We start from the raw sequence: 130,872 nt of genomic DNA on the forward strand, positions 1-130,872 counted from the left end.
CTCTGAAAAATGTGCAGTTCTAATCTTTTCCACTTCAGTGACATTCAGCGCCTCCGGGGGAGTCAAATAGAGTAACGCTGGTCAGAAAGAGTGTGGGGGTGGGGGTGCGTGTTGGGTTACAGGTGTGAGGTGAACGTGAAACCCCTCGCACACATAGCAGAGCCCTGGCCCCCGCCTGCCTGCTGCACCCCAGAAGCGCGGCCCCGGTGCTTTGAGGTCACATAAAGATCTGTTTTCTTTTAATTGATGTATCTGATTAATAAAACATTGAATGTCATCTTAAAGGTGCCATAGAATGAAAATCTTGGCGTAGCTAAGGAAGGAGAGATCGGTACGTGAAAGTGACATACTGTCAATCTCAAGCACTGTTGTTCCCTCTTTCACACATAAATCCCGCATAGGTGGCAAAATTGGCTGATTCAAAAACCCTGCACTGTTACGTAACGGTATTAACCAAACGCAACATGCACCAGGCCACTTTCACGCCCAATGGACCTGCACAACCTCCAGCATGTGTTTATTCTCTTGAGGGGCATGCGTGCAGTTTCCACAAGGGCACCTGACAAGGGGGAAAAAAATACATATTGACAGCAATTGATGTAAGTCTATTTATTACTAGCAAGCTAAGAAGGTAACTGCTATTCAGGGGTCCCAAAAGCTCCCAGCAGCAGCTTACATGGCTGGAACTGTTCAGTTGCCTGGTTCCAGCCATGTTTTGGGAAACATACCTCAGGTTAGCAGGGAAGCAGCCAACAACAGTACAGAGTCTGTGATACAGCCATTGATAAGAGGCTTCTGTGCTGCCTGTAGCCTACTTTGGGTTAGCAGCGTTAGCTAAACAAATACCTAATCAATACCACAGTTAAAAAAGCGGAACTCCAAGTTTAGTAGAAACAGCACTATTACAAGCTACTCAGCTTGCCAGCTGGGATTCTTGATAAAACTTGCATGATGCAGCCAGTCACATAAAAGTAATGCACATACAGTTATCTACAGTTCACAGTTGCATCAAAAAATCATTTGTTGATTGAGATGAAAAATCATTACAATATTCTTGTTACAATGAGGGGCAGTGCACTGACTAGCACTGTCGCCTCACACCTCGGTGTGTGTGGAGTTTGCATGTTCTCTTCATGTCGTCATTGGTTACCCCTACAGTCCAGAAACATGCTGAGGCTAATTGGGGATGCCGAATGTGCCTGTGTGAGTGACTGGCGTGTGAGTGTGCCCTGCAATGGGTTGGCGCCCCATCCTGGGTTGTTCCCTGCCTTGCACCCCTGGCCTCTGGACCCCCCACGACCCTGAACAGGAAAAGCAGTTTCAGAAAATGGATGGATGGATGTTACAATGATCAAAACAAAGTTATATCTAAGTTAACGTTGTGCTTAAGCTGATGTGGGAGTAGCTGTGATGATGACCGTTCCCAGACCGAAAGCACACGCGGAAAGTGTAAAGTATAAGCTAGATATTACAGTTACTGTGGTGAAGTAGAAGTACACTTTAAAATAACAATAAAAAGTTTACTATAGTAAATACATAAACCACCAACATAGTTATCATCACTGTCAAGTATCACGTACTGTACAGACCTATATGTGCTATACTTGTATACGACTGGCAGCCCAGTAGGTTTGTTTACACCAGCATCTCCATAAACACATGAGTAATACTTTGCATTTTGATGTCGTTAGGCCACAGGAATGTTGGTCTCTCTCAGCCATTGCAGCACCTCACTGTAAACCAGCCAATCAGGGTAGAGTTCATCAACATATTAATGAACCCACCAAATAAGGGAAAACTGCCTGCTTCATTCTAGTGCCAAATAATTGGGGTGTAAATGGGCCTGTAAAACTGCTTCTAGGCATTTTAGACCAAACCAAGTTCACATAAATTCTACAGCCCTGGAAAAAATTGAGACCACTATATATTTTCAAACAAATCTGCATTTTTAAATCCTGATTTAACTGTGGTTCTGCTGGCAGATGGTTATACTGAGGAACAGGATGCTTCCAGGTTCAAAATTTCTAAGGCATGTTTTGTTTGTTTTTGACTATTGTATTTTACGGTTAATTGACTAAAAGACATTAAAATATAGTAAGTCATGGATTTGACAGCCATTTTGTTGTCCAAGCCTGGAAACTAGATCTGAGAGGTGATACAAGATCTACCTTCTAGACCTCTAACAATCCACCATGTCTTAACAGTGAAGACTGTAATCAATTAATGTTTATATAGCTCCTTTCATAAGTCAGACTGTGTTGATTCTTCTTAGTGAAAGTACACTGATACATAATTTCTACATTATATAGGCTGTGCCTTTATCATATTATTACTGCTTTTACTTTGTTAGTGTTATTTTAGGTTTTATATGTCATTTGGTATGATTTGTTAGGTTATTTTTTGAGGTACGGAGATGCTCAAAAATTTTCCCACATAAAGGTAATTGCTTCTTTGTTTTAAGGCATTTCAGCTTATGAAAGGTTTTATAGGAACACTCTACTTTTAGCAATAGCAGGGAAATCCTTATTTACCTCTGATTTTACTTTAAACTTAAGTAAATGAGCCTAATACTCATTAGGTCATACTGGGGAGCCCACTATACCCTTTGTGGTCCGCTTTAATCCACGCTTTTGTTTTTAGATTTGACATCAGGCATGTGGTTGATCATTCACATATATTCCGGTTCCTCTTACAGAACTTTCAAAATAGTGTATAATTGAAATTTCAACATTACATAAGACCTGCAAACACCGTGACTTTCTGAGAACCTTGGGTGAGCAAATCCCAGAGTGGGGGGAGGGGGGGGGTGATTTCAGTGTGGTAACTGAGTGTACCGTGTCTGGTGTCTCAGAGCAGATAATCTTAGGACAATGTCCTTTGTTCCTGCCCCTGCCCCCCTACTCATAGGGGGTATCTGACAGCAGGACAGTGTAGCATTTGTTCAAACCACATTAAAGGTCTTCTGCAGTTGGAGGTCCTGAACAAAAAGCATCTCCTTAAAGGCAACACGGGGAGCAGCTCAGGCCCCTAGTGCATGCTGTACCTCAGGCCTGCCTAACTCTGCTTCTGCAGACCTACCTCCCTGCAGAGCCTAGGTACTGATACACAATATCAGGCCCCCAGTGTATGCTGCACCTCAGGCCTGCCTAACCCTGCTTCTGCAGACCTACCTCCCTGCAGAGCCTAGGTACTGATACACATAATCAGGCCCCCAGTGCATGTTGCACCTCAGGCCTGCCTAACCCTGCTCCTGCAGACCTATCTCCCCGCAGAAGCTAGGTGCTGATACACATAATCAGGCCCCCAGTGCATACTGCACCTCAGGCCTGCCTAACCCTGCTCCTGCAGACCTATCTCCCCGCAGAAGCTAGGTGCTGATACACATAATCAGGCCCCCAGTGCATGCTGCATCTCAGGCCTGCCTAACCCTGCTCCTGCAGACCTATCTCCCCGCAGAAGCTAGGTGCTGATACACATAATCAGGCCCCCAGTGTATGCTGCACCTCAGGCCTGCCTAACCCTGCTCCTGGAGACCTACCTCCCCGCAGAGCCTCAGGCACTGTAGTGTCTCAGCATTACAGCAGCTGTGTTGAAGCTAAGCTGGCTCTAACAGGGCTGGGCATCGCTGTTCTCCCTCCACGTTAGCGCTGAGCTGGCAGACCTGCTCACTGGGATATTTCCCCTTGATCTTTAATGTTCTACTCGCTTGGTGCAGCTGACCTCTGTGTAGCTGTGTTTCTGCCAGAGGGCTCTAACGGTGTCTCACTCGCAGGTCTCGAGTCCGCCTTGTCTTTTACACGGCTCTTTGACACAGCTCTAGCTCTTTAGATCTCCTGGCACTGCGGACTTTTAATTACAAAGAAAAGGGTTGAATTATGGTCCTGGTTAATGCTATCTCAACAGAGTAACCATATCCATATGTCAGGCACATGTAACATGCTATATTGCTTCTATTTAAAACTGTTTTCTTTCATACTTGTGGGGGAGTTGGGGTGGGAGAGGGGTATAGCTTCAAAGCTGTACAGAATCTAGGCTTGAGAAAGAAACTGGGCACTCTAGGCTGGGGAAGATATATGGTCCAGCTCAATAGCCATTTAGGTACATTACAAAAGCAAAATGCTAATTCCACCCTCAGGTGGTCCATCATTGCTGCATCCCAAGCATTCCAAAGATCTTAACTGGATGGATCTGTCCAGTCCCCTTCCAGATTCTGGGATCTCTGAGAACGCCATCATGAGATGCATTCTGTAAACACTGTGAAATGCCATCATGTAGTCACCTGGGGAACCTCACGCCATGAACACATAGTAAATGCTGAGTATATGGTGAATAAATGGCAAGTAAACACCATGTAAACATTCACACCAGGCTGGCTGAAGGACGTCGGGATGTCAGAAGTTCATTGATTTTACTTAAGTCTTCACATTTCCTGGAATACATGGCCAAGGTTCCTCTCGAGTTCCTCTGTTACGCTCACTGGTTATGTTTCAGAACCTTTACCTGAAGCGCACATGCTTTTAGGGTAGCAGTCTGGACAGCGAGTGGGATAATCTGCAAGATGGAGCGACACGGCTGTAAAAAGCTTTTATGCTCCTGCCTTCTTCTCCACTGGAGCTGCCACAAAACCGCTTCTCTCGTCACCTGCTTCCGGAAACAAGCGCCACGATGTGTTCGCTGTTGCGACACAGTCTAGTCTGTAGGGGAGGAATGTATTGCTCTCGTTCACATGGTCCAAGACAAACAGCCGCGGAGGACTGTAGTGTCTCCAGTTGCCTGAAGAACGGGTCGCCTCTTGCTCTGCATTTCGTGGGATCCGACGGGGAGTCTGTGGAGGCCAAGAGCATGGCGTGCGGTAGAACACGGGGGTAGTTTGTGTTTCGTTAAAGTGATGGCGACTCAGACAGGCTACTTGTGAGCGGGAAGTGACCCGCCAGCGGTCATTTCCGTTTGCATGCAGTCCCCCCCCCCCCCCCCCGCCACTCATGTTTTCTGCCTCACTGAGCCCAGCTGTGGCTTCCCCACAGCAGGCTCTAATAAATTCACCGAGCGGCGGAAGAATGCGGCACCGGGTTCCACTTAGCTTGTTTGCACAGCTGCTGAGAATGACATCACCACGTGCCCTCTGGAAGCAGGCGGGCCACAGCCCTCGCTTCACTGGCTTCCTCTGGGGGGAGCTGGCCGTAGAGACTGTGCTACTCCTCTCTGGAGGTGGGGCTCCCACCTCCATGCTTGATGGTACTTGATCCCACAGAAAACACTCACTTCTTTCTCAAATGGAGACGGTGCATGTACTAATCATTGCAGCGGACTCAAGGAATCCACTCCGTGGTTCTGGGCATGGTGCTCCCCAACCCTGCGCCTGTGCCTGGCTAGAAGGGGGCACCACCACTGATTGAGGCTAGTGGTTGCTTGCTCGCATGTTTTCCTCCACTAACGAGCTTCAAATGCGGAAGCTGACAGCCGGCTGTTACTCTGCCATGCTGCCCTCTGGCTCCCATTTTGGAGTCGTGTATTTAGGTACCAGGCTGTTCTTGGGTCTCCTCCTTTAATGAGCAGTGGGTCTAAAGATCGACTCCCTGCAGCAGGTTATTAATATTTGACACGTTCACAGTGGAGGGGCAGCCGCCAGAGCTGCACTGGCTGTTTTATAAGGACAATGGAGACACAGTAACCGGCCATATTCTGCAGAGCGCCACCCTGTGCTTGGTACTAGCCAAGATAACTTAACTTTAACTTAACTTAACTTAACTCACAAATGATTTGGCTTAATTCCAGGTTCTACCTGTTCACTGGCCTTTGGGTTGACTTATTGACTCAGTGCTTTGCGTTCTACTAACTGTTATAAGGGCCGAATGGCCTCCTCTTGTTTGTAAATTTCTTGTCTTCTTATATAAGGAGACTTGGGACAGACTCCAGGTCCCCCCCACCCGTGACCCTGGTAAGCGGTTAGACGGATGGATGGTATTAAGCTTGGATTTCTCTTTCAGTGACAGATTAAATGTGATGCTGCTTCTAGTCAGTTTGTCTTAGTGGATTTAGCTCAGTGATGCCATGAGTAAAAAAAACATGTTCTTACATGCCACACTGTTTGAGCAGACACCAATCGAGGAATAGTGCCCCCTATTGGGCTGGGAGATGGGGGAGCGAGGTTTGCAGCTGGGAGTCCTGCCAGCATCAGTCTCTTTATGGCGTCTTTCCTGTGTGGCTCCTCTTTTTCCCTCTCCTCAGTGCTGGTTCCCTTTCGGTCTCAGCTCGAAAGGTGACGTCGCTTTTGCCCATTTGCAGGGGGATTATGTTTCGAGTGCAATTCCGAACAGTCCCAACGTAACTTAAAATCCACAATGAGAAAATTACTTTTTTTTTTCTGTCTGCCGCTCCTCCTCCCCCATCCGCTGTCTCATCCCCGCCTCGAACAATGGGGCCCACCGGTGAAAGGTCTGTGTCCTTCTTTGCTTCTTTTCAGGCAGCTCTTTTGAGGCCTGTGGAAAAAAAAGCAGAGGCTGTGATGGAAGCCCCCCCCCCCTCTCCGCCCCCGCCCCTTTATTGGGTCCTCAGGCACTGGGGGCTGTTTAATCAGAGACAGAAACCAACCAGCCTTGACGTCGCATTCCTTAAAGGCTGCTGGACGAAAGCAAGGTCAGACTCTCCATTTAGAACACGGACACTCTGACAAGGGGGCGGGCCTTCATGAATATTTGATGGGATGTGCTGCTGCGTCCAGGAGAGCAGTGTGTGTGTGTGTGTGTGTGTGTGTGTGTGTGTGTGTGTGTGTGTGTGTGCGCATGCTCCTGCAGCAAGTCGCATGTGTGTGCGTGTGTGTGTGTGTGTGTGTGTGCTCCTGCAGCGAGTCGTGTGTGTGTGTGTGTGCTCCTGCAGCGAGTCGTGTGTGTGTGTATGTGTGTGTGTGTGTGTGCTCCTGCAGCATGTCTCTGTTTGAGGAGAGAATTGGGGACAGACAGCAGAGTGTCTGTTTAATGCATGAAAACATGAGCCCCCAGCAGCAAGGCACTTGAAGCCCCACCCCCTCCTGGGCCTAAGAGCCCCGCCCCCACCTTGACCCTCAAAGTCCCACCTCCACACCCTGACCCTTGAGGCCCTACCCCCCACTCCAGCCCCTGAATCTCTCCCCCTCAAACCAGTCCTTGCAGACAGAGGTTATCTGAATGCTGGCAACCTGTTTTTTTTAGCTGAGAAGAACAGCTTGCTGATGTGATGGTGAGCATTAGCACCCCCTGTGGTCACGGTCCACCTCTCACTTCGTTTGGAGCAGGGCAGGGTGGGCACAGTTGTGCTTGGGCGTCCAGCACAAGGACAGGGTGCCAAAGCACCAAAACTTCCCATCACTTTCTCTGCAGTACATCCACATTTCTCAGTGTCCGTTGTGCTCTGTAATTGAAATATCAGACCAGCAGAGATACTTCTGCCATCGTCTGCATTACGGTTTGGCTGGGGGGCCTGGCCCCACCTCCTGACAGGTGCCTCGCTCACCTCACCATTTTACCTTCCACGTATCCAGCTGTCCAGCTGTGTGTGTGCATGCCAGGGGCAGGGGTGTCCCCTCGGTGGCCCACCCCATGGTCCTCACCTAAGTGCCCACCTGCATCACATTAGCATTAGTGTAATGAGCCTCCACAGTGCTGGTCATTTCCGGCCGCCGTGGCTTGAGATTTAAGTGTGGGACCGGAGTCACTGCCTGCACAGCCCCCCCCCCCAGACGAGGCCTAGCTGGCCGGCAGTGTGGCTGTGCACTCATAAAGCTCACCTCGCTGTAGGACTCTCTCTCCCTCTCTCTCTCTCCCTCTCTCTCTGTTTCAGCTAATGTTTGACCTTGTTCCTGTTTTTCCTTTTACCTCAGGGACACTTTCCTGTCCCTTTTTTATTTCGTAGCAATGGACACCCCCCCCCCCCAGTAAAGTCTTAGTCTTGCCTCAGTATTTTTTCCTCCAAACCCCATTAATCCTGCCATTTTGCCCTTTCCCTGCCCCTCCCCCCAGCCTGCATTAGTTTTTGCTCCTCATCACTGAAAAGAGATTGATGGGTGGCAGTCCCTGGGGAGTCATGCAGATATACATCCCCTGGAATGAGGCCCCCCCAGCTTTCCAGGGATCAGGAGTCCAGGAGCCCAGGTCCAAATTTGAGGAAAAGAAAAAGAAAAAAATGTTATCTGCCTGGGAGAAGGCGACGCATCAACTAAGTGCTGATATTTTTGCTGACGAGGTCCATGAGTCGGGGGGGGGGGGGGCATTCTGACACAGAGACAGAGCTGAGTGCAGTGTGGCTGTGCATGATGCTGGGCTGGGGGGGTGGGAGGGGAGGCCGGTCTGACACAGAGGCAGAGCTGAGTGCAGTGTAGCTGTGCATGATGCTGGGCTGGGGGGGTGGGAGGGGAGGCCGGTCTGACACAGAGGCAGAGCTGAGTGCAGTGTGGCTGTGCATGATGCTGGGCTGGGGGGGTGGGAGGGGAGGCCGGTCTGACACAGAGGCAGAGCTGAGTGCAGTGTGGCTGTGCATGATGCTGGGCTGGGGGGGTGGGAGGGGAGGCCGATCTGACACAGAGGCAGAGCTGATTGCAGTGTAGCTGTGCATGATGCTGGGCTGGGGGGGTGGGAGGGGAGGCCGGTCTGACACAGAGGCAGAGCTGAGTGCAGTGTGGCTGTGCATGATGCTGGGCTGGGGGGGTGGGTGTTTGATGTCATTATTTCAGCAGTTTACAAAGCTGACTTACTGATTTTATTTGTTTCTGCATTGGACACACGCAGCTGACATTGTTTTTCTGCTGTATGTCCTTTGTGCTTGTGAGGCTTGCTGAAGCTGCAAGGACATTAGCTCAAATAGCAGAAAACTGATTTATTTGCCTGAATCTTCAGATGAGCCTAAACAAATCCCGCAGTGGTTGCACGCTGTGTGCGGATGCTTTTCTGTGTGTGTTTGTCTGCGTGTGTGTGTGTTTGTCTGCGCGTGTGTGTGTGTTTCCTCTGCTGCAGTCAAGGTTTGTCAAGTGAAAGTAACAGAGTGGTCTCCAGAGAGGTAGAGGAAGAGTAAAAGAGAGAGAGAGAGGGAGAGAGGAAGAATGAAAGAGAATGGGAAAGACAGAGAGAGAGCAGGTGATAGAGAATAAGAGAGTGGGAGGGAGAGGACAGAGAACAAAGACCCTAATCAGTGCATCCTGCATAGGAGAGTGTGTCTGTGTTACACTGTGTGCCACACTCTTCTTGGCTCAGAGATGAGGCCCGTATTCCTGCCCGTGTCCAGGCAGCGTACCTATGGTAAGGAGGTCCATGGACCTGGGCAGCTTCTGGGTGGCCATACATATGATAAGCAGGCCCCGGACCCAGGCAGCTTCCAGGGGCCGTACCTATGGTAAGGAGGTCCATGGACCTGGGCAGCTTCTGGCCAGTTGTATCTGTGGTAAGGAGGTCCGTGGACCTGGGCAGCTTCTGACCAGTCGTGTCTGTGGTAAGGAGGTCCGTGGACTCAGGCAGTGTCTGGGCGGCCGTAACTATGGTAAGGAGGTCTATGGACCTGGACAATGGCCAGGCAGGCATACCTATGGGAAGGAGGTCTACGGACCAAGGTAGCTTCTGGGGGCCGTACCTATGGTAAGGAGGTCCAAAGACTTGGGCAGATTCTGGGCAGTCATATCTGTGGTAAGGAGGTCCGTGGACCTGGGCAGCTTCTGACCAGTCGTATCTGTGGTAAGGAGGTCCGTGGACCCAGGCAGTGTCTGGGCGGCCGTAACTATGATAAGGAGGTCTATGGACCTGGACAATGGCCAGGCAGGCATACCTATGGGAAGGAGGTCTACGGACCCAGGTAGCTTCTGGGGGCCGTACCTATGGTAAGGAGGTCCAAAGACTTGGGCAGATTCTGGGCAGTCGTATCTGTGGTAAGGAGGTCCGTGGACCCAGGCAGTGTCTGGGCCGCCGTAACTATGGTAAGGAGGTCTATCTACCTGGACAATGGCCAGGCAGGCATACCTATGGGAAGGAAGTCTATGGACACGGGCAGCGTCTGGGTGGCCGTACCTATGGTAAGGAGGTTTATGGACCCGGAGCTCTGATGCAGATGGGGCGAAGCCGGGATGGGGGTGCCTGATTTCTACTCTACTGGTATTTCTACTCCGCGGTTTTACTGTTCCCCTCCTTTCTATCCTCATTTTCCTGCCCCATCTTCCCCCTCCCTGGCAATGCTCTGTTATCTGTTGTACTGCATGATGGGTGGAGTGGGAGGATCCATGGTCCTCAGTGGGAGTCACACAGTGACATGGACAGCAGGGCTGCCAGCCTGGTTATAGCTGAGCAGGGGCAGGCTATAATGACCTGGCCCACATAGGTAGGGTGACATGTGAAGTCACCTGTCCAGTGGGTTAGAAGGAGTTTGCTGGGGTGATGTTGTGGGTTCTTTGGGATTTGGGCTCTTTCCTGTGGAGTTAAGCCAGCTGTGGGGTCTTCAGTTAAGAAGTTAGAGGTGGTGCAGAATGACTCGCTGCCCCTGCTGATTCGGGGACACAGATCAACTCTGTCAGCGGCACAGCGCTGGGCTGGAGAGAGCAGGGACCCGTTAATGACAGGCTGTTTCTGTCACCTGTCCCAGTTCTGCTCTCGAAGGGGAACAGTCGGGCACTTGCGGCCCGGAGAGGTGAGAGGAGGTCTGGCTCCGCCCATTTGGCAGATGGTGGAATCGCACGCCCCTTGGCGTGTCCTTGCCAAAAGACGTCGCCTCGCTTGCATTCGATAGAGGCCTGTTTAAAAATAGGCTTCTGATTACACGCAGTCGGTTTGCTGTCAATTTGAAAAAATAAATAGTGTAAACAAATCTGATGCAGAGGTATAATTAGTGTCTGCACAGACATGTGCTGCCGGGCTGTTTGTTTGCTTTGTCTGCATGCAGAGCGGCCCGATCCGGACCGTGATTCCAGCACAGCACTGCCGCTTCCCAGTGCCTGGTCATTAGAGATAATTGCGGGGATTGCGAGGCTCATAAAGGACGGTTATAGTCGCCAGTCCTGTCCACCCGCCGCTCCCTGCTCTGCAAGATCACTGTTGGTGAAAGATTCTGTCTGTGTAAATAAAACAACGAAACTCCATGGATCGGGTCCATAGGCCAGGGTATGGGATATGAGAGGCTCACTCTGGCTATCACAGGCAAGCGTCCCTGAGGAAGCTTGTGTGATTTATAAGACGTTACCCTTGTGTCTTAGCCGGTGAGAACATTGCGCCCAGGGGCAGCACAGAGAGAAAGAAGAGAGAAGAATAGCTGCAACAGCTGCAGGCAGATTGCTGCGGCCTGCGAGCTGCAGGTGGGAGATGGGGGGCTGGGAGGGGGGTATGCAGACAAAAGGCGCTCAGTTCAGTCATCTTCTTCCTCCTCCCCTTTTTTAGGTGGCACAAAAAACCCTTTATGATTTATCTGGTACGCTGCAAATTAATGTGTGTTTGATCCTAGCAGGTTCTGGCAGAGATCATTTTACTGCGGGGGAGGAACTGGGAAACTGAGCAGCGAGCATGCATGTGTGTGTGTGTGTGTGTGTGTGTGTAAATATGCACATTTGTAATGCATAATGTCCAGCTGAGTCAGCATTTGGGTGTAGGTGTGAGATGTGAGTGTGTCGGTAGGTAGACGCTCTCCTCGGGGTCCTATAGGTGTGAGCTGTGAGTGTGTCGGTAGGTAGACGCTCTCCTCGGGGTCCTATAGGTGTGAGCTGTGAGTGTGTCGGTAGGTAGACGCTCTCCTCGGGGTCCTATAGGTGTGAGCTGTGAGTGTGTCGGTAGGTAGACGCTCTCCTCGGGGTCCTATAGGTGTGAGCTGTGAGTGTGTCGGTAGGTAGACGCTCTCCTCGGGGTCCTATAGGTGTGAGCTGTGAGTGTGTCGGTAGGTAGACGCTCTCCTCGGGCTCCTATAGGTGTGAGCTGTGAGTGTGTCGGTAGGTAGACGCTCTCCTCTGGCTCCTATAGGTGTGAGCTGTGAGTGTGTCGGTAGGTAGACGCTCTCCTCGGGCTCCTATAGGTGTGAGCTGTGAGTGTGTCGGTAGGTAGACGCTCTCCTCGGGGTCCTATAGGTGTGAGCTGTGAGTGTGTCGGTAGGTAGACGCTCTCCTCGGGGTCCTATAGGTGTGAGCTGTGAGTGTGTCGGTAGGTAGATGCTCTCCTCGGGCTCCTATAGGTGTGAGCTGTGAGTGTGTCGGTAGGTAGGTGCGCTCCTCAGGCTCCTGAGCAGCATTTGAAAGTGTGTTGTGTCGGGGGGGTTGGACATATCCTTTCTTCCTGTAAACCTGGGATGTCACCGTGTGCAAAAATCTGGGCCATCCACAGAGCCATATTCTTCAGACCCCATCCAAAAACTTGTGTAAGAAAACACCCCCCCTCCAAGAACCAGAAGCAGATTGATAGGGGGGTCTGTGTCTTAATTTATTAAGACAGTTATACAGGTGGGACTGCTCTTTGGGCCTGAGCACATCCTGACCAGAGCCGTTATTAGCACGCTGGAACATTCTCGCCCTCATGTTTCTGAGCCCCTCTTCTGTTTCGGGTGGAGGAGAGCTCCCCAGACTTCCACATTCTTCCCTCCGCGGTTCGGCATTTCCAAAGCTCCGTCTTGTCACGTCCTTGCCACGTTGTTTGTTCCGTTAATCATAGCAGTCCATTATTCCTGACAGACGGCTGTTTGCTTTGCAGCTGACCTTTCTACATGCCACTGCAGTCAAGAGACAAACTTGCGAGTTGAGAAAGTTTCTCAGATCAGAGCCATTTGGCCAGTTTCGTTGGTGAATGACTCTACGACTCTTTCCCTGGCATCCTCGCGTTGTCCCTGACTCACTCTGAATCCTGTCTGAAAAGAGACATTTGTAAAATGAGGCCCTGGCCTGTGATTCTTTTATTTATTTTTAATGTATCTCTTTTTTCTGTTCTGTTAAAATGTAGCTGCACATCCAAATAGAAGACAACAGAAAGAAAAATGAGCAGGTGACCATTAGCTGGAGTAAAAGATGAATGAGCCACACATGTCACGCAGCAGCATGTGTTCCTGTCCCTCAGTGTGACTCACCCACTGACAGCTTCCTGCCTGTCTGTCTCTGTTCAGTCTCCTCCCAGCTCTTCCATTTCTGTTTTTGTCTGTTTATGTGTCTGTATCTGTGCGTGAAAGTGTGTGTGTGTGTGTGTGTGTGTGTGTGTCTGCATTTGAATGTGTGTTTGAGTGTGTGTCTGTGTGTTCGTGTGTGTGTGTGTGTGTCTATCTGGGCTATTTGTATCTCAACGTTTTCAGCACAACATCCCACCTCAATGTCCCCCCCCCTCCTCCCCGTCTCTGCTTGCTGATTGGCAGCTGCCTGGTGCCCCCTGATCATGCCCTTTGGTGTTACGGCCAGTCCTGTGAGGCGTGTAAAGGTTGTGCTGAAGAGATTGGAGTGAAAACTGCCAGCCAGGACGCCCGTTGTACAGACAGGACTGCCTCCACGTTCCGGGCCCCTCCGGGCTCCCTGCACCTCATGGTCCCCACACCTCCCTCCCTCTCCCACCCTCCCTCTCTCCATTCCTCCCTTCCTTCCTTACTCTTTCTCTCTTCTTCTCCCTCCCTTCCTTCCTCCTTCCCTCCCTTCCTCCCTCCCTCTCTCTCTCCCTCCCTCTTCTCCGCCCTCCCTTCCTTCCTCCCTCCCTCCCTTCCTCCACTTTTTGAGCCTTATTTTATTCGGGAAAGACGTGCACAGGCCCAAGTGTCCCTTACAGCTAACGGATAGGGGGCCCTTCGACCATCACTGTCACCTGATGAGAAGTCGGATGCGGCATAAGATGCTGCCAGGACCCACCATCTCTGGAGGAAGTGAACACCTGGCTCCCAGCTGTGAGCTGGAATTTCCCCCAATGTCCTCCTCCTACTTTCTCACGTGCTACTCCCTGTCCGTGATTGTCACGGTGCCCAGGTCCCCATCTGCCCTGGGGAGTAGTTAGTCCGTCTTGCTGCTGGTTGATGCTGTGCTGCCACACCAATAATAATAATAATAATAATAATAATAATAATAATAATATAATTATTATTGTTATTGTTATTATTGTTATTATTATTATTATTATTATTATTATTAGACACTTTATTAATCCGTGGGGAAATTGTCTTTATGCCTCCCTCAACTTGCTCTTTGGCTGCGAAGGGCAGCCAACCGTAGCAGTGCCCAGGGAGCTGGCGGTTAAGGGCCTTGCTGAAGGACCCGCAGACGTGCACACCGTAGTGCAATACTGTGCTCCCTCAGTGTGCACTACACACCGCAGTGCGATACTGTACACCCTCAGTGAGCTCTACACACCGCAGTGCGATACTGTACTCCCTCAGTGTGCACTACACACCGCAGTGCGATACTGTACTCCCTCAGTGTGCACTACACACCGCAGTGCAATACTGTACACCCTCAGTGAGCTCTACACACCGCAGTGCGATACTGTACACCCTCAGGGTGCACTATACACCGCAGTGCGATACTGTACACCCTCAGTGAGCTCTACACACCGCAGTGCGATACTACACACCCTCAGGGTGCTGTACACACCGCAGTGCGATACTGTACTCCCTCAGTGTGCACTATACACCGCAGTGCGATACTGTGCACCCTCAGTGAGCTCTACACACCGCAGTGCGATACTGTACACCCTCAGGGTGCTGTACACACCGCAGTACGATACTGTACACCCTCAGTGTGCTATAAATTAACAACATTAATATAATAATAATTCACACATGTCCCTAGGCTGCACAGTACTGGGGATTTGGTGGAAGAGCCAGGTAGTTCAAATCAAATGAACTCTATATTTACAAGTCACACTTTTTTACAACGCCTGTTGTTTGATCTATCGTCACTCCTTGGGGCTTGAAAACTTTTAGCTCCTGCACCCCCCAGCACCCCAGTCGACCCACTGCCATCGGACAGCTGGGAAGGCCTACATTAGACGGCGTGGGAACTTCTCACTGGCAGTACATGACTCTTCATGAGCAGGTACTTTATGTGTCTCAGGTGGTTTCCCACAGAAAGCTTGAAAAACTGCTCCTAAGTTTCGAGCACATTTCCCCCCTGAATCATCCAGCCCCATGGATGTAAGGGGCTTTCAAACAGCCACGGAGCTGCCGCTGGTTCTTTTTCCACCACGTGCTAAGGTCTCTGTCACTTCCTCTCTGGGAGCCAGGAGGCGGAGCGGGTGGCGCGGCGCCTCTGTCAGATTGTCCAGGAAGCGCAGGCCTCTCCACAATCGCCTCATTCACTGGGCCGACAAAGAGCGCAGTGACAGGGGAGCATAATAGACAGCAGCATCATGGTCTGCAGCTTCATTCACTCCCTGGCTGCACTTTGAGCTCCTGTTCTACGGTATCTGTACTGTTATTATCTGGACCGGTGCTATTTATTTATGTACTATAATACTGTGTAGCATCACCAGATTATGCATTTACATGTGTACACTGTATGCACCACCCACATCTATTTATACTCTGTACTCGTGTAGCTGCTGCTCCTTGTCACAAATGCACAGTTCGTCTTGTAAATGCACCATTAGATATTTGATGTTGCAGATGTGGCTGATGGGGTGGTACTCTACCCGAAGGGTGTGTCCCACTTGTTATAGACGTCTGGCTGAGGAGAGAATGCGCCCCCTGTTTTCTTTTGAGAGTGTATGCTTTTCTCCTCTGGTTTCCAGGGCAGATTCTATAGCTCTGGTCCGGGAGGGGGCAGCGGGCAGACTGATTGGGTCTTTGCATTTCTCGTTTTCTGAATTGATGTCTTCCCAGTCTGAGTGATACTCTCATCCCTGCTCCTTGGCCCCGGAGCCCTTGAGCTCGGGGAATGACCCATCAGGGAGTCCCTGAGGGCCGTTGTCAGGTGCTCAGGAGTCCCTGCTGTATTTTCTGGCTCCTCCCGTGTCAGGATCTGTGGCCCCAGGCTGTTGACTGAATAGCTGCAGGGTGCTTCCGCCTTCCTGATGAAATGTCCCTTATGATTGGATGTCACCGCCATGCCTCTTGTCGGGCTGCAGATAATTATCGTGATGCTTCACTCATCTGCAGATTCCTAAAAACAGCTCATTTTCACATGGTAGCCTGGAAAGCCCAATAATCATCCTCGAATCAAGGTGGGGGGGGCAGGCTGCACTATGCAAACAGGGAGACATGAGTAGCAAAGGAATCCCGCAGCCATCCCAGTGGCATGTTGGCTCTTGACTCAAACACAGGTGGTTGAAATAATGTCAGTGCTCATGTAGGACCTTTGGGGTTCCTGATAGCCTGGCCCCTCATCTCATCTGATGCACAAGCAGTGATGCTTGGCCGTACACACTGTCTCAGAGCATCGACCACCTAATCGTGGCCAAGTCGGCTTCCATCGGAGCACGGAATTGTTCACACGCTGGCGGGGGGGGACACGAAAGACACATGGAAGGGGGCCTCCACATATGCACCTCCCCATGCTTAGTCAAAGCCAAGGCCACCACTGGAGGTACAGAAACTGACAGCCTAGTGGGTGTGTGCCCTCTTCACTGCCCCCCCCCCCTCCATAATGGCTGCTGTATCCGTGTCTGCCCCGGACCTTCCTTAGAGCTCACCACACCTTCCACACATAATGGTGCTGGCATATGTCGACAGGTTTATGGGGGGTGGGGGGGATGGTGAGATACAGCTTTTGGGGCTCTAAGTGCTGGACATTAACCTTTCCGCCACTTAGCTCCATGATTTACAGCCCAGGCGCTTATCAGAGACGCCCGATGCAATCCGCGGGCATGGCGGCTGTCAGGAAGAATGAGGCGAGCACGGGAAATATGGCAAGATGCTGCTTCACACAGCTGGAATGCGACTCTGATTCACGCCGAGGCTGAGGAAACTGCCGGGAATGTGGCATGTTTTCAGTAGCTTTGGGAATGTTGAGAGTTGTAGGCGGCCAGACTGTGTGTGTGTGTGTGTGTGTGTGTGTGCCTGTATGTGTGTCTGTGTGTGGATAGAAAGATATTGATTTATTGATTGATTGATTAGATAGATATGTACTTTATTGATCCCGAAATGTATGACGTCCTGCTGAACAAGACCACAGAATGATCCGGAAACTCCCCAGACAAAAGCATATTTTATATATACTTGCCTCGTCCCCTGTCCCTGCTGTCCTGTGCCTTGGCCCTGAGCTGTGGTGTCCTCAGTACTCTACACTTCCTGCACATCGCTCTGTACTTCCTGTTCAGTCTTCGCCTGTGGTTGTCCACATGCAGACAGGTTGTTATGACCTTCACCGTTGGCTTAGCCAGCTGAGTTGAATGCTCAATGCAGCCTTCATAGGCCTGCACACACTACTCTGTAAATCCATTATAATGTTTCAAGTTTGTCTGTAGACTCATAGATGGTATTTTCTGTAGTCTCATTCGGCTGTTCCTTAGCAGAGGTGAGGAATTTGTTCTGTTTGCCTTCATGCTGGCAGGTGTGTTTCATTCCCCAGCAGCTCCTGTTTTGCCTGCTTGTCGGTCATTAAAGGCATTGGATCTCTCTGTCTGCATCCTGCTCTTTGGATCACAAGCCTGAGCTGTTTGTCTTCCTCTCTCTACAGTTGCCTGGATCGACGAAGAGGAAGTTGGCCGTGGATGAGGGGCCGAGGCTGCCAAATGGGGTCTCTGGTGGCCCCATGACCCAGGGGAGCAGCAAGCGCCCGTGCCTGGACGATGTCACACTGGCCATGGGCCCTGGCCTCCAGCACTCACCCTTCTCCTCGGGAGCTGGGACAGGACCCCATGGCCCTCTGCTAGAGGGCAATGGGTTAAATCACAACGGCCTGGGCTCTCCATACTCCGTACCACCAAAAGCCAGCCCTGACTCGATGGTGGGGGGGACCATGCAGAGTTCATTTAACCCTGGTGGGGCCAGTGCCGCCCCCACAGTGGAACAAGAGCTCCAGGACCTTCTGGATGAACTTACTAAGAACCCGGATCCATCCCTCACAGAATTGGACATTGAGAAGATCCTGGGGAACAAGGGGGATGAACAAGTGGGTGGATCGGGTGGCTTCATACACCCTGAAGGGGCGGGGACTCCCAAACGCTCCCCTCAGGGACCCTCCCATCTGGAGAACCACCTGACCCGCTCTCCAGGCTTTTCCCCGGTGCCTCCAGTAGGATCCTCCCAGGTCGGTCCCCATCCCACGGGGAGTGCCTACTCCCTCTCCCACACGGTAAAGGTGGTCCCTTCTCCTCTCTCTGCCTCCCCGCTCTCTGCTTCATCCTCTCAGAGCCACACCCAGGGTCAGGCCCGCTCACCCATGTTGTCTGCAGCACTGTCCAGTCGCCCTGGTTCCACCTGGCATGAGGTGTCCAGAGCCCAGCAACTGCAGCAAATGGCATCCAACAGCAAGCTCCTGTCCTCCAGCGCCGGTCCCTCCTCCAGCCAGCCGGCCCCTCCCCTTCCAGTTCCCCAGGCTGCCCCTTGGGCTGGACCCTCACCACCTTACCGGCCTGGTGAGAAGCTGGCCAGTTCCTCCCCCCACCAGCCACCTTTCAGTCCAGCAGGAAGTACCCAGAGCCCCCAGGGCTCGCTCATGTCTGGCCTGGGTCCCACACCTCCCAAAGGTCCCTCCCCCCCCTACCGGCCTGAGAAGCTGAGCAGCCCTGTCCTGGCCCAGCCCCCCTTCAGTCCACAGAGCATCCAGAACTCCTCAGCTCCGGTTCTGCCAGGGGTCCCAGCCTCTTCCGGAAATTCCCGGCCCTCCCCACCCTACCGACCAGATAAGCGGCCAAGCCCCGTCCTCCAGCACCAGGGCCCGCCCTCGGCTCCACCCACTCACTTTAGCTCTCAGGGTGAGTCGGCCAGTGCTTCCAGCCAGCTCTTCAAGGCCATGACCCAGAACCAAAGCAGCAGTCTGAAGCTCCTGATGCAGCAGCAACAGCAGCCAGTGCAGTCACCTATGCAATCACAGACACAGCCTTCCCCAGCTGCGCAGCAGGTCCTGGGCAAAGTGGGCATGGCACAGGACCCATACTCCTTCACCAACACCAAGCCGCTCCGACATTTCGACCCCATCCTGCCTGCCCAAAATCTCAGCCCCCTGACACCAGGCCAGGCATCCCTGAGCCACTACTCTTCCTCGAGTGTGCAGCCGGCGGTGCCGGCAATGGCCTCTGGGCAAGCACAGATGCTGCAGCAGCAGGAGATGCAGCAATGCATGCCACGGGGCATGCAGGCTGGCGGGATGATGCCAGGCAGCAGAGCGGTGAGTAGCATGGCTGTTGTAATTGTTCCCTTCATGTGCTACCACAGTAAATAAGTGGTTGGTGGTTGCTGATCTAGTAGGAGTATGAGCCTGTGGGTGTCACACCTGAGGCTCTGATTGGCCAGAAGTAAAGAATTTTGTAATTTTACATGAGGAAGATGGCCATCTCTCATTTGTGGCCCAGAGGCCTTTTAGGATCACAGAGGGTTATCCTTTTGTGTGTCAATGTTGGAGGAGGCATTAAGGGTTTGGGCCCAAGTGGCTGTGTGGAGATTTTGTGGTTGTGGAAAATTAAGCTTCAAGCCTTTACATTTCTCACAGAAGATGAGATATTAGTTCAGTCAGCTCCCTGACATAGGTCGGGAAGCTTCTGGAAAATCTTTTTGACCTAATGTGAAGAGGAAGCACAAAAACTGTGTATGTTCCCTCAGCAGGGTCTCCAACCTGGCACTATACAGACCTACCTGGCATGGCATATCATTCCTGAAGGAGTTTTATAGACCTAGCTGGCGGGGTGTACCACTCCTGTGAGAGCTTTACAGACCGCCCTGGTTGGGTGTACCACTCCTGTGGGAGCTTTACAGACCCGCCTGGTGGGGTGTACCACTCCTGTGGGAGCTTTACAGACTCACCTGGTGGGGCGTACCACTCCTGGGGGAAACCACAGACACTCCCTCAGCAGGGTCTCCAACATGGTGCTTTACATACCTGCTTGGTGGGGTGTACCACTCAAGAGGGAGCTTTTCAGACCTGCCTGGCGGGGTGTACCCCTCCTGTGGGAGCTTTACAGACCCACCTGGTGGGGTGTACCACTCCTGTGGGAGCTTTACAGACCCACCTGGTGGGGCGTACCACTCCTGGGGGAAACCACGGACACTCCCTCAGCAGGATCTCCAACATGGTGCTTTACATACCTGCTTGGTGGGGTGTACCACTCAAGAGGGAGCTTTACAGACTCACCTGGCGGGGTGTACCACTCAAGAGGGAGCTTTACAGACCTGCCTGGTGGGGTGTACCACTCAAGAGGGAGCTTTACAGACTCGCCTGGCGGGGTGTACCACTCCTGAGGGAGCTTTACAGACCTGCCTGGTGGGGTGTACCACTCCAACATGGTGCTTTACAGACCCACCTGGTGGGGTGTACCACTCCTGAGGGAGCTTTACAGACCTGCCTGGTGGGGTGTACCACTCCTGAGGGAGCTTTACAGACCTGCCTGGTGGGGTGTACCACTCCAACATGGTGCTTTACAGACCCACCTGGTGGGGCATACCATTCCTGAGGGAGCTTTACAGACCCATCTTGCGGGGTGAACAATTCCTGAGGGAGCTTTACAGACCCGTCTTGCGGGGTGAACCATTCCTGAGGGAGCTTTACAGACCCGTCTCGTGCGGTGGGGTGTGCCACTCCTGAGGGAAACTGCGGACACCCCCTCAGCACGGTCTCCAGCATGGTGCTTTACAGACCCACCTGGTGGGTGTACCATTCGTGATGAGCTCCTCACAAGTCCACTTTTTTTGAGGGGAGGGGTAGCTAGCACAATTTTTCTAACATTCCAATTAGTGAGAGAGCCCCCCTGCAACTTAACATCCACCCCCATATGTCTTTCCTTTTCTGGCCCTACTATCCCCTCAGTTTTTCGCAATGGAAAAAGTAAACATTGTTTTTGGCGTCTCATGAGCAGTTCCTATTTTGATATCCCGGGGTGTTGAAAGTGAGCGATGTGTTAACCTATTGGAGAGGCCAGGGCTGGGGCACCTAAGCTGATGCATGAGTGGGCGTCATGTGATTTGGAGGAGCGTGAACTTCCCCCCACATGTTCCCGGAGGGACAGGGGTGGGGGCATGGAGGGGGCGGGGCCCGACTGTGCCGCAAGCGGATTGGGTTTCAAAGTGGTGGCAGCTCACTCCCGAGCGCTATGGTCCCTCTTTGAGAGGAGCGGCACCGTTTGAAGGCAGGGGGGTTGGGGGGGGGACCTCTCTCTTTCAGCCCAGCTGCAGTCTTTCAACAGACTAATAAAGGGATAATGAATTTGGTGGTGGGTCAGGTTTGGCTTCTTGGCCGTTGTGACTGTAGGCAAAAGGGGGCCTTGGTTTAGCACTTCCCCCCACGAAAAAAGACATCTCCTCCCTCTCGGGGCTGCTGCTCCCTCCACCCCCCTGTCATTCCCCTCCTTTGATGTCTGCTAAGCCCCGCTCTGTAAGTGGGCTCCATGGGGTTTCTGTGATTCACTGCAGAGTTGTGATGAGGTACAAAGGATTTGCTGCTTTTCTGTCTATTCATGTGATACCAAACATAAAATTACCATAAAAAGCAATCACCTGAATAAGAAGCCACAAAAGAACCACACATGTATCCTGGGATGGGTGAACCTTCATTTTTTATCATGAACTAACACTACTGGTTTTACCAGAGAGCCTGATCGGTGGTCTTTCTAAACAACCAACCTGTTGGAGTTATGCAGTCTGTCTGTTGGTATTAGGTAGTATATCTGTTAGAGTTTGTTTTGTCTGCTGAGATAAATTAGTCTGTTGAGATTTTGTCATATAAATGATGCTTCTAGGTAGTCTACCTGACAGAATTTGTAGTCCATCTGTGGTCCATTGTTTTGTAATATGTGGGCTGTCTGTTAGGATTAGGTGTTCTCTCTGTTAAGGCTAAGTGGTTTATCTATAATAAGTGGGCTATCTATTACAATTAGGTGGTCAACCTGTTTGTAATATCCTTCTGGCTGCCAGTATCAGACGGTCTGCCTGTCGGGATTATCCTTCTGGCTGCCAGTATCAGACGGTCTGCCTGTCGGGATTATCCTTCTGGCTGCGCCGTCAGACGGTCTGCCTGTCGGGATTATCCTTCTGGCTGTCGCCGTCAGACGGTCTGCCTGTCGGGATTATCCTTCTGGCTGTCGCCGTCAGACGGTCTGCCTGTCGGGATTATCCTTCTGGCTGTCCCCGTCAGACGGTCTGCCTGTCGGGATTATCCTTCTGGCTGCCGCCGTCAGACGGTCTGCCTGTCGGGATTATCCTTCTGGCTGCCGCCGTCAGACGGTCTGCCTGTCGGGATTATCCTTCTGGCTGCCGCCGTCAGACGGTCTGCCTGTCGGGATTATCCTTCTGGCTGTCGCCGTCAGACCGTCTGCCTGTCGGGATTATCCTTCTGGCTGCCGCCGTCAGACGGTCTGCCTGTCGGGATTATCCTTCTGGCTGTCGCCGTCAGACGGTCTGCCTGTCGGGATTATCCTTCTGGCTGTCGCCGTCAGACGGTCTGCCTGTCGGGATTATCCTTCTGGCTGCCGCTATCAGACGGTCTGCCTGTCGGGATTATCCTTCTGGCTGTCGCCGTCAGACGGTCTGCCTGTCGGGATTATCCTTCTGGCTGCCGCTATCAGACGGTCTGCCTGTCGGGATTATCCTTCTGGCTGCGCCGTCAGATGGTCTGCCTGTCGGGATTATCCTTCTGGCTGTCGCCGTCAGACGGTCTGCCTGTCGGGATTATCCTTCTGGCTGCCGCCGTCAGACGGTCTGCCTGTCGGGATTATCCTTCTGGCTGCCGCCGTCAGACGGTCTGCCTGTCGGGATTATCCTTCTGGCTGTCGCCGTCAGACGGTCTGCCTGTCGGGATTATCCTTCTGGCTGTCGCCGTCAGACGGTCTGCCTGTCGGGATTATCCTTCTGGCTGCCGCCGTCAGACGGTCTGCCTGTCGGGATTATCCTTCTGGCTGCCGCCGTCAGACGGTCTGCCTGTCGGGATTATCCTTCTGGCTGCCGCCGTCAGACGGTCTTGCCTGTCGGGATTATCCTTCTGGCTGTCGCCGTCAGATGGGCTGCCTGTCGGGATAATCCTTCTTTTTTGAGATTCCCTGGCCGGCTGGCTGGCTGCTGTTGGTGGCTGAGCTCCTGCTTTAGTCTAATCAGGAATACGCTTCTTGTTTTCCTCTCTGCAGCCCCAGCAGAAGTGCTGTCCTGAATGCGTCGTGTTTGCAAGTGCCTTCGCCCTGCGACAGGCTAATTGTCCTCAATAGCAACTGCAGTAGTTTTCCACCAGTCCCAAACCCTGTAACCTAGGCTGCCCCCGCCATGTCTAGACAAAGCAGTGGAGGGCAGCAAGTCGCTCATTGCTCTAGACCAGCATCCATCACTCCCTGTTACCCACAAGCCCCTACTTCGTCATACAGCAAGCCGTATGTCTCTGAAGGGGCCCATAAAGCCAAAATGGAGAGTGAATATTACCCCCCCATCCCTGCGTCTCCCCTCCCCTGTTGTCTCTTCAGATTTCTTTCTCTGCTCCGTTGACTCTTCATCATGGAAATATCCGTAATTCCCACTTGTGTCAGATTTCATTCATAGAGAGCAGTCCTCTCTAAACACTGGCTCCTCTCCTGTTTCCGGCAGGGCCATGCTGACCACAGCACTTAATCCCTAAACAATCGATAACCAAAATAATACAATGCGTGCAAAAGTGCATAAACGCCTCATTTTGGCCTGCCATGTCTGCAGGGGTGTTTAGATTATCTCAGTGAGCATGTGACTCTCTCTTCAGTTCTTTTCTCTTGTACTTTCTCCCCCCCCACCCCTTCTCGCTCTGATGGATGTGTGTTTCCCCTGAGGCATCGGGGGGGGGGGGGGTGTCAGCGATGAATCGGACGCTGAGGCAGCTGGGAGAGTTAGCACACAGTGCTGTACACAAAGGGCTCTGTGTTTACGGTGCATTGGCGTACCCAGAGTGCGGGCTACGTGCCGGGCCTGATGAACGCTGTTGCGGTTCCTGCAAATGTACTCCCTTGGCTAGTAAAAGTAAGGGCCTAAGATGGGGGGGCTGTTTTATCTATACTTCTCTCACACAGCAGGTGGCATGACAGTTACACCCTGTAACCTGAACACTCAAGTTCTAAGAAGTGAAACTCTGAAACCTAATTTGATCTTTTAAATTCTCCAGTAAAAGTGTGTTGGTTTGACTGAACAGGAAGGGAATTTATTTTAAAACATGATAATAGTGAGCAGTGAGTATGACCCATGCAGCGCTCGGCTCCGCGTGTGCTAAGGCTGAAAGGTTAGTCTCTTCTCCTGCGGCAGGGGAGGGGCACACAGGAGCTGGGAATGCACTGTATGTTCAGCCATAGGATGGTTAGTGGCACGACACATGATGCTGGCCTGCAACCTGGTGGACTCTGAGCCCATGGCTGGAGAAGCAGGGCGTGGGGACAGCGTGCGCACCTGCACGCAGGGGGGAGTTGTTGTGGCGACGGCCGTGTGTTTTCCTGTGCAAACAGTACACGTAAGTAAGTAGGTCTGTGACGGAGTTCACCTTGTTCCAGCTTGACAGCGAAAGGGGAGTGCAATGAATCTTAGACATACTCAGATACACATAGATACACAAAGACACACTTAGATATGCACACATGCACACACATATACTCAAACCTACACACACTCAGACATACTCAGACACACATACAAATACTGTATATACCCACATATTGAGATATACTCACACACACATATATCCATATACTCAGATAAACTCACACATAAATACAGATATATACCCACGTACTCAGAAATACTCACACACACATACAGATATATACCCTCATACTCCGATATACTCACACACACATACAGATATATACCCTCATACTCCGATATATTCACACACACATACAGATATATATCCTCATACTCCGATATATTCACACACACACATGCAGATATATACTCACATACTCAGATATACAGTAAATTGTACAGGCAAGTGGAGCAGATGTAAAAATCCCAATCTGCTGGATCCTGCCCCACCCTGGCCCACTCCCAAGATCTAATTTACAGTCAGATCCACAGCAGGAAGTAAAAAGCTCACCCATGTTTCCAATGTGTCCTCAGCTGAGCCTCCCCCCAATTTCAGATCTGCCTTTAAGTGGGTCAGGAGCTCACGTTAGTGTTTGTGTGTGTGTGCATGCATGCATGCCTGATTGCGTGTGTGTGTGTGCATGCATGCCTGATTGCGTGTGTGTGTGTGTGTGTGTGTGTGTGTCTGCCTGTCTGTCTGTCTGGGTTTGTATTTACCACAATCTGGGGAGCAAATTTCCCCACAAAGTGGCAAACCTCCTGCTTTTTAGGTTGTGGGGACATTTTTCAGGTCCCCATAATATAAACCTCAATTTTATAAAAAATCTGTGACTGCAATCAGAAAACTAAAATATGGTTAAGGTTAGGGCTGGGTAGGGCTTACGGTCGTCATAGTTGGGATTAGGGTTATGCCCATAGAAATTAATGGAGAGTCCTCACAACATCAGGAATACACAAAGTGTATGTGTTTGGATACCACCTCCTGAATAGCTCTGAAGAAGGAGTGAGTCTTGTGGAGTGTGGGAGGAGCAGGGGGGTTTGGAGAGGTGGGGGGGTGGCGGCGATGTTCACCCACCTGGCTTGTGCCACTGTATGGGGCTCTCTGTTAGGTGCTGTGAAGAACTTATAATAATTATTATGATTATAATTATAATTATGATTACATTCAGCAATTCAAAGGCCAGTTTGAAAAGAATAACAAAAACATCAAATTGAAACCTTTTATGTTATTAAAAACAAATGTAAAAGGAAACTGAGCAGAATGTAAGTCAAAGCACAGAGCTGAGCAGCATGGATCATTATGGGGTGCGAGGGGGTGCAAGGGTGGGGGTGGGGGGGAGCCTACGGATTACCAAAGTGGTGGTTCCAGTTTTAGTGTCTCCATGGAGGGAAGTTACCTCTGTGACACTCAGAGTCCTGGGCTGGATTGTTTGTGTGAGAGAGATGCAGTGTTGAGTCATGTTAGTGTATCATGGTACAGAGCTGTGTGGATGCAGGTATGGGGCAGTGTAGAGTTCTGTTAGTCTATCAGAATATGAGGTAGTGTTGAGTAGTGTTAGTGTATCAGGGCACAGGGCAGTGTTGAGTAGTGCTAGTATATTAGGTTACAGGGCAGTGTTCAGTAGTGTTAGTATATAAGTGCACAGGCCAATGTTGAATTGGGTTAGTGTATCTGGGCACAAGGCAGTGTTGAGTAGCGTTAGTGTATCAGGGCACAAGGTCACTGTGCTCACGCTCTGTGTTCAGGTCGCCCCTGTGGGAAGTGTGTATGTACGAAAGTTTGAGCTCTTGTGTGCTTCCCGCTGGAGAGAGTCTGTCTCAGCTCCATTCTTTAGCTTGCTGGGCTTTTATTTGCACAGGAAGAGAGGAGGGTGTGTGGGGGGAAGGGGGGGAGTCAGGCTGTTAACACAAAACTCTACCAGTGTTTTCCTGAAAAGAATGAAGTTGCCACTGTGAGCTTCCTCTGTGAGCTGTAGCTCTGTGGACAAGCCCCGCCCTCCACTCTTTCATATTTGTCACTCAATGCCTCCCTCTTTCCTACTTTCTGCAACCCACCTTTCTCTTTCCCATCATTTTTCTGTCCTTCTCCCCCATCTCCCTTGGTCTTTCTCTCATTTTCCTTCTATTTCTCTACCTCTCTCACTCCCCCTCTCATCTATCTCTCTCAAACTCTCCCTCTTGTCCTACTCTCACATTCTCCCTTTTTCTCTCTCCCTCTTCCTCCCTCCCTCTTTCCTCCCTCTTCCTATCTCTCACGTTCCCTCTCCCCTTCTCTCTCCCCCTTTCCCTCCCTCTCTATTCATCCCTCCCCCTCTCTCTCCCTGTTTCCCCCTCTCTCCCTCCATCTCTCTCACCCTTCCTCTCTCCACTTCCCCCTCTCCCACCCTCCCTTTCTTTCCCTCTTCCTCTCTCTATCCCCCCCTCTCTCCCTCCCTCTTTCCCTCTCTGTGCATCTCTCCCTCCCTCTCACCCTCTCTCTCCCCTTCTCTCTCTTCCTCTCCCTTCCTCCCTCTCTCTCCCCCTCTCTCCATGCACCCGCATTTCCTCTGGCCAAGCAGATTCAGTTGAGCCGCAGTAAAATGCGTTATTTACCTGCCATGCCCTGAAGACGCACTTCATTTTCCCGTTTGCCTCCCCACCCCACCCCCCTTGTAATTTCTTTCTCTCATTATCTCCAGGCTCCCTGATCACTGAAAGCAGCTCATATTTAATTCTCTCACTTTGTTTTGTTGAAGAGAGATATCAAGGCAGAGAGAGAGCAAATAGCGAGGATAATGGCGGAGCTGGGGGTAGACAGAGGGCAGGCAGGCAGACGGCTGTGGGGACTGGAAGCAGCTCGCAGACTGGTGCTGGGTTACTGGGAGGGACATAGCTCAGCCACACACACACCCAGCACGCACACGTCACACACAGATGCAGGACTGATCTGTGGACAGGCAGGGTATGAGGGGGCGGGGGAGGCGAATCTGCACTCAGCATCACCAGAGGTCACATAGCGAACATAGCTTGGGCTTCCTGTGGTCGATGGCGTCTCCTCAAGCTAGAGGAAAACAAGAAGGAAAAAAAAACAGAAAACCAAACAGGATCCCTGCTCCCTCTCTCTCTCTCTCTCTCTCTCTCTCTCTCTCCCCCCTTCCCTCCTCTCTTTTGCTTTCCCTCCTCTCTCGCTTTCCCTCCTTGCTCTCTCTCCCTCTTCGCTCTCTCTCCCCTTCCCTCCTCACTCTCTCTCTCCCTCTCCCCTTCCCTCCTCGCTCTCTCTCCCTCTCTCTCTCCCTTTCCCTCCTCGCTCTCTCTCCCTCTCTCTCTGCCCTTCCCTCCTCACTTTCTCTCCCTCTTCGCTCTCTCTCTCCCCTTCCCTCCTCACTCTCTCTCTCCCTCTCCCTCTCCCCTTCCCTCCTCGCTCTCTCTCCCTCTCCCTCTCCCCTTCCCTCCTCGCTCTCTCTCCCTCTCTCTCTCCCCTTCCCTCCTCGCTCTCTTTCCCTCTTCGCTCTCCCTCTCCCCTTCCCTCCTCACTCTCTCTCTCCCTCTCCCCTTCCCTCCTTGCTCTCTCTCCCTCTCTCTCTCCCCTTCCCTCCTCGCTCTCTCTCCCTCCCCCCCCCCCCTCTCTCTGGTAAATCCCTTATTGACCCCTGCTTATGTAACCTGAAAACGGGAAGAACAGCACGCTGTGTGAGTCAGGAAACAAAAGAGAAAGCTGGGCTAAATAACAGTTCTGCTGTAGGCACAGACATACACACCTGCACCTGCACATGTTTACACTTACACACATACGCATGCACTCCCATAGGGAAACATCAGCAGGATCAGCAGGCCATACCTGACCATCTCTGACCGTAACTGAGCATATAGCCGTCTTTGACCGTAACTGAGCATATAGCCGTCTCTGGCTGTAACTGACCGAGCAGCCGTCTCTGGTCATATCTGACTGCATAGCCGTCTCTTGTTGATGACTTCACTCCGGACTTTGGGATCTCCTCCTATCAGTGAGTGTATCTCCTTCTCTTTGTGTCTCTGCAGCCCTTCCACTGGTCTGTGCTGGCATGGGCCCCCTCTTTCACTGGCCTCATTTGTTTGTCACTGAAGCGCTTCCGTGCCAGTGGCCGGTACCATCCCCTGGCAGATGTGGGGGAGGACAGGATCCAGTCTTTCTCAGGCAAAATGAAATGCTTTATAGCAGCTCTGCTGATTTGTTCCGCTGTTCTCTCTAAACCCCGCCCCCCTCCATTGTACCCCCAGACACACACTACTTTGTTGTCCCTCCCCCCCTCCCAGAGTCTGTTTAGTGGCACCCAGCGGACATATATATTAGCAGGGCAACTTTCCTAATTTGCGGGGGGGGTAGGGGTGGTTTGGTTTGATCCATTGATGCTCTCTCGACTATGGGGAGGACATCCACTTACCAGCTCGCCTCACTCCCGGGTGCAGCGGTGGAGATGGGATGGGAATCAGGCGCGGGACTTTGGCACCGAGCCGCCGTTCAGGGCAGTGTGTCCCTCAGGACCGTCCACAGAGCTGATGCTGCTTTATTTATAGCCTCTGCAGGCCACCCCGATAGTTCAGCCGCATGGCAAACGCAAGAGCTTCTAAATGCTAGTTACGCTGCTCCCATTGTTGGCCACTTTAAAATGCACCCCTGCCCAATTGGCTGATTTTATGATGCGTTGCTCCTTTTCCCGCCGCGTGATCACACCATCTGAGGGTGGTGTGGGGCGGACAGACATCTGGGCAAAGCAGAGCAAACTGGAGGGGTGTGTGCTGGCAGACTCAGCTACAGTCAGCATATGTGTGCTGTGAGAAGCCCAGTACCGCTCTTCCACTCCCTGGGCCAAGCTCTCTGTAACAGCCGACAGCAGCACAGAGACACCGGAGGACACACACGCAGAGCCAAGAGGCCCGAAGCTGGCAGGCCAACGCGGCAGACTGACAGAAAAGCCTCCGCAAGTGGCGCAAGACTCACACCAAGGTTCGAGAAAATGACCCAGACGCAGGCTTGCAAAATGACACAATTACAAAACTGATGCAATAGTTCAGGCAGTGAAGCGGCGTAACCCAGACATGTTGAGATGGAGTTTGAGTCTCGCTGGGGGGTATAGGGGGGTTAATTGTTCCCCGGTGGACTAGCAGAGGGTGAAACGAATGTAGAATAAACTAGGTCGAAAGCTGTGGAAGACTCGTCATGAGAGTGTGGGTTGGTGGAGCCGTCTGTTTGGACGGGCGTGTGGGCCGGTGGGGGGGGGGGAAGCGGTGACACGGCATTGTCTGGTCAGCTGGTCCACAGTGCGTCCGCCCACATGCCCCACTTAAAAATAAACGTGGCCAAGACGGGTGGCGGCAGCAGTCACTGCGAGGGCTCCATTGCTCTGAGTGTCCAGCTGGGGGGGCCAGTGAGGGGGTACAGTCAGACTCCCTTAATATGCCCAAAATAATTAGCTGTTTGTAACACCATAACCAGCCAGTGTCAGATAATCTATATTATAAATAATTAATGTGCAATTCCAATATAAATTATTAACAATAACATTTACCCTCACATCCATTATCTCTGGATGTAATTCAGGCTTTCCGTAAACCGTAAATGGTTCTGGTCTGGTTCTGTGAGTAACAGTGGGCTCTCATGTGATCAGTATCATTACTGCCATTTATTTACGAATGTTTGAAGACAAAGTTTAAAAATACAGTAAAATCCCGTTACAGTGGACTGGCTTATAACGGAATATTGTTTATAACAGACAAGGTCTGCTGGTCCCAGCCGTGCGCTTTTAAGAACATGCAGAAAAAGCATTTGATATAGCAGACTCGCATATAACAGAATTTCGCTTATAACTGACAAACAATTTGGTCCCCAGGGCCGCTCTTAGCTGTGGTTTTGTTCGGCTATAAGGGACATGCAGCTCCGCCTACAAGGCGCGTGGCGTGCCGGTGATATCCAGAGCAGATACGTACGTAGTCGGGATTATTAATAGTCACTCATCTGGTCAGGTAAAGTTGGATTACTACATGTACAATATAATAATCTATACCACAAGTGTGTCTGCTGGGGTGTGGCATGAGTAAATGGTGTCCTGTAGTTGTGTTCTGGGCATACAGCAACTCTGGATATAACGGACTTTGGATATAACGGACTGTTTTGCCAGGTCCCATAAAGGCACAGGATTTTACTGTAATCGCAAATGGATGAGTCTGGGTCACCATCTAGTTCAACAGACTGCAGCAGACCATGCAGCATCTGGCTGTGAACGGCACCCAGCCTGTTGGATGAGCTCAGGCACATCAGCCTGTGCTGTAGAGACAATGCAGTGAGCCTCATTCTGTGTTGATGACCAGGTGACCCGAGGGCTCGTGGGTAACAAGGGGGGTGGGAGGTACAATCCGGTGCTTCCAGAGGCATGTCGTGACCTTTACAGCGAAGCGATGTCTGTCGTTATCTGCCATGACACATAACCGGAAATTCTGACCATCGTGTGGAAGGCGGCCCGCTCCTCCCGCCAGCAAGCAAAAATGGTATGAGCAGCATGTACCTGTGGCTCTTCAGTAGGTTGGGCAGACCACCATTGCGATTGAACCTCTGCTTGCCAGTTAGGCCCTTTTCTAGAAGCTTCTCTATCAGCTTCTGTTGTGGTCCAGGCATGAGGCAAGGCAAGTTGACACAGCCTGACCAGCCAAACTCCTGAAGCAGTGAAAGCTTCTAAGCGACTCTGAGCATCCTCTGCCCTGGATGGGGGGCGGGGTCTCGTGGTGAATCTCTGGGGCTCATTGTGAGGTGGGGGCCTGGAGCAACAGCATGAGGAGCTTGTGGAGCCCAGCACGTGGCATGAGCCTCTCCGGACCCCGTGAAGGAGGTGCTGTGGGCTCTTGTGGAGCTCAGTTAATGCACTAATGGGCTTCATCCTCAGCTCGGCTCCCGCCTCTCACTTTCGGCTCCCCCTCCTTTGCTGTGTGCCTTAATGACCCCCCCCTAAATTGGAGATGAATAATTAACGACGCCCAGCTCTTCTCGAGGGTTTCACACTGTGCTCTCGCCTCTCCCAGGCTGGGAATTATGTATTTGTTATATTAAATAGGCACAATAGCAAATGTAACATTTCTAGGGTGTTTTTCAGGGGATCATTAGCTGTAAACTCCGCCTCTATCTATGTTGGAGAACATGTACGTGTGGGCAAATCATATTGACACGTTACTTATTTTTGTTTTGATGTCACTTCTGTAACATAACTGAGAAATGGCGTCATGACATACAGCCTTCAGCATTCAGAATAACTTCTTTGTTGCAGTAAAAGTGAAGTCAGAAGCTGCTCTGCGATGGTAATCTGTGCCTGGCTTTAAATGGCTGATAGCATCTACGCTGACAACACTGCTGCTGCTGAAAGGATGAATGGCTGAGATTTAAGCAACCTACTAGATAAACTACCGAGCAGCCAAGTTCAACAGGCAGCACTTTGTGTGAAAAACCCCAGTTATTTCCAGCAGGGTCACCTCCATCCCACAAAGCCAGTTCATCTTCTGCCTTGGGTTGGCTGTCCTTGCAGCCCCATTCACCACTTGAGCCATCAGTTAGCCGTCAGTATGAATCCTGTCTGCTTTTTTCACTCGTGGGATGGACCGGAGGCTGCATAACTTGGGAAGGTACAAGGTTGGGGGTGTTTAAGGTTAAAGTTAAAACATAGAGGACAGGTAGACTAGAAAGTGACCATGTGAAAAGGTCTCCATCCAACCTCCTCCCCTTTATAACAGAGGAGCTCCCTGTCTCCATCCAGCCTCCTCTCCTTTATAACAGAGGAGCTCCCTGTCTCCATCCAACCTCCTCCCCTTTATAACAGAGGAGCTCCCTGTCTCCATCCAGCCTCCTCCCCTTTATAACAGAGGAGCTCCCTGTCTCCATCCAGCCTCCTCCCCTTTATAACAGAGGAGCTCCCTGTCTCCATCCAGCCTCCTCCCCTTTATAACAGAGAAGCTCCCTGTCTCCATCCAACCTCCTCCCCTTTATAACAGAGGAGCTCCCTGTCTCCATCCAGCCTCCTCTCCTTTATAACAGAGGAGCTCCCTGTCTCCATCCAGCCTCCTCCCCTTTATAACAGAGGAGCTCCCTGTCTCCATCCAGCCTCCTCCCCTTTATAACAGAGGAGCTCCCTGTCTCCATCCAGCCTCCTCCCCTTTATAACAGAGGAGCTCCCTGTCTCCATCCAGCCTCCTCTCCTTTATAACAGAGGAGCTCCCTGTCTCCATCCAGCCTCCTCCCCTTTATAACAGAGGAGCTCCCTGTCTCCATCCAACCTCCTCCCCTTTATAACAGAGGAGCTCCCTGTCTCCATCCTGCCTCCTCTCCTTTATAACAGAGGAGCTCCCTGTCTCCATCCAACCTCCTCCCCTTTATAACAGAGGAGCTCCCTGTCTCCATCCAGCCTCCTCCCCTTTATAACAGAGGAGCTCCCTGTCTCCATCCAGCCTCCTCTCCTTTATAACAGAGGAGCTCCCTGTCTCCATCCAGCCTCCTCCCCTTTATAACAGAGGAGCTCCCGTGTCTCTGTCAGGCTGCATCTCCAGGCTGGTTCCCCTGACAATGAGAGAATGTGAGCATCCTTTGTGTTTATGAATATGAGTGAAGATAGCAGGGCGGGCTGCTGTGGGGGGTAAATGTCCCCCTTTTGCTATTTTCTGGATTGTATAATCGGATCAGTTCTAACATATAATTCTTTTCCCTCTCCTTGAATCTTGCTTTCAGTTCTTCATTCCCCCCCTGAAGAGCTTGCAGAACAACAAAGAAAGAGGCTCTTTCTCCTCCATGGAACAACAGCTATTGACAAAAGGAGTGAGGCAGGGAAAGTGAGAGAGGCAGGGAGAGATGGAAGGATGGGGCAGCAAGTGAATGGGAGCAAGGAGAGGAAGAGAAAGGGAGAGGGGGAGACAGAGGGAGAGAAAAATACAAGGAAGAGGAGAGAAGTACTAGCAGCATCCTTTCATTTCCTCTGTTCTTATCTCTTTCCAACCTCCATGTTTCTCTGTTTTTTAATCCCCACTGACTGTTAAGGAGATCAAAACATATTTTTTTACCCTGCTGAGAAACCCGAAATTCGATCTCAGGAGGGCTGATGGAAGTCTGGCATGTGACCCTCAGCATTAGATAAAGCGCGACAGAGTGGTGCCCCCCACCCTCACTGTTAAAGGAACCATTCAGCACCCCCAGAGCTAGCTCGCTCCTACCGCCTGTCTGCTCAGTGGAGGCAGAGGGAGGAGGAAAAGCGAGGCACCTCTGTATCCCACTGTGGAGGTGCTAGGACTCAGGCCGACACCATGGGGGAACCGGGGGGATTCTGGAAGCAGAGATTCAGATCCGCTGCCAGGGAAAAACAGATACAGTGACAGGCCACATTTCCCCATGAAATTGGCCTGAAATCTGACCAGGTGATCTTTCTGGACGGCTGAGGTGGAGCTACTGTTCCTGATGAGCAGGCAAGCCTTTCAGCACCATACTGGACAGCTCTGCAGACGTGGGGGGGGTGGGCTTTTATTTGCGCACGGGTGGCTATGGAAGGTGTCCTGAGCTTATTCAAGCAACCTTGCCCCAAGGAGGACTAGCAGGGGGGGCAGGGGGGGTGGGGCTCGCAGATGGGGAAGGGAACGCCGATGTGGGGCGATGCAGGCAGAATGCGGATGCATTAACCTCTGCCCCTGTGGGAGAGCGAGGACGGGCTGTCACAAACCAGCCGTCAAAATGACCGTGCAGACACGCCAGCGGGCTGCTCGCATTCACAAAGAGTAGCTTTTGATCATCTCTTTGCACTGTGATCGATTCAAGTTCACCGCAGTATTAATAACTTACGAAAGAAATTACATATATTGGTTAGAGAGGACAGAGCTTGTGACACAGAGAAGGCCATTATCACCTGAAAAGGTAAAGTGCATATGACTGGGCAGATGTGGAGAGCACACAGGTTCGGTACAGAGGTCTTCACCGTGGGGGTAGTGTTTGTACACACCGCTAATGCTAACGGTATGACAGGGCAGATGTGGAGAGCACACAGGTTCGGTACAGAGGTCTTCACCGTGGGGGTAGTGTTTGTACACACCGCTAATGCTAACGGTATGACAGGGCAGATGTGGAGAGCACACAGGTTCGGTACAGAGGTCTTCACCGTGGGGGTAGTGTTTGTACACACCGCTAATGCTAATGGTATGACAGGGCAGATGTGGAGAGCACACAGGTTCGGTACAGAGGTCTTCACCGTGGGGGTAGTGTTTGTACACACCGCTAATGCTAACGGTATGACAGGGCAGATGTGGAGAGCACACAGGTTCGGTACGGAGGTCTTCACCGTGGGGGTAGTGTTTGTACACACCGCTAATGCTAACGGTATGACAGGGCAGATGTGGAGAGCACACAGGTTCGGTACAGAGGTCTTCACCGTGGGGGTAGTGTTTGTACACACCGCTAATGCTAATGGTATGACTGGGCAGATGTGGAGAGCACACAGGTTCGGTTCAGAGGTCTTCACCGTGGGGGTAGTGTTTGTACACACCGCTAATGCTAATGGTATGACAGGGCAGATGTGGAGAGCACACAGGTTCGGTACAGAGGTCTTCACCGTGGGGGTAGTGTTTGTACACACCGCTAATGCTAATGGTATGACAGGGCAGATGTGGAGAGCACACAGGTTCGGTACGGAGGTCTTCACCGTGGGGGTAGTGTTTGTACCCACTGCGAATGCTAACGGTATGACTGGGCAGATGTGGAGAGCACACAGGTTCGGTACAGAGGTCTTCACCGTGGGGGTAGTGTTTGTACACACCGCTAATGCTAACGGTATGACAGGGCAGATGTGGAGAGCACACAGGTTCGGTACGGAGGTCTTCACCGTGGGGGTAGTGTTTGTACCCACTGCGAATGCTAACGGTATGACTGGGCAGATGTGGAGAGCACACAGGTTCGGTACGGAGGTCTTCACCGTGGGGGTAGTGTTTGTACACACCGCTAATGCTAATGGTATGACTGGGCAGATGTGGAGAGCACACTGGTTCGGTACGGAGGTCTTCACCGTGGGGGTAGTGTTTGTACACACCGCTAATGCTAACGGTATGACAGGGCAGATGTGGAGAGCACACAGGTTCGGTACGGAGGTCTTCACCGTGGGGGTAGTGTTTGTACACACCGCTAATGCTAATGGTATTCGTTTGCGTTTCCCCACAGCAGTGGTGTGGCCCCTAAAGGGCCCAAGGAAGAAGCCCGGGAAAGGGGCCCACAGGAGCCATGGGCATCCTTGCTTCCTGTTTGCCCTCCTGCTTTCAGGATGCTCTATTCCTATCATGTGGGGTCTTTCTGCTGCCATGGCGTTCTGCACCCTGCATTCCTTTCCACTGTCCACGGCTTTCTGTGTTTCTGCTTGGCCCTGCCATCCTAAAGGGAGGTGCCACAATCCCCCCAGCACTGTGTGCACTAAGAGGGGGGGGGGTGTGCGTGTGTCAGGGAGGCTGTCTGTCTGATGCATCGCACAGCCCTGAACATGCCTACGGCTCCACAAGTAGGTCAAGCGTCACATTCATCACCTGCCCAGCCCAGACCCCCCCCCCCCCACTCCATGTCCACCGCTTGGCTGCTGATGAGCAAGCCGCCCCTGGTGCACACGGCTGTCATGTCAGATGCCCGGGCATGGCTTCCAGCAGACGGCCTGATGGATCCATCAATATCACATCCCAGGCTGGTTTATCGATCCCCTGCTTGGCTGGCTCTGCTTCTTCACCAAGCCCATGTGACTCTGGCTGACCAGGTGTGAAGTGGGACAAGGGTGCCAATTGAGTGCTGGTGGTTCTGATCCTGTTCTGCTGAGGCCTGTAGTCTAGCCCAGTTTTCATGCTGCTTCTGAACGATGAACAGAACAAGAGACCCACAGACTGTATCAGACTGTGAAATCATCCTCTGTGCCTCCCCTGCCTCTGTCTGCCTCTGTCTCCTGTTTCTGACTATGTTTGTGACTCTATGTCTGCCTCTGCCTCCTCTGCCTCTGCATCCTCTGACTAAATCTCTTTGTCTGCCTTTAGCTCCTCTCTGTCTGCTTCTGTCCTCATTGCCTCCTCTGTCTTTGCCAGTGTTGCTATTCCATCAAAGGCATCAAAACAACAGTTGGGACCTTCCGAAGTAACCAGATGTAACCATAGCCGGCTGTTAGGACCATGGCTACTCATCTTCAGTTCCGTTGTTTACTGAACATTTACTGTGGTCAATTCTAGCCCTTGGACACAGTTATGCAGTATACAGTCCAGCTGAGATTTACTTAGCTGCAGTTCTTATTTAGACAGGACATCACATTCCATGGTGTTGTATATTTCCACTTATAGGCAACCTGAAAGCATCTGGTCCTTCTGGCAAAAAGCATGTTTGATTATCCTGTGAAATCAGATGTAGGACGCCACTTCTCACATGATGCACTCATCTTACCTCCCCCTGCATGGGAGTTTACCCCCCCGTGCCACCCGTCTGATACAGCAAGACCCCAGCAACAGGGGCAAACCGCCGTCAAAAGGCACAAGAACAATGAAGCTGATTTGATTGCATTATAGTATATATGGGGGAAAGGCCCATGTTGTTTTCAGGGGAAGTCTTTATAGGCTCCAAACCTACAAGGACAGAATTTAAGCTGAATTGGTTGGTTCTGATGCAGAGATTGGTGCAGAGGCAACCCTGATGGCTCTCTTTACTTCTGCTGTGATGCTGAGTCAGCCATCAGTCCTCAGTGTCAGGGCCACACGGACTGACCGTCCTCTCAGCCTCGGCTGTGGTTTGGGGCCGAGCTTACGGTGCCCATATGTTGGACTCGAGCTTGGAGAGAATGAGCCACCAGCAGCCTGGAGGTGAAGGAAGGCAAGCGGCTCACTCTGGAAAGTGGCAGAGGGTGGCCATTGGATCCCATTCTCGAGGGCCACAGAAAGAAAATAAGGAGTGAAGATGACTGCTAAGCTCTATCCTTCACCCCAAGCTCAGACATGGAAAGTGCAAGCTAAGGGCATTCTCTCCCTGGCAAAGTGCCTAGTCAGCAGTGAGAGATTCTGGGGGGAGTTGTGACCCCACTCACTGCTGCTGAATCTGTATTCTGAAGGTGAGCTGCATTTTGAGGATGAGGGGGTGCTCACCATGTTGTTGTGTGATGTCACTGCTGCATTCCGTGGTGCAAGAGACAGGTGCCTCAGTGGTTTGTGCTTGCCAAGGTGGGGGGTGGGGTGCTGTGGTGATATAGCGCCCCCTGGAATCCTCAGGCGCTGCCATAGCCAGAGCCGCTCTAAGCCGGCGCCGGGTGGATGTGTAAACAGTGAACACATCCTCCTGGTGTTGGTCTCCAGTGGGTTATGGAAAGGCGATGTAAATAAGGGCATTTTCCAGCACCTCCAACTAGCTTACAGCTCAGAGAAGGACTGATTATTGCCTGGGCGAGGTGACTCATTATGTGAATAAACACACGATAAAGGCCACGGAGTGTTAGCACAGCGAGCGCGTCTTTAGTCCCGCTGGCCTGGTGTTTTTGTTGAGAGTTTCTGCAGCAGTCTTGCAGACTGATACACGCCGAAATCTGGGACAGAGCTGAACAGGAAGCTTGGCAGAGCAGTACCATGTTTGCTTTGGACTTGAGTCTGCAGGAAGGCGGGGTGACAGGCTGACCTGAGATAAGAACCAATACAGTTAAAGCGATAGAGCCCCAGAACGGGAATCATGGTTATGTATAATTATTTTTATATGTAAGTAGCTGCACAAGTGAGGAAATTTCCACGGTGATTGTTGTTTTAGTGAATTAATCAATATTTGTTTAAACATTTTCTCAAAAGAAGTGGCACGCTGACATTTACATTGACCCACTTTGCTTCATTTCCTCCTATCAGTCGCACTACTTTGCTTATCGCTCCACTTAATGACAATGTTTTGAATCTGCTGCTAGATAATAAACCTGCTCCAATCTGAAAGTTCCACGTGTGAATTTGGAGGAACGCACAAGTCATTTAATGAGCTACATTTAAAAATAGTTTTGGAAGCTATGACACAATGCGAATTATATATACCACACATGACATGTTAGCGGAAAACAGAAAGCAACGATGATCGAAATAGAAAAGATTAATTTTGCGCCATCTACTGTTCGTTACAGGAAATTACATTTGAAGGTGATTATATGGGTACATATCTATTGCGAGCTGTCTCACCACTTTTCACTGTGATTTATTCAGACAGTTTGAGTGCTTCCAGTCATAGTAAAATGTTTCTGGAAAGTGTTACCTGGCGATTGTTCAGTAAACTGTCCAAAGAGACAAAAATCAGTTTTTAATGCTAATAGGTCAGAGTGAGACTTTGCCAAAGGAAACAGTAGCAGAGCCTCATGGAAACAGCAAATTGATTTTAGTATGTCAGAACCTTCCCAAATTTCCTGTTTGTTACTTTCACTGCCGTCACTGGGTTCCTGAGAATAAACATGTAGCCATTATTTTGATCAAATAGTCACTGGTTGAAGCCAGTGTCCCTGATGGCTATGGCAGATGACATTAAGCATTTTTCACTGGACAGAAAGTTTAAGTGACAGAGGGATAGGTGGCACTAAGATGGAGTTCATATGCTATCTTTACCCGGGATGGTTTTCCTGCCTGACACGTTATCAGGTGTGGATGACAGCTGTGTCATTTCTCCTGCCATTGGCTTTGGTCGTTGTCTGGTGTAGGGTTTGGGAGTCAGGCTTGTATTTACTGCTGCCACTGCTCACATTGTCAGTGTGCCAGATCTAAGGAGTGTGGTGGCGGATCTGCTGGCCGTGAGGGACAGAGAGGCCTGGGTAGTACAGAGTTATAATGTAAATGATATTCTGCCTACTGTCTGAACACGCAGGATGAGAGACAGAGAGCTTTGTTGTCGGTCTTCGCGAGAAACACCACCAAACCGCTCCCGTGATCAGTCATCGGCTAACAGCGGGTGTGTGTGCACATGTGCAGCACGTGCAAACACACACATACACACACACGCACACACAGTCACACACATACACATACATACACACACACATACACATACATGCATACACGTACGCGAATACATAACCCTAAACCAAAAAAATTAAATGTCCCCACACACACATACATGCGCACACACACACACACACACATACATGCGCACAGACACACACATACACTCACCTAAAGGATTATTAGGAACACCTATTCAATTTCTCATTAATGCAATTATCTAATCAACCAATCAAATTTAGGGGTGTGGTCCTGGTCAAGACAATCTCCTGAACTCCAAACTGAATGTCAGAATGGGAAAGAAAGGTGATTTAAGCAATTTTGAGCGTGGCATGGTTGTTGGTGCCAGACGGACCGGTCTGAGTATTTCACAATCTGCTCAGTTACTGGGATTTTCACGCACAACCATTTCTAGGGTTTACAAAGAATGGTGTGCAAAGGGAAAAACATCCAGTATGCGGCAGTCCTGTGGGCGAAAATGCCTTGTTGATGCTAGAGGTCAGAGGAGAATGGGCCGACTGATTCAAGCTGATAGAAGAGCAACTTTGACTGAAATAACCACTCGTTACATGCAGCAAAGCATTTGTGAAGCCACAACACGCACAACCTTGAGGCGGATGGGCTACAACAGCAGAAGACCCCACCGGGTACCACTCATCTCCACTACAAATAGGAAAAAGAGGCTACAATTTGCACGAGCTCACCAAAATTAGACACTTGAAGACTGGAAAAATGTTGCCTGGTCTGATGAGTCTCGATTTCTGTTGAGACATTTAAATGGTAGAGTCAGAATTTGGCGTAAACAGAATGAGAACATGGATCCATCATGCCTTGTTACCACTGTGCAGGCTGGTGGTGGTGGTGTAATGGTGTGGGGGATGTATTCTTGGCACACTTTAGGCCCCTTAGTGCCAATTGGGCATCGTTTAAATGCCACGGCCTACCTGAGCATTGTTTCTGACCATGTCCATCCCATTATGACCACCATGTACCCATCCTCTGATGGCTACTTCCAGCAGGATAATGCACCATGTCACAAAGCTCGAATCATTTCAAATTGGTTTCTTGAGCATGACAATGAGTTCACTGTACTAAAATGGCCCCCACAGTCACCAGATCTCAACCCAATAGAGCATCTTTGGGATGTGGTGGAACGGGAGCTTCGTGCCCTGGATGTGCATCCCACAAATCTCCATCAACTGCAAGATGCTATCCTATCAATATGGGCCAACATTTCTAAAGAATGCTTTCAGCACCTTGTTGAATCAATGCCACGTAGAATGAAGGCAGTTCTGAAGGCGAAAGGGGGTCAAACACCGTATTAGTATGGTGTTCCTAATAATCCTTTAGGTGAGTGTACATGCACATAGACAAACACACACAGACACTTCTATCATCACTCCTTCCTTGTAGTGTTTTAAATATCCTATCAGATGAAATCAAGATCAGTTACTATAACCAGCACTAGCACTGCTGAGCCTGTCGCTCACATGTGAACACTGGGCAGACAGCTGGACGTCTGAACCTCTCTCAGTGCGCGTTCACTGCTCTCTTTGATTGTTTCAAAAACTGTTTTCACCGCAAACAGTGTCCGTCCTTTGAAAATGTCAGAAATCTGTGCGTTACTGGGCTCCTTCACCATGATACCATCAATCGGACAGAGCAGTTAGAACTCTGGGGGAGTGAGGAATTCCTGGCTGTGTGGGACTGCCTGCCCCTCCCCCCACATCTCCCTCACCGAGTTATTTCCAGCCAGGGATGGAAACTCTGCATTTTTCTCACAATAGAGACGAGCAATTTCCCACCTTCTGCTCTGGAATTACGCTGACAGGCAGGAATGTGTTCTGTACTGCACGTCACCCACTAATATCACCTAATGTTTACCGACTACAGCTGCTGCAAAGCTTTGCTAGATTCTTATGATGCCTAATCCTCACTGGTTGGAATATTTTAGATGTTTTTGATGCTGTCATGTCTTGGGAAATAATTACACAACCTCTGGCTAAGCACATATGTCTAAACAGACCATTCTCTCTTTTCCTCTGTAAGGATCCGAGCTCAGCCATGGTGTCCCGGCCTCAGGATGCTGTGTCAGTGTCCCGCTCTGCCCCAGGAAGTTTTAACCCCATGCTGAAGAACCAGATCATTCGGAAGCACCTCCTACAAGTGGGTTCTCGGCAGTGACCAGTAATAACTAGTGGGGTTTTTTGAGTGGTTGACCTAGTGAGCAAGTCCGGCTGGGGTGACACGGAAATGATTGTCTTGCAGGAGAAGCAAAGGCACATGGAGCAGATGAATGGAAACCAGGTGCCAGAATGCCACCAGGTGGTGCCGTTTCAAGGTAAGAGTGCCACAGCTCTGCTCAATACTGGAGGACAAATACATGTTAACTCATAGAAATAAGTGATAGAACTGTGGATAATAGATGGACATACATGACAGAACGGTGTCCCCTCATGTCTCCTTGGCTGTACTGCAGGGGGTTACCCGGACGGGTCATTGTCCTGCTCACACTGTCCTCGTCCTTCTCCCTCCATCAGGTGCAGGCAGGCTGCTGCCCCCTGAGTGCAACTACCCTGTGGGGACGCCCTCTGCTGACCCACCCATGATGCCTCATGGACCTGTGGTGCCCGGCAGGCTAGGCATTCCCCAAGGGTCACATGGGCATGTAGGTCGCCCTGGAGGGCCCTTCATGGGCAACTCAGGCCCCAAACAACCTCTGTGCCACCCTGCGCAGGTCTCTGAGTTCGGCGTTCTGCTGCGGCCTGGGCAGGGCTTCACGGGCGCTGGCCTGCAGGCACGGCCGCCAGTCCATCAGGCAGCAGCCAGGGCTGGGTTGCCGGTCCCAGGCTTTCCCAGTGCATCTCTGCAGCCACCACAGCCCCAGCACCTCCGGCACGCTCTCCAGCAGGGCGGCGCTACACCACGCATGGTCTTCAGCCCTCAACAACCGCCCCCGCCTCAGATGCCAGTGTGGCAGCAGCAGGGGCCTCCGCGGCTCACGTGTGACACCCACATGGACCCGGGACTCCAGCAGCAGGCGTTCACAGGCGGGGGGGGGCGCCTCGCCCAGTTTGCCCAGTCGCCTGTGCGTACAGGGATGCCGGGAAACTTTGCCCCCCCGCAGACAGGCCCACCTCCCAACCAGGTTGCTCCTGGCTTTCCCAGCAGACAGATGCAGAAGATACAAACAGGACATCCCATCTCCTCAGTGGGTCCCCCAGGACTACGGCCCCGAGGCCCCCTGTTGGCTACGGCTGGGATGACACCAGTGACACCTGGCATGGTGCACGCAGCCCAGAGTATAGCCCCCAGCTACCCCTCCCCCTCTAGCAAACATACCCCGGAGGCAGCCTACAGTGGCGGGAACCCCGAACACAAACTGACACCCTATGAATACAGCCATCAGCAGAACAATGGACTTATCCCTGAGGCACCAGCAGGTGGCGGTGCAGAGGTGGACTTCATAGATACTTTGGTGGGTTCCAATGAGGACTGGTTGAACAGTCTAACCATGATTGATGAGTACCTGGAACAGAACTCATGAATGGCCCTCGGTGGAAAAGGGTCTGAACGGCCTCTTCATCCCAGCCTGGAACTGGATGTCTGCATACTAAGATCTGTGGGTGCAGGTACAGGGACATCTGACTCAGATTTATGAACTGCAGCAGGAATGCACGATGATTCCCTTCTCAAAGTTTAAAGTTTAAAATCCAAAAAAAACACTGGACTGTTTTGTTTATATATAAATGTGGAAGTCTGCCTGAATAATCCTTAGCTGTCTACATAGATTACCGTTCAGACAGAAGGGTCGTACCCAGCATTTGGGTACAATTCCATGACAAAACTCACCCTGACATGGCTACTCAAGGCTAACTTACGCTCTGCAACTGAAATTACATCAAATTAGAAATTCATATTAGAAAGTCCTGTTTAAATATTCAAGCTTCGACTGATTCTCATTTCGGTTACTCGTACACATTTGCATAATAGACAGCTGATGCAGTGATGCTTTTTGACAATTCATGCACCGTTTTAATTCCTGGACTGCTTGGTGCTGGTGACAGATGAGAAAGACGGACAAAGTAAAACCATGAAGGTTTGACATCCAAGGATCTTCAACAGGGCTATTCAACTCAGGCCCTTGATTCCAAATCCAGGCCGTGTTTTCAGTTCTCCCAGGTAGCTAGTTTAATAATTGCTGATTCTGATTGGTCAGAGGCTTCACACCTGGCTCACAGGTGAAGGAAGGCTGGAAAATCAGCAGTGCTCGGCCCTTGAGGACCGTGAGTTGAATAGCCCTGATCTACAATATCCATTCAGTGGGATGGATACGAAGACGTTACCAGCAATAACATCACAGCACCTTCATTATTCCCTCTACTGAGGTCAGATTCCCGATGTTGCCGTCACTAAATCCCTAGCGACGTTGCAAGGTTTGTGGCATCACAGTGACATTAATGTGGCACTATGTTTGTGACATCACAGTGACATTAATGTGGCACTTTGGACAGTTGGGTTCTTTTAGGAGGGGCATGTAAATAAGTATTTTGTAAAGTGGGTTTTCTTAAGGTATATCATCTTAGAAAAGAGAAGTAAGCATATTTATCCTTCTTTTTTGGAACAAATGATCATTTGTAAATAAAAACAAAAATAATGTTCAACTGAAAATGGAATTATAGGTCAGAATGTTTTTTTATTAGGTAATTTCTTCGTTGCATTTGTTTTGAATCTGCAGACTGTACTACGGCCTTCTTGGTAATACCGTGTATTACAGTGTTGAGCTTCCTGTTATGTTTTTGACATAACGTATCTGGCTTTCTGGTCTTGGCAGAGCTATGGAGTATAGCAGAAGAACCCTAATATCCCTTCGTCCCTGTGTCGCACCTCCTGGTCAAAGTGCCTTTACGTAACCCCCCCCCCACACACACACACACAGGAAAAACAGCGCTTTTACGTATCTGGAGCCCGCAAGCGTGCTGATCCAAGCCGAGCGACCGTAAAGTAATCCGGCCCTCATGGGCTGCAGACTCTGGAGGGCCGGCCTGCTCCTGGGGGTCTGCTCTTCCTTTTAAATGTTAATTTCACAAAAGACAGAGAGTCCTATTTGCTGTGCTTCTCTGAGGTATTTTCTGATGAAAGAGCTCGGGGGGGCAGAGGCGGCTCAGGACCTGGGTGTGACACTGGGCTGTGGGGTTTTCAGTTTCAGGAAGTGGCCTGAGATTGCACTGCTATACCCACTGCCATGTGCTTGGCGTCCCTTTATGAAAATCACCCAGCGTCTGAGGGGATTTTACGATAAGCCATTACTGTCTGCACATATTGCTGATTTCTTTTATTTTGTCTTGGTATTTGTTAGGTAAAAAAAAATTAATAAAACTGTATCCATGGTCCAGATTGTGTTTGTACAATTTTGCATTGATTATCTGCTACCTCCATGCCCTTTCTCCCCCCATGAAACACTGCCTGCTGAGATCCATATTTTGAAGTTCAGTGGTCATGCTGGGAACAACAGTATTGACATCTAATAATGAAATTTTAGACCTAGAGTGGCACAGTAACTCTGCAGGTCACGCTGCTGACTCACATCTCCAATCTCCAGGACCGACTGTCTGTCTGTCTGTCTGTCTGTCTGTCTGTCTCTGTCGGTCGGTCTATATATTACATTGTGGGAACCCAACTATTTTGACCTTGTGGGCTCCCCACAACAGGAAACTCAATTTTAAAAGAAACTGTGACTGCAATTAAAAAAACTAAGAATGTCTTTTATTTCTTTGATTACTTAGAGTTAAGGTTAGGGCTGGGTAGACGTTAAGGTCGTCATGTTGGGGTTCGAGTTTTCCCCCTTGAAATGAATGTACAAAGGTATAATTACAAACCTCTGTGTGTGTGTGTGTGTGTGTGTGTGTGTGTGTGTGTGTGTGTGTGTGCGCCATTCTGTCAGAGTGTAACCATGTCTGGTGCCCTGTCATTTCAGGGATAGGCTCCAGGCCCCCTCATGACCTCATCCAGGATGACTGGTTGGAAGATGGATGGATTTTAGGCCTAACTTTCTTTACAGCACTCTTGTGTGATTAAGTTCGTTATTAAATTATACTGGACATCAGGCCTAATTCGGCTAAACAGAGACATTTATAATCTACTTAGCAGTAGCTGTTTGCTTGTCCTCTGACAGTAAGTCCGATTATTATACACAACAGAATGAATGCACCACTATTTTAGCCGAGAGCCTGAAATGTTTCGCTGATTCTGAACGTTGCTTTTAACCGTTTGTTTGTTCATTATGTGGTGACAGTGCCAGGGTTAGGGTTAGGTTAGGGTTAGTGTCCTCTGTCCAGACAGTCAGACGTCCCCAAGCCACCTGCATTGTCATCGCTCCGTCCAGGTTTTGCTGCCTGTCATTTTCTTTCTCTTCTCCCTTCATTTCCACGTACTGACAGCTTCATTTTTGTCTTTTGTGCCTGAAGTGAAAGTTCAGGCTTGATTTGATTCTGTTTCCGTTCAAAAGTTCTTCCTATCTCCCTTCTTGTCCAGCTTTCCCGTCCATACAGAGTCACAGAAGACACTGTATTCTGAACAGTCCGGATCTTCATGCTAGGTGAAACTGTACTTTTGAAGGCTTTTTTAGGTCCTCCGTCACAGACCTGCTAACTGCCTGCCAACACATCTGACCACTAAGTCCTCTGTTGCTGATGAATATTCTAAGGAGCCAAACCGCAAACTTCCATTCAATTCAATTTTAAGTTAATTTTATTTGTATAGCTCATTTTCACATTATATTGTCTCAAATCACTTTACATTATCCTCCCCAAAGCCCCCAGTGAGCAAGCCAGAGGTAACAGTGGCAAGGAAAAACTCCCTAGAAGGAAGAAACCTTGGGAGGAACCAGACCCAAAGGGGGAGCCCAACCTCCAGGGGGCAGCAGAGGAAGCCCTAACCCTAACCAGACCCAAAGGGGGAGCCCAACCTCCAGGGGGCAGCAGAGGAAGCCCTAACCCTAACCAGACCCAAAGGGGGAGCCCAACCTCCAGGGGGCAGCAGAGGAAGCCCTAACCCTAACCAGACCCAAAGGGGGAGCCCAACCTCCAGGGGGCAGCAGAGGAAGCCCTAACCCTAACCAGACCCAAAGGGGGAGCCCGTCCTCCAGGGGGCAGCAGAGGAAGCCCAAACCCTAACCAGGCCCAAAGGGGGAGCCTGTCCTCCAGGGGGCAGCAGAGGAAGCCCTAACCCTAACCAGACCCAAAGGGGGAGCCCGTCCTCCAGGGGGCAGCAGAGGAAGCCCAAACCCTAACCAGACCCAAAGGAGGAGCCCGTCCTCCAGGGGGCAGTAGAGGAAGCCCAAACCCTAACCAGACCCAAAGGAGGAGCCCGTCCTCTAGGGGGCAGCAGAGGAAGCCCTAACCCTAACCAGACCCAAAGGGGGAGCCCGTCCTCCAGGGGGCAGCAGAGGAAGCCCAAACCCTAACCAGGCCCAAAGGGGGAGCCCGTCCTCCAGGGGGCAGCAGAGGAAGCCCTAACCCTAACCAGACCCAAAGGGGGAGCCCGTCCTCCAGGGGGCAGCAGAGGAAGCCCTAACCCTAACCAGACCCAAAGGGGGAGCCCGTCCTCCAGGGGGCAGCAGAGGAAGCCCAAACCCTAACCAGACCCAAAGGAGGAGCCCATCCTCCAGGGGGCAGTAGAGGAAGCCCAAACCCTAACCAGACCCAAAGGGGGAGCCCATCCTCTAGGGGGCAGCAGAGGAAGCCCTAACCCTAACCAGACCCAAAGGGGGAGCCCGTCCTCCAGGGGGCAACAGAGGAAACCCTAACCAGACCCAAAGGGGGAGCCCGTCCTCCAGGGGGCAACAGAGGGAGCCCAAACCCTTACCAGACCCAAAGGGGGAGCCCATCCTCCAGGGGGCAGTAGAGGAAGCCCAAACCCTAACCAGGCCCAAAGGGGGAGCCCAACCTCCAGGGGGCAGCAGAGGAAGCCCTAACCCTAACCAGACCCAAAGGGGGAGCCCATCCTCCAGGGGCCGGCAGAGGAAGCCCAAACCCTTACCAGACCCAAAGGGGGAGCCCATCCTCCAGGGGGCAGTAGAGGAAGCCCAAACCCTAACCAGGCCCAAAGGGGGAGCCCATCCTCCAGGGGGCAGCAGAGGAGGTCCTAACCCTAACCAGACCCAAAGGGGGAGCCCATCCTCCAGGGACCGGCAGAGGAAGCCCAAACCCTTACCAGACCCAAAGGAGGAGCCCATCCTCCAGGGGGCAGTAGAGGAAGCCCAAACCCTAACCAGACCCAAAGGGGGAGCCCGTCCTCCAGGGGGCAGCAGAGGAAGTCCAAGTCTTCACCACCTAAACTACAGTCAGTTGACGATCCGGTGGTTATAACCTTTGTTTTCCTTACATTCAGTAACAGTCATGTTTTTGCAGTCTGTTCATTAACTTTCCTTGTGAAAATCTGCAGATCTTCTTCACCCTCTCCAGTAAGCGTGGTCATCAGTGTACTGAAGGCTGTTGTGTCATCCTCCAACCCAGAGCTGTCTTCTACTAGTCAAACCTTTCTTGTTATGTGTGTACAAGACTAATTGTTTTGGCGATAGTCTGCATCCCTGTCTAACTCCTGGATCCTTCCTGACAGTGTAGAAATTCCTGAGAACATTCCATGTTATGACCAAGTCAACAGAATTGCAGATTTTTTTTATAATGATTAAAGAAAATGTTCCCCTCTTTCAGGCATTCTTTGATTTTTCGATTATCCATCATACCTGAAGAACAATGTCATGAAGAACTTTCCTTCGCTTTCTCTGAATACAGCCTGTACTGTACATCTGATAATTCTTTTTCTTTGTAGGGGTCTAAACTACATTAATTTTTTTTTGATTTAGGAAATTGCACATGGTCTTCATCCTCTGCAGGTCTCAGTGTTGGAATACAAACATCTAGTCGAGCAGGTCAAGCATCTTAAATCACTCTTGTGTTTTCTCTGTAGCCAATAGCCATCCTCCAGGTAATTTCTTGGAAGTCTGATGGCCTGGTTGTTCCCTTTCAGCATCACTTGGAGCTTCCACATAAGTAGTTCATGATCTGTTCCACAATCTGTTCCAGGCCATGTCTCTGCTATTTGAAGTGAATCTCATTTGGCACAGAAAATGTAGTCTATTTTGCTTCCATGACCTCCATCTGGTGATGTCCAGGTGTATAGATGCTTGAAGAGTATGTTGGCAACCAAGAGGCTGTTCTTCTCTGCTTTTGCCTGGTCCGTCTGCTAGGACCCGTGTACCAGGTGACCATGACAGAAAATTCCAGGTAACATAACTATAAGCATCATAAGCTCATGTGAGGGAGTCTCCTCACCTTCACAGCAAGGCTTGGCATCATGAGGGGATTTTCATTTGCTGATTTTTTATATATATTTACTCATATTGGCGTCAATGCTCATGAGGAAGTTTTGTATGTTGATTGGGAAAAGGTGAGCAAAGCATTCAAGCTGCGTTTCTCATTATAAAGGTGAGTCTTAGCACTTCTAAAAGTGTGATGTGGTCGTCCAGCAGGACACCGGTATACAGATGGCAGCTCAGGTCCCTTTGTGTCACCTAAGGAGCTTCAGAAATGCCAGGCAGCTCTAGGTCTGCGCCCAGTCTTCTGTCCTGTTGTTGGGCGTCTCCTTCTGTCACCACAAACTGAATTCATGCTGGATGCAGGATGCTGCCAGTGTTACTGCTCAGGCTGCTTTTTTTTTCATGTTTTGTCAGGAAGCCAAAAACTGTGGGACAGAGAGCGAAAGGGCGTAGCCTATTGCTTCACCATTACTCAGAAAATGCAAGAATATTTCATATAACAGACATAAATATTTAATTGCTGGAGAAATAAAAAGCATTTTAATATTCACAAACAACAGCATGTTGCACACTGAGCATTAAAAAAAACTTCAAGATTACTTGGATCAGTATCAAGCTTTGGGGGACCTTGGGTTGTGAGCAGGAAATCAAATTTCTCTGCTAAATTTAGGTGATGCTCACATTGCATAGGATCTCTAAACTTTAAGAAAGAAAGAAAAGTCAGATCTGTTCACTGGTGTCGATCAAGGCAAGACGGCATGATCCAACTACAGTGGTAGCTTCACCCCCCTGCTGTCCAGGCAGATGTGCGTTTAATGCCCTGAGATGGGGACATTGATCTTTAGCTGAGTGAGTAAATCCTGTTACTTACTTCTTACTGGTGCCATAGTTTCCATGCTAAAGACATGATTTACATGCTGCAAACTGATACCTATTAGTTGCTGCTTAATAAGTAATGAAGTGGCTTTTTGGCAGTTAGAGTGGGAGACAATGGCGGAACACAATAAAATGTGGAAGGTCTGACTAACAAAGGCAAATAAGTGAGCACAGTGGAGCTCGAGGGATCAATATGCACCAAGCGCTGCAGAGATGTCAGGCCCAAGAGGCTTGGGCCTCAGTCCACTAATCCTCTAATCTGGGTTCAGTGCCGGGTCAGTGCCCTGGAATGGTGCCCTCAACTGCTACGAGCACATCCAGAGGGCCGACACAGGTCCAATTACTGACACCACAGATCTGTGGCAATAAAGCTCAGATGATTGCAAATGTGATTTAAACACAGGAACTTCAAAGAAAATGCTGGCCGATACATGTTTCATTTTTATGTGGTGCGCAGTTTATATCTAGTCTTTATATCTGATGTTTAAACGTTGCAGCAAAGGGCATAGGAGAGAGCTTGATATGGGGGGGATCCAACTTCACAAATGTAAAGGATTTTTATTTTGGGGGGGAGGCAAATGAAATAAATGACTTGAGACTTGTTTGTTAGAAAGATGCATCACTATCTGCAAATACATAGACATAAAAACTGCCTGAGGGTAAGTCTAAGTGGACACGATCTTTTAAGCCTATTTCTGTCTATAAAGGACGTATCCTACGACGTACTGTGGTGGGGTTCTGCTGCAGCAAGCTACAAAGTTGCCCAGTCTGTTTTTCTCTTTCCCAGTTCTAACCCAAAGGCCGTGATGCATATTTTATAAAGCTTGGTGTTTCCAAAAGAGTGGGAAATAGGTTCAGCCCCTGTTGCTGTAAACCTCTCATCTTAATAAAGAAAGAAGTTGCTGTCCGACGACCCATGAGCTGATTTTTAGCACCGGTATATTAGTCACATTGGTGAGGATAAAAGATTACCTGCCAAACTGTATGATATCAACAGTATAATATCGTTGTTACAGTTTTATTACCGCTTACTTGTTCATTTGCTTATGTCACGGATGATGATGGACTCGAATTCCCAGAATGCTTTGCGGGACACGGCCTCGTAGGCAGCCAATGGCGGCGTCCCGGGAGCGGTCCCGTCACTGCGAATGAGCTCGCTGTCCGCGGCGGCGCAAAAACAGACGCAGAAATCCGCTAAGCCCGAAGCGCTCAGTCGTGCTCGCTGGGTCAGTATGTGCATTTTTCACTTTAATATTTTATGAGGATACCGCCGAGTAGCTCGCAGACTAACACCGCGGCGCATTTCAGACGGCAGCGCGTACGGCAGTCGGCAGGTGGCGTGTTAATTAGGCTGTCCCGAGTGAGGCTCGCTCCATTAGCCAGCTAGCTAGCCTCCCGGTGCTGGCGGCGGCGGTGGGTTCCGCCGTTAAACTTATATAACTCTGCCTTACGGGATGCCCTCTTAGGGAGGGAAAAGGACCATTCCTCTGCCCCTTTAGTCCTATAGTTCGCTTGCCCGATGTCTGCTAGCCGGACAGCTTCGTGTAAGAAGCGTTTGTTCCGCTCCTCAAAACTTTAGTTGTCACCAACTTCAGACATTCGCTGGACAATGAGGCTTGACTGGGGGCATGTCCGGCCCGGCGTCTCCTCCGGCTGTGTGGCCTGAAAATTCGCCAGATCGGCCGTCGTGAGGCGACCTGCAGCTTGTCCCTCGATGTGTGTGAGGCTGTGCGGTTCCAGAGGACCGCCGGGGTGAGACCGGAGGGTGTTTTATTCCGGTTACTTGGAGATTGTGGTGACCAGCAGCTAGGCCGAACAGTCGTGCTCACTCACAGCTAGATACTGTATGTCCCGGTTTTGCTTCGCCCATAAAAGTTACTTAGTCAGGCACTCGGGCTGTAGGTGTCATCCGCTAAATCATGACTAGTCTGGACTCCGGCAGGAGGACCTGTCCTCCCGCGATGTTCTGACTGCAGGCTTGTCCGGTTTGGCTGTACAGGTTCCCGGCTGAAGTATCCCACTCCTTCAAGTTACTGTATTATGTCCTTGCTAATTATATGTTGAAAGTAGTTTGCAGAAACAGGAATCCATACCAACATATCAAATATAGTCACGTGGATTGTAATGACGGTGTGTTGGGAGGCAAGTGACAGCTGGTTTTAAAAAAATCCACTGAACATTTTTGTCTTTACATTTTCAGGGGTTTTGAAAATGAACATTCAGATTAAGCGAAATATTAGTAAGCAGGATATTGTGGGGGAATGTAACTGTGCCTGGTGAAATCTGAGCTGTGGGTATTGACAGAGCATTTGTGTAAATGCTTAAGATGCGATGTGTCCTGACTGCAAAGTGTGTGAATTTCACTCCAGTTAGAGAATATGCAGAAAGAACCATTCCCTAATGGTAGAACAATTTATGGGTGAAATTGGGGTTTACACAGATGGTGCACATGTTTTTAATGCACTGATTAAACTTTATTGCCACCAAAAGCATCTTTGTAGTGAAATGTCTTGACCAATAAACAAACCCGTTGCTTTGCTGTTTCGAGGGCGGTGCCGATTTTGACGGTGTGCTTGAACTCACTGCAGATTGCCTGCTTCATTATTGTAACCATTACAATCATCAATTGTAATGACCTTGCTGTGGCTTAGCGTGGGTCTCACATGGTCAGATTATGCAGATATGAATGTTAAAAATATTCCCCGTGGCCTGACTTGGCTGGGCAAGGTTCCCATGCACTTTACCTCACCTTATATTCATTTAGGCCAGCTGCACTATGACCTCCTAGCCCCAGTCTGCGTTAACCATCAACCGCTGGTGATTGCATGACGGCTCGTGGCGAGTGGGACTTTGCTTTACAGCTGCTGTGTTTCGTCAGTGACAGAGCTGGCTTTTTATCCGCCCCTCCCCAGCTGGAAGTGTCTCGTCCAGAGCACCCTGAGCTATGGCCTCCGCTCCGTTACCAGTGTACAACTCAAACTCTCTGGATATAAGCTCCTGCAAAAACGTAAGTACCCGTTTCTCCCTGGGTGTTATTAAGACTCCTGCAGCATGGTGTCACTGTCGGGCTGGGACAGGGTGTGAGCCGAGTGTGGGAAGCGAGATGTGCAGTGCCGTGCAGGCAATGCGGCGCAGTGCATCTCTGCTGCTGCATTATCTTCTGCTTACCTGTGACAGTAAAAATAAAGTTGCTGGAGTGGCTGCGACTCATCCCGCTGACGCCGCGTAATTCTATTCCTGTCTGAAGGCCGGCGTGCTGGGGGCGCCGACTCATCGTTGCTGCATTTTTTTCTTATCAGCCAGGATGATCTCACTGTGGGGCCACTGACCACATGCTCTCTCTCCATTCGTCACCACACCAACTGTGGCCTTCCCCGGCTGTCACTCTGCCTCCAGAGTGCAGCACCTTTGCATCTGAATGTCACATTTTTGCCTTGGAAAATATGCCCCTCTAGTGGCTCAGGGACAGTTTCCTTTATGTGTTGTACAGATGTTGAAGGTTAACCAATGTCGAAAATGAATGACAATCTCTGTTCTCTGAGCTTAAATGAGCTTAATGTGCCATTGCTGTCCTTTTCACTGGTTAGTCCTACAGGGACGCACATCCTTGGTTGGCTTTTGCCACTGTGCAGTGAAGTGTCCACACTGGCGATACTGTGCAGTGAAGTGTCCACACTGGCGATACTGTGCAGTGAAGTGTCCACACTGGCGATACAGGCCTGCACTGAGGTGGCTCACAGCCTACAGGGTTTTCATCCATTCCAGTCCCTGGTACCCAGTGTGAGATGGACTGCGTTTTGTGCTGCGCCTCTCACCTTATAGCTACCCATTAGTTGTTCGAAGAACCAAAGAGCATGTCATTACCCAGAAGCCCCCAGTGTGTGGTCACACACTGTGTGGCATCCTGCTCTGCGGGCAGCCATGCTTTCTGCTTCATTGATCATTGACTGAGCTAGACAAAGTGCTGCTGTACACATTTTTATATAAATGTGATAAAGGAGAGATGTTACAAAGGACAATGGAGCAGCAAATGGATCCGCTGGGAGCAGATCCCTCCAGGCTGTGGCTGTGCCATATGGGATCATTTAAGTTTTTATCTCCCATTCTTTTCTTCTCTCTCTCACCCCTGTGTGACTGTAATGCAGCATCTTTAAGCAGAGTTAAGTAGAGCCCTTACTGGTCGGTATTTTTAGTCCTAATTGTGTAAGGAGGCTTTTTCTTTAAATCTTGTAAATCATTGTAGGTGTCAAGGGAGAGCCTTAGGATGGAGCTGCTCACTGACGCCCCCTTGCTGCCCGGGGAGGAGAGGGTGATCGGTGAGTCTCTCTCGCACCCTCTGTGTTTAGTTGTGGAGATGGACGTTCTTCAGAAGGTGGGAATCACTGATTTGGTCGACCAGTACATACAGCGGTCGTGTGTTGTGGATCTAGACTCAGTGGAGTGTGAATGTCAGTGTGGATGGTTAAATTAAGGTATGGGGGTGTCTTTAAATCAGTACTGACTCCTCTCTCTTTCCTCAGACAAAGACATCATCTACATTTGCCCCTTCAGCGGGGCAATAAAGGGCAGAGTGCTCATCTCCAACTACAGGCTGTTCTTCAGGAACGTTGATGCTGTGAGTCCCACTTGTGGTGTTTGTTTCTGACGTGTCCACATTTCCATGCGCAGTAAACGAATGCATTTTACTGTAAGCGGTGAGTCGGACTTCACTGTGACCCGCTTGTTCACTGCGCAGTATAGACTGGACTCATTGAAAGTCAGGCCTCGGTGTTTTAAAGAAGTGAGCAACATGTCAGGCCGTCCCGTGTTTAAGTTCTGTTGGAGTGTGTGGGCGTCAGTGTCCCCACCCATCACCTCTGGCCTGTAGTGGGCAGCACTGACCTGGTTCTCTTCCTCTGCCGGGCAGGACCCTGCGGTGACTCTTGAGGTGCCACTAGGAGCCATAAGTCGGGTGGAGAAGATGGGTGGGGCTTCGAGCCGCGGGGAGAATTCCTATGGACTTGACATCACATGCAAGGTCCCGCCCACTCTCTGTTTTGGGCCAGCCAGTGGGAAAGCGTCAGGCCTAGCACTCGGCCCAACCTGTGCCCATTTTGTGTGCCTTGCAGGACATGAGGAATCTTCGATTTGCTCTAAAACAGGAGGGCCACAGCAGAAGGGACATCTTTGACATCCTGTTTCGATACGCCTTCCCCCTTTCCCATGGACTGGTCAGTCAGAGTCTGCCCCCTGTGGCTTCCCATTGGTTAATGATGAGCCACACAGATACAGATGCGCACACACACAGATACAGATGCGCACACACACAGACAGGCAGACACAGGCGCACACACACAGATACAGATGCGCACACACACAGACAGGCAGACACAGGCGCACACACAGGCAGACAGGCACACACAGACACAGACAGACAGGCGCACACACACACACACACACACCTGTAAACATGCACATGCTCCTTAGCAAAATGCATCAGAGCACCGTCATTTTCTGCCACAGCAGCAGGCGTGAGATGTGGTCATGTGATGAGTGTCACATGACTCCTTGGCTTTCCTCCTTTCTTTACAGCAACTGTTTGCTTTCCTGAGCCAGGAGAAGTTTCCGGAAAACGGCTGGAACGTTTACAACCCCATGCAGGAATTCAGGCGACAGGTGGGGCTCTTTTGATATTGTGACCCCTCCCCACCCCTTCTTTGTATCTGTGTGTTTTCCCGGCTGTTATTTTTGGTCAGTTCACAGTGAGGTTTCACCCTCAATTCACTTTTAGCTCCCTGAGTATCTTTACATAAATGTTTATTTCTCCTGCTCTTCTGTGTTGTATTTAATCTTCCCTTTTTCTTCTGTTGATGATGCTGTGTTTCGCTTCCTCTCTTCATGTCCTCTTGCTCGACAACCTCTTCTCAGCCTTTGTTCTCGTGCCCCTAGGGCCTGCCTAACGATCAGTGGAGGGTCACCTTCTTAAACAGCACCTACGAGCTGTGTGACACCTATCCCAGCATCCTGGTCGTCCCGTACACAGCCTCCGATGAGGACCTGCGCAGGGTGGCCACCTTCCGTTCTCGTAGCCGGATTTCTGTGAGTCCCACGCGCTGCTGTCACTCTGCGAGGCCTCTTCATGACCGCCTCCTTACCTGCACCCTCCCCCCGGTCCCAGGTGCTGTCGTGGATACACCCAGAGAACCAGGCCGTGATCACACGCTGCAGCCAGCCCCTGGTTGGCATGGGGGGGAAACGTAATCGTGATGACGAGCGCTACCTAGAGCTCATCCGCGCCACCAACAGGACGACCAGCAAGCTCACCATCTTCGATGCACGGCCCAACGTCAACGCCGTCGCCAACAAGGCAGGAGCTGATCGGGGCGACTGACTGTGTCTCTGCGTGCCTCTGCTTGTCTGTCTGCCTGTGTCTGTGTGCTTGTCTGTCTCTCCCTCGCTCTCTGTCTGCCTGCCTGTCTCTCTCTCTCCCTCTGTCTCTCTGTCTGTCTCTTTGCCTGCCGGTCTTTATGGGCCTCAAACTGCTTGCAGGCCACAGGCGGTGGGTACGAGGGCGAAGATGCTTACCAGAATGCCGAGCTGGTGTTCCTGGACATCCAAAATATCCATGTGATGCGTGAGTCGCTGAAGAAGCTGAAGGACATCGTGTTCCCCAACGTGGAGGAGTCCCACTGGCTGTCCAGCCTGGAGTCCACGCACTGGCTAGAGCACATCAAGGTACCTGGGCGATGCCGGGGCTCCCTGCATGCTGGCCGAAGCACTGCTTCCTCGCCGGCTGCTTCCGATGCTGAGCTCTCTCATCTGAAATTGTCACTGTAGCCCAACCGCTAATGCCTGATGCAGTGGCTCACGAGTGTAAATAGGAACTGGCCTGGTTCATTCAGAAACTCAGGCGTTTTGTTTGTGTTTTTGTCCATTAGCTGGTATCTGTTGCAGTTCTGACAGGGAACCTGAATTTCAGTGGGTTCTGTGCCCCATACTCCAGCTAGCTGCCACTGTGCATTACTAAGCATTATTGTGGTAGATGTAAGGAATGCAGCCTGTCCATTTAGCTGCTATTTCTAAGCGTCGGTAAGTGTGTGCACCCACTCCCCAGGCCCATGGTCTGCCCCCACTGACCTCCCCGTTTACCTCCCGCCCCCAGCTGGTGCTCTCGGGGGCCATCCAGGTGGCAGACCGGATCTCGTCAGGCAGCTCGGTGGTGGTGCACTGCAGTGACGGCTGGGACCGCACTGCGCAGCTGAGCTCGCTGGCCATGCTCATGCTGGACGGCTACTACCGCACGCTGAGGGGCTTCCAGGTGCTGCTGGAGAAGGAGTGGCTCAGCTTCGGGCACAAGTTCGCGTCTGTGAGTCACTGTCGCCGCCCTGCTGGTCGTCGGGAGTTGTGGCCCCTTGCGGTGGAGGTTATCACAAAGCATTCATTTAAGCAAATAAAGATTACGAGGATGGTAGTGGTGATCCCGCATTCCTGCGCACTGCATGTGAGCACGGTGCCCACGAGGCGTTCATCCCATGTTGCTGTGATACTCGTCCCTACTGGGTCCACCCCCCCCCCCCCCTCGTAAATTTATGCTCTGTGAAGTTTGTTGGAAAGAGTGATTTTGTTCTTTGTTGTCCCTTATCCACATGACCTTGTTTGGCTTCTCCTGCTAACCCTAAGCCTAACCCAAACCCTAACCCTGACCTCCTTCTGGGCCTCAAGCTTGCTATTATTTTTGACTCCCTATATCTGACTGGTACTGGGCTTAGGGCTGCCCCCTCCAGCTCGGCATGGGGGAGTTTCTCACACCCTGTCCACACGATCCTGATAAGTAAACTGGGCAGTGTCATGGAGTTGCCTGCAGTGAGTGGCTGTGCATCTGCGCAGTCACATCCTGCCTGGTCTCCTTGCTGCCTGCACTTCCTCAGGGCTTGTGGGAGGGGCGAGCGTGTGAAGGGGCCCCTGATCGCCTCTCTGTGTCCTCAGAGGATCGGCCATGGCGATAAGAACCACGCTGACGCTGACCGCTCTCCCATCTTCCTGCAGTTTGTGGATTGTGTGTGGCAGATGACCAAGCAGGTGAGATACTGAGCTCCGACCGCGTCTGTGCTCCGCGCTCTCCCGTCCGCGTCCGTGCTCCCCGCCGTCCCGTCCGCGTCCGAGCTCCGCGCCCTCCCGTCCGCGCCCGAGCTCCGCGCCCTCCCGACCGCGCCCGAGCTCCGCGCCCTCCCGACCGCGCCCGAGCTCCGCGCCCTCCCGACCGTGTCCATGCTTCGCGCTCTCCCGACCGTGTGCGTATAAGCCCTTGCGGCTAGGTAACAGTTTCCCGGCTTTTCAGTTCCCCACAGCGTTCGAGTTCAACGAACACTTCTTGGTGACCCTGCTGGACCACCTATACAGCTGCCGCTTTGGGACGTTCCTGTTCAACTGCGAGAGCATGCGGGAAGCTAGCGTAAGACCCCAGCCCCCCCACTGGCACGCACCCCAGCCCCCTGCAGTCTCACAAGGGCACTGGAGTGACGGTGTAACGGTTGTGCGGCTCTTTCAGGAGGTGAAGAAGAAGACGGTGTCCTTGTGGTCCTTCATCAACAGCGAGCCGTCCTCCTACAGCAACCCCTTCTTCACGGTGGACCTCAGCCACGTGCTCTACCCTGTGGCCAGTATGCGGCACCTGGAGCTCTGGGTGTCCTACTACATCCGGTGGAACCCACGCATCCGGCAGCAGGTACTGGTTGGAAGGCGCCGCCCCGTCACTGTGTGACCTGTGCCAGTAACAGTGATGCCTGTGTCGTGTCACTCTGAGCCACTGTCTGTCCGCCTGTGTCTGTGTGCTTGTCTTTCTCTCTACCTCTGTCTCTTTCTACCTGAGCCTGCGTCTCACACTGGCCACATCCTGTCTTCCATGCTTAACTTAAAGTAAAACTTACTGTTAGCTGCCGGTACCTCCATGATTTTATAGTGATAGATAATTATTCTGTTTCGCCCAGCAAATGTATCCCAGCTCTCATTAAAAAGATGATTTCTGAAATACTGTAAGAAGTCCCCAAATGAAGGGTCTCACTCCTGTTTACTCCTAGACCCAAAGCAGCATCTTTCCTTAACAAGGACGCTGGCGGTACTAGGGGCTATGAAAGTAAATAACATAAAGGAAATACTACTTTGTAATAGTATTTAGAATGAAAATCTGAGTGCTTCAGAACAAAACCAAATTTGCTGTAATACAGAAATGGGACAGGTGTGCTAGAAATGGAGCCCTAAGGGCTGTAGCTGCCCGTTTGGTGTAAATCGGGAAGTGTCACATTATCGGGAACCAGAAGCAGTCAGATTTGGTCTTTAGATTCCTGCAGGTAGATCGTCTGGATCTGGGATGGTCAGTCCATTGAGGCACCAGCAGGCAACACAGAACTGTGGATGTATATTGGCTTCATCTTGCTGGTTAGATGAAGCCAATGAAAATACAGGAACAGAGGCAGCAGCGTTTGTAAGCGTTGTGGTGCAGAGATGCAGATGTGGGCTTTGAATGCCTGACGGTGCAGGAAGAGCTTAAACGAGGACGAGTGCCATGCCGCTCTGGGAAGCGTCATGCGCTGCCCTGGCCACTGGGGGGCACACGTGCTGCCTGACTGGTGCTGTTCTCCATCAGGATGCCTCTTCTGCAGGAGACTTCCTGTATTTCTGAGGGTGCTTTGCTTTTTGTAATGTAACTAGGTGTAGCTAGGTGTGCAACGAGACACATTGTAAAGACCCCGCAGCATGTGCTCTGTGCTGTATTGCTATGTCCTGCCTCTGACCTCTGACCTCTCACCCCTCCCCCCGTTGGCAGCAGCAGAGTCCAATGGAGCAGCGCTATAAGGAGCTTCTGGCCCTTAAGGAGCAGTACCTGAAGAAGCTGGAGGAGCTCCAGCTTTCGGACCGGGCCCCACAGGTGTTTCCCCGGGGCCCACACCTGTCAAACAGCGCCAGCCCCTCCCCCAGCTCGCCCCCACCACGGGTCACACGCCTGCAAACCCCCTTCTAACGCTTAGCCCCGCCTCTGAGGAGTCAGACATCATGACGACGTTGCCAGTAATGACCGAAGTTGGGACGGCGACGGTAATGAAACTACAGCGCAATAAATCACAGGAAAGCCTTGGTGACGGACAGAAGCCTTAAGGGGAGTGTGTGTCGTATACATGCTAGGGACGTGTGTGGTGGCCAGCCTGTCCCCTCTCTAAGCTTTACGGCGTGAAATGAGCACCGCCCCCCACCCCCCTGGACCCCACAACCTCTCCCTGGGGTCCAGGGGGCCCCTCAGCCTCTACACTGACTGGTACCATTTAAGGGAAAAAATAACGTTTAATTTATATATCAATAAATTATACCATATATATGGTATAATTATACGTATTTATATATATAATTTTTTGTTGCACCTTTTTCAGTATTCAGTTTTGCTGCACTGCCCGTTATTAGCATTTTTTTATTTTTTATTTTAATGCAGTGTGATCTGCATTGACTGCAGTGCTCTTCTCTGACATTTCAGTACCCTGGATTTCTCTCCTCTGACATTTCAGTACCCTGGATTTCTCTCCTCTGACATTTCAGTACCCTGGATTTCTCTTCTCTGAAGTGTGTGGGATATGACTTCAGGTTGGTGTGAGTTTGTCAGAAGTGCAGGGAGTGTTTTGGGTGTTTCGCATTTCCTGTCATTCTCCTTATAACTGACATTGACTTTTTTTGATCGAACCACAAAAGTTTTAAATGCGTTGTTCAGCCGAGAATATAAAACACAGTCTGAGCTCTGGCTTTTATTAATATCTTGTTAATTTGCCTTTCAGTATCTGCTAATGGTTACTAATGGAATTTCAAACTGAGCTGCAAAAAATTAGGATCCCAATCCTAAACACCACTGACATTTCCTTTTCTATTTTCTAGACGTATGATCCATTCTTGTCACCAGCTAATCATTTCAGTGATTTTCTTGTTATGCTACCAGCTTTCGGTAGTGAATGCCTTAAGGTTTGAGTGTTCATGTCTTTGCTTATGAAAGATCTCAGAACTGTAAAACTGAGAGTGGAATTGTACTGTAAAGATCTGAAGTTACGATGAATTCTGAAAGCGAGGACTACGATGGAGGCTTTAATCTCCGCTGCTGGCCTGGATTGAGGCTGGGGTGAGGTTACGTAAAACCGCATGTGCCTTTTGCTATCTGAGGTCTTCCTTAGAGCGACTCTTTGTATGGAAACATTAGCAACTTACTGACTACAGGGTCACTGGCAAAGGCGGTCGCTCCCTGAAGCCCTTTTGTACTACGATGTCACCTGAGCTTTCACCGGCCAACAGTCAATCGCTTGGTCTCATTAGCACCCTCTAGCTTGCAGTGAAATGCAGCAGAGGGCCGCAAAAGGAGACGGCTGGTAAGAGCGAATAGTGGGCCCACCCCTCCCTTCCTTGGAAAGTTTCATTTCTGCGTTTTTGACACTTTGACCTCAGTGAGGATTTAAAGTGAAATGAGCAAAGCAACAGAGACAGTGAGCTGTTGTTTTTTTTGGGGGGGGAAATGTTTTTACTTTGTGCAAGTACATTAATCATGTAATTACCTCAGAATGCTTATTTTACTGTTTAATGTCATGCTATTGTAAAATATAATATTTTATTTAGTGTAAAGCTCAGTGGTTTTATAAAAGAATAACTAGAGAATGTTTATTGACTTTAATTAGCAGAAGCCTACTCCATGCCTTGTCTCTCTGCCTTTGTGGATTTGTTTGTCGGTCTTTGCCTTACAGTAGGTCAAACGCCACCACATACTACATGGCAATGTAAAACAAGCCATAAGGAAGGGATTCCCATCAGACCACAGCTCTGCTGAGCTCTGAGGAATCTCGGGTGAGGGCACACGCTGCTGCGCTCTTCAGAGGACGTGCCCTGCCCTAACCTATGAACCGCACTCTTTCTCCGCTACGTTGTCTTGTGTAAATGTTGCCGACCAGTCCTACTGCAGCTGTGCTTTCCAGAGTTAGCCTGCACATGCTAGCTAACGCTTAGCTGGGTGCTTTTCGCACGCGCTCCCCCAGCACCTGCCTAAAGGGCTTCGTTAGTTTATTACTTGAATCAGACCGGCTGGTGTTGGACCATGGAGGGAGTGCTTGGCACCTGGTTCTCCTTGTGGTGATGTTGGAGACATTGATTGAAGGACATTCTGTGTCTCGCTAAATGTCCCTCTAGCTGACGGCTTAGCTGTTGATTTTAAGGTTCACATCTTTTCCGTTTTTGGATCCATTCTGCTTCTCGTCGATAAAATGTTCAAAAGGGGTTGATGTAGACAGCATATTAACTCATGTAACCTTGGCAACTGTCCTGGTAACCTGAATCAACAAATCATTTTTTTACCGTTATCTTTATCTGTCTAGGAATGTCTGCCATCACCTGACTTTCACTTTTTATAAGAAAAAGCAATATGAAGTAATTTTAACTTTCCATAGGCAGCTTGAAGCATGGATAGTCGTCTGCATTGAGTGGAATAAAATGTCTGCTACATTAGCTGGTTCTGCATTACTGGTAGTTGGTATGTAGGCCTCACTTGACCTGGTTAAAAAGCTGCTTGCACTACTTTCCGGACTCTCAAACCACGTTTTATCATTGTGTATCAGAAGGAGACTTTTGTTGAGTGTGTGTGTGTGTGTGTGTTTTGTAACGAAGGGAATTGAGTCTAAGATTTAATAAAGAATTATAAAAACTTTCATGACTGTTTTGTTCACCCTAAATTGAACTGCACAGGATGGTTTTGACACACACCGATTTTGACAGTATTACCCTGAAATAACTCTCTAAAATCCTTAGGCACTGTTCATATAATACGCTACTGTAACCGCTATATCATTTAAAAATGTCATGACCCTGCCTGCAGGATTGGGAAGCCTGTATTTAGGCTGTAAAAGGTGTTTTATCGCCGTACGTATAATAAACTGACATTGTAAGCTGAGGGGAGGGGCTGCCGCGGTGCATGCTGGGGGGAATGGCAGCTTCCGTATGTCGCTGTAACACACAAACACAGGAAATGGTGCCTGCCTGAGATCGGATTCGGCCAGCCGGGATCTCGGTGATCTGTCAAAGGAAGGAAGCGGGTCACAAAGAAAAGGCTTTATCGGAGGAAGGAAGCCGGAGGCGGGATGGAAAAGCAGCCGAGCGACGGGGCAGCGACCAGCAACCGAAAGCCGTACCGCCCCGCCGACGCCGCTGCTGCTTCGGGCTCCAGGAGCGGCTCTGCGTCCAAACAGCCCAGCGCCGAGACGCTGGACAGGTGAGCGTGAGGGACCGGCCGACCTTGATCAGCGGTACTGTGTTAAAAGACGGCGAGAGCCGCCTGATCTTTATAAGCACATGTGTGCTTTACTGCACGGCGGCTCCTGCGCTGTCAGAACCGGCGCTCCACCGGTCTGGGGATGTCCCCAAATGAGGGTTAAAACCGCGCGTGTGGCGAATCCTCCGCTGCTCGTTGGCTCAGGCCGACGCTAATCTGACGTTAGCCACTTTACGCGTTAATTTTTACACATCACGGTGGCTGGGTGGGCGGAAAATAAAAAAGGTGTGGCCGGTTTTTCCCATCTTTACGCCGGATTTGCGATCTCGCAAATATTCCCAGTAACCGTGCACTTCCGCTGCGGGGATCGCACTGCGTCGCTGCTCTTTGGGGATTATGAAGGGGTAGGGCTGACCCCCCCCCGATTTACGCTTCCTCCTCCTTCCCACCCCCAGCCCCACCGGCTCCCACGTGGAGTGGTGTAAACAGCTGATCGCGGCCACCATCTCCAGCCAGATCTCCGGAACTGTTCCTCCGGACCCCGTCTCCCGAGATTACAAGGTAAGGCTGCGTGTCGAGGGTCGGTGGTGGGGGCGGTGATCCGGCGTTCGGCCGCTTCTCCGCAGGGCTGTCTGTGACGCTGCTGGTTACGGCGTTTACACCGCCTGCACCCCGAGCCGCCTTCCATGAACAATACAGCATCGTTCTCCGAAAGGTTTAGAGGAATTACTACCTATTATCTGTTCCAGCATCATTATTGTTAAGTTCAGGCTGTGGTAAGCACTACCAGCACGTCAGGGTGTTTATAAATATGTGCTCTTTTTAAATTTTAATCATGCAAAGTACCTTTGACTGAATGAATTACCTGCCTTTGGCAAGTGAGCCTGGAGGTTGCTATAGGTGCTGAGGAGTGGTTCACTAGCTCAGGTCCCTGGGTCTGATGGACTGTAGCTGAGCTTATGTCACCCTACCCTCGGAGGAAAGGTGCATGCAGGTTTGGCTCTCTGATTATTCACTCGGGTGGTGCTTATGCTGTTTTTGGAATATGGCACCATACTCTGACACCCCCAGAGCTGTGCCTCCTCAATTGAACAGGGGGGACTGGCTTCCTGTCCAGGGCTTCACCTGTCCTCTTCCCAGGGTTGGGCTCAAGCTTGCCATGATTGTGCTGGATATGCGCTTATGGAAGAGGAATGTAAACCTTCTGATCACTCTGGCCTGGTGTGATCCTAATCACGTGTGAGCCTTTCTAAGAGTGCGGGGCTTCTGGGTAATGAAGTTTGGTTTCTGGCCTTGTTGAGCTAACCCAGGGTTCAAGCTCGCTGTCCCTGATTAATTGCTCTGCTGTTTCTGACTGGCAGGTGGGATGGAGGAAAGACTTGAGGGTAAGAACACAAATGGGGGTCTTGGGCTACCTTGTTCATGCTCTGCCAGCCTTCCCGTGCTTCTTAATGGCTCCTGACTGCTGGGGGGGGGGTCTTTTCCTGTGCCTGGGGCTTCGGCAGTGTGGTGACCCCCCCCTCCCCCAAACATAGCTCGCTTTGATCCCAGCACCCTGCCTTTTCCCTCTGGACACGGTGCCCACTTGTACTGAGTTCCCCGCCGACTGTTAAATCGCAGTTTGATTTGTCAGAGCAGCGTGACACTGTGGCTGCAGTGTGATGCTTGTCACGGTTGTGACACGTGTGGGACAGTGTGGCAGGTCAGACGTGGTGCTCTGAAGCAGCGGGGTAACTCGCTTCTGGCTTTGGATTGAAGTCGTGTCTCCATTCGATCCTGTTTGCTACATTGACACGCTCTGTCATGGACCCTTAGGGTACTTTTATCCTTCCAGTCAGTTCAGTCTGTTTTCTGATTTTACTGTGGTTTTTTTTTTCTTTTCAGTTTTATGTTTTATTTCATGATCGATAAAATCGCAGGGCTGGGACCTGGTATCACCGTTAGCAAACTTAGCATATTACATTCCTCTTAGCTAAACTGATTGTCGCAGCTTCGTTAGGACTTTGCTTCTCTATCAGGATCCCATTGCAGCTTGAGCTTGGGGGGGGGTTGTGGGGGGGGGGGGCGTGTGTGTGGTAACAGCATGTTTATCTGCTTTGTGTTTGTCACCTGCAGGTTTCCAGGAGGCCAGATCTCGGGGTAAGAAGGCAGGGGTTTGTGTGTGTGTCTGTGTATGTGTCTCTGTCTGATCTGAGATTACTCTCACACTGAAGGGCTGGGTGCAGACCTGGCACATAGAGGGTACTCAAAAGTACTTTCTGCCCCTTCTGGCTGTGAGGTGCAATGATCAGCTTAAATCCCCAGACTTTGCCTAATCAGTGTGAAATCTCTGTTTACCACTGTCCCCTATTTGTGAGGTCATGCTTGTATGTGTCGAATTTTCCTTAGTCATGCCTCTCTGCATGTTTTTATGCTTAAGAAACGTTTTAAAGGTTATTTTGGTTAGTTTTTCTTCACATTTTTAGTAGCAGAGATAAAACAGGAAATTTCCTGTGATACAGTTGCGTGTAAGATATGCTGTGTGGTGCGTTAAGGCGATAATTACTGTAGATGAGATGTATGGCAGTTTTCTGAATGGGCAGGGGGTGGCGCTGTTCTGCTTTTGGTTATGGCTATGTGCGGGTCGGGTCGAGCTCTGCCCGCTTCCCTGCCCTGAACCTTTCCAGCCCCCTAACAGACATTGCGGGGGGCTTTGAGTTGTCAATGTTTGTTCTGTGCCTTTATGGAAACAGGTGTTTTTCTGTATTCTTGTAGGTGGGGGCTTTGAGTTGTCAATGTGTTTCTGTATTCTTGTAGGTGGGGGCTATTTGTTCTGTACTTTTGTTTTGCGCTGTCGATGATGGCATCAGCTTTGTGGTTACATGTCTGTTTCTGTGCCGTTTTTTCTTGATGGTCGTGGGCAGTGGGGTTCTTAACGTGGTGTTGCGGCGAGTCCTGCATTCAGGAGAGGGAGCCGCTCGCACACCATCTGCACAGTGGTCACAGATGTTAGTCTGCTTCTCTCTCCTTCTCTGTAACGTGCACCGTTCAGCAGCCTGCCCTGCTTTTCACATCTGATTGTAATGACTTCACCTCCGTAACAAAGATGGCGGCATTCTGCCTGGCCCCGTCTCCTCTTCCTCGCTGCCGTGTGGCAGGGCCAGGCTGCCTGTGATGTGGGGGGCCTTAGTGCTTAAAGCCCCCTCCTGATCCTCCTGTCCTTTCACCGGCTGCTTGCTTGTCTGTCTGTCTGTCTCTCTCTTTTTCTCTCTTTCCCTGCTTGCTTGCACTGTGGGCCCAGGACTCGGACAGTACAAATGGCCTCCCCTCAGACAGCGAGGTGGACAGCTGCCCCTGCTCCCCGGCAAGTGTCTCAGCCAGCCTCAGTGTCTGTGTGTTACTGTGTGTGTGTGTGTGTCTGTGTCTGTGTATCTGTGTGTGTCTGTGTCTGTGTATCTGTGTGTGTCTGTGTATCCATGTGTGTGTGTTTGTGCGTCTGTGTGTGTCTGTGCGTGTGTGTGTCTGTGTATGTGTGTGTTTGTGTGTGTCTGTGTATGTGTGTGTTTGTGTGTGTCTGTGTATCTGTGTGTGTTTGTGTGTCTGTGTGTGTCTGTGTGTGTCTGTGTGTCTGTGTGTGTGTGTCTGTGTATCCATGTGTGTGTGTGTTTGTGTGTGTGACTGTCTGTGTGTGTCTGTGTTACTGTGTGTGTGTCTGTGCGTCTGTGTGTGTGTGTGTCTTTGTGCATGTGTGTTACTGTGTGTGTGTGTGTGTGTGTGTGTGTGTGTGTGTGTGTGTGTGTGTGTGTCTGGCTGACTCTAACTGCCTGTGCCTGGGCCCCCTAGCCACTGTTTAACCCAAAATGCAGCCTCTCTGCCTGCTGTGGCTTTTATGGATAAAGATTTAGCATGTTTTTTATCATTATGATACTTTCAAAGTATCAGTGATTGTGGAGTATTATTTGCCAGTCCTACATCTCTTGTGCTTAATATTTGCCTGCTACAGGTTTTTTGCTCTTTCCCCTTTAAAAAAAAGCAGTGATTATAAGCATTTTCCTAACTGTGTCTTCAGTGTGACTTCTCCAGAGCTGCAGACCTCCCAGCCCAGCAGGGCAGCAGCTGCTGGCTTGGGGGTGGATGGAGTGGCTAATGGCCTGTGTACTGAACCTTGAACCGTGTCCCAGCGTGTTCAGCACTGCATTACTTAACATTAGATTTGCAGCACTTTACAATACTTTGCTGTGCAGCTTTGTTAAATAAATGCAGGTGACCAATGCACCAGTGACTGTTTTTCTGTCTTCATAGCGGCTGGTCTGAACCCAAACCACCAGAGGGGGGTGTTGTTTCACTTAGCTGCCTAACATTCAGGCAGAGTACTAGAGCCTGTTTGGCGACCAGCCCGCAGTAGGACTCCTTAAGCCTACAGTGAACCACCGATGGTCTGGCTTTAAAGTGCTCTCTGATTTCACAGATTTTTTTTTCCAATAACATAAAGATGGAAAGATGAGGGTGGAAAAAAAAGAAAGAGACATAAAACTGATACACTGAAAAATTTCTGAGAGATGTTTGTGTGTGTTTGAGGACCATGCCGGTGTGCTGTGTGTGTGCAGTGTGTATGCGTGTGAGGACCGTGCCGTTGGGCAGTGTGTGTGCGTGTGAGAACCGTACCGGTGTGCAGTGAGCGTGTGCAGTATGCGTGTGCAGTGTATCTGTGCAGTGTGTATGCGTGTGAGGACTGTGCCGTTGGGCAGTGTGTGTGCGTGTGAGGACCGTGCCGGTGTGCAGTGTGTGCACAGTGTGTGTGTGTGCGCAGTGTATATGCGTGTGAGGACCGTGCCGGTGTGCAGTGTGTGTGTGCCATGTGTGTGCGTGGACTGTGACGGTGCGCAGTGAGCGTGTGCAGCGTGTGTGCGCAGTGTGCTGTGAGCTCGGTGCTTTGTCTTGGGCTGTGCTGGATCAGCAGGGACACTCTTCTGGCCCGTTGAATAAAGCCCCCTACATGCATCACCGTGTCCCTCGGGGGGGGAGGGCGTCAGGCTTGTGGTCTCTTCTTTTTCTTTACACACCCAAATTTAGCAGAACACAGGAGCTACCCAGAGAGGTCCTGACATCATTTCCAGGCTCATAACCAATAATTAATATAGTTTAATGAACTATCAGTCTGGTTTAACCAAAACTGCACTTCAGAGTGAAGTTGTAGTTAAATATCAGGTTTTTGTAAATCGCCGTGTTTGTGTTAATCTTACTGTTATATATACGCTGAACCTGTACCCATTGGTATGCGTTGTAGCTGTATGTTTTAACCAGAAAGGTCCAGGCCTGCAAAAATGTGGCTGAGAGTCCCAGGCTCCCATTAAGCTGAGCCCTGGCAGTGGTGTCCCCGATTCTGCTAAAATGTCTGAGGTCGTGACAGCGGCTGGGCCATCCTATCTCATGCTGACTGTCTGGCCCGCCCTTGAGGCTGAGCCCTGACTGTGATTGGCCGAGGTCCTTTGACAGGCGCTGAGGGTCAGCGGCTGGGTCTTCCTGCTGTATGTCACGCTGACTGTCTGGCCCGCCCTCGAGGCTGAGCTCTGACTGTGATTGGCCGAGGTCCTTTGACAGGCGCTGAGGGTCAGCGGCTGGGTCTTCCTGCTGTATGTCACGCTGACTGTCTGGCCCGCCCTTGAGGCTGAGCTCTGACTGTGATTGGCCGAGGTCCTTTGACAGGCGCTGAGGGTCAGCGGCTGGGTCTTCCTGCTGTATGTCACGCTGACTGTCTGGCCCGCCCTTGAGGCTGAGCTCTGACTGTGATTGGCCGGGCTCCTTTGACAGGCGCTGAGGGACAGCGGCAGACAGGACCAGATGGAGGAGGCCCCACGGGTCCCCGGGGAGACAATCAAAGCTATAGGTGAGCCCCCTACTTTGGTAATATCTGGGGGTGAAGCGCCAGACCTGGACACTTAATTAACTTTCTTTGACACTTTATTATTTTAATGTTTTATTGCAACCCCCCCACCCCCCCCCCCCCAACAGGGCTGAGGCCTGTGCTTCACATCTGAGCCTCTGAGTTTGTTTTTGCGCTGCCTTTCCAGCTAAAAATGTGATGTACATCTGTCCCTTCACCGGCGCAGTGAGCGGGACGCTCACAGTCACCGACTACAAGCTGTACTTCAAGAGCCTGGAGCGGGTAAGCCGTCCCCCCCGTCCCCCCAGTCCCCCAGCTGAGCACACGAGGTTCCTCTGGGCCGCGTTCGCTCGCGTCACATCACTGCTGCGCCTGAGCGCCCCGTGAACGTCTGCATACACACTAGATCAGATCAAAGCTAATTTATCAAACGCTTCCTGTCACAGCAAACGGCAGTAGGCGACGAAATGAGTTTCCCTGGGAGCTGCCTGTAGTAAAGTAATGAGTTAATGAATGAATGAATAAAAGTAAAACAAATAAAGAGATAAAAAATAGGAATGTGCACTAATACTCTAACCAGCTGATGAGTAGCCTCACTAACCCTAATCACTAACCCTAATCACTAACCCTAACCCTCACTAACCCTAACCCTCACTAACACTAACCCTCTCCACTTATGGCGGGAAGTTTCTGCAGAGCCTTTTTTTTCTGTGATACCGTTTCCCTGATGACAGGAGTGAAAACCGTCTGTGTCTGCCGTCCCTGAAGATAGATCTGGCTTTCTTAAGGCATCTGCTTGTGCATGTGTCCTGGATGTCAGCCAGATGGCATCCAGTGACAGTCTGTGCTGACTTTACATAGTATCTGTGTGTTTTTATCAGTTCGCCTTGGATAGACTTTACTCTGCTCTCTCCTGGCTTTCAGGAGCCCCCTTTCGTTTTGGACATCAATTTAGGAGCCATCAGCCGCCTGGATACAATCGGGATGCAGATCGGGGACAATGACATGGGGATGGAGATTGTCTGCAAGGTTAGCCGCGCAATGCTAACAGGCACGTCCGCTCCGGCCAGGCCAAGCTCCGCCCACTAAACCGGATCTCCCTCCCCCACAGGACATGAGGAGCCCCCGGTTCGCCTTCAAGAGGGAGGAACACCCCAAGATGGAGATCTTCGAGACGCTGACCAAGCACGCCTTCCCGCTCTCCAATGACCTGGTCAGTCCCATAGGCAGGTAGAACCGTGCCTCTTGAGGTCACGGGTTCGACTCTACGGGTAGCACCTGTTCTCACGTGGAGAGTGAACTCATACGAGATGCAGGTCACTGTCGTAAATCAAGAGTGGAAGAGCCTTAGTTTAATGACAGATGCTGATTGCTGCAAAGACACAGTGTGAGCTGTCAGCTTAGGGCACCATCCCCGATTCTCCCCCAGCTGCTGTTTGCCTTCCTGTACAAAGAGAAGTTCCCTGTGGACGGCTGGAAGGTGTATGACCCTGTCGCAGAGTATAAGAGACAGGTGAGGTGCACCACCCGCACTCACTGTGGGGGGGTCTGCTTCCGGGGGTACCCCCTGTGATTGCCTTTTCCATGGCCGAATGCTTTGTGATGCTTTCATCTCGTGAGTGAGTTCTTGAGGAATTGAGAGGACTTCTGCCTGGTCCAGGTCCTGGTTACCAATCCCTGTGTGTGATAACGTTCCGTATCCTGCCCCCGCCTCCAGGGCCTCCCCAATGAGAGCTGGACCATTAGCAGGATCAACAGCAGCTACGAGGTGTGTGATACCTACCCCTCGCTGCTGGTGGTGCCCACGAGCATCAAGGATGACGAGCTGAAGAGGGTGGCAGCCTTCAGGGCCAAACACCGCATTCCGGTGGGTCCCGGGTGCATGTTTCATGCGCGCACATGCACACACACTCATGTGCGCGCACAGGCAAGGTAATCTCAGCTTTTTTAAGCACGCTTCCCCGGCCTGCCCTGCAGGTCCTCTCTTGGATCCACCCCGAGAGCCAGGCTACCATCGTGCGCTGCGGCCAGCCGCTGGTGGGGCCTTCGGACCGGCGCTGCAAGGAGGACGAGCGCTTCCTGCAGACCATCCTGGATGCCAACGCCCAGTCCCACAAGCTCAGCATTTTTGACGCACGGCAGGGCAGCGTGGCCGACACCAATAAGGTCTGTGTGTGTTTGTGTGTGTGTCTGTGTCTGTATGCATAACCCTCATCCCAACACTGACAAGCCTAACCCCAAACCAGCCATAACCTTAACCATAAGTAACCAAACAAAATATAATATTTTGGCATTATTAGTTTTTTGATTACAGGGTCACAGGGTTTTACAACCTTGAGGTTATGCTTGTGGGGACCAGAAAAATGTAACCGGTTATAATCATACACACACAAACAGAAAAATGACAGCTTTGTCACATCCTCCTAATCAGCCACCCTCCCCTCCACAGGCCAAGGATGGGGGCTACGAAAGCGAGAGCTTCTACCCCAACGTGGAACTGAACTTTCTGGAAATCCCGAACATCCACGTGATGCGCGAGTCTCTGCGTAAGGTGAAGGAGGCGGTGTACCCCTCCATCGACGAGGCGCACTGGCTCTCTGCCATAGACTCCACTCACTGGCTGGAGTACATTCGGGTGAGACCCCCCTGCCCTGCCACATCCTGACAGACACCCCTGTCCCTCTGGAGGTGCCCTATCCCCCCCGCCCCATCCTGACAGACACCCCCGTCCCTCTGGAGGTGCCCTATCCCTCTGGAGGTGCCCTATCCCTCTGGAGGTGCCCTATCTGCCCCGTGTGCCTCCTGACCTCAGGACTCTGATCCCCCCCACCTGCCACACAGCTTTACTCAGTGTTTCATTTCCTTACATCTTATCAAGGCAGCTTTTGTGTGGATTTGTGAAGTAGTACTCATGGTGAATGGAGGAGATGGATGGGGGAGGGGGGCCGTCTGAATGCTAGCAGGAACATATCAGTGCTATAAAATTAGAAAAGTAAGATGAGAAATGCATGGGCCTGGATTCTGTTCATGACAGAAAAGTACCGGCCGTTTCGCCAGACAGATGGCAAAAGAAATGCTGGCTCACTTCAGAATCCACATCCACTCTGTTTGCGGTGACATTCCCCTTTAGCCTATGAGTACTAATGAGTATTAGCGAGTAATGCTGAGTAATAGTGAGTATTATCATTGACGTTCACGTGTGTGCACTGAAGTACCAGTGAGCGTGGATGTATAGTGTTTTAGCCTCGGCTCGCCCCGCCCCCCCAGCTGCTCCTGGCCGGCGCCGTGCGCATCGCAGACAAGCTGGAATCAGGCAAGACATCAGTGGTGGTGCACTGCAGTGACGGCTGGGACCGCACTGCGCAGCTGAGCTCGCTGGCCATGCTCATGCTGGACGGCTACTACCGCACGCTGAGGGGCTTCCAGGTGCTGCTGGAGAAGGAGTGGCTCAGCTTCGGCCATCGTTTCGCCGCGGTGAGTCTGGGGCCCTGGGGGTGACGCACCTCGTCTTGTAAGCGCGTCGTGGTTCCGAGACTCTGCTCTTGTACATGTGCAAGAGAATGTTCAACTGTTACAGTCCCTAATCCAGTACAGTATATGGGCTGTATTTACTGTGGATAAAGTGGTCAACTAAGCAGCTTAGTGGAGGGCAGTGTGGGTAAGTGGGATAGTCTGCTGTGTCTGTGATCAGAAGGTCGCCAGTTCAAATCCCAGGGCTGGCAGAGTGATGTCACTCTTGGGCCCCTGAGTGAGGCCCTTAACGCCATTTGCTCCAGGGGCAGACTGACCCTGCTCTCTCAATCGTATATCGTGTTGGATAATTCCTCTGTTAAGGAATGTAAGTGTAACACACGCACTATATCGATGTCTGTCTGTGTCTGCGCCTGCCGGTCACCAGCGCGTGGGACACGGGGACGAGAACCACGCCAACTCGGAGCGCTCTCCTCTCTTCGTGCAGTTTGTGGACTGCGTGTGGCAAATGCTGAGGCAGGTGAGGCAACCCAGCTTTCCGGAGGCCCCGGGGGGTTCAGCCTTTAATACTGCAGCCACCTCCCAGCCGCCTATATTGATCATCATCGATCTGCCCCTCCCCCAGTTTCCCTCAGCTTTCGAGTTCAATGAGCTGTTCCTTATCACCATCCTGGACCATCTCTACAGCTGCCTCTTCGGTACCTTCCTCTACAACAGTGAGCAGGAGAGAGTCAGCAAGGTTTGTCGCCTCATTCCAGTGTGGACCCGTCCTGCTGTTGTCTTTGTACACAAGCATCCATCCATCCTTCCATGCATCCATCCATCCTTCCATGCATCCATCCTTCCATGCATCCTCCATTCATCCATCCTTTTATCTCAATCATTCATCATCCATCCTTCTATCTTGCATCCTTCATCCATGCTTCCATCCATCCATCCTTCCATGCATCCTCCATTCGTCCATCCTTCTATCTTCCATCCTTCATCCATCCTTCCATAGGTGGCCTACATTCTCTTGCCAGCAGAGTGTCTGCAGACTAGCTGCAGGATGCTGATCTGTCACAGGGTACATACACACAGTCCCACAGTGGGGGGCGTTTAGCAATGCATGTCTCTGGAGTGCGGGAGGGAAGCGGAGTACCTGTAAGAAACCCATGTGATACAGGGAGAACATGCAAGCTGTTCATTAGGAAGCTAGAGGTGGGATTTGAACCCATAACCACAGAAGTGAGAACGGAGGGCGACACACCGTACTGGCCTTGATGCATAACCATTTACAGGGACAGGAATGTCATTTCTGGGACCCCACTCGAAAAGTCCCCTAGTATACTTACTGACTTTTTGTGACCAACAGGGGGCCCCAAACTTTGGGGTCATAATATATTATACAAAATACTTTATTTCTTCTTATGCTATCCTGATTTTGTATCTCTTCTTCAGACCAGATCGCAATTAAAGCTTGTGTTACTTCATTTGTCCACGCATCCATTAATACTGTATTATTTTTTTTTTACATCTGTGATGTCATAGGGCAACTGGAAAATGCCAAATACTAATGAGCTGAAATGAGCCATATGAGCACTTACTGTAGCGCAGTCGGACACACTAAGCTCAATAAATCGATTCCCCGCCTGTGCATGAACACTGGGACAAGGGCTGTAATCCGATTAAATGGACAAGGGCTGTAGTCTGATTAAATGGCGTAGTCCAGCTAAGATGTGCATTTAAACGAAGTGACTGACGGCATCATTCTTCTCCCTGTGTCCAGGCAGTGCCCAGTAAGACGGTGTCCCTCTGGTCATACATCAACAGCCAGGCGGAGGACTTCACCAACCCCTTCTACGTCAACTACGAGAACCACGTGCTATATCCGGTGGCCAGTCTGCGCCACCTGGAGTTCTGGGTCAGCTATTATGTGCGGTGGAACCCTCGCATGAGGCCCCAGGTGAGACTGGCAGGCTGTCCCTAAACCCCCCCCCCCCCCCCTCGGGCTTAGGAAACATCTCACTCAGCTCTAGGCTCAGCTACTATGTGCGCTAGAGCCCCCGCATGAGGCACTAGACCTACACCTGACTGTCTATGCATTAATGAGCCCATTGAGACCTGCTTTGACCTGTTCCGTAATCCCCAGCCGGCCTCCCCTCAGAGTTACTACATTAATGAGTGTTAATGGCTTCCTTTGACTTCTGAGATACTGAGGTCCAGTGGATTATTATGACCAGTGAGGGCCACACAACCAATAGATTTTGTTCTCTTCTCTAAGTCAGCTCATTATAAAAAGTGTGTGACAATGATTAACCATTGAGAAAATAATTAGCCGTCACCAAGTTTCCACCGATATGGCAGAAAATCAGGGTATGCAGTCCTCCAGAGCATGGAGAAAATTGCATCCAGCTATCTGGCCAAACACTGGAAGTGGGAGATTCTGGCATAGCCTGCTGCTACTAATTCATAAGGGTCACGTGACATGACACTGGCCAGTCTGATGAAGAGGATCACATGACGTGACACCAGCCGGTCTGATGAAGTGTCACATGACTGGGCACCAACCAATCTGACGGAGGGTCACATGACGCGACGCCAGCCAGTCTGATGCGCTCAAGTGTCTCCCCAGATGCCAGTGCACCAGAACCTGAAGGAGCTTCTGATCCTAAGGACAGAGCTGCAGAGGAAGGTGGAGGAGCTTCAGCGGGACGTCTCTTCGTTGCGCTCCATCACCTCAACCCCTGACCACGGCCCCTCGCCGTCCCATACCAGCACGCCTTTGTACACCACTGTATGATCATCCCTCTATGTCTGTTAGCCGTGTTTAATAATTCGCAGAGAAATCCACTATAATATACCCGACTCCTTCTTGTAAATATCAACAAACTAATTCTGCGTTGGTATATATTTTGTTCTAATCATGTGTACTATAGAATTTACAAGGCATGATTTTGCAGAAGTCAGTTGTACCAGACTAAAAGTATTAACTGCTCATTCCGTGATGGAATGATAGCTGATGTTTATTTCCTGAGTACTGCAGGTGTCTGTCTGCCTAACCCAGTGGCCCATTTTCCTTGGGTAACACAAATCAGGCACTTGTTCTCCTTTCTGGGATCCTTTGTCTTAACTGTGGTACTTCAGAAAGAAACCAGCTTTTAATCTGGATAACCTTTTAAAATACATTAAAATCCCTACAGCTGATGTATATTTTAAACCTGTTTTGGCGTTTTAATCTGAGCTATTGTTTTTGCTGGGGATTGTTATTCGGGCAGGTTATTGTACTGAATCCCGGGTCCCGGCCTGGACACAGCGTGTGCAGGACCTCATTCCACCCATAATCCTTAGAGCAGGGTTCTTCTACTCTGGACCTCGATTCCAAATCCTGGCCGCGTTTTCAGTTCTCCCAGGTAGTTGTTTAATAATTACTGATTCTGATTGGTCAGAGGCTTCACACCTGACTGACAGGTAAAGGAAGGCTGGAAAACCAGCAGTGCTCGGACCTCGAGGACCGTGAGTTGAATAACCCTGCCTTAGAGCATGTGACCAGTCTCATGCTAATGAGAGGAGTTTAGCCTTTGCAGTTTTTATAGCCTTTCAGTGATTCAGACACCTGGAAACTTGCAGTCTCGGTGTGTGGGATGTGGGGAAACGGGCTGGAGACACGGGCAGGGACAGCCTGACCGTGTGGAAACACCACAGGGGCATTTTCTATTTTAAAAAATCAGGTTCAGGAAAGAGGGCAGAAACTTTATTTTTCCAAACAGCAGTTCAAATAATTTTAGGAAAAAAAACAAAACTTTTCCTCATTCTACAAATTCATTGTGGGGAAAGAAGAAGCGAACACGTCAGGCATTACACCAGAGGCTCTCTGTCACACTGTCACAGGAATTCAAATTCAGATGTGGCTTCCAAAATAGAGGAAAAATTATCCTTCATCTAAAACATACATTCAAAGGTAACCCCCCAAAAGTTCATTTTTGAAAAGTATATCCAGTCTTCTACCAGTTGTTACAAAAGCATCCAAAGTCTGTCTCATGTGCTACAGCAAACAGTATTAAAAAACACAACAACAAAGATTGACGATACACAGCATGCAGCCCCTAAATGGGGCTGTGCAGCTGGGACTTCTATCCACCGTCTTCATCCAGGGCTGTGTGTCTGGCCGACTACCAGTTAGGTGACTGTAGTAGCAACTGCTGAACTGAAGGGGGCGACAACAAAGCTAGAACCCGTACAGACATCCAACAGTCATGAACACCCCACATGATTATCACTGCAAACAAAGTCAAGTAGTTCACAAAAGTTGTATTCATGCATTTCAGTACAGTCCTGCTACAATACGCATTACCACAAATCTGTTCTAATGTGTTTGATATATTAGTGCCCAAATCCAATGCAACATGGAATCGGATTTGTATTTGCAAGATTTTCAGTTGGAGAGAAAAGCGTTATGCAAACTACAACACGATATAGTATTAGCGAGAAATGCTACTTCCACGCAAAAACGGCTGTCCACATAACATAATCCGTCCTCTTTGTGCTGAGTGCATGCCTAGCTGCATGGTGGCTGTGGCTCACTCCTCTGACTAATGATGGGTAAAATGACGCTTCATGAACCATTTGCTGTTTTTTCTGTGCCCACTAGATGGTGCTCTCTGTTCAAAAAAGGACTCAAAGCATGCCCCAACAAACCACAAGTACCATCTAGTGCAGTCAGAAATGTATATGTGTATTTTAAGACAACACAAGATAGGACTATTGATCCCACGTCGAGGAAATTTACTTGTTATAACAGTCTAAAATAGAATAGCTAGTATGCAATTTTAGTGAACGCAAGGTTTTTCAGGAAGGCAAGGGCTGCGTTGTAACAGGACTAACTATATTTTTAAAATGAGTGTGCCCAGCCCAGCCCCCCCGCCATAAGGCGCTTACCAAGCTGCTCCTGTCAGACCACATCCTCAGGATTCTCTCCCTTCACGTACGCAGCGTTCAGGCTCTCTGTCACACACAGGATGGGGTGGGGGCTCCATGAGGAGGTGCAGGAAATAGCAGGGAGATGCCAGTTCAGCCCCCAGAAACCCTCAGAAGTCACACCAGCTCCTTGTTACTAAAATTTCAAACTAAAAAACCACCTAAATTTTCCGGTTCAGTTTACATGGGCAGTGGTGGCTTGATGGTTAAGGAAGCGCACTTGTAATTGAAAGATTGCAGGTTCGAATCCCTGACCAGCAAGACACCACTGAGGTACCCTGAGCAAGGTTCCGCCCCCAAGCACTGCTCCCCGGGCACTGAATTAGCTGCCCCCTGCTATGTCACATATGGGTTAAATGCAGAGGACACATTTCGTTGTTGCGCACTGTGTGCTGTGGTGTGTTGACAATGACCACTGATCACCAAATTCTAAATTTTACACACACATACTACAGCCCCAATCACACTACAGCATCTCCAGCCTTGATCTCTGTCCTTGTCTGAAGGACTCTCACCCTGCACGCTGAAGCACAACCTCTTCTTCTGGTAGGAGATGTAGCTGCCAGCCGCACCTAGCAGAGTCATAGCCAAAGCGCTAACAATGCCCGCGATGGTGCCACTCTCCATGGTGGTGTCTGTGTAAGGGGTCAAGAAAACCGCTGTGACCTCCGTACGATACACACACTTGACTGGACTGATCTTGAGCTTGACAGTAACTCAGAAACGCTGTACAGTTCTATGTAAACACACGTGTTAGCAGGTTGCCAATTCACTTACCGTCGGCTGAGTCTACGGTAGAGGATCTCCCTTCCCCTGGGAAAGGAAGGATAGTGACATTTAACAATTCAGCAGTTTGACCAGCTAGCCTACCATTGTCCATTATAGTCGCCTCAGTGATATGCAAGACAAGCTGGTGAGAAGACTAACATCTGAAGGCCTCTGTGATGCCATTAAAGGTGTAGCCAGCACTAGGGTGAATCCTAGCCGTCTTGGCATTTAAACTGAACCACACACGTGAAAAATCTAGCTGTGGAAGGAGGAGCCATAGTGACCTCTGCCTTTGTCAGGAGCGTAGCCTCCACCATTTGTGATGCTGCTCAGGTCATCGTCTGTGAACTGGCCACCTGTTGGGGGAGGGGGGATTAAGGTGGAGAGCAAAGCGCAGTGAGAACAAAGGTAACCGTGTGCTTTCTGTGCCCCGGTAAAGCACAGACATGGGCTCCCAGCACGAGTAACAGGTCACGGGAATCCCGCAGAAAATGTGCTTCAGTGAACACTTCAGCAGATCAGCATTACCTCACAAAAGCCCCAGCAAGACTAAGCCCAGTAAGATCCAAGTAAGATACGTGTAAAAATATGAAATGTTTAAAAACCGTGAAACCAGCAGGAAAGTGCTGGATTCGGCCAGGCAGCATGTCTCTTAAGAGTGACAGAATAGGGCAGATGGAAAGAGAAATGTGTCGTCTCCCAGGGAGGTGATGCTACCATTAACTCCTGCTCAGGTTTCAGCTCTCACTCAGCAAAGAGACAGAAAGTGGGTCCTGTTTGCAGCTGGGCCACAGAGCCTGTGTGCCTTCAGCAGTGGTGCATGAGGGACACCTTTTTAAGAACTGTCCCAATATTCCACTGGAGGAAATAACAAAGCTTCCACTTCAGCAGAAGTTCCACTCTGATACTGGGCAGACCCCCTTGCTCTCAGATGAGCTGGAATTATTTATGGCATGGACTGAACAAAATGCCGGAAGCATTCACTAGACATTTCTGTCATTTCTGCCCACAAACCTGCTGCTCACTGGATGTTTTTCCACACCTTTCTGTGTAAACTCTCAGAGATGGCAGTGCGTGAAAATCCCAGAGCAGAAATTTCTGAAATACTCCGCCCCCTTGAGGCATCAACAAGCATGCCACTGTCAAAGTCACCATGACCATATTTTCCCCCCATTCTGATGACTAAATGAAGCTCTTGACCCGTGTCTCCACAGTTTCTGCTACGATTGGCTGATTAGATATTTTCATGAACAAAGTGCACAGGCGTTCCTAACAATAACAAAGTGGCCGGTGAGTTAGTCACCAGCAGGTGATGGAGAAACCAAATCAAGCATACAGGCAGCACAGCAAAGCCCCAGTGATTATGAGACTCCTCACTGGTAGGCAGCCTACACCCAGTCCCCAGGACACTGACCTCTCTCACTCTTGCCTTTCTCCACAATGTCATTTTTTGGGTCCAAAGCATCAGACAGGTCAAAGTCATCCGCAGCTGTAGAGAAGCAGGGAGATCAGAAAGGACAGATGACATGGCAAGTGAACATGACTGAGGAAGACGCAGGGATGAAGATCAGGAGGACATGCCATGCAGAGCTCTGCATCAAACATCCCAGCTACTAGTGACACTGGATGCATTAAGCATGGACACCTGCTGGCCAGATAGTTGAGAATGTGGCCGCTTATGTACAGGTTTCTGAGGTTCGGCTATTGGAGTACCTTAGACCTATCACCTGGGAAAATTACTCTGATGAAACATCCAACCACTTTACTCATACCACACATTACTCTGGAGAGCGTGGACAGGCGCCATGGTGTCTCAGTGGATAGCAAGACTAACTTGCAGCGGCCATTTCTGCCTTGCTCTGGTCACACAAATACTCAGATGATGTCCCGTTACAGCCCTACCCGGGAAACAAGAATCATCCTGTACAAACTTGCACTACATCCTTCCTCTTCCCTCCCCCCATCTCCACTCACAAGGTCAACAGCAGCAAGTTTGTATGTAATTCAGCAAAACATTCTAGTTGTAATCTGTATGTTTCCTGGGACTAAACTCAGCCATTATCTCTTTTAAAACAAGGATCCAGTGTATAAAAGTACATGAATAAGAGTGCAGCAGCACAGTAGGTGCATTTGATTTAATTCTCTGCCTTTAGTTTTTATTTATCAGTGATCAGAAAAACAGAATTTCAGTGGCTCAGTTTGGCACCCATGCTTCAGGTCCTCTGGTTTCTGCCCACAGTCCATCTATGTGTAGTTGGGTAAAATTGGGGTGTCGAAAATCCCTCGAGTGCCTGGCTGTGTGAGTGTAGGCTGTGCAATGGACTGGCATCCTGTCCAGGGTGCCCTATGCTTAGGCTGTGCAATGGACTGGCATCCTGTCCAGGGTGCCATATGCTTAGGCTGTGCAATGGACTGGCATCCTGTCCAGGGTGCCCTATGCTTAGGCTGTGCAATGGACTGGCATCCTGTCCAGGGTGCCCTATGCTTAGGCTGTGCAATGGACTGGCATCCTGTCCAGGGTGCCCTATGCTTAGGCTGTGCAATGGACTGGCATCCTGTCCAGGGTGCCCTATGCTTAGGCTGTGCAATGGACTGGCATCCTGTCCAGGGTGCCCTATGCTTAGGCTGTGCAATGGACTGGCATCCTGTCCAGGGTGCCCTATGCTTAGGCTGTGCAATGGACTGGCATCCTGTCCAGGGTGCCCTATGCTTAGGCTGTGCAATGGACTGGCATCCTGTCCAGGGTGCCATATGCTTAGGCTGTGCAATGGACTGGCATCCTGTCCAGGGTGCCCTATGCTTAGGCTGTGCAATGGACTGGCATCCTGTCCAGGGTGCCCTATGCTTAGGCTGTGCAATGGACTGGCATCCTGTCCAGGGTGCCCTATGCTTAGGCTGTGCAATGGACTGGCATCCTGTCCAGGGTGCCCTATGCTTAGGCTGTGCAATGGACTGGCATCCTGTCCAGGGTGCCCTATGCTTAGGCTGTGCAATGGACTGGCATCCTGTCCAGGGTGCCCTATGCTTAGGCTGTGCAATGGACTGGCATCCTGTCCAGGGTGCCCTATGCTCATGCTGTTTTGTCTGCAGCACAATGCTCCTTTAAGAACACAATGTCCTTTGAATCTCCACACAGTAGATCTGGTTAGTCAAGGCTGTCATGGCTATATGGCTCAAATTCATGAAGGCCACCATATTGGTTTTCTGGTAGTTTAAGGCCCTTTATGATCAAGCACCAACTACACATGCAATGACAAAGGTCAAAGGTCAAAAGTCATGGTAAGACAACACTAATGGCAGGTAAGAAGTGAAGCCCACGCATTCTTCATGCTCTGAGTTATTACCTGGCTTAGGTTTGGGTCTGACTGGTGCTTTGGTGATGGTCTTCATGCCATCTGCAATGTCCAACATTGATATCAAAACTCGTAAGTTATGACAACATCCACTTTAGCACGTGCAATTTAAATGGCTCACAAACATCAAAATATTCCCTCAATGTCATTTTCTGCCAGGAGGTCATAGAAGAACCTGCAATAGTTATTTTGCTGGTAAAGCGTGACTATAAAATAACAGTCTCGGTAACACTTAAAGCACTCATGTAACATGCATTATACAAGCCTTCATAATGGGTTATGATGCATTCTTGATGTATTATAAACACGGCTGTAACTATTTATAAAAAGGCATAACACATTATAGCCACGTCTATTATGCATTATGAATGCCCTATGAAGCTCTCATCTATAATGCACTACAAATACCTTCATAATGCATTATAATGGCTTATACTGACAATTGAGACTCCAGGAAAGAGAGAGGTGCCTGAAATGAACCAGACACAAACCTTCAGATCTCCCTCCTCCTGCTCCTCCTCTAGTCGGTCCTGGATTAGGCTTCATTGTTGCTATATAAAAACAGAAGACATGATGTCTTTATTTATAATATTAACCCTCATCTTCTGTGAATGGAAAGCTGAAACAGTGATGGTGGAAAAAAAGAATGGAAAATTTCCAGATGCATCTTTAAATGTACCACCAGACCAATGAAAGAAACACATGCAAATTTCTACAGAGCTGGACTTCTCTATTAATTATGTGTGAGGTTATTGCATTCCCTCGTTGGGAATGCTTTTGGGACCAGTCAGTTTCCACCACAGACATTCATTAGTATGACAATGAATGATCATTTTCAAACTTTGTAGACACATTGTGATCGTGAAGATCTTGAACTGATCAAATTTGGATACAGATCACACCAAATATTAAAGCAATGCCACACTGTGATAGCAAAGAGTAGGATTGCCTCAGACTCTTGAAGCTGTTAGTGTAATAACCCAAAAGCATTTGACAGAACTTTTGCAAACTTTACTTGTGCAGGTGAAGAACTGGAATCTCTGACATTCTGAGAAACAACACTCCAAAACTGAGCCAAATCCACTTAGTAGTAGCGAAGGGAATAGTGACTGCAAATGACATTTGACCTTGTGAATGTGATAAGGCAAAACGTATCTGATAGACCTTATTACTGTTTCACAAAAACATCATGGATGAATATCTACACTTGATTGTGTTTTGAGACAAACTGCCCCAAAATTTTAGCAGCAATGCTAGCTAGCAGCCAAGGAAAGAAAGGGTAGCTGCAGAAGATACTTCAGCTTATAAACACAGTAACTCAAAAAGTATTTGATGGATCTTTTTCAAGTTTTGCAGACACATTAGAACATAAGAACATTCGGCCCATCGAGCTCGCTTGGGGAGAACTTAACTAATAGCTCAGAGTTGTTAAAATTTTATCTAGCTCTGATTTAAAGGAACCCAAGGATTCAGCTTGCACTACGTTATCAGGAAGACTATTCCATACTCTGACTACACGCTGTGTAAAGAAGTGCTTCCTCAAATTTGTTTTAAAATGTTCTCCCGCTAATTTCCACTTATGGCCACGAGTTCTAGTATTTAGACTAATATTGAAATAGTAATTTGGCTGAACAGCATCCAGACCCGTTAGAATCTTATAGACCTGAATCATATCCCCCCTTAGTCTCCTTTGCTCAAGGCTAAACAGATTCAGTTCCACTAACCTCTCCTCATAAGACATTCCTCTAAGACCAGGAATCATTCTCGTAGTTCTTTGTTGCACCTTTTCTAAAGCAGCAATGTCCTTCTTGAGGTATGGTGACCAAACCTGCACACAGTATTCTAGGTGGGGTCTTACCAAGGAATTATATAAGTGTAACATCACCTCCCTTGACTTAAACTCCACACACCTAGAGATATAACCCAACATTCTATTGGTCTTTTTTATTGCTTCCCCACACTGGCGAGAGTGGGACATGGAAGCATCAACATACATACCTAGATCTTTCTCGTAATCAGCTACCTTTATTTCAGTGGAACCCATAAAATATCTGTACTTTATATTTCTGCTCCCTGCATGGATTACCTTACATTTATCTGTGTTAAATTTCATCTGCCAAGTATCAGCCCATTCGCTAATTAAATCCAGATCCCTTTGAAGCCTCTCTGCTGCTAGATCAGTATCTGCTACACCGCCCACCTTGGTGTCGTCTGCAAATGTAACCAATTTACTGTATGTATTTGTGTCAATATCATTAATGTAAATTAGGAACAATAGTGGTCCTAAAATTGAACCCTGCGGTACCCCACTATGAACGGAGGCCCACTGTGACATTGTGCCTCTAATAACTACTCGCTGCTTCCTGTCAGGTAGCCAGTTTTTGATCCAAACTGCCACAGTTCCTAAAATCCCTGCAGCTTTAAGTTTTAGCAAGAGCCGTTTGTGGGGGACAACATCAAAGGCCTTCTGGAAATCTAAGTAAATCACATCATAGGCCTTTTTGTGATCAATTTCACTTGTAGCTTCCGCAAAGAACTCAAGTAGATTCGTTAAGCAGGATCTACCTCTCCTAAATCCATGTTGGCTATCCTTCATAATGTTATTTGCATCTAGGTAATCTACCATTTTCACTTGAATTATAGCTTCCATTATTTTTCCAGTAATGCTAGTTAAACTGATTGGCCTATAGTTTGCCGGATTACTTCTATCCCCTTTTTTGAATATGGGTGTTATATTAGCATGCTTCCAATCTGATGGTACCACACCCACAGATAACGATTTCTGGAATATTAAAGTTAAAGGTTGGCTAATAATATCCCTCATCTCTTTTAAAACTATAGGTAAGATGCCATCAGGCCCCTGTGATTTATTTATTTTGAGTTTAGCTAGGCTTAGTATCACATCAACCTCAGTTATACATATATTGGTCATAGACGATGCTGTATTCGTATTAATTGGTGATAAGTTACTTGTGTTCTCCATTGTGAACACCCTTGAAAAATAATCATTAAATTAATTTACTATATCAATTTCATTATCAATTATAAGTCCCTTACTATCCTGCAAATGAGTGATTTCAGCTTTTAGTGCTCTCTTGGAGTTAAAATATTGGAAGAAACCTTTACTGTCATGCTTAGCCTCCAATGCAATTTTTCTTTCTACATCCCTCTTGGATAGCCTAATGTCATTTTTTAACTCTGCCTGTAGACATAGATACTCCTGCTTAATTTTGAAATCATTAGTTATTTTCCAATTGTGGAACAGAGCCCTTTTCCTCCTGACTTTATTCTTAATTTCCTTAGTAAACCACCTTGGTTGTCGTTTCCTAGATTTAGTTTTGCTGGAAACAGGTATGAAGTCCTCTTGCACTTGCAACAATGTGCTTTTGAAAAATTCCCATGCCTCTTCAACTGTTTTGCTATTTAACTCTGTCCAGTTTACAGTTTCTAATTTACGTCTCATACCATTAAAGTTAGCCTTCCTAACATTGTATACTTTTAATTTCGACTTTGCTCTTCGGACACTAAAATTAACCTTGAATTTAACCATGTTATGATCACTACCGTACAATGGGTCTAAAACCTCTAATTTTCCAATCCTATCCTGGTTATTACAGAAAACAAGATCAAGAAGGGCTTCTCCCCTGGTAGGAGTATTAACAAACTGAGTAAAAAAACAATCCTGTACTAATTCCACCATCTCAAGTTCATTTACAGAAGAGCCAGAGATTGTGTCCCACTGTATCCCAGGTAAATTAAAATCACCCATAACCACCACATCATTTTTATTACTCATAATCCTGATATCATCATATAACATTCTGCTTTCCTCAACAGCTACATTAGGTGCTCGATAACAAACCCCGCCAATTAGGCCATTTGAATCTTTAGCATCAAGTTTTATCCATACAGCTTCTGAATTTTTATTTTTATCAGTGAGATCCCTTGCCTGCAAGTTTTCTTTTACGTATACTGCAACACCACCTCCCTTCTTGCCTATCCGGTCTCTACGGAACAACGTATAACCATCCATATTATATTCATCACCATCATTGTCACTCATCCATGTTTCAGTTATTCCTATAATGTCGTAATTGTCTGAAGAAATTAAAGCCTCTAAGTCATTAATTTTGTTTCTAATACACCTAGCATTCAAATACAGACCACTAATGGTAGGCCTTTGTATGGATGATGGCTGGGATTTTATTTTGAGACAAACTGCACCAAAACTTTAGTGGTGTTACTTAGTGGTGCCACATGAAAGGACAGCCAAACAACAAACCTGATTACAACCAGACAAGTAACACAAATTTGGGTTTTTAATAATTTTTTGTTAGAGAGGTGGAGAGTGTGTAGGGGGCCTAGAGATTGTAGAGGTTTAGGGGTGTGTGGAGGGTGGAGGGATTAGGTGGGAGGGAGAGTTAAAGGTGAGGGGGCTGTTAGGCGAATACATCGGGCGCCTTCATGCCAAAGTTCCGAAATTCAAGTGCCTGGTTACAAATTCATGGGCCATCTTGCCCTGGGATTTTTGTAGCTCCTGGCCTCTTTCGTGTGTCACGTGTTTATCATGTATTGTGTCGTTATTGTGTGTACGGTAATGTCATGTGTCATGATCAGGGAGAGATTATGGGTTGTGTGGGCCCCTGGGCAAAACGTTAACGAGGCCCCCCCCCCTCAAAAAAAAAAACAAAAAAAAAAAAACACCAGCATTGTCTGGGATGGCTAGTTGCTACGTCATCATGCCACTTGTGGGTCCAAACTAGTGCAGCGTACCGTGTTGTAAAAGCAGAATGATGTTGACAAAACTATCTTTTGCTGCTTTTTACCTCGGAAAAAGTGAAAAGAAGGTGGCTTAAGTTGATACAGTAAGTTGGATCTCAAATTATAATCAGTACAGCCTAATGCCATTACCTCACGTTAATGTTAGCACCCGGTTACCCATCTCTGTTTATAGAGACAGGTAGCAACGTAGCACAACCAGATCGTACCATAACAAACATTATTTGTTTGAATAATCCAGAATGTGCTAGTTCGAAATAGAAATGGAAATGTCTATAAAAGTGAACCAAAATGCCATGTATCTGTTATAATCTGCAATTGTTGCTTTGCAGCTTTCCAAAGAAGACAATTACATCCTCGTGGCTAGGGGGCAGTCATATCATGCGCAGGGCCAGGAACAAATAAATTCAACGACACCAACAGAATGAAATGGTAAAGTAAGCGAAATCACAAATACTACCCACCCGTGTCATATTTAATAAACCAATAACTTAGATAAACAGCAGGTTTACACGTGGGTTGTCAGAATGTTGTGGAGAAGTGCGCTCATGTAGTTGAGACTGACTCAGCGGGCAGGTTAACCGCCTCCATCCCACCATGCTACCGCTCCCTAGTCAGAGGGCCTTCTGTAAGGCTGTTAACACGCCCCCCTCCCCCCAGAAGCCAGGGGCCCCATGGTAGGGGCCCTTGTAATCAGATGGCCCTCTAAAGGTACACTACACCCTCCTCCCTAGGGCCTCCTAGTAGGGCCCTCATAATCAGAGGGCCCTCTAAAAGCCCCCAAAGCCCCAATCCTCCCTAGGACCCCCTGGTAGCCAGAAGCCAGGACCATAATAGGAGGGCCTAAGAGGGCCTTCTAAAAGTAGGCTCCCATGTACCCATTTCCCTTTAAAGTTCGTATAGCAGGGCAGGGGGCCCCCTGAAAGCACCGTCCCCCCCCCCCCCCCCCACCACCACCACCACCACCAGCACCACCACCACCACCACCACAACCACCACAATTCAAGGGCCCTTGGCAGCCAAACGCCCTCCCTCCATGTTTCCATCAGAGGCCCTATAGGGTCAGGGGCCCTTGTAGGCAGAGGATCAAAGAATGTAGGCCCTCTAAAATAGACAAACGAAAATACATTGTTGATAAGCGTTGCAAATTGTTTTGGGCTAGGGGCCCCACGGGCCCCCTGCACCCCAAGGGCCCCTGGGCAGCGGCCCCGCTGGCCCGGTCCGTAGTCCGTCCCTGGTCATGATTACTGTTATCTGTGGAAAATAATATGTTCTCCCACCAAGCGGCGTGTAAGTAGTCAGGGCAGCCAGCATGGTGCGCCGAGTGTGTGATTTGTAAGTGTGACTGGCGTACATCTTTAAAAGTCATTTTGTGCTTTTTCCCTGCTTGTCCATGCCACAGTGTTTTGGTTACCAAATATTCTGATGCAGAAATATGGAGACTTTAGCAAAAAGGTGAAATGGAGGTACAAAAATAATCCCATCTGCTTGTCGTCAACCAATCAGCAAGCTATTGCTGTAAGTGCCTCCGCAGTAGTTTGTGTTTGAACATAAAGTACCTGGTCCACAGTGGGAATTAAAAAGGGTTTTGGAACTGCCTCTGAGGAACTGCAATTGTGTCGAGTTCCTGTGGTGTGAATGGTTCTGGAAAAAGGTTCTGGTTCCAGTGGTGTGAAAGCGCGCATTGTTGTCAGTCCAACAGCAAGTGATTATGTGTATAATGTAATAAAAATATTTTTCTTTATGTTTCATTCATTTTTTCCTTTCATGGACAAACATTTGATAGGAAATTATATATATGACCAAATAAAAAGACTAATCCTAACTTCTTACCTGTGAAACTTCAAAAATAGACAATAAAATAGACATTAGCACACACATTTTTATATTTTACGAAGTGATATTTCAAATTTATCAAATGTTTTCCTTCAATATGCAGATATTTTAGCAAGCTAATTCACAACTCGCAGCATGAAAATTACTGCAAAAAATGTGAATTGTAAAACTAATTTAAATACCTCAGCAACAATGGTCCAGACATACATGCATTTCGGTTAGGGTTAGGGTTAGGTGTGGGCCCTCCGGGGATGTGAACCCAGGATCACATGCTCCAGGGATGTGAACCCATGATTGTTAGCACAATGTTCTATATGCTGGGCTACAGGAGCACTACCAAAGCCAAGCTTTCCCAGACGCCAGGGTTACACGTACGTGTCTCATCCTCCATCTCGTCAAGGGCATCCAGGATGTTTAAGTCATCGGACAGAGCTATGATGCACAGAACAGGCAGGGCGGTAAGAAACACATCTGCTCTTAGATACTCCTCCTAGTCTAAGTATATAAAGCTTCCCCAGTATGGATGTACAGGCAAACAGAAGAGTGCACTTTGCAGCAAGGTCTGGCTCTCCTAATGCAGTCGGTGCTATTGACTGCATGCATGCATACTGCAATAAAAGCACCATCAGAGAATGAAGCTGCTTTTGTGAAACAGAAAGCGGTTTTCATTCCATCAACCTACAACTCATCAGTAATGCCAGTCTGGTTTTAATAAATGCCATTGCACATTGACCTGGATCCATGCACGATGCTTTATTTTAAGAAACAGCAATGTAAGCCGTTTATGTATGTTAAACAAGATGTATGCCAGAATTTTTGCATATATAAGTTTTCCTTTGACTAATGTGTGCTGGTACTCCTCACAGGAGACAGCGGTTATTCATATAAACGCTGCCTTTTAACCCCATTCCATCAACCAGGTAGAGAAGAGGGATGCCGGCCATCTTTTATTTGTTTTTGTAAGTTTCCGTCCTTGTCCAGCTTGGTCAGCTAACCTCATTAACTGAGGAAGTCACATGACTATTCAACATTTTTTTTGTTGCTTGTGACACCAGCAGATGCAGTAAAAGATGAAATGATTTGATGTTCCTCTATTTTGGACACTATAAAGTCTGCCATTCACCTTCTGAGATAATCCTTTTTTCTTCCTCTCGTTTATCTCTGAAACGGCCTTGCAAACATAGGATGTGCGCATTTATATACATGTGGCTAATTTGCATTGCCAGTTTACGGTAATTTCTGGGTGGGAATGGGCCAGTCTCTTAAGTGCACACACCTGCAAACATCTCTGCGATACATAAGATTTATAAACCTGTACAGTGCGTACCATGATTTACGCAAGGTTTTATAAAGCTACCGTTTACTATTCATATGAGCATTTGAGTTTTCGTAGATACGTACATTGTTCCATAAGAATGTATGAAAATGTTTATAAATAAGCTCCCACGTCTCCTAAGCTTTTCTCAAAAACATCTCCCGCCCCAGGTGACATAAGAGACTGTCAGTCAGTAGAACACCAGCTTCCAGGTGTGATTAATAATGAAGAAAAGAGCTGCACTCTGGCAACAGAAACGTGTTACAGGTCAGACTTCTGCAGCTGTAGAGAAGCAGGGAGATCAGAAAGGGCAGAAGATGCAGGGATGAAGATCAGGAGGACATAGCATGCAGAGCTCTGCACCAAACATCCCAGGTACCAGTGACACTGTGTGCATTAAGCATGGACAGCTGGTGGCCTGGTAGTCAAGAATGTGGCCCCTTACTCACAGGCTTCCGAGGGTCGGCTATTGGAGTACCTTAGACCTATCACCTGGGAAAATTACTCTGATGAAATATCCAGCCACTTTACTCATACTACACATTACTCTGGAGAGCGTGGACAGGCAATACGGTGGGTAGCACTGTAACCTGATAACCCCTGACTTATATAGTCCCTTACCTACAAGCTTCCGAGGGTCGGCTATTGGAGTACCTTAGACCTAGAACCTGGGAAAATTACTCTGTTGAAATATCCAGGCCATTCATGTCCAGCTACTCATACTACACATTACTCTGGAGAGCGTGGACAGGCGCCATGGTGCCTCAGTGGATAGCAAGACTAACTTTCAGAGGCCATTTAAGCCTTGTTCTGGTCATATTGTCATGCTCTGCATTCCTCTCCCCTCGTTCTCTCCATTGTGTGGCTCTAATGAGCCATATCTGTTACTTGTTTAACCCTTCCTCTCGTTAGAGCCCTCGTGTGGATCACCCCAGGTGCCTCTTGTCTGCTCCCTCGTCAGTGGAGTATATAGTGCCTCCTTGTCTTGAGCTCCCCAGTCAGGTCATTGATGTTGCTGCCTGCTTGTGCTCCCCAGTTTGCCCTGCCTCCTGATTCTCTCTACCCTGCTTTGACCCCTTGTACTCCATTTCCTTTTGTTTTGCTTGTTGTTTGTCTAAATATAGCCTTTTTTTTTCCCTACGCTTGCCTTTGTTCCCGTCCTTGCCTAGACGTGACACAAATCACTTCTGTTATAGTCAAAATACAATGTTTGCTACATAAATATACCATATAGAACCCAAGAGGACAATTCAGAAAGTTCCTCTGTCAGAAGTGGCATCCTTCTGCTCTTTTGTCTGCAGCACAATGTTCCTTTAAGCCGACATATTAGCTGCTTTAACTCTCCAGGCAGTAGATGTCATCATTCAAGGCTGTTACGGCTGTACAGGTCAAATTTGTGAAGGTTAACTTAGTGAATTTTCATTAGTTTGATGCCTATTACAATCTAGCACCAACTACACATGCAAGATCAAAGGTCATGAAGAGAAGTGAAGTCACATGCACTGGGATCTTACTTAGCCTTCCTTTGGGTCTGGCTGGCATATTAGTGACGGTCTTCATGCCATCTAGAAAATGTAACATTATGATCAAAAATCATAACTAGTGGCAGAAGGTCTTAGGAGAACCAGTGTCATTTGTTTTGGATCACTGATCATGAAATAAAGGTTTCTTGCAAATTGTGAAATGAAGACATCACTGGGTTAAAATAACTGTTTGTGCCATGTATCTTTTTGCTTCCCATCACCAACACCTTCTCTCAGCCAATAAACTTTCCACATGGGAAAAAACTGCTTAACCAATTGAATCCGCTTAATATAACAGAGACAAGCCAGAAATGAAAGACACACAGACCTCCAGGGCTCCCTCCGCCTGCTCCTCCTGCACCTCCTCCAGTTGCTCCTGGATTAGGCTTCATTGTAGCTATACAAAAACAGAAGACATGCTGTCTTTATTTATAATATTGACCCTCACATTTAGTGAATGGAAAGCTGAAATAGTGATGTTTACAAAAATCAAGAATTCAGAATTTCTAAAATCCCGATCACAATCTTCATCTGTACCACTAACAAATGGAAAAAAAACAAATGCAATTTTTTACAGAACATATTTCCACTGTTAATAATGTGAGACGTTACTGGTGCATGACATTCAGCCCAGGTTAGTGAGTCAGGAAATGGTACCTACGTGTTTTGTCCGGGAGTTCATCAAGGGCGTCGAAGAGGCTTAAGTCCTGGCAAAATACTACGACACACAGAACAGGCAAAATGGTCAAATGCACAGAACTCTTAACCATTATGTAAGTATTCTGAGCATTTAAAATGGTGCCATTAGGCCAACATAAGCCCCACCTCCAACCAGAATGGGAATAACCTTTTCTCAGAAACGTGTATTTTTCATTAAGCACCTAATTTGTGATTGGCTAGCTATGTCTGTCTGTGGACAGGGGGTGATGATGGCAACGCAGAGAGGGGCATTCCCACTGTGGCTTGAGGGCCCAGTCAGCCAGACACCTCCCAGGCCAGATGACATAAAGGCAGAGCAGCACTCTGAAAGCAGACACGTGTCACAGCTTCTGAATTACAGGAAGTGGGTGTGAGATTTCAGTCTATTACACGCATCTTACATCCACATGACACATCCTGCAGCAAAACGTGGCAACACCTGCGACCGCCAATCCCTCCTGCAGATCAGTAAAACAGAAGATACTTCCCAGGATGGCTCTGATGTCTCTGCTGGACCATTACAGTGTCCGCTTGCACCATCAGAGACTATGCCAATCCTCATGCCAACTCTGTGCGCCCAAGTCGCCTGCTGGAACCGAGGACAGCGAGGCTTAAAAGCCGCTTTTCCCTCAGACTGTTTGACTGCTGAAAAGCAGACCCCCCCACCCTAAGTCTGACTTCTGCTCTAAAGTCACAGCACTACATATAAATCTATTTATTTATTGCACATTCTGTTTCAATGCCAAACCTTTGAATCAATCTGCACAACTGTCCCCACCAATCAGGTGGTTAGCTGTCTCTATCTTAATGCCATGTCTATTATGTTTACATGTCTTACTATTACGTTTATAATTGCGCACCCCCACTTCTACAGGCTCGATGTGCTCAGTGTGCACATCTTCTGTGCGTGTGTGGGTTTCATTTACGGAAGCATCAATGACATCAATCACACAGAACTATTGACAGAGGTGGTGAAGGGGTGGTATATTTTCAAAGGAGATGGTTTTTGTTCTTTATTACCATTTGTGTGCATCCCATGACACCAAGCCCCAAAAGGGTACAGCAAAACATACATAAAGATAAAATTGCTGGTATTGAACAGAATTAAAATAACTGTAGTGATTGGTATAAAATTCAGACAGTTTTGCCAGCATTTGAAATCAGTCTAGTGCTTCTTAAAATGTTAGTTAAATTTTAGGGAAAAAACTTGGTGTATACGTGGAAAAAAGTATTCGGTGAAAATCAAATGATGCTACTGGTAAAGTGACTAAACTGGTTTTCAGGGAGAATTGCTCTGTGAAACTGGTGATTTATTGATGGTGTGGAACAGCGCTTCTCTGGCAAGAAGAAACAGCCGCATGTCAACTGAGTTATAATACAGAACTGTAATGACAGCTGGCTGATTAACAAAGGTACACCATTCCTGGATAAAACAGCTTGCTGATCAGTGGAGTCTCATTCCAAAACAGACCCTGTAATACAATCACATCCTGGTCTGCTATTCATGGGCAAATTCAGAAAAGCTAATTCACTGGAATTCACTGGATTATCTGCTTGTTGGGAGACACATCCGTTAGATATGGCTGAGGAACAAACCTCAACATAAACACAGAGTGGATGTGGAATTCGAACCCATAACGCTGAAGGTGCAACACAAATACAGTCCGCGTGATTTATCAGCTGTGCTACCTTCTGTATACTGGGCAGATCCTTTGAGGTGACAAAAGACTTTTTTTTGTACAAAAGGTTGCGCAGAATTCTACATCGTCTACAGATGATCGCATCGGACATTACCTTATTACCTTAAATTACCTTAAACATTAAAACAACTAAGTCTGCAATATTAAATAAAAAATTTCATAAACTGAAATAAGCGGTTAATTCAATTCCGGAAGCGCTATCAAAATACACCAACCAAATAATCGCTGGGCAAAAGGCAAGGATTTCCAGGACTTTCTAAAATAACGGTCAACTCAAATTTCCAACACAGTTGTTCAGGAAAAACTGAGTGGAACCCGCGTACAGGGACAAAGACTTAGTGAGACATTTAGCACTGCTGTGGCGAAAAAGAGGGAAATGCATCAGCTTTAATAACGTGGGGACCAGAAGCGACTTTAACACCAACACCGGCAAAACGGCAAGCACTTAAGAAAAGTTTTGCGACTGTACACTGGTTTATAATAAAAATCGGACCCGCTTCGGTGTTTAAATATACGAAATGTTTAATCTCTCGCTGTTACGGCCCGGCCTCCCGTGTCCCCAGTGCGTGCGATCACACAATCCCCAGCCCGACCTACACCAAACTAGCGTGGGGTTAAACCTGTATCGCAAACTCAGCAATTACTATGCTATACGCTTTTGTTGTTTGACACATTACATTTCATTTTCCGATCATTTATTAATGAAGCTTTATTCATTTTAACAAGCCAAACTAAACGCGTTCAGAAAAAAGTAAAATCCTTACCTTTTATAGCCAGCACAGAAAATATTGTCACGAAAAGTAACGGCGGACATTTAGCCATAACTGCAGCTTCACTTAGTGACGTTGATGTATGTGCGGTTATTTCCAAATAAAAAAATCAGCAATTTTCTTTATGGGTGAGGTTTTGGAGAAGCACGCGAGTACCCGTGCCGACAGCAGCGCTCAGGGGGCGTCCCCTGCAGTCCCCTCGCTGCCACCTCCTAAAAGCGGCACTGCTGCGTCTCCGGGCCGGGCGGCACGCTTATTAACCTACAGAAGTCATTCTTTATTTATCACTGTAACACTCCTTAAAGTTTGCCCGAACTGTGTGATAGATAATCTGGGAGTTAAGGACAGAGGTCCAGTTGTCTTGTTCTTGTTAGTCTGTTTCATGACTGCATGAAGGGATTCTCCCTGTGAAAGTGTGACGATTTTTTTGGGAGGTGGGGAGGGAGTCAGTGAATCGATCACTGTAGCTTTAAGATCATGCCGAATCGGCTATTTTAGGGGCGATAAGTCACAGCGTGACTCACACTCTTTCGGAATAACAGATCCCTGTTGCTATAATATGAAGTTTCACCTGATGGCAATTCATAATTACCCAGAAATATTTCTATTTAAATGTACCTGTCAAAAAGGAACATAAATACTCGGGAATCACAATCACTAAGGAACTAAAGGGAAGAAGAAAAATAAAGTTGGAAAGTAATTTAAAAACGAGCAAGACATTTTGAATAGTTGACCACAAAGGGACACTTCTGTTTTTGGAAGAAACCGAAAGTATATTGAGATCTATGTACTCTGCGTACTCCTTTATTATTAAACGACTTTAATTAAAGTCGTTACAATTTCATGTGGAGTGCGAACCATCACACTAGAAAGGTCACTTTTTAGACAGGATAACCTTTCAGTGAAGGTTTTCTGCATGTGACTGACTCAGGTGTGGATGTGGGCAGTTATTAGATCCAGGCAATTTGCCTGGTTTTTGATTTCCTGTGAAGTTTTAGGGGCATGCAATGGTCAGAGGATTTGACCCTATGGAGGGCTCAGCCTCTTGAAGAAATACTAAATGCACACACACACATCAGTCCTAATTACAACATGGGGTACAAAATGAAAATGGAAATACAAGACAAATCATTAATCAGCAGGCAATGATTCGTCCACTGGGCCCCTGTGTTTTATTATCACCAGACCTACACTGCACCTGAGCCCCACGGCTCCCCCTGCAGGCAGTGGGCCCACAGGAGAGAGGACCTTTTATGTTTTACTTTTAAAACGTCTTTCAGAAGAACAAGGCTCTCAAGTCCAAATCTTTCAGCCTTTTACAGAACCATGCGCACCTTTCTGCCTCTTATAGAACCATGTGCACCTTTCAGCCTCTTACAGAACCATGCACACCTTTCTGCCTCTTATAGAACCATGTGCACCTTTCAGCCTCTTACAGAACCACGCGCACCTTTCAGCCTTTTACAGAACCATGCACACCTTTCTGCCTCTTATAGAACCATGTGCACCTTTCAGCCTCTTACAGAACCACGCGCACCTTTCAGCCTTTTACAGAACCATGCACACCTTTCTGCCTCTTATAGAACCATGTGCACCTTTCAGCCTCTTACAGAACCACACGCACCTTTCTGCCTCTTATAGAACCATGTACACCTTTCTGCCTCTTACAGAACCACGTGCACCTTTCAGCCTCTTACAGAACCATGTGCATATTTCTGCCTCTTATAGAACCATGTGCACCTTTCAGCCTCTTACAGAACCATGTGCACCTTTCTGCCTCTTATAGAACCACGTGCACCTTTCTGCCTCTTATAGAACCATGTGCACCTTTCAGCCTCTTACAGAACCATGTGCACCTTTCTGCCTCTTACAGAACCACGTGCACCTTTCAGCCTCTTACAGAACCATGTGCACCTTTCTGCCTCTTACAGAACCACGTGCACCTTTCAGCCTCTTACAGAACCATGTGCACCTTTCTGCCTCTTACAGAACCACGTGCACCTTTCAGCCTCTTACAGAACCATGTGCACCTTTCTGCCTCTTACAGAACCACGTGCACCTTTCAGCCTCTTACAGAACCATGTGCACCTTTCTGCCTCTTATAGAACCATGTGCACCTTTCAGCCTCTTACAGAACCATGTGCACCTTTCTGCCTCTTATAGAACCACGTGCACCTTTCAGCCTCTTACAGAACCATGTGCACCTTTCTGCCTCTTATAGAACCACGTGCACCTTTCAGCCTCTTACAGAACCACGTGCACCTTTCAGCCTCTTACAGAACCACGTGCACCTTTCAGCCTCTTACAGAACCATGTGCACCTTTCTGCCTCTTACAGAACCACGTGCACCTTTCAGCCTCTTACAGAACCATGTGCACCTTTCAGCCTCTTACAGAACCATGTGCACCTTTCTGCCTCTTATAGAACCATGTGCACCTTTCAGCCTCTTACAGAACCATGTGCACCTTTCAGCCTCTTACAGAACCACGTGCACCTTTCAGCCTCTTACAGAACCACGTGCACCTTTCTGCCTCTTACAGAACCACGTGCACCTTTCAGCCTCTTACAGAACCATGTGCACCTTTCTGCCTCTTATAGAACCATGTGCACCTTTCAGCCTCTTACAGAACCACGTGCACCTTTCTGCCTCTTATAGAACCATGTGCACCTTTCAGCCTCTTACAGAACCATGTGCACCTTTCTGCCTCTTACAGAACCACGTGCACCTTTCAGCCTCTTACAGAACCATGTGCACCTTTCTGCCTCTTATAGAACCATGTGCACCTTTCAGCCTCTTACAGAACCATGTGCACCTTTCTGCCTCTTATAGAACCATGTGCACCTTTCAGCCTCTTACAGAACCATGTGCACCTTTCTGCCTCTTATAGAACCATGTGCACCTTTCAGCCTCTCTCTATCTACTGGAGCTCACTGAGATAAATACTTTAAAAGAAAACGACGTCCTCTTCTTATTGTTTCCTATTGTTGTGTTATTTGAAAATCTGATGGATCAGATTCCTCTTTAGCATAAAAATGGAGCAGATAATTCGTTTCCTGTCATCGGATACTGTCCATATGTAGCTTGTTATATGATATGTATGGTGGTGACTGTAAGGGCAGCAAACAAAGGTGGCCAGGCATTGCCACACGGCGGCCTCTAATGGCCAAGGCCACCTGGCAGCTGCCCCTTTCAGGCCCCTGAAGAACAGGCAGTGACAGGAGGGAAGGGGCGAGAAGGAGCAGCTAGCTGGGCAAGCTGGAGAACCAAACACCAGCTTATTCTGAAGCACATCTCTGGGCTTTACTTTATTGACAATTTTGTGTTTCCCTCCAGAGTTACAGAGGTCCCTTTAATTTTCAAACAGCGATTCAAATAACAAGAGAAAGTGACATAACTGTTCATCGGTATCTGAATTCCACAAATCGCCATGAGGAACACATGTGTTAATGTGTCAGACATGGTACCCATGGGCAGATTAAGAAATCAGGGGCCACTGGGCATGAGCCCCGCAGGTAACTGAAGGAACTTTAGGCCCCCCAAAACACGGGGCCTTAATAATTAATTAAGAGTTTTAACTGGGGTAAATTCAAATTTGGCTTTGAAAATGTAAGTAAAATAAAAACGTTCTAAAATACAAAAAGTCTGACTCAGACTTTTCACAGATTACTAAAAGATTCGAGATAAAAAGCACAGCATCCAAAGTCAGTCTGCGTGCTGTAAACATTAAGCTTGCAGTTCAAAGCCATCACACCAATACCGAAAAGTGCGGAGGGTCAAACGCTAACCCCTGTTTTACCCATGATTTACACTGGATGCGTATCCGCTGCGGTGCGTTTCCGACACGGCAGCCGCAGGCAATCGCCGCCAATAAAGTCAATGCATCAGTTTACACCAGATCCGCTGCGTTGCGTCTCCGCTACGTCTCTGTTCCGTCACACGTCCGGCAGTCCGTCGAGATGCGCATCAAGTCTATTTTTGACGGATACGGATCAAGAACGCAACACAGAGCGCATGCGTCAATTTCCCTTCACATCATGGACAACGAAAAGTTAATTTTGGAGGTGGAAAAACACGGAATTGTGTACGACCCCAGACATCCTTTTTACAAGGATAATAGTAGAAAGGAGAAGGCATAGAGTGAAACTGCAGAAGTTTTGGGATTTGACGGTAAGTTGAATCTTCCAATTAACTATGTAAATACTTGATTTTTAATGAAAGTAACCTGTACTGTGAAGTACTTGTAAACACCTAATAAAGTGTTCAGTAACCTACATGGGATTGACACATTATTTTATCCATAGAAACATAGATAAATGTTATGTTAAATGTTATTCTCCCGTGATCATGTGATCTCGCAAACCAGCGGCGCGCCGGATCAGACACGGACCACAAAGCGTCCAGTGCAAATTGGCGGACGGCCTCGGACGGAATGGGAATGCAGCGCAGTCGCACCGCAGCGGATACGCATCCAGTGTAAAACAGGGGTAAATCCACTGCCGCAAAACTGGCACCTTCTTCAACCTACACCTGGAGGCTGCAATAGCGTCTGCTGAACTGAAGGGGGAGACAGCAGAGCTAAAACCCACAGGTACGATACAGACACCCAACAGTCACAAACAGCCCATTTAATTATTGCTATTTAAAATTTATTTTGTTGTTCTGTTTCCCAAAGGTGTTCAATCTCTCCCTCCAACTGTAAAAGGTTCTACATTGTTTGGTGGAGATAATTCCCTCATTGACTTGACCAGTGGAAATGCGTTACTATAATTACAATACTTTTGGCAGTAACGAGTAATGGAACTAATTACCTTTTCAAATTAAATTAGACAATTAAAAGTACTGAAATTTAAATTGGTTTGTTACTTGTTGCTTTTGTCTTGCGTGAAAATATTAACATACACAGCCTGTTCCCCTAATTTCATGTTTATGATCTAATGTCATCCTACCTTATGGTGAATGTGTGATATTAGGTACAGTGATAGATAAAGTTGGACAGTTGTATTGTCTTGCACTGTTACAGCACTGTCCTTTCTGGACTTGATTCAAGTGCATTCAACACAACAATTCTAGGCCCAGCTGCTGGCAGAGAAGCTCAGAAGGATTGAGGTGAATGATGTCTTGACAGCCTGGAAAACGGACCTCCCATGCAGCCCTCAGCATGTCCGCCTCAGTGGCCTCATGTCACAGGCAGTACTGAGTAGCACAGAGCACCTCAAGGGACTGTGCCTTTGCCATTCCTGTTCACTCTCTACAGCACCGACTTCTGGAACAACACCGGCCTTTGCCACCTATAGAAATTCTCAAATGATTCTGCAACTGTGGGGCGCATCAGTGAAGCGGAGAAAAAGGAGTACAGAAGTCTAATGGAGAGCTGTGTTATATGGCATAAGGAGAACCACATACAGGCCAATGTCAAGAAGACAGAGGACTGAGTGGAAGGACTTCAGATGAACCAGTCAACTACCATGTCACCATCCATGGGGCATGTCTAGAAATTGTCCACAGTGACAAGTAGCTGGGAGTCACCATCCACGGGGTGAGGGTAGAGATGGTCCACAGTGACATGTAGCTGGGAGTCACCATCCACGGGGTGAGGGTAGAGATGGTCCACAGTGACAAGTAGCTGGGAGTCACCATCCACGGGGTGAGGGTAGAGATGGTCCACAGTGACATGTAGCTGGGAGTCACCATCCACGGGGTGAGGGTAGAGATGGTCCACAGTGACATGTAGCTGGGAGTCACCATCCACGGGGTGAGGGTAGAGATGGTCCACAGTGACAAGTAGCTGGGAGTCACCATCCACGGGGTGAGGGTAGAGATGGTCCACAGTGACATGTAGCTGGGAGTCACCATCCACGGGGAGAGTGTAGAGATGGTCCACAGTGACATGTAGCCTGGAGTCACTATCCATGTGGTGAGTGTAGAGATGGTCCGCAGTGACATGTAGCTTGACATGATTATTTGTCATATTTTAACTTTGCTTATTGTCTTTTATAGCATTGTGCAACAATCTTAACGTTGTTGTAATGTACAGTGTCAATGATACATGAGCAATGAAAATAGAGATATTCATTTTGCATAGCAGTGTATTGTTTTACATGTAATTCTTATGAAATGCATTATGTTTATTACTGGTCTTCCTTTACATATTTATTGACCTTTAATATTGACATTATATTTGGCTGTTGTATTCAGTTTTTTTCTGTGCTACTGGACAAACACAGGGATCATCCACCCATTTTCTGTACTCACTTGTCCCATTCGGGGTTGTGTGGGGTCTGGAGCCTATACTGGGAGCTATAGGTGCAAGGCAGGGAATAACCCAGTAGAGAGCTCCAACCCATCAAAGGGCACACTATTCACATCTGTAGCCAATTTGGCAACTCTCAATCATCTCAGCATGTTTTTGGACTGTGGAGGGAAACCAGTGTACCTGGAGGAAATGCCATGATGACACGGGGAGAACATGCAAATGCCACAAACGGAGCCATGGCAGAGACTCGAATGCTGGTCCCAGAGGTGTGAGGCAATGGTGCCAACCAATACACCACCATGTAGGAATTAGTGAAGTTTAACCTTAACTATAGTAAGTATGTCCTAACCAGCCCTGTGCTGCTAATGCAACAATCATACATTTTAAGAGCTTAATCCTGCAAACCTCAGATGTCAGATTATTTCAGTTATATTTATTTTGCAGGCACTTTTGTCCAAAGCAACAAACATTTGGGGAAGATGGTGACGCAGGAGGTAGTGCTATCGTTCAGCAATTGGAGGGTTGCAGGTTCGAGCCCTGGTTCCTCCTGACCCCATCAAAGTGTCCTTGAGCAAGACACTGAACCCCAAATTGCTCCCTTGCACGGCAGCCTTTGCCACCGGTGTATGAATGGGTGAATGTGAGGCATGAATTGTAAAATGTCCATTTACAAAGTCCATTTACCAAACATTTAAGAAGGAAGGGCCAGTCAGTCCCCAGAGCAACTGGAGATAAGGGCCTTAACCCTGTTCCACATACTGCAGTACTACATAAATGTTTCACTGGGCAAAGACATCTAGGTCCAGATCTACTACTAGCAATGGGGTCTACCTGACTGGACTTCTGATCATTGTCACTGGACAGCAGCTCTCGGTTGGATGGGAAATCCCAAAGCTGGACATCTATAGAGACGTTACCCCGCAGGCTGCTGAGCGCGAGACTCCTTGGTGCCGTACCGATAGAGACGTTACCCCGCAGGCTGCTGAGCCTGAGACTCCTTGGTGCCGTACCGATAGAGACGTTACCCCGAAGGCTGCTGAGCCTGAGACTCCTTGTTGCCGTACCGATAGAGACGTTACCCCGCAGGCTGCTGAGCCTGAGACTCCTTGGTGCCGTACCGATAGAGACGTTACCCCGAAGGCTGCTGAGCCTGAGACTCCTTGTTGCCGTACCGATAGAGACGTTACCCCGAAGGCTGCTGAGCCTGAGACTCCTTGTTGCCGTACCGATAGAGACGTTACCCCGCAGGCTGCTGAGCCTGAGACTCCTTGGTGCCGTACCGATAGAGACGTTACCCCGAAGGCTGCTGAGCCTGAGACTCCTTGTTGCCGTACCGATAGAGACGTTACCCCGCAGGCTGCTGAGCCTGAGACTCCTTGGTGCCGTACCGATAGAGACGTTACCCCGCAGGCTGCTGAGCCTGAGACTCCTTGGTGCCGTACCGATAGAGACGTTACCCCGCAGGCTGCTGAGCCTGAGACTCCTTGGTTCTGTACTGATTGCTGGCCAGGGTCTCTGCTACGAGACCTCAGATGAGCTGGCTGTGCAGGAGAAGTGGAGCCTGCATGTTTCCAGGTCTGAAATATGTGAATCTACATCTACAACCTCTATGTAACCCAGTAATGTAGCATATTTATTCTCACCTCCAGTAAAAATCCTGTGTGTTTATCCCCTCCAGCCAATGCTGTGCTCTGGTTACCAGCGTTTATTCTTCATTCTTGTTTCTCGTTTCTCTTCTTGTTATATGTTTGTTTCATTTATTATGTTTCTTACCTGTGCTACCCTTTTATTTATTTAGATAGATAGATAGATAGATAGATAGATAGATAGATGATAGGTAGATTTGTTTAACTTGGCATCTACAAGCTTAAACAATATTTCATTGTATTTGTACAGTGAAATAAAGGTGTCTCCTTCATCTTCTTCTTTGTCTTCTTTTCTTTCGTCTCCATCCTTTTCTTCTTCTCCTTCTTCTTCTACAGCCATAATCAGTTAATTGGTTTCCCTAAATTCTCCATAAGGTGTGTTTGTGTGAGTGGTGTCCGATGGGATGCGTCTAGGCCCTGTACTTTCCCTTAGCGAATAAGTAAAACATGCAAAGTTCTCACATACCTTTCATTTTTATAAATAAAAAAAAATCGAGAAGTGATGTGTGACACCATCTGTTTACATTATTTAAAAACTTTTGAGATTTTCAGAATGGGTGACACTACCCACGGCTACACCAATCAGAGGATAGATGCTCCGGGCATTTACAGGGGCGTATCCAATCAGCGACTCCGGAGGCCCTTTTAAACTACCGTGGCTTCTAACCAATCAGTGACTGTGGAGGCTGTTTTAAACTACCGGGGCCGCTAGCCAATCAGGCCGGTCTCGTATCGAGCTAGCGCGAGGCTGTGTACATAGCTTTTATAGCGAGAGGACTCCGGAGCTCACTGCTACGTGCGGAGAAGCAGCACAGGTACGTCTCTGTGTCATGGGTATTTATTTTTAGCTGTTGTTTCGTCTGCGGTTAATTATTATTATTGTAAATTTGAGCTGTTATTACAGCATCCTTTTTTTTATTATTGTGTGATGCGTTTCGCAAGAAATGCCGTTTTCTAAAAAATAATTTTTGCAGTATTTTAAATATCCGACCTGCAATATTTGTTTCATACGTGACTATGATAATTCCTCCAATACGTAACCCGTACTTTACGACAAGTTAAATGTGTTTGTATAAAATTTGGTAGTGCCTGTGTAAGTGGCCCAGGGACTCGATAATATGGTTAAGTTCTGCTGTCGTGTGTTTTACAATTTCGTCCCACTTTGCTAGTTAAATGCGTGATTTTCAGCCGATCAGATCCTGCGCCACGGTGTGCGGCTCTTATTTCTGCGCTGCGGGTGGCTGCCGCGGCCCTTTAAACCTGCGCTGTTATCGATGCGCTCCGGCGGCGTTTAATGCGCCATCACTGTATGTCCCCGATATACTTCAGCGTGTCGTGCTGAGTGAAGTGGCAGAGGAACTTTTGTAAAACGCTCGAAATATGCACTACATGGAGAAATGGTTGCGATTGCACGGTATTAAAATGGCTGGCGATTTAAGCCACTGACAAGAAACGACTCCGAGCAAGCAGCCGCTGGCAAATCCCTTTTAAATCTAATGCATTTCCTCGCCTTCCTAGAAACTTTATCGTGTTAAATTTCTTCCCCAGAAAGCATTTCTTTACCTTACTAATGTGAAATAGCCGTGTCATTTCTGTTGTTTTATTCTTTCCAACTTATCGGCTTTGCTCAGCAGTGACTGTGTTACAGACATGGCTGCGCATCGCGTTTGGTACAGGCGGCGGTCCATCTAGCCTAACTCGCTAGGAGCCCGTTTGCCTTTATCTTATGTAGCCTGAGCAGAAATGCCCCCGAATACATGCCTATAGGAACCGAAAAGTGCTCTTGGAAGTGCGGCGAGCGGCCCTGTCCTGCAGCTGGGGGGTGTGCCGCTTTGTTGCGCACTAAAGCCCCGCAGGCTTCCGCTGGCTTCCTTCGCAGGAGCCATTTTAATGAATGGAGAGGAGCCGCCGCTCCGCTTCGCTATGGTTCGCTACAGTGCGCTTCTGCTGCGGCGATGTGTATAAAGGCGACACGGGCCAGATTGGGCGAGGCTGCGGCTCTCAAGCAAAAAATCACACCCGAAATTTCGATGCACGTTAAAATTAAGAGGCACTTTCTCTCACGCTGAGGCATTTCACAAAATGGAAGGTTAAAAACAAGTCGTTTTCTGGACGCCCCCCCCCCCCTCGTCACTTCAGACGGACAATTCTCACGTAAACGAATCGATTGCGAGGGTACATGTACATTTTGGCAGCGTAAAGCTTACATCTAATAAACTGCACACTTTTTACGTAAAACGCGGAGTTTGTGCGACTGAAGCTGCGTCGATAGCACCGTGCATTTTAAGCTGCTTAAACCTTTCACTCAGCACAACTTGGCAAAACTTACCCGTTCACTTACCACGAACTTCTCATGTAAAACTATACATGAATGAAGACTAGGGTCTGCTCTTGGTCTCTAACCTTCCCTCTTCGTCGTATTTAGTTAATTATTTCATGCAGACTTACTTGCTAACGCGTTTAGACTCTCCAAGGAATATAATATTTAAAGGCCACGGACTGATGATTCTCCCACCTCCTCTCTGTTGCAGGGACAAATTAAAAGGTTCAGAGAAATAAAATCGACTAAGGAGAATGGCAAAGGGTGACCCCAAGAAGCCGAAGGGCAAGATGTCCGCCTATGCCTACTTTGTCCAGACGTGCCGTGAGGAGCATAAGAGGAAGAACCCCGACATTCCCGTGAATTTTGCCGAGTTTTCCAAGAAGTGCTCCGGCAGATGGAAGGTGAGCTGTCTGTCATCCTGACTTGACCAAGCAGAGGATCAGTATCCAGTCCTTGAGTATGGCATCTCCGTTTGGTCTGCCACATTGGGCAGGCGTATTTACTGGTTTTCTGGACATAACTGCCTAGTCTAGAATAATAATAATATGAAATGTCCTAATGGTCTTATTTCCAGAAACTTTCCATTCCAGGGGAAGCTGGGGAATTTTGGAAATAAGGAAAGTTTCCAACTTGGATTGGGAATTAATGGAGAATTCCCATGATTTTGCAACCCTGGTCTTAGTGCACTTTAGTGTGAAGTGTTTGGTTTGACGTGATTTGATGTATCCTGAGTTTAATGGCTAAAATGCATACATGTTAACCTTGTCCCTGCTTGTGGGTTTTGCTGAATAGCGTTACCTATCACAGGAAGTACTTTACTGCTTGAGAACTTGGTCCTTTTCAGAGCAAGTCGACTGGCAGTTTGGGCCCATTATCAGGAGCTGCTGCTTACACAGCTTGAGTTTGTCTTCTCAGACCATGTCCCCGAAGGAGAAGTCCAAGTTTGAGGACATGGCGACGCAGGACAAAGCCCGCTATGAGGAGGAGATGATGGCCTACCCTGTTGGTCCAAAGGGCAAGAAGAGCAAGAAGGACCCCAGTGCTCCCAAACGGCCCCCGTGAGTCTCTGCCTTTGCTCTGTCCTTGGTGGCATTATGCAGCTTCCATTTAGGTTTGCCTGGTGGATGAACCCCTCCGTAGTGGGTGGTAATCATCAGTCAGGCCGTCCCTCAGTTATGGGCTTTTCATGCTGAAGTAGCTCACTGTTCATCAGATCTGGATTCTTCCTGTTCTGCTCCGAGTACCGTCCCAAAATCAAAGGCCAAAACCCCAGCCTGGGGATTGGTGAGGTGGCCAAGAAGCTTGGGACCATGTGGAACAACATGACGGACGCCAACAAACAGCCCTACCTGGCCAAGGCTGGCAAGCTGAAGGACAAGTACAAGAAGGTGACTTGGGAGCCATTTGTCCCTGTATGCATGGTCTGGCGTCTGGACGGTCTGGCTGAACAGTCTGTTTTCTTACAGGACGTGGCAGACTACAAGCACAAGGGCAAAACCGGTGGGGCAACCGCTTCAAAACCTGCCTCAAAGAGCATGCAGGATGATGATGATGAGGAAGACGAGGAAGAGGAGGAGGAAGACGAGGATGAGGATGACGATGATGATGAATAGATGTGTTCACAGATGGATTGTCATGGGTTTAGAAATGTCGGCGGTGCAATTTTATTAACCTCTCCCCGATTTAGTTTGGACTCGGTCTGATGTACTGAGATGATTACTTGATGGAAGCCACTTGACATCCCTATTCAGCTTGTCGTCATTGCTGTTCAGTGTCATCCTGACACATTTTGGTTTTTTAATTTGCTGACTATAGCTGGTAGTATTTAAATGAGTTTCTTTAAGAGCTGTTTGAACTGATTTACTTTTTTTTTTTTTTTTTTCTTTGGGTTTTAAAATTGCACAGGTCTAGGCTGTAGGTGTGTGTAAAAATATCGGCAGTAGCTAAGCTTGACTCGGAGCTGTTGGGTGAAGCAGACTGGCTAGAAATGGCTGTTCTGCTTCACGCTGTGGTCTTGGTCCTGTGGTCTTGGTCCTGTATTCTAGTAGCCTGTGATGCTTTACTTGGGCTGTGAGGTGTTGGCTGCTGAATGGGAATTTTTAACTATGAAACCCATCAACTGACAAGTGATAAGCATTAATGGTGGCTTTGAAAAATCTTATTTTGCATCTGAGATTTATTTTTTGTATATTTAGGGATGGTATGGTGTTTTGAAATAAAGTTGCATTTTTAGACTTATTTTTTCCCCCTCTGTATTCTTTTTCAGTTTCACTGGATGAAATGGAGGCTTTACGCATTGATTTTCTGTCAGTGCATATTGGAACTGAATTGACTGGCTACTTGAGGTTCTTTTCTCTGGAGCCTTCAGTCTGGGTGCAGTTGTCTGTATTGGCTTCATTTTAATCTCCTTTCTCTCTACTGGGTTCCTGGGCCCCTCCCATTATGTTTGGTGCCTGGACTAAATGTAGCCCTGCAGAGCAGTTAGTGACAGCATGCTGATTACTGTTTGAGCTTTATCCGAACATTCCGCGCATGTTTGAGGGAAATGCACGAACACTACGGTGCGAGATTAATATGCGAGTTAAATGTTCACTGGATCAATTGCCCCACCTTGTGTCTGGTGTCAGAAGTGTCGCTATTTTAGTTTACTATTGTAATGTGGAATGAACTGTCGAGGTCTCTGCTTGACAGATTTACCTTAAGCGACGTGAAATATGTTCGCATATTTAAATGTCGGTAAGACATTGATTAATTTGTATTCCACTCTTGTACAGGTTGACATTTGTCAGAACGGTGAATATTAAATTTATCGAGGATCTCATTATTCGCGTCAATGCTAACTGTACTTTTAACAAAAACGTAGAAAACAAGATTATGCTGCGTGTCTAGTGCCTTGACGCTTGTTCCTAATTTAAGAATCCTGTAGGTCCTTCAAATGAAGCAGATTGTAAATAGGCTACTTGTTTTTAACTTCCTCGACGTTCCCAAAACAATTTGTGTTTTGAAACCGGCGACGGCTGCTTGTACGAACAAATATTAGTTCCTCTATAATGTTTTCCTACGCTAGTAGTGAAACGAGTAGTGATGGACCTGTCGCCTTACCTATGCATACCTATAGACTTCCTAATAATTTGATTTAAAGTAATTCTGAAAGGTCCTATTCTAAACCTGTTAATTGGCTATTCAGTCTCAACTGTGGATGATTAGAGGTACTCGTGGTCGGTTGTAAAATGCTGTAATCGATCGCACAACAAAAGATGCTGATCACACTGTTTCAAGTGACACCGTGCCACACCGTACAGCTGGATGTGGCACAGCCGCCGTGAAGGGTGACGAGGTTGCGCAATTCAAAGGGGCCCTGAAGTATTTAGAACATTATTGCGTTGGGGACGCAATATATTATAAGCTTTCTTGGGGTCCAAAGTGAACCTGAAACCTGTCCGTGGAGGCAGAGGGCATAGGACCCCCGAGACGGGATACCAATCCATCCCAGTGGACAGCTCATGACGGTGAAAACAAAACGTACCCCTCAGAACCACATGGTCTATGTACGGTACTGTGCAGATTAACCCAATCTGACCCAGTGTTTTCGAAGAAATTCTGTGGCCCACTTTTCCAGTCCTTGGGGGGAAAAAAACACTTAAAGGCTGTCTAATTTCTTTGAACCGTCCAGATTTTGGTTTGTTAGTTTGTTTCGATCACGCGCATTTCGGCTGTGCTTCTGCTGGGCCCCGTTACACTATCTGACGTCACCGCGTCCCCAGGTACAGTAAGATAAAGGAAACCACAGCGTTTCCAAAATACATCCCGTCTGCCCACTAAGCTGGACCCTGGGCCGTTTTCTCTCCGTATCCTATGTAGTGTAAGTTAAATGTGAGAATGCGTTTCCGTGGTCTTTACCTTTCTATATTTAACAGTGTTATCATCGGCTGAAAACATACGGTAAGCAAAAATTACATGATTCAATACTGAGTTTAATATGAGCAATTTGGAATAACCTAGTTACGATTATTTAAGCATTAATCATAGGTCGATTATAATATAATGCATAACTTATATAAACACTCGTTTCGTTATAATATAGTTATTGAAAAGTTGACTGTTTGAGCTATATTTAAAAGCTACTGCAAACTTTGTAATGAAGGTCAGGTATCCGCGGTCCGGGGACAGGATGGCGGCGGAGCGGCGCGCGATGAATCCCTTCACTGACGCTGTGATTAACCTCGTCGCCGGATCCGCAGGTAAGCGCGCGCTCTCTGCACTCTTTCGTTTAACGCAGGCAAGGAATAATTTGTTACAATTATCTTTTTATTATTATTTACGGAATCAAAATAGGTTTAAAAGCAACTGCGGCAGGGCAGTTTGAAAGTAATGAAAAAGCGCTGGCAAAACACTAGCATTTTCCAGTATATTCTACTCAGACAGGGAATAACCTCTAAGAAACTCTGTAAATTAATTACTTTAAAATATTATTTTTGTTAAAGTTTTTCCATCCCAAGGATTGAGCTGTGGATTGTGTACAATAAGACTTGCGTTTAATTATCTTTCCCTGGTCTTTCCGTGAGTAACGTACGTTTTCATCCGCTTTAATATTGTTATCGGTTGATTTGCCGGCCGATGCAGGAGGCGCTGCGTGCGTGGCGTGCGGCCAACCCTTCGACACCGTGAAAGTGAAGCTGCAGACCTTCCCCAGCCTGTACCGCGGCTTCCTCCACTGCTTCCAGACCACGTACCGTCAGGGGGGGCTGTGGGGCCTGTATCAGGGCACCACCCCTGCCCTGCTGTCCAACATAGCGGAGAACGCCGTCCTCTTTGCCTGCTATGGCACGTGCCAAGAGCTTACAAGGAGGATTTTCGGGCTGGAGTCGGTTGGCCAGCTCAGGTGAGAGAGACAGTGGGACAGTGTTATGGGTGGGGTCTGCATACCTCAAGGTGATACTCTGAATTAGTGAAAGGTTCACAGATAAGCATGGCTTTTTACATGATATAAGCAGAACCTTTTGTGTGGAATGACTTTTAAAGTCAGTGATTTCATCATAGGTTGTGAGGTTTGAGGTGAATGGGGATTACTGATAAGTATACTGTATAAACAAACGAATCAATACTCCTGTCTCAGACCTCGTCCCTCCCTATCTGTCCCAGTCCACACAGCTGTCTCCTGCCTGTCCCAGTCCTCTCCTCTTTCTCCCTGCCTGTCCCAGTCCTCTCCTCTTCCTCCCTGCCTGTCCCAGTCCTCATCTCCATCTTCCTGTCCATCACAGTGACCTTCAAAATGCCACAGCTGGCTCCATGGCCTCCATCTTCTCTTCTCTGGTGCTGTGTCCCACCGAGCTGGTAAAATGCCGCATGCAGGCCATGCATGAGATGCGTACGGTGGGCAAGACCTCCCTGCTGTGCCGTGTGTAAGTTCCCTCTTTACACCTATATCTCTATGCTGTCTGCTTAATGCAATCAAGATAAACTGGAGATCTCCTCTGACCAGCTCCAGCTGGTCCATCGTGAAGAACATCCTGAAGAAGGAGGGCCTCCCTGGCCTCTTCCAGGGCATGACCAGCACCTGGCTTCGAGAGGTGCCGGGCTACTTCTTCTTCTTCGGGGGCTATGAGGTCAGCAGGACCATCTTTGTCAACTGCGGCTACTCCAAGAACGACCTAGGTAGGTCACACCGGGGTAACCAGGGATGTGAGGCGGTGTGATGCTTGCTGCCTAGAAGGTATGATCTAACCCTAACATATTTAGATGACAAATGAGTCAAATGTTTGTGATTTAATATTTTCTTTAATGTTTTGGAGTCCTCTGTATGTGTGCGTTTTCAGCAGTTCTGTAACCTCTGGCCCCCGGTATGTGAGTTTGTCTCGTTGATATGGAACCCCTTGTGTGTATAATTTATATAAACTACAGATATATACTGATGATCCACTCTGTAGAAAAACACACAAAGACAACGCATTTCAAACTTACACGCTACAACACAAACAGAAACAAACTGGCAAACTAACACAGGTGTAGATCTAAAGGCCGACTTTCCAGTGTGACCTCCTGGTCAGCGGACCGAGCTGAGCTGGTGAGGCAGCTGTCAACGATCCGGCAGACCTGCGTAAACAATGCAGGCCGACTGTAAAAATAGCCACACACTTGACGAGCTGCCATGGGTGGATCAGACCGGATTTACTGCATCCCTCAGTCCAGTGTCGTGTGCTGGGGGCACTCAAAGGGTTTGTTTGTTGCTGTCAGAGCACAGTGGCTTTAAATGGCAGAAACCGGGGGCTCTGTGACAAACAGTGAGTTTTCAAAACACCAGTTATTTGGTGAAAAAAATAGTTTAAACAGACTTAAGGCAGTTTAAACCCTGAAAAAAAATCACATGCAGCAGCACTCATGACTCCAGTGACATTGTTCTACTTAAAGCAGAAGAAAAACCACTGCAGAACTTTAGAAAAATATGTGGCATTAATTCTATTTCACCGTTTCTATTATTTTGAAAAAGTTTACCTTTCATTTAATTTCTGCTCTGTCTGCCCCTCCCCAGATGCCGCCGCCCTAGTGGTGAGTGGCGGGGTAGGCGGCTCCTTTTTCTGGTTGGCTGTCTACCCCATCGACTCGGTGAAATCACGCATCCAGGTGCTGTCCATGTCGGGCAGACAGGCTGGCTTCCTGGCGACGCTGGTCAGCATCCTGCGAGCTGAAGGTGAGCAGGCCGGAATCGCCCCAAATGACCGGCTAGTGGCTGTAGGTGTCTCTGCCAGCCGGATGGTGTTTCCCAACCATGCTGTGCTATCTCCACACCCCAGGGGTGCCGGCTCTCTACGCTGGCCTGACTCCCACCGTGCTGCGAGCATTCCCCTCCAACGGGGCCCTATTCCTGGCCTATGAGCTGACCAGGAGTGGCCTCAGCAGCCGGGTCAGCTGACTCCAGCATGTGGGCCAGAGTTCACTGGGACTGCCAGGGGGGGGGGCACTCAGTGACCTACGGTCGTCTTTTTTATTATCAAATGTCCTGCGATTCGCACAAACGACACACAGTCTGATTTAACATTATCTCCAAGAACACGTCAATCCCCAGAAAAACCTCATTACCTACCTCAGAATATTTATGCACATGCTGACAATCATGATAATAAGATTGTTTCAGTCTTAAGACAATTAATAATGAAAACGTGCAAACTTTAACCATGAAAAGGGGTGTACTCCAGTGCCAGGCCAAGGTCTTTAACTGGGATCGTTAGATGTCCAGGTATGTAAATGAACAAAAGCATCAGGTTAGCAACCATACATTCTGTGATTTCATGCTGTGTTTCTTATGATGTTATAATTTTATATGTAATTTTAAAAATCTTAAGTTTATATGTAGTGGGGTCAGAGGCTGTTGTGTTGTGTTGAGCACTTAAATCTGAAAAGTCTCTCAGAACATAAAAATTCCATAAGTCTTCAACTAGTATATAAAGCAGCCTGGTTTAAGAGTGAAATGCTGCTTATTTGTATTAATTTGTGCTGCGATCTGTAACTGTAATGTAATTTAAAAGTGTTCCTTGTTAATAGTGTTTAGTTCATCATCGCATCTTGTTTACAGTGTTACTCATCGAATTGACATAATAAATTGAAAAATCTGCCCCTACCATATCGTAATGTGATAAAGGTTTCAGCTACAGATAAAAAAATAAAAATAATGACGTCAAGTGGTTAAACCTGGCATCTCTTACAAAAAACTCTTACAAACTTTTCAGCTGATATTTAATGACTACATATGTGTATTTTACAACTGGCTTCACAGAACAGTGAAAAAATAAAATCATATGAAGTAATTCTGGTAACAATTTACATTAATTGCACATTTATTTTTTTATTTTATTATTTTTTTTATATTTCCTCCACCACCCCACTCTGCGGAGGACTGCTTTATTTCTATTTATTTATTTATATTTACTTCGTCAAGAGAAGAGAGAAAACAACCAACATCTGTACGAATCACAACGAACATCAAACGTTAAATGATGTTGAACAGCACACACAAAAAGCATTACAACACATGCCCAGAAGCAACAACCGATCAAGACTGTGTGTGTCCGTGAGCACGTGTCCGTGAGCACCTGTGTGCACGCGTGTGTGTGTCAGCGCGCTGGTGTTCCTAAGGTTTCTCCATGTAAATGTCCAGTAGTGTGTGTGGGGAGCCACAGCCCCGCCCCCCAGGACAGGAAGCAGTTATGGAGAAGACCCGGGCCCCAGACATCCAGAGGCCCCCCAGGGCACGGGAACCCCAGGAGGACCACCACAGGGACAATTGCAGCCCCCACCCAGAAAAGGGCAGAGGAGCGCTCCGGAGGGGGGCCACATCACAGGAGCCCCAGGGGGCCGTGGCGGGGAGCACGCAGGCTCTGCTGGCGGCCAGCCACACCAGGGCAGACCGGACCCCGGGCCCAGAGATCCAAGGGCCCCCCCACCCCCCAGTCGGGGCCCGACAGAGCCGGGAGGGCCAGGCAACCGCCGAGAGTGAGCCAGCACACACCAGAGCATCCAACCCCGGACATCGAGAACCACCAACGCATCGGCAGCCGGGGGCCTCATCCACCGGCAGGGAGTGTGGCGGGGGGGAATAAAGCACCTTTATAATGCATTCATAGAGCATTCATAAGCAGCGTGTAAGTATACCTTAACATCCTAACACACCTTAACAGCTTGAATATACATTAACACAGATAATACATTTGATATACATTCATAAACATGATTATATGGTTATAATGTTTATTACCATATAATGTTTGTTATTAATGTGCATTAAAGATGTTAAGGTATGTTAGAATGTTAAGGTATAAATACACACCACTTATGAATGTTCTATGAATTCATTATGAAGGTGCAGTTAATGTAAAGCTTAACCGAAGTTTTAAATAAAAGCTGGCGTTTCTGATAAGACCTGTGCCCCAGTTTAGCCACGTTTTGTTTGTGATGATGTGTCTGATCAATATTTTAAATCCCCAGTGAACGTACCGCTAGGACAAGGAGGCCTGTCCTCTCTCACCTCATAGCCGCGTGCGCCGGAGTGAATAAAACAGTAAGGGATCCTGTTCATATCGGAAACCATTATAAAACGCTAATAAACCGTTTAAAGCAATTTAAAAGCAGAATATTGTGGTCTGTAGCTCCTGGGAGTTACGCGAATGTGAAAATCATCTGTCACCGCGAAGCGGTAACACCAAACCTCATTCATTCATTCAGTCTCAGAAATATAAAGGATGCAGCCAAACAAGTGCCCGGTGTAGCCCGGCTTTACCGCGGCACGGTGCTTAAGGCGGCGCCGGGAGCCGAGGCTCTGTGACATTTTCCCACCAGGTTGTCGATGACAGCGCCGGACCTTTAAACGTGCGCGATGGTCCGCAAAACGCGGCCTGTGCATCAGCGGAGCGTAAGCGAAGCTGCTTATTGCAGCGACGGCAAGGTAAGCGTATAATTCACTGCCACGATCTAATTAATAGTAATATAAAGTTTTTCTGTTTTGTGTTTCTAAGAAATAATGATTTTTTGGTGCCTTCACGTATACACTCTTATGCGAGCGTAAACGTAAGAGTTAGCCTATGCACTATTCAACTATTACCACAATACTTTATGTGGTCGTTATTACTATTATAAAATAAACTTTAATCTTAGTTTTAGCTTTACATTAGATCTTTGTGCTTTTAACTGAAATTCTTGGCGTAAATAGGTTTATATATAGCGGATAAACAGGACCTGTTTACTCTTTTATTAGGTATTCTGACACTAGACATGACTGACCTAACTCGTAAGATAAAACACCAGGCTGTTTACATAGAACATTTGTCCACATGGACGGTGTTCACTCAGCCGTGCCACTGAAATTATCGAGTTTGTCTGAAACGCTGCATTCTCTATATTACCCCACTTGGCCGTTTTTAACGCACTGTTCTTGCGCTGTAAATAACAGTTTTATCTTTATAGCAGAGGTAGAACCGGCTCAGTTCAACCCGGTGAAAGATCATGCCTTTGGTCCTTAATGCCACATAATCCATTTTCTGCGTTTTGCAGCAATGCGGCAGATCCCTCGCTTTAATCTCATACATATGGATGGAGATGATGGGATGGGAGCGAGCCGGATGCGTTGGTGAGAAGGCCCTTCCAGGCCTTGTCCGGGAAGTACCGTCAAGGTACCTATTTTTAAATATGTAATTGATATCTTAGGCTCGTTATCTCACTTATGTAATAACCAAAGCTTAATTTGATCACAACAAATCCAATTATTATTAGGATTCATTATCACAAACGGCAAACCGATTAATAATTTATTCGCTTACGTAAGAGGATATATGTAGTACCTGTATTTCTTCACTAGATGGCGAAAATGAGTCGCACCACTGCCTTTAGAGCCATGCGCGAAGCAGCGCATTGAAGACACCTGTCTGTCTTTCAGTTGTCATTAAAATACTCATATATACTGCACTTCACAGCCTTCTAACTTAGTTAAGTTCTTGACTGAAGAAACGTTGTCAGACCTGAATTCTGGCCGATTCTATCCTCTGTATTTTTTATAAGACGTTAACATCATCATTTAAAAAGTGCAGTATAAGTGGTTTTGAGTTATTGCTAAGTCAGTGTAGTTATAAAGCCATATTAACGTCCTTTTCGCAGTCAGGGTCAGCAGGATTCTTCTCTGAGCACTTTTCTTTGGCCAAATCCACATCAGCAGATTCCCTGAGAATGGCTGGTCCTCTTAACTGCATCATGAATCAGCTGTACGAATGGATGTGATTATGCTGGTTTGCTGCACCCTGCAACTGCGGCCACACAGGCTCTGTTATTGCACATTGCGCACGCCCCCCCCCCCCCCCCCACCCGGTGCTGGGAGGTGGGGGCTTGAAAAGGCCTCAGGTCTGATGGCCCCCCCCCAGACGGCCCTGGGTGGCTCTTCCAGATGTGCCTGCAGCTGCGTTGTCCTGCCCAGCTGTAATGTCCCATTTCCTGCACCAGTATGCAGGAGCACAAGGGGCTGAGTGCCTGAGCCACGCTCCCGTTCTCATACTCCCACGAACAGGAGATGCACCAGCCTCCCCCCACATGACAGCGGGCATGACAGACACTGTACTGTTGTCCTCTCTCTCCATTGACCAGCCTTCCCGGCAAGCCCCCGCAGCGTCCCTGCACAGCCCGGCATGCCCCCGCAGCCCCGCAGCGTCCCTGCACAGCCCGGCATGCCCCCGCAGCGTCCCTGCACAGCCCGGCATGCCCCCGCAGCATCCCTGCACAGCTCGGCAAGCCCCTGCAGCATCCCTGCACAGCCCGGCATGCCCCCGCAGCCCCCGCAGTGTCCCTGCACAGCCCGGCAAGCCCCCGCAGCATCCCTGCGCAGCCCGGCATGCCCCCGCAGCGTCCCTGCACAGCCCGATTCCCCTGCGGGTCGGTGTACTGCAACACTCGTGTGTTTCTCCGTTCCAGCTACGTCAGCCACGCTTCTGATCCTCTCTGGTCTGAGGTGAGCGATCGATCATGCGAGCAGCTCCTGAGCACCTCTCCATCAGACAGAGCAAAGCACTCATGTACATTCTCTCCGCAGCCACATGTCTGGCCTTTGGGGCACGATGTCTGGCTCCAGTGCTGTTCTTCAGAGCAGGAGACCTGGGTCTTCTCATCCGGTGGCCAGGCACGTTGCAGTGGGCAGAGGTGAAAAGTTCAGGTCCAGAAAGTACAAATCCAGACCAAGATTTTATTTCAACCAACCAGTTGAGTACTCTGTGACTGTGACTCTTTTTAAACAACTGGATTGTTGAAATAAAATTTTGGTCTGGATTTGTACTTTCTGGATCTGAACTTTCCATCTCTGACAGTGAGGGCCCCACAGTCTACGCTTCTAGAAAGATCCAGGATCTTAATAGAATAATGATACTTTATAATTCCCTGTGGGGATACTGGGTACTTTTGCAGATCCCATCTTGCTCTCTATGAGACATACAAAGGTGAGAGTGATGTTAGGGGTCAAAGGTCGTTGTCAGCTGGCATTCAACACCCCTGCAGAGATTGCGTTGAGATTGCTCAAGGGCCCAACAGTGGCATGACATGCAGAGTCCTAACTTGCTTATATAACTGTAAACCAGTGACCAGTTATCTCCTGCAGAATAGTTATGACATAATAATGATCCAGAAATGTATTATTAGCAACTTTGATAAATTTGATGATAAATGTGACGGACATTAAGAGGACATAATGGCTGGAGAGTGAGAGCCCAGGACTGTTCCCGATCCCCAGGTGTCAGGCCTGCTTTCGGAAGGAGCCTCTCTTCCTTGGCCATTAAAGATCAGTTTACTGCTAAAACCCTCATTTTCATACCAGGTTGAGTCATCTGACCATCACACGCTGCCATCATTCAGGGCCCGGGCAGCACCCACAGCTGCTCAGGGCGAGGGCCCGTCTCCCCCCCCACACTGGATTTATCCTGCTGCTCCGTGGCTGTGGGAGCACCTGGAGCTGCAGACTGGGAACGAGGGTGAGTTCTCTGAGGAGCCGTGGGGAAAATTGGAGAATCGGGAATATCAGGAACAGACCTGAATGGGTAATGGGTGGTACATTTAAGTACAGCAGACGTACTCCTCTGCGTACTCCTCCTCTGTGTACTCCTCCTCTGCGTACTCCTCCTCTGCGTACGCCTCAGAATTTCTCGGTCTGCGGTGACCCATGTAAGACGTTCTCTGCTTCTGCCGTAGGAGAACGTGATCTAAGCTTGCAATCATTCTAGAAACTCGAAGATTAATCTTCTTGCATCATCCTGTTTGGCCTGTTTGCAACCCAAATCAGCAGTGTGGACAGATGTAGTGCTGTGGGACTCGGCACCCAGGACAGAGCCACCTTTTGACTGGATTAACTCTCCAACCAGTATCTAATACACACTCAGTGGCCAGTTTATTAGGTACCAGAGCAAACAGCCTGATCCTCTGGACGACCAGATGCAAAGGTATTGGCCTGTCAAAGAAAACGTTTAAAGCTATTTATCTGGGTGAAAATTTGCCCAGAAAAAAAACCCATTTAACAATATGTGCAAACTAACAATAACACAATAAAAAGTAAGAATTTCCTCAGCTCTTCAAAAAGTCACTGATATGTCGTTGGATGGCTAGATGAACACCACTTCAGCTTCCAAACCTCTCCTCAGGGGCACCTCAGCCATTCCATGTGTTTGTAAAAATCCACCACCATTATTCTGCCTAATTACTTAAATTATTTAATGAGGTATTGATTAGCCAAACATGGTATGCTACTGGTTGAACTAACATATATGTGTTCATATTGAATGGTTACTTCAAATCCTGGGGTGACTTTAGGAGATGTTTTGAAATGGCAAGCTTACACAATTCAACAGGTGTCATGGCTGTACACCAATGTAAAGAGCATTCAGTCAGTTTTCTTTGGCAGCTGAAGACCTTTCTACTGAACTACAGCATGCAGACAAGGTCAAGAGGGTCACACACTGTGTAGCTGAGTAGGACGACGGCTAAGTCTGATCTCGGCAAACTTGTGTGGTGTGATTGTCGGTACCAGTTGTCGTATCTCAGAAATGGCCACTTTCCTGGAATTTTCACACAATACAGCATGTAGAGCAGGGGAACTGAAATGGCCAATGGAAACGCAGCATAATCTGGTCCAAACAACCAATCCATGACCCCCTCCCCCCAGTGTCAGCAAAATCTACTGAGGGGAACCCGTGAACCTTCGCTATGTGTGCCAGAATGAAATTAGGACCTCAGGGGAAAATATTTCAGTAGCCCTGCACTAGTTTACTGACAATGGTGTAATGAACAAAGAGCATCCATTCAGAGACCGTTCTTTTTCTGAAGGTACCTTGAGAGGTCAGAGGGGAGACTCGTGAATGAGCGAAGGATGGCCACAAGTGCAAGAACAGCAGCTTGCCCTTGATATGATTCTCAAGACAAAAGGTTTTCTTACCTAGAGCTACGTACCTATCAATGTGGCCGTGAGGGTATATAATACTATGGTTTCTATCAATGTGGCCGTGAGGGTATATAATACTATGGTTTCTATCAAAGTGGCTGTGAGGGTATATAATGCTATGGTTTCTATCAAAGTGGCCGTGGGGGTATATAATACTATGGTTTCTATCAAAGTGGCTGTGAGGGTATATAATGCTATGGTTTCTATCAAAGTAGCTGTGAGGGTATATAATACTATGGTTTCTATCAATGTGGCCGTGAGGGTATATAATGCTATGGTTTCTATCAAAGTAGCTGTGAGGGTATATAATACTATGGTTTCTATCAAAGTGGCTGTGAGGGTATATAATACTATGGTTTCTATCAAAGTGGCTGTGAGGGTATATAATGCTATGGTTTCTATCAAAGTGGCTGTGAGGGTATATAATGCTATGGTTTCTATCAAAGTGGCTGTGAGGGTATATAATGCTATGGTATCTATCAAAGTGGCTGTGAGGGTATATAATGCTATGGTTTCTATCAAAGTGGCTGTGAGGGTATATAATGCTATGGTTTCTATCAAAGTGGCCATGGGGGTATATAATGCTATGGTTTCTATCAAAGTGGCTGTGAGGGTATATAATGCTATGGTTTCTATCAAAGTGGCTGTGAGGGTATATAATGCTATGGTTTCTATCAAAGTGGCCATGGGGGTATATAATGCTATGGTTTCTATCAAAGTGGCTGTGAGGGTATATAATGCTATGGTATCTATCAAAGTGGCTGTGAGGGTATATAATGCTATGGTATCTATCAAAGTGGCTGTGAGGGTATATAATGCTATGGTTTCTATCAAAGTGGCCATGGGGGTATATAATGCTATGGTTTCTATCAAAGTGGCTGTGGGGGTATACAACACCATGGTATCTATCAGGGTGGTTGTAAGGGTATATAATGTTCTTGTGGAAAGAGCGCTTGGCTCTTAAGAGGGTAAACCAAATTTGGGTGCAGAGTGCTTAGACCTCACCAAATCACCCCAAACCTGCATTGTAAAGTGATTCACAGGACTTACACAACCCCATATAGGCAACATCAGATTAAACTAATATCTGTGCTAAGAATGTCCTTCTGACATATCTGTGTGTTTTTGGAGTGTCTAAAGTTATCCGAGCTGCGGACATTTGTCCTGTTGGAGTCTACCCTCTTTCTCTCACTTTACCTATGCCCACTTAATGATTTAATGAATTCAGCTTCAGTGTGATCAAGTGGAAAATGCTTATGGCTAGCTTTAAAGCCAGCAAAATGACTATACTGCAACGCTGGTTTACACCAGAGCTCTCTAAAGACATTTTGGAATTGCAGCCTTATAAAGAGTCCCCACTGTGCAGACCAAATGGACCAGTTTTGGCTATAATACCTCATGATCCAGTAAACTCTTTGCACTGGGCATGTGCAGTGCATCCTGTCATGTAAGATTCCCAATGGCCTGCTTTACTCTGCCAATGTCATTTCGAGCCGCCTTGATGTTTATCTGTCACTGATCTGGCACAGCTGCAGGTTAACAATCAAGACGTGTTATTTTAAACAGGCCTGCATTCTTACTGTAGTGTTCATAACTGGTTGGTGCAGCCTGGCAGACAACTCGCTGGTCCAATCTGGATTAACAGGCATGGAGGAGCTTTGGTTACAAGGCTACGACTGTAATTCATTTCTCTGTGGGGTCATTACGTGGAGAAACGAATCCAAACGGAGCTTGGTAGGAATTAACCAGAAATCCCAATTTATCTCCACACTGCAGTTTAGAGGAGCGACCATGGAGTGAATTGAGCATGCTCTGTGTCTGGCCAATAAGCGGCCATGTCTGCAGAGCCTGATTGATCAGGGTTAACAAACTGAAGCAGCCATGCATGGAGGGTGACCTCATTAGTGACACCGGAGCACGGAGGGGGGGTAAGCATTAAGGAGCAGCTGCCAGATGCGAGGCCATTGGCTTGCCCCTCGAGGATTGTACCACCTGGCACCAAAACGGGGGTCCACATCGCTGCATCCAAGAAGGCTTCCGGATAATGAAAGTCGGAATGTAGCTTTAAACAGACCTTGTGAGAACAGCACAGTGAAAGCCATGGCACAACAATGTCATATTTCACATTAAAAATCCATAAAAAGGGTGAGGTTTGTGCAGTAAGGGAGCTTAACGTGGCGACTGAGAGGCCACTTGATAAATAATGAAGCCTGTCCTTGTCTCTCCGTAGACGGAGATTCCCCGCACAAATGGCTGATGGGCAGAGACACTCTTCCCTTTCAGTTTTACTCAGGGTGAAATTGTTGTGACAGTTGTTGGTGTAGAGTGAGGCGGGAATGACAAAACGGGAGATGGGGAAGAACGGCAACTCGCACATGGCACAGAGGAGCACAGAGGAGCACAGAGCATGGCCTTATCTCCCTCCCTGTGCACCTCCTGCCAGCTCCCTCTGTGTGTGAGGTGCCATAACCACTACCAGATCACATTACCCACGCTGACGCAAGCCGTGTGGCAGAGCATGATGGGAAATGCGGAGTGATCGTGACTTACGAGGCTTCCATTATGATAATTAATTTAGCCAGGTAAATTAATAAAGAGAACATGATATGTAATGTGGTCAATGAGCTCATGAGCTCCGAGAATGAATGACACGTCCCTGAAGAACAGCGCAGTTTCCAATGGATATCGGGGACGTGATCAGCTGACCACGCTGCCGTGGCGGGGGGGGGGTGTGTGGTGAGGGGTGTGGTCAGCTGACCATGCTGCCGTGGCGGTGTGGGGGGGGGGGGGGTGTGTGTGTGGTGAGGGACGTGGTCAGGTGACCACGCTGCCGTGGCAGAATCAGGCTTTGTCAGGAAAAGCTGGGACATCTAAGGTTTTTTCTTCTTCTTTCTACTCCTCAGCTGATTTTCTGTCGCTGGGCCCTCGAACAGAAATGTTCTACAAGATTCATCAAATATTAAGGGTGCTGAAAAAGTGCCACATACTCGAGACACTGATCAAAGCATCATAGTGAAACTTCAAGCCATGGAGAGTCTCCCTGTGTGACAGCTCACATGGTCATCTTAGAGTGTAAGCTGGACGGAAAAAGAATTATTGGATTGTTTTGCCTCAGTTGAAATGAACAGGAGTCGAAAACTTAAGATACCACTGTGAATGCTTCTGGTTTCACGGTGTGGACCCGGCGAGTCTGTGCTCTCCACGTGGCCACTGGCAGACGTCACGTCCACGGCTCACAGCGTGCTGAGGAGGGGGGTGCAGCGCGATGATCAGACCCTCTAAGAGCCAGGTACATTCTTCAAAGTAAACCTGTTATAATAATTCATAGTTATTTAATCATTTTTATCGTTTATCCATCTTACAACTGCTTATCCTAAGGTGGTCATTTTAATCTTTTTTTTGTTGTTATTATAAATGATCTGATGCAGTACTCAACTTAGTTGATACCAATACCAGTGAAATTCCATGATTCTTGATACCCAATTTCATATCACGGTAAAATCGTAGAATCAAGCTGAGACACAAAAAATATGGAAATAATAAATAGACGTAGTACAATAAGTATTATTATTACAGGGAGAGCATGCAGAATTACTTTCTAAAAGTATGATTTTATACCAGAAAGCAGAAGAAAAAAACAAGAGCTTCAGTTTTCAGGACTGGAGCGGCTTGGGAAAATCAAAGGGACGTTATAATTAGTAGATATTTAAGCCAACATGCTGCATGTGGCAGTGATTTCTGGGGAGTTTTAGCTGAAGTAGAGCAGGAGCAGGTAAAAAATCCCATTAAAACCAAAATATGTGATTCCTATGCAACAAGGAGGTTGTTTTGACCGACGTAACGATGGCTGACAAGAGGAGAGGATAGAAACAGCCTTGTGTTGGAGACAGTCATCACGTCAGCAATGGTTCGAGAGCTCGCTGAGACACGCAGCCAAGAAGCAGGTCATGTCGGTGCTGTTCCACTTTCACATACAGACAATGAAGACAATCTTTTAATTATTTATGTCAAGAAAAGGAGATATGCGTGCAAGACGATGAAACTGTAGACGGAATGAGCGAAGAGAAATTCTTATGGCATCTCTACCTTTAAAAACTAGACTTTGTTGTGAACACCTAATGGCAATGATTAGCACAGAGGATTGTGGGTGTGAGCACAGGGTCAGGTGTTCCAGCAGAGGCGACAGCGGGGTTAGGGTGAGAAGATTGGCTCTCTTCTGTAAACTGAGGGCCAGACTCGGCAAGCAGGTGCATGCAGGAGGGCTAGGGGGCGCTCTTTTGGCTGCTGGTAGCAGCATCTCAGGAGAGTGGTGGGCGTCTGCGTCATCACTGGACTCAGGTACACATGCGACAGATGCTGCAGTGACTGTGAGCGGGTGGCGGACACCTGGAAATGTCCTACTTGCCAAAATGGGAACCATCGATAGTATGCACCCTGGCTGTTAGCCTCCAGGCCTCCGTAGCGGCTCATAACGGTTCCAGATTGGATTTTCACCCCGACCCGGTTCCATCCCGGCTCACGTCTCCCCTCTGGCCTCCCCTAAAATGTGTTCCGCAGAAGCCCACACGGCGCTGAGATGGTGTACTCCACCTGTGTGAAAGACTCATAGGAGGTTCTTGGAGCGCTGCTGATGAGAGAGAGACAGCGCCTGTGAAGTTTCAAACCATGCTGGCAGGGGAAGGAGCTGCATCACGATCAGTCTCTAAACCATCTCCCTTTGGCTCATTGGAATTGTTCCCATATAAGCTGTGGGTCTCGGACACTAAAACCACAGTAACACAATATCTGCCTAACAGTGACAAAAGATTAAATAATAGATATAAACGCTTCACGCCTTAACAGCATAGTTACAATCTCCACACAAATTACTGGAAATAAGAGTCAGAGAAGTGAATATGCCATTAAAACCAAGATCATATATCCAGAAGAACCTGTTTAATCAGGAATGGAAGGTCCCCCTCAGTTTGTCGACCAGGAAAAATGAGTTCATTTCATCCTGGTTCGGCTGACAGGATCCGTGAGTAATCTATCAGCAAATCAATTGGCTGTCTGACTGGGTGCCTGCGTCTTAATTCCCCGGGTAATTTACAGGCCCCTAGGAGAGCCGCTCCTCACGCGGACAGACCCGTTGGCGCCTCCTCCTCTGCCCGAGCTCCCGGGCCAGTTAATCACTCGGCGGGCCGTCTCCGTGCCAGCCATCTCCCGGACTCCACGAGGGCTGCCACTGGTTTGATTGCTTACTGAAAAAATAGTATGTCGAAGATCTGAGATTCAATCTCACGGAAAATGAGGGCCCCTCCCCCTTGGCGGAGCCGCACTGGACACCCTGTGATCATTACTGATGGAGGACGACAGCCGGGACTCCTCGAGCAGAAAACAGCCGCGGTGCCATAGAGTGAGAGACGGGCCTTCAATAGAGCAGGTGCTCTCGTAAGTGTTCATGTAACACGGTAACGGAGTTGTGGCAACCTGTAATCCAGCTGGTCCTCGAAGACTGGAGACAGGGCCCAGCGTGCCTGCTCTCCATCAGACAGGCAGACATGCCTCACCTAGCACAGGGCATCGCAAACAGATGGATACAGCACAGCAGCGCCCCCTACAGTCTGGATGAAGACTTGCACCCTTCAGGCTGCAGAGGACTTATGCAGTCCATAGTTCTGCTGCCTGCAGACACCTTAATCAAGGTCTAATAACCAGTATGAAGTGATAAGTATAATTATAAGTTCAATTAATTGTGTGCTTCTGACTAGAGTGAACCTGGTCAAACTTGGGGAGCTCATGCCCAGTCGGAGGCGGGGGTAAGAATCAAAGGCACAGCATGGGGGTGCCACAGGCTCACACCTGTATACTGCTTAGTGTTTTGTTTCAATTTGTGCTAAATGATTTGAATTCCATTTTCTCTAGGGTCTGGTCAATATATTATACTGATTTTAAGGAGATAAAAATTCCAATAACCGATATTGTCCAATGTAATTTTCTATCAATCAATAGGTGACCAGACAGCAAACAGAGGCCAGTGGTTTTCAACAGTGCTTCACTGGCTGGTTTGATTGTCAGTTTAACAGCATCCATTCATCCATCCATCCTCTATACCCACTTGTCCTATGCAGAGTTGGGGGGGGGGGTCTAGAGTCTATTGCAGAAGCAACACGGGTACAAGGTAGGGAACAACCCAGGATGGGGCGCCAACTCAAACAGCATAAACTAACAAAAAAATTTAACAACACAAATGTATAACAAGCCACTGTATAATTTTACAACAATTAAACTAAGATTAATCTGGAGTAAGTTTATCCCAGGGGAAAATGATGATGTATGCAACAGCAAGAATTTAGTGCACAGACCATGTTAAAGTGCTCTAACGAGAACACATTTAAAATACATTGTCTGTGCTCCTTTAACAAAGCACCTTACTAATGAACTGTATTCACACACACACACAAAACATTTTTGATCCTAAAGTTAAAGCTATAATCCAGGGTTGCTATTCAGTTCTTGATTATTATGTATGACTCTGAGAAACTTGCTGAGTCTTAATATCGGTCAGTTTTATCAGCCAATCCTAGTTTTCTCGTTACTTCTGAAGAATCACTGAAAAGTGCATAGTCAGCTTTGTTGACAGTTTGCTGAAATAACCAAATAAAATTCCGTCGATGTCATAGGAAATGCTGGCACATGCAAAAAAGTGAAAAACAAGAAGTGGGAGCCCAACCTGCGGGTCAGGCTCATCCACTGCATTTCTGTGGTTCTGGCAGGTCGCCGGGAAGAAGTTTTCCCTTGATATATTCCCTCCTTCTGGGAAAGGCTCAACACCAAACTGAGGAGCAGGAGAACCTGGGCATTAACCATGAGATGACCAAGGGTGGCCATCTTGGGCTGTGCAAACAGATGTGGCAGGTCTGTCGTACGTCCCTGTCACCAAGACGTCATCAAATGGACCCGGCAGGTCTGTCGTACGTCCCTGTCACCGAGATGTCATCAAACAGACCCAACAGATCTGCCATACATCGAGATGTTACCCGGCGGGTCTGCTATATGTCCCTGTCATCAAGAGATCATCAAATGGACCCAGCAGATCCGCCATATGTCCTTGTCACAGAGACGTCATCAAACAGACCTGGTGGGTCTGCCGTACATCCCTGTAAATGTAATATCAAACGGACCCGGCGGTTTTGCCATACATCCCTGTAAGGAGACGTCAAACAGACCTAGCGGGTCTGGCGTATGTCCCTGTTACCGAGACATCATTAAATGGACCCCACAGGTTTGCTGTATGTCCCTGTCACCGAGATGTTATCAAATGGACCCCACAGGTCTGCTGTATGTCTGTGTCACCGAGACGTCATCAAATGGACCCCGTAGGTCTGCCGTACAACCCTGTCACCAAGATGGTCTCTGTTTCCCGAGTGTCCACCTCCAGACTCAGCTGTGAATGAAACATGGTGCCTTCTGCTCAAATGAAAATTGCTTTATGAATATTTTATAACCCTGTAAGAAAACCTGTTTAATAAGACTGAAATCTGACATCGAATTTTTATATTAGGGAAGAAAAACACATTGCAGTGTTTCTCCAGGAGAGCTCATACTGAATGTTAGCGTTAGTAAACTGATATAGTACATATCTGGGCCTCAATTTAAGCTCATTATCTGCTCAAAGGATGAAATCATGTATCATTACAACACAAAGTGTTATAGGCCAGTTAGCAGCGTCAAATCGTCCAAAGGGTCCCGGGCCAGTGAGCGGCGTCAAATCGTCCAAAGGGTCCCGGGCCAGTGAGCGGCGTCAAATCGTCCAAAGGGTCCCGGGCCAGTGAGCGGCGTCAAATCGTCCAAAGGGTCCCGGGCCAGTTAGCGGCGTCAAATCGTCCAAAGGGTCCCGGGCCAGTTAGCGGCGTGAAATCGTCCAAAGGGTCCCGGGCCAGTGAGCGGCGTCAAATCGTCCAAAGGGTCCCGGGCCAGTGAGCGGCGTCAAATCGTCCAAAGGGTCCCGGGCCAGTTAACGGCGTCAAATCGTCCAAAGGGTCCCGGGCCAGTGAGCGGCGTCAAATCGTCCAAAGGGTCCCGGGCCAGTGAGCGGCGTCAAATCGTCCAAAGGGTCCCGGGCCAGTTAGCGGCGTCAAATCGTCCAAAGGGTCCCGGGCCAGTGAGCGGCGTCAAATCGTCCAAAGGGTCCCGGGCCAGTTAACGGCGTCAAATCGTCCAAAGGGTCCCGGGCCAGTTAGCGGCGTCAAATCGTCCAAAGGGTCCCGGGCCAGTGAGCGGCGTGAAATCGTCCAAAGGGTCCCGGGCCAGTTAGCGGCGTCAAATCGTCCAAAGGGTCCCGGGCCAGTTAGCGGCGTCAAATCGTCCAAAGGGTCCCGGGCCAGTTAGCGGCGTCAAATCGTCCAAAGGGTCCCGGGCCAGTTAGCGGCGTCAAATCGTCCAAAGGGTACCGGGCCAGTGAGCGGCGTCAAATCGTCCAAAGGGTCCCGGGCCAGTTAGCGGCGTCAAATCGTCCAAAGGGTCCCGGGCCAGTTAGCGGCGTCAAATCGTCCAAAGGGTCCCGGGCCAGTTAGCGGCGTCAAATCGTCCAAAGGGTCCCGGGCCAGTTAGCGGCGTCAAATCGTCCAAAGGGTCCCGGGCCAGTGAGCGGCGTCAAATCGTCCAAAGGGTCCCGGGCCAGTTAGCGGCGTCAAATCGTCCAAAGGGTCCCGGGCCAGTTAGCGGCGTCAAATCGTCCAAAGGGTCCTGGGCCAGTAGCTACTAACATTGCTCTATAGGAAATGGGTTAAATTGTCCTCGGCCAATTAGTGACTAACATTCCTTTTAGTGTGACCATGTAATCCATGTAAGGAGCAACACTATGAACTACTTCAGGTTTTACAAACTACTTTAAAACTGAAAGGCTCCTGTACTACGCTAAATTGTTTGGTGGTTCTTGTACTTTTACCGGATCGCTTCCCTAACTGAAAGACTCATCCAGCTGTTCCACATTAACATTAATGACACAATGACCAATCAGCACACAGCAAGAACTCAGCCCTAAAAAATCCAGGTCCTTTTAACTGAAATGGTTGAAATGTCTCTCCTGACATGGACTGTCTGGTCACCCTGGTTTCTTTATATAAAATAGTTCAACAGCAAATAGCTAGTCCTCCAAAAGAAAAACCTACTTGACCAGCTTAAAGGGGCAGTTCACCCCAAAACCGGAAAAAACGTGTTTTCGAGGGACTTTAGTGCTATCTATCCATCTAGGTTGTTCTGCTGGGAGTTACCTAGCTTTCGGCGGTAGAAATGTCAGGCTTCTCTTGAATATAATGGGTGTGAATGGCGTTCTTGAAAAATGTACCATTTAAGACCATCGTAGACCTTAACCAGCTACCAGCATCAACTGTTTTTAGCTGGCTTTCTCAGCAGGGTATTGTTTCATTATTTTAAGAAGCATACAAGCAGGTCTGGTTTATAATCCCCTTAAAATGCAAACAAAGCTCTTTTGAAAGAAGGGCCCTTTTGAATGTATGGCCCTCTCTCTGGCCATGGCAGGGTGGGGAGGCTGCTAAGCCTAAGCGGGGGGGCGTGGGGGCGAGCAGAGGCTTGCACTTCAGGATCTCTTTCTGTTTCAGCGGCTGTATATTTCCCCAGCATTCATTAGTCAAAACAGACTGATTTCTGTACAATTGTGATTTCTCTATTGTCATGATCTATATATCATTGTGATTTCTATACCATTGTAATATCTGTACTATTGTGATTTCTATACCATCGTTATATCTATACTATTGTGATTTCTATACCATCATGATATCCGTACCATTGTGATTTCTGTACCGTTGTGACCTTAGGAGTGATAAGGCCAATTGCAGACCTGCTGGTGCTGCTGCTCTCTGTGTTCTGGTCTCATTTCCTGCTCTGTGAGATTTGCATTAATAGATCCGCTTGTCAGGACAGACTGCTTAATAAAATCTGACATCAGCATGTTATAGTCTGGACAGACTGAATGTGACTTTATGGTATTCCCTGTATATGTAAAGGGGATAGACAAAATCAGATGGCCAAAAATTGGCTTTGAGAGGGGTCTGTTTATCTGCAGATTGAGTGAGGTTATAAGAGACTGAATACCCTCTTTCCTCAAAGTCTGTTTTGGAAGCCATTCCTCGCTCCAGTCTCACCCGGATAATCTAAGACCCCTCGCATTTACGAATCCCTGCCTGACTGCCCCATGGCACCAGCAACACAGAGACCCCTCGCATTTACGAATCCCTGCCTGACTGCCCCATGGCACCAGCATGCGAGGCAGTCCTGTCGAGAGCGCGATCCCCTCCGAGGGGAGGGGGGGATACTGAAAGAAAGTAATTTTGATGTTCCCACGCTGGCCAGCAGGTGGCATGATGGTTAAGTGCTTGGCCTAATGGCTGGAGGGTTGCTGATTCAAATCCAAGGAAGGGATTTGGTTTTTATCCATTTTGCAAGGTGCTGAATGACAGTTGTGAGATTAAGGTAGTATGAGCAGGTAGAATATGGCGGTTCAAGCAAAAGTGTCCCTTGGGAGAGATGAATTTCCACTGAGATTTTAATCAAAGCTGAAGTGCATAAAGCATTTGGGCCTTGTGTCAGCTGTTTGCCAAGCCAGGTTCCACCTTCCCTTTGGCTGTTGTCTCACAGCTACAGGGACCCGAACTCAGCAGATAATTCCCGAACAGAATAAATTCAGCTGCACTGAAGGAGGGGACATCTTGCAAAGATCAGGGCAAGGGCTCCCTGTGCAGTCCTCAGATGGTTGATAGAGATCCCCGGGGGGAGGAGCTAGGGGTCTGCAGGTGTGATAGCGATCCCCGGAGGTGAGGACCTGGGGGTTAGCAGGGGTGATGGAGATCCCCGGTGGGAAGATGCTAGGGATCAGCGGGGGATGATAGAGATCCCTGGGGGGGGAGATGCTGGGGATCAGCAGGGGTGATAGAGATCCTGAGGGTTAGCAGGGGTGATGGAGATCCCCAGTGGGAAGATGCTAGGGATCAGCAGGGGTGATAGAGATCCCTGGGGGGGGAGATGCTGGGGATCAGCAGGGGCGATAGAGATCCCTGGGGGGGAGATGCTGGGGATCAGCAGGGCTGATAGAGATTCCTGGGGGGGAGATGCTGGGGATCAGCAGGGGCGATAGAGATTCCTGGGGGGGAGGACCTGGCAGTTAGCAGGGCTGATAGAGATCCCTGGGGGGGGATGCTGGGGGCCTGCAGGGCTGATAGAGATCCCTGGGGGGGGATGCTGGGGGCCTGCAGGGCTGATAGAGATCCCTGGGGGGGGGGATGCTGGGGATCAGCAGGGGCGATAGAGATCCCTGGGGGGGAGATGCTGGGGATCAGCAGGGCTGATAGAGATTCCTGGGGGGGAGATGCTCGGGATCAGCAGGGGTGATAGAGATCCCTGGGGGGGAGGACCTGGCAGTTAGCAGGGCTGATAGAGATCCCTGGGGGGGGGGATGCTGGGGGCCTGCAGGGGTGATAGAGATCCCTGGGGGGGGGATGCTGGGGATCAGCAGGGGTGATAGAGATCCCTGGGGGGGAGGACCTGACGGTTAGCAGGGCTGATTGAGATCCCTGGGGGGGAGATGCTGGAGATCAGCAGGGGTGATAGAGATCCCTGGGGTGAGGAGGTCTGCAAAGGTGAAGGATGGAGCAAGTTGCCTGGCTGCCTGATGGGGGTGCTGTGATACTCGGGAGCGTGGAGTTCAGCAAAGGCGCAGTGGGTGAAGGGTGGGGGCAAATGGCTCCATACAAGTACCCTTCCTGGCTGCTCTGCACATACCTTGGCCCCGTCTATATAAAGGCATCATCAGACAGGGGCCTGTAGAGTTAAGGCCAAAGTCAAGACCAAAAGACACCCCCCTATCCCCACTCCCCGTGCTGAGACCAGGTCCTGGCCTGTCACTGGGGGAGGGAGGTGACATTGCAGATAATCGTCAGGCATCCCTACTAATGAAAGGAGGACATGCAGATGTGATCTTTGTCTGCCAAGCTAAGGTTCTGTAGCTAAATATACCCACACTGGTCAAAGGGCGCAGAGAATGTTGCTGCTATCATCAGCTATACCTGCCCCGACCTGCACTTCTGCCATTAACGTACATTTCCCCCCCTGTCTTGCTGAGCGGCGCGGCTTTCTCAGCCATTCCTCAGCCTCAGACCTCCAGGCGTGTGGGTCAGATCCCAGCCCCGTGTGTCTGCAGGCGGCGTGTTCTCCCTCTGCAAACTCCTAATACAGGGTTAAGTTTAAGGTTAGCTTTGGGTTAAGGATAGCTTAGCCATTTTAAAAGCACTTGCAAAGTCATCCCAGTATTTGTCTGCACCCACCAGCACACTGTGTTTAGATAATAAATATCTGACTGAGTTAATTACATAATTAAGTTGATTATTTAAGTTAGCTGGTGGTGGAATTTAACAATTTAATGGAATTGCTGCGGTTTTGGAAATGATGCAGAGTTCATCTAGCTATCCAGTGAGATACCAGTGACTTCTGGAGAACAGAAGTTGTTCAAGTTACTGTTTATTGGGTTTTCGTTAGTAAATATGCTGATGTTAAATTGTGCTTTTCTTCTGTGCAAATATACAGTTTTTACACAGATAAATAGGTATAAATAAAACAGCTTTAAATGAAAATGGCTGACCCTGTGCTCAGACTGCAGGCTTCGCTCTTTTG

The 130,872-nt window shown here is 48.6% G+C and overlaps 6 protein-coding genes and 1 long non-coding RNA gene across 17 annotated transcripts in view; 6 read left to right on the forward strand and 1 right to left on the reverse strand.

Annotated features, from left to right (window-relative positions):
• LOC111859228 (uncharacterized) overlaps window positions 1-44,936 on the forward strand; it is a 54,362-nt gene extending 9,426 nt beyond the window's left edge. Inside the window, exons 2-5 of the mRNA XM_023841735.2 lie at window positions 17,564-19,216; window positions 41,593-41,709; window positions 41,812-41,884; window positions 42,084-44,936. Coding sequence (XP_023697503.2) covers window positions 17,564-19,216; window positions 41,593-41,709; window positions 41,812-41,884; window positions 42,084-43,090 — 2,850 coding nt within the window. The 3' untranslated portion in view covers window positions 43,091-44,936. The remainder of the gene's footprint in view (window positions 1-17,563; window positions 19,217-41,592; window positions 41,710-41,811; window positions 41,885-42,083) is intronic.
• Window positions 44,937-50,825: 5,889 nt separating this feature from the next.
• Window positions 50,826-62,438, forward strand: LOC111859208 (myotubularin-like). Of its 4 annotated transcripts, none has more exons than XM_072706623.1 (15): window positions 50,826-50,964; window positions 52,651-52,745; window positions 53,982-54,054; window positions 54,259-54,353; window positions 54,645-54,755; window positions 54,847-54,948; window positions 55,310-55,393; window positions 55,667-55,816; window positions 55,896-56,084; window positions 56,267-56,452; window positions 56,880-57,083; window positions 57,704-57,796; window positions 58,056-58,169; window positions 58,266-58,442; window positions 59,541-62,438. In XM_072706623.1, the coding sequence occupies exons 2-15, from the start codon at window positions 52,683-52,685 to the stop codon at window positions 59,733-59,735; spliced, it is 1,836 nt and encodes a 611-aa protein (XP_072562724.1). In that variant the 5' UTR covers window positions 50,826-50,964; window positions 52,651-52,682; the 3' UTR covers window positions 59,736-62,438. The 4 variants fall into 4 exon arrangements, with proteins under 4 accessions (XP_072562724.1, XP_072562727.1, XP_072562726.1 ...); XM_072706626.1 differs by having other exon boundaries at window positions 59,544-62,438; XM_072706625.1 differs by having other exon boundaries at window positions 50,870-50,964; window positions 52,617-52,745.
• A 250-nt stretch (window positions 62,439-62,688) lies between these two features.
• Window positions 62,689-75,529, forward strand: mtmr1b (myotubularin related protein 1b). 4 transcript variants are annotated; one of them, XM_072706620.1, is made up of 17 exons: window positions 62,689-62,996; window positions 63,452-63,557; window positions 64,358-64,381; window positions 65,112-65,135; window positions 68,787-68,862; window positions 69,047-69,141; window positions 69,784-69,888; window positions 69,971-70,072; window positions 70,289-70,372; window positions 70,577-70,726; window positions 70,837-71,025; window positions 71,309-71,494; window positions 72,127-72,333; window positions 72,758-72,850; window positions 72,956-73,069; window positions 74,099-74,275; window positions 74,945-75,529. In XM_072706620.1, exons 1-17 carry the CDS (start codon window positions 62,866-62,868, stop codon window positions 75,110-75,112), a joined length of 2,031 nt encoding a protein of 676 aa, XP_072562721.1. In that variant the 5' UTR covers window positions 62,689-62,865; the 3' UTR covers window positions 75,113-75,529. The 4 variants fall into 4 exon arrangements, with proteins under 4 accessions (XP_072562721.1, XP_072562720.1, XP_072562722.1 ...); XM_072706619.1 differs by lacking the exon at window positions 64,358-64,381 and adding an exon at window positions 66,277-66,339; XM_072706621.1 differs by lacking the exon at window positions 64,358-64,381.
• Window positions 75,530-76,041: 512 nt separating this feature from the next.
• LOC111859229 (CD99 antigen-like protein 2) lies at window positions 76,042-94,452 on the reverse strand. 3 transcript variants are annotated; one of them, XM_023841737.2, is made up of 13 exons: window positions 94,024-94,451; window positions 91,522-91,578; window positions 91,189-91,257; window positions 90,852-90,902; window positions 88,398-88,454; window positions 81,899-81,958; window positions 81,399-81,449; window positions 79,469-79,543; window positions 78,339-78,410; window positions 78,064-78,099; window positions 77,802-77,921; window positions 77,248-77,313; window positions 76,042-76,516 (listed from the first exon to the last, which is right to left on the reverse strand). In XM_023841737.2, exons 1-12 carry the CDS (start codon window positions 94,079-94,081, stop codon window positions 77,261-77,263), a joined length of 759 nt encoding a protein of 252 aa, XP_023697505.2. In that variant the 5' UTR covers window positions 94,082-94,451; the 3' UTR covers window positions 76,042-76,516; window positions 77,248-77,260. The 3 variants fall into 3 exon arrangements, with proteins under 3 accessions (XP_023697505.2, XP_072562728.1, XP_072562729.1); XM_072706627.1 differs by lacking the exon at window positions 88,398-88,454; XM_072706628.1 differs by lacking the exons at window positions 88,398-88,454; window positions 90,852-90,902 and having other exon boundaries at window positions 94,024-94,452.
• A 3,405-nt stretch (window positions 94,453-97,857) lies between these two features.
• LOC111859221 (uncharacterized) lies at window positions 97,858-102,057 on the forward strand. Of its 2 annotated transcripts, none has more exons than XR_002841770.2 (3): window positions 97,858-98,197; window positions 98,394-98,618; window positions 99,051-102,057. It is a non-coding gene; the product is annotated as an uncharacterized lncRNA (long non-coding RNA). The 2 variants fall into 2 exon arrangements; XR_002841769.2 differs by having other exon boundaries at window positions 99,101-102,057.
• A 557-nt stretch (window positions 102,058-102,614) lies between these two features.
• On the forward strand, window positions 102,615-106,490 carry hmgb3b (high mobility group box 3b). The gene is made up of 5 exons (XM_023841720.2): window positions 102,615-102,744; window positions 104,461-104,653; window positions 105,168-105,310; window positions 105,466-105,640; window positions 105,719-106,490. The coding sequence occupies exons 2-5, from the start codon at window positions 104,504-104,506 to the stop codon at window positions 105,863-105,865; spliced, it is 615 nt and encodes a 204-aa protein (XP_023697488.2). The 5' UTR covers window positions 102,615-102,744; window positions 104,461-104,503; the 3' UTR covers window positions 105,866-106,490.
• A 148-nt stretch (window positions 106,491-106,638) lies between these two features.
• On the forward strand, window positions 106,639-113,364 carry LOC111859219 (mitochondrial ornithine transporter 1-like). 2 transcript variants are annotated; one of them, XM_023841719.2, is made up of 8 exons: window positions 106,639-108,194; window positions 108,397-108,493; window positions 108,876-109,134; window positions 109,514-109,654; window positions 109,735-109,907; window positions 110,782-110,940; window positions 111,044-111,814; window positions 111,977-113,364. In XM_023841719.2, the coding sequence occupies exons 2-7, from the start codon at window positions 108,424-108,426 to the stop codon at window positions 111,160-111,162; spliced, it is 921 nt and encodes a 306-aa protein (XP_023697487.1). In that variant the 5' UTR covers window positions 106,639-108,194; window positions 108,397-108,423; the 3' UTR covers window positions 111,163-111,814; window positions 111,977-113,364. The 2 variants fall into 2 exon arrangements, with proteins under 2 accessions (XP_023697487.1, XP_023697486.1); XM_023841718.2 differs by having other exon boundaries at window positions 106,639-108,493.
• Window positions 113,365-130,872: the final 17,508 nt, after the last annotated feature.

Source organism: Paramormyrops kingsleyae, chromosome 24, assembly GCF_048594095.1.
Source record: "Paramormyrops kingsleyae isolate MSU_618 chromosome 24, PKINGS_0.4, whole genome shotgun sequence".
Classification (NCBI taxonomy): Eukaryota; Metazoa; Chordata; class Actinopteri; order Osteoglossiformes; family Mormyridae; genus Paramormyrops; species Paramormyrops kingsleyae.

What these genes read in the sequence shown, in the direction of transcription:
- LOC111859208 (XM_072706623.1), top strand. Translation starts at nt 52,683, where the DNA reads ATGGCCTCCGCTCCGTTACCAGTGTACAACTCAAACTCTCTGGATATA. An exon ending in TCAACGCCGTCGCCAACAAG is followed by an intron (nt 56,085 to 56,266) that starts GCAGGAGCTGAT and finishes AACTGCTTGCAG; the next exon opens with GCCACAGGCGGTGGGTACGA. An exon ending in TCGGGCACAAGTTCGCGTCT is followed by an intron (nt 57,084 to 57,703) that starts GTGAGTCACTGT and finishes CTGTGTCCTCAG; the next exon opens with AGGATCGGCCATGGCGATAA.
- mtmr1b (XM_072706619.1), top strand. Translation starts at nt 62,866, where the DNA reads ATGGAAAAGCAGCCGAGCGACGGGGCAGCGACCAGCAACCGAAAGCCG. An exon ending in AGCGCCGAGACGCTGGACAG is followed by an intron (nt 62,997 to 63,451) that starts GTGAGCGTGAGG and finishes TCCCACCCCCAG; the next exon opens with CCCCACCGGCTCCCACGTGG. An exon ending in TGTGGCAAATGCTGAGGCAG is followed by an intron (nt 72,851 to 72,955) that starts GTGAGGCAACCC and finishes CCCCTCCCCCAG; the next exon opens with TTTCCCTCAGCTTTCGAGTT.
- LOC111859229 (XM_023841737.2), bottom strand. Translation starts at nt 94,081, where the DNA reads ATGGCTAAATGTCCGCCGTTACTTTTCGTGACAATATTTTCTGTGCTG. An exon ending in CGAGATGGAGGATGAGACAC is followed by an intron (nt 81,959 to 88,397) that starts GTACGTGTAACC and finishes GTTTTTATATAG; the next exon opens with CAACAATGAAGCCTAATCCA. An exon ending in CAGACCCAAACCTAAGCCAG is followed by an intron (nt 79,544 to 81,398) that starts GTAATAACTCAG and finishes GCTTCTCTACAG; the next exon opens with CTGCGGATGACTTTGACCTG.
- hmgb3b (XM_023841720.2), top strand. Translation starts at nt 104,504, where the DNA reads ATGGCAAAGGGTGACCCCAAGAAGCCGAAGGGCAAGATGTCCGCCTAT. An exon ending in AGTGCTCCCAAACGGCCCCC is followed by an intron (nt 105,311 to 105,465) that starts GTGAGTCTCTGC and finishes ACTGTTCATCAG; the next exon opens with ATCTGGATTCTTCCTGTTCT. An exon ending in TGAAGGACAAGTACAAGAAG is followed by an intron (nt 105,641 to 105,718) that starts GTGACTTGGGAG and finishes GTTTTCTTACAG; the next exon opens with GACGTGGCAGACTACAAGCA.
- LOC111859219 (XM_023841718.2), top strand. Translation starts at nt 108,391, where the DNA reads ATGAAGGTCAGGTATCCGCGGTCCGGGGACAGGATGGCGGCGGAGCGG. An exon ending in ACCTCCCTGCTGTGCCGTGT is followed by an intron (nt 109,655 to 109,734) that starts GTAAGTTCCCTC and finishes TCCTCTGACCAG; the next exon opens with CTCCAGCTGGTCCATCGTGA. An exon ending in CAGCATCCTGCGAGCTGAAG is followed by an intron (nt 110,941 to 111,043) that starts GTGAGCAGGCCG and finishes TCCACACCCCAG; the next exon opens with GGGTGCCGGCTCTCTACGCT.